Source organism: Aquila chrysaetos, chromosome Z (genome assembly GCF_900496995.4).
Source record: "Aquila chrysaetos chrysaetos chromosome Z, bAquChr1.4, whole genome shotgun sequence".
NCBI lineage: Eukaryota > Metazoa > Chordata > Aves > Accipitriformes > Accipitridae > Aquila > Aquila chrysaetos.
Window position 1 is genome coordinate 59194851 of NC_044030.1, and position 124582 is coordinate 59319432.

The following is a 124582-nucleotide window of genomic DNA, read 5'->3' on the forward strand; positions in this document are numbered from 1 at the left end:
CAATCTTGATGTAAAATTCTCAGATGGCTAAGCTGGTTAAAATTTCCTGCTAATGTTTTCTAAATCTGAAAAAAGAATGACAGCATAAGAGATAGCAGCTTTCCTTTTTGTTCACACGATGTAACAATGGTATCTAAATCCATTTCAGCTGGAGATGTACCCGATTATATATACCTGTATCTGGATCACTGCTCACAGTACAAATGTCTCTCTACAATAAGCAAACAACTTCTACATGAAACATTTTCAATTGTATTAAAAACAGGATCAATACTCTATCTGTCTTCTGCTGCAGACTATAACAGCCCCCTGTGAAATGGCTGTGCATCTCTGCAGAGCAGAGCTCTCAGAAAGAGAAAGCAGCAGCATACCAAAAGCAGAAGCAATCATAGTGGCATAAGTCACACTCACTAGATCCAAATAGCAGGAGTTTCAGTGCAGTTGTATTTCAGTCCAAATTTCCAGCCCTCACGGGAGAAATTCAAAGTTTTGGAGCATGTGTTTATGTGGGCATTATATTCAAACTCAGCTTTTACACCTGAAGTTTCAGTGCTCATGTCCAGTGTAATCATTTACAGCCATTTGCTATTGCTTCAAAAAGCCTTACAGGTCTTTTTTTTGTCAGCTTCAGAATATAGTGAGGCGTCAAACCTAATTTTTCTCACAGCTCCTACATGCCAGTAGTTTGCCATTAGAAGAGCTATCAGACTGAATTGTTATGCTATTTCCATCATCAAAATGAAAAAAAATGCTGTAGGGGATCCTCTTCTTCAAACAGATGGCAAATGTTTCTGAGAAATGCAAAACGGAGTGGTTGAGCAGCACAGGGTACTACAGAGTTTCATGGTCATTGCTATGTTTTGTGCTGGCAATTGTACTTTATGGTAATTGCTTACAAAATTTATCAAAAGTTAAAGTCCTGTTGGAATGAAACAGAAGCTTGATTTGCACATGATCTCAAGTTTCCAATTACATGTAAACTTCTATAAGCAATTTTGGCAGGTGTTGGCTACTTTATTGTTAGTGATTTCATCCAAACACTGGTACTTCAAAGCTGCAGTTGGTGGAGAGCCAAGCAACAGTAAGAATTCATGAAAAAAATGCTCTGTGTGTGTATGTGCACACAAGAACGTGCACGTGTGTGTGCAAGCAATCAGAGCTCCCTATAGCATGAGTATGCTGAGAGGTGGTTTGGCTTCTACTCCCATACGTTTTGGCAGAGACCTGAGCCACCTCTGTCACAGCCTGGTAAATGTTGTCATCGACAGCAGTTGAAGCTGGCACACCTGGCAGTGAACTGCACAAACCTGCATCCCCACTGCTGGCACTGTGGATGGCAAGCCTCTGGCACAGGGACAGGTTTAGACAGCTGCGGGCAGAAACACCTGAGATTTTTCTGGAGCTTATTGCGGTGAACCACATGTGCCAGAATCCTGCTTGCAAATATCCCTTTGGAAAAGTAAAAAAGCTGTCAAAGTTTTACAGAGCAGAATAACACCTCTAAAAACGCAGGCCCTTGGTCTCACCTCAGGGACGTGCTACTAGGAAAAATACCTTTAAAAACAGTTCTTGGGAATATAGGGGTTGTATTAGTCATTGGAAGTTAAGTAAATACTTAAGAAAACATTATATTGAATGGTAAAATGCACATCCTCCATAGCCAAGAGAGTGTGCACTTTCAGCTCATTAGTATCTGTGTGGGCCCTTCAAAACTGGTACATACAAATTCACCTTTGCGCAAGCTCAGGGGAAGGGTGAGGGGTAGTGAGAGAAGTTGAGATGAGAGAGAGCAGCTGGGAGGGGATCAAGAATGTTGTTAGCCTTTTGTAGTCGTGTTTTAGGTGCCTTCAGTATATCAATGAACAATGTTTAATTTGGCTCCAACACTATAAATTGATCTGCATTTAAAAAAAAAAGGTTGAAAATAGTTTACCTGTCATCACATACCAAACAGATCTCCAGTGATGGCTTCAACAGCCAGAATTGAGGATTTCATAAGTTCTTGAATCAGGACAGACATGAAGGGAAAAGTTTCTATCCTGCTTGTCCCAATTATAATTTTTAAAACACTAGGCATTGTTCCCCTAAGGCAAATAATAACATACATAAAGTGTCAATATTTTTTATAATTACACCAATTATGTATTGCATTTTAAGTATTACAGAAATTATGTATTGATATCTCATGATCAGATTTTTAAGCTATGTATTGTCCAAACATGCAAACAGATACCTAAATTCTTTACTATTTTTAAAAGTACTAAGACAGTAATTTACGTATTCACATGCCTATATATCTTGGCAAGGGCAGTGATACAACATCTGTGTGTGTAAATAATTGCAATACAGTGGTTTGAGCCTGTGTAACACTGTTGAAAAACGTATAGACTGAGGTAAGACAAAGGTCATGTGTCTGTGGGGTGGCATCAAGCTTGCTCTTGATGTGCTACTGTTTCGAGTGTTTTTTTCTTTAGTGTTTTGCAGACAACACAAAGACAAGTGAAGTTACTGGAGCAGAAAATAAACAAGAAATAGAAAGGATAAAAATGTACCACAATTTATCCTGAAAGGACATAGTCGATATATTTCTGTTTCATATGAAAGACAAAGCTCATGGGCAAAGAATCTCATTTACCCAAGTAAACTTTTAAAAGTTTGTATGGAAATATGTAGGTATGCACCTGTATACCTACACATACATCCATCCACAGACACATGCATATAATTTACATGAAGAAGCTGTTTCATGTGACAAGATATTAAATTCATCTGCTTACCTTGTTAAGATAATATGGCATGGTAGATGGGCTCATAGAACAGAATTTGGAAGAACTGGCTTCTCAATCCTGGCCCTGCTACAGGGGATTTTGAATGTTGTTGTGTTTTCCTTTTACTCTTTGTTTTCTATTTAGATAATAATGTAAACCCAAAGCTCTTCACAGAGCTTTCTGCATATCTGCAGAATGCTTTACTGTGTGGGATCCCAAACTAGTTGAAATCTCTTGGCTTTGACATAATAACAATAACAGATAAACCCATCATATCATTTTCATAAGTGCAAGTACAGCTTCAAGAATGGAACAACACGCTTTCCTGGATGCTTTGCAGATAAGCAGTGGTATACCACCCGAATTTAACCTTATATCAAATTATGGATCCTTGCAAGACTGCTCCAATACGCAAGACTGCTCTAGAAGCATGAAAGGTTGGACCAGATGAACTTCTGAGGTCCCTTCCAACCTGGGCTGTTCTATGATTCCATGATTTATCAAAGGAAATCTGGACCACTATACGGCAAGTGACTGCAAGGATTGAACCAGCTGGCCAAGCTCATCCCTCAGGAGATGGATTTCAGTGGAGTTGTAGAACAACTTATTTAGTCCAATATCTTTGGATCTAACTTTTGCTATCTTGTTTTAAAAAATGTTCAGTGGAACCAATGAGAGGATTTTACAGAGTAATGTATCACTTAGAGCAACAATGGGAAGCAGAATGGATGCCATCATACTAGGTGAAGTATTTAACAAAACACAACTTCTATATCAATGGTAGTGTTGTCCCACAAGCAGGGTTCGATACCCAGTGTGCAATAAGCCAATCTTACACACAGAGCCAAGATATTTGTTTGTTTCATGTCTGCGCAAAGATGGGTGCTAGGAGGTAATTCCACAAAGCTAACACACCACACCAAAGAAATATGTGTTTATTCTGTTACATGATTAGTAAAAACCCGCCTAAACTTACATTCGTTGGTTAGTAGTCACCATCTCATCTACTATTGGTCAGTTATATTTAAATTAGCCTTGCTTGCTATGTAAATTAGCAAGCATGCTCCTTGCAGATGTGGGGGGGGCAAGTTCTTCCAGTCTTGAATTGAGTCGGAGGTTGCAATCTCCCCCTGCCACCTTTACCTTTCCCTCAGTTCATGCTGCTTTGGCAATCATCTGGCTTTCGGCACTTTCTGGGGCAGGATGTTCCTTTTTTATCAGTCTTTAGTTCCTTCTTCAAGTACATAGTGGTTAGTAAGATATGATACAAAGTAATCAGGCCTGCATAGCGAAACTATGGAATAAGGGTCCTCCTTAAAGGACAATGCATTACGTGTAACCCTAAATTAAGCAGTACCACCACAACCTAGGCACTGACTCAAACATATGGGTACAGTATTTCTCCCACCGAGCTTAGTAGGTATAGTGATAAAGGTAAAATTGAGACCCTGAACAAATCTGTGTGACTTGGGCATTCCATTCTCTGAATTAATAATGAAAAGGAATTGTCTTTTAAAGTTCTAATTGCCCCTTAACAAGAGGCTTGAAGGGCTAAACAAGGCAATGTGATTAAATTGAACACTCAATAAAAAGAAACCAAATAAAGTTAACTGATAGAATGAGGGAAAAATAAGACAATAAGAAAAATTCTTCTGTGCCTGGATCTCACACTCTGAGCCTGAATTGAGATAAAGTTGGTAAATCCTTAATTGCTCTCGCATAGCATCCTCAAAGTCTTGAGTAGTTGGTGAAAAGCACTGTAAAGGAGACTTTCAAAACCAGCCTGTTTAGAAACAAAATCCAGATGTGTAACTTAGTAACTCAGCAAACTAATTGTCTTGTTTTTCAGATGCACTGAAAAATTACCATAACCTTTCACAAGAGTTAGCAGCCATGATAGTTTGAAAAATATTCTTAAGCTTAAGTGAAGGTATCTTCATCAGTGAAGTCATTATATTAATCAGGTTATTTGCAAATCAGACAGGATGTAAGAGTTTGTGTTTGCATCATCTCTTTGCATGGGTTTTCCCTGTGAGAAAAAAACATACTTCACAAAATGTTTAAGACAGCTTCAGTTTATGATTTTGTGATTTGGGTGAGTGCTTGGAAAGCTAAGGAAGCCAGACTTCCTCAGAAAGAAATGCATTTTCACAGACAACAGTGATGACTACATTTTCAGAAGAAAGAAGAAGGAGTATTGGAGGAAATTGTCCCACATGCTGTCTCTAATATGAGACCTCTCTCATATCACCTTTCTACTGTTATTAGGCAAAATCAAAGGTTATCATCACTGCACCTAACAGCTTGACACACTACTCCATCTTTGCCACTAATACGCTACCTGGCTACAGACATCAAGAGAGAAAGATCTTACTTGCCATACATGATCCATTGCACATACTGCCTCTATGTTATTTAGTAAGGTATATTTGTTTCATTCACAATTTGAAACAATGCAGGACACAAGTCTGCTTGCAAAGATCAGAGCAGGGTTGAGAGCTGCCTCTGTCTGCAGAGCCCCTGGGTCAGTGTAAGCTGGGATCTAGCCAGGAATCTGGCCTTCAACCAGGACACTGAGCATGTGCCATTGCCCAAGTGGGAGAGATTTTTCTATACTTCTACACTTTTGCGTGTTGCTGTGGAGCACTTGATTTGCAAGGGTTATCCTCCAGGACCACTGTGCTGCATGGTGTGCCTTACCTGGTGGATGTGAGCACTCAGAGCTCAAGCACAAGAAAGGTATTCTTTACACATGGCTGGTTTATGGCGTGCTTTCTTTTAGAGGCTCACCTGCGTTATCCATTGAATTACATGAGATGGAGGTGCCCTAAGCAGATGTCATCTTCTGCCCCATAAAGCTCAGGCCAAGAGTTAGTCTAAGAGATACATAAATCTCCAGGTCTGAGCCATGCAGTAAATTTTCTGCTGGCCTCAGAAGTTCAGAGATCCTGAGTAAGTGTACAACTAGGCATCAGGAAACACCAGGCACAGGGAATTAAATTTAGACCAGGTGAGCAAGGAATTAAGGCAAATTTAGACAGGGCAAGAATGGCCAAAGTTCCCTGTACTTACAAAAAGTGAACATGACTGTTGTCTGTACAAGTGATGGAATTAAACTGAGACAGTTTGTTGTTTTGAGTAATTTGCTGCTAGTTGTAACAATGCTAGCATCACTGCCACTGCAGTACCAGATAATAGACTCATCATTTAGGCTATGAGCAACTGGCTTTTTGAGCTGTTCATTCAAGTGGGCAGAAAGCCTGCTTCTTTGACAGGCATGCTGTAGTCTCTGACTTCTAGATCAGCATACCGCTCTATGAGCCTATAGCTGGGCTACGGCAAGCACAATCTGCTTTAAATTAGCCCCGATTACAGATTACTTTCCATTAAATTTTAATATGGCACTCCAAGAAGATTGCTTCTCTATGGCATCTTGTTTGGTACAGGAGTCTTTCAGTAGGCACAGACTATGTATTGAGGCAAAGATTAAAATGAAGAATTGGGCTCAGCTGTACATTTTGCCTCTGATGAAACCTTTCCAACCTCAGAGCCCTACTGGGTTGTCTGTTCTCTTGATTTGCTACTGTTGACAAGGCTTGGTGTTCGCAGCAGCGTAGGCCACTGTAAATGCCAAGGCTGCAAGCTGATTATGGCGTCGGAACTGTTGAACGGTTGCCAAAAAAACTATATCTCTACAGCTATTGCACTACTGTACACCTGTTATAAGGTTTGGGATTGACTAGACAAACTGTTCATTCCTTTTAGTCACATGTTACTCAGACTAAGTAGCAGTTTATTCTGCAAGTGCTCCTAACATTTTCAAGGGGCTATTCAAGGAGTAACTACTACTCAGGATGAGTAACAGCACTACTGTTTGGTTTTCTGTGTTCAGTGGTATTTTGCAGCTTTAGGAATTTCTTCTATTAAAATTATGCAGACAGTTCATAGACAGTTTTACCATGACTTGACTTTGTGGGTATTAAAAAATTCAAAATTAATGTGACAATATTGAAAATTCTCCGCTAACACCTTAACTGTCAACGAACTCTGCTCATCTCAAAACTAGAATTTTTTATAAGAAAATTCCCAGAGGATGTTTGAAAGTTTCATCTTTAGAGAATCTTCATGTATGTTTTGTGAGTTACTTTATTCAGCTGCTTCTTGTACCAGTTTTGACAGACATATGATGAAATTTGTGTTTCTGCCCAGAATGCAAAATAAGTCCCAGTTCTCAGACTGGCTTTCTCTCACTCCTTTAAGTTTTTTCTCTTCATAATTGTTAGGATAGTACCATACCGTAACTTTCATGTGTAGCTACGATGTATCATAAGGAAGTTTTCAAACCAATTATAATTAAATTATTTTTCTGCTTTAGCAGAAATTGAACATGTGTTCTACTATTAGAGGGTGTTTCATGTTTTCCTCTACTCTCAAAAATTGTCTCATTGATTCTTACTGTTATGTTCCTGGACAGTTCTCTATAGCTCCACATAAAATGCTACCACTGTAGATTTTATGGTATTTAAGAGCTGCCACAAAAGGGAAATATGTGAGCTGTGACAGGGAGGGCAGTTGCTTTGTTGTTGAACTATAAGCAGAGCCACAGAACTTGCTTACCCCTTCCAAATAGCCCTTTAGCGGATGATTTATTTCACCAAACTTAAATTCTTCATGTAAAATAAACCCATGTTACATATTTTTAGACTAATTAATTTCACCCAAAAGAAGCTATAAACTGACCTGCTGTTGACTTAACTGCAGGAAATCAGATTTTAAAAGCAACTAAAATAACAGTTAATAAGCAAAACAGAAGCTAGAAGACTGCAGCACTTTTACTCACACTGACAGACTCAAATTCGTTTCTAGTTTTAACAGGGAGGCTTGAGGTGCAAAAGTGCAAAATTTCTGATGAGGATTGGTATGAAGGCATACTGTTCCATTCTTGTATAACTCTTTCTTTTTTGCTGAAGACATGTACAATAGTAAAACATTCTGGCCCATTGAAAATACCAAGGCCATACATTGGTTCTTCTATACATTATTGGCAAAGAATACGTTATATATCGAGGTTTTTACATTTCTATTTTGATCCTTGTAGGTAATGCCTTGAAATAATTCATAGTGAAGTGAATTCAGCTGGGGAAATTCTGTAAAACAATGGGGTTGAGGCACATAGTCCAGTGCATGGTGCATGGAGAAACATGATTTCTATGCCCAGCCTATCGCTGACTTGCTGGGTATGAGCAGAGACTATTTGGTTGAGCTGCTAAGTAAGTATTGCAGCAATACAAATAGACAAGACTAGCAGCTGGCACTATCTGTTCTCTCTATGTGTTTCAGGAATAAACATGATGTTCAGGAAGCTTTTATGTGCTAGCCAGATACCTTACTGTGTATAGAGTCAGGATGAAAATCGTGTTTATCAGTAACTCAGAGAAAATAATCAAATTGTGGCAACAGAGGGTCAGTTTTACTTTACTGCTTGATGAAGTGAGAAACAACAAGGAAGGAATTTCCCTGGTATGTTCTCAATCTCATCTGACACTTGAGTTTCAAAAAACATAAATTATAGTCAGAACTTCTAGGGTATTTTCCTTTTGAAAAGTCTCATTTACATTCTCGTAAAATTTTTGATAAATCTTCAGCCTAGGCAATGAGCCAAGAAATTATCACCAGGCAATGCTGCAGTCCAGTCCAAGACCCCAAACACAATTCCAGTAGGTGACTAGACCATGCTGGTACAGATGCGCTAAGACGGCTGGGTGTGCAGACACGGTACAACCCAGGGCACTGAGCAGATGGCTGGGAAACAGGAGTCGCTGCCCCAGAGGAGGAAGGGACACAGTACCTTTGCGAATGTGTATGCAAAATTCACAGGACATGAATGAACCATAACCCAGGAGGCAGATTTCCTGGGGGCATTAATAACTTCTGGTGTTTTCTGCACAGGCATACTTCTCATTATACTCCTGAGGGAAGATTGTTTTAAATAACTGAATTATTTCTGTTTTGTATATGCCACGTATATGTCACATGCATGTTATACCATCCCAAAGATAAACCTTAGCTTTGAATTAACTTTCTAATGCATTGAAGCTTTTTTCAAACCACATTTCAACATTCAATCTTCTATCCAGCCCATCTCAGATCACATTTGATCTTCCCCGCATTCAACATGGAGCTGTCAAAGATGTCGGTGTAGCTGACTTTCATTTTCTTCTCCAGTTTTCTGTCTCTTTGTCTCTGTTCATGCTGCCTTCTTGCCTTCTTTCTATTTAGATCTTTTCCAGAGACCCAGTTTATTTGTGATCTCACAGACACGTTAATCAGCTGTCTTCACCACCCACGTGTTTAAGATGAAGAAAGTGAAAAGAAAAATGGTGATATTTTCTATGGGAGTGTCAGAACATCCTACCTTGTCTGCATTTATTTCCTAAATAGTTCAGACAGAGACACTTGGGTGTGGTTTTTTTCTATACAGCAGTAACTTAACGAACATAAGTAATAATAATTGAATTACTACATGGTTCAGAAGAGTCTAAAAATGTGTCAGTTGTATGCAGCATGCATGTTGCATCCATATACATTGCATAAATACATATTCTTTTATATCCTGTGAATATATAAAGGAATAATTGCCATGAAAGTCCCTGCCTTAGATTGTGAGGCTTGTGGACATTTTTTTCCTGTTATTTCTTTATCAATATGCAGAAAAATCATGGCTTTAACACCAACCTAACAAGGTTTTTCTGGGAAATAGGATATGCTGAGCTGGGTGAGGCAGTGAGGACTTCCTCACCTAAGCCCTTGAAGAGTGTGAGAACCTCTGGGCATTCATAGCCTGCAAATCAGAGTAACTCTCTTCAGTAAAAGGGGGCATAACTTGACTCTTTCTAGAGAACATTATCACAGTTGCTAAGGTCCTGCTGGGAAGATTACTATCAGTAAGTAAACCAAGCACTGGTACTGAGCATATATTTGCGGGACATTCTGCACCTCCCTGCAGCTTTACTTCTTTGCTTCATCAGGATCAAGCATCACCCTGTTTTCCTACCTACTGGGGATGGCAAGAGCTTTCTGGAGCCAGGTGTTTCTGCTGACAGTAAGAAGGACAATTCGCTTGTAACACCTCCTGCTGCAGCAACTTGAGTCATGACTGCAAAGGCAAGGCACCCAAAACAGCTGCACATCAAAACCTTAAAACACAAAGTTGGTAATACTGTAATTTACTCAGAAAGTTCTTTCTCCTATGGCAAGAACACAATGTTCTATTCTGGGAGATGGCTGTTTCCCCAAAGTGTTCTTGTTTGCCTAATGCATTTGCTGAAGGATAGGACATTATCTGCCTACGCATAAAATGCAGGAGCAGTGTTAATTCTCCAATTTGCATTATTTATCCAGAGTGAGAAAGCCTTTCTTGTCAAGAGGAAGCTTGTTGGGCTGACTTGCTCTGCCTATTATTAATAAATAACTGAAACATCATTTTAGTCATCTAAACATAGAACAATGCATTTTATTCATTTAAAAGCCAGAGCCAAGTGAATAACCAAAAGTTAATTTTGGTAAAAAAGAATACAGTAAATTCTACAGACGGGCAAGTTTGTTACAACAGGTTTTTACCTGCAGAAAGGCATGGGGAAAAAAAGAAGAAATGGAGGAGGAAAAGAATGTGCTGACAGTTTAGGGTACTGTACCACTACTTTTGGAAAATGCCCTTTGTGAAAACAGCAGGGCATGAAAGGCAGACAGGAGAAGGCCAGGATCAATCTAGGACAGGAACAGAGCCAGGCAATGGACTGCAGAATGGACTCTCAATAGTTCATTGTTACGTCCCCTCATGTTGGACTCTAGCAGCAGCTGGATCCCCAGCAGTTCAATACGTCTTATAGGACTGACATTTGGCACTGATGGGCTTAACATGCAAAGTACTATTTCCACGTTTTGCAGAAACATAAATTTGATATCCCTCAGCCTGCCACAGAAACTAACTGCGTAGAAGTTAAATGCTTTTCTTCTTGGCATGCTGTATTTTAACAGCATTTTACTATTCTGCTTTACCTAATTAATTCAGAGTTAGAGCTTGAAGGCCTGGGAAGAAACCTTCAAAAACACAAAATGCAACTCTTCTCCAACCTTATTTAACTGTGGCTTTGCTGGCAGTCAAGAGAGACTAGCAGAGCTTTTGTGCCCTTACTTGTACCCATTCATGTAATGGTGCAACCTCCCCAGCACAGGTGCAGCAGTCACATCCATAGCACAAACTTATTGAAGTACAGGAAGAACAGGACTATTTCTATCTGTGGTGGCACTGATTTGTGCCACTTTGGAGAGCTGACCCCAATCTCTCTGCCAGATTCCCTTCATTAGTGCTGAAAAAAATCTTTGTAAAAGTGTTTGATATTTAAAGGGGTAAGAGACTTATACAAAGTATTTATCATTATTATTTGATACATAAGCATGTGAGTTTAGGATAAACTGTATTGCCCAAGAATTTTGTTCCTAACATGTCTGCCTTCTGTATTTCCTAAAATCTGGTGTACATATGCGGTTTTAGAATTATGGTTGTAGTGATATGTTGCAGTGACATTACGCCTGTTAACAAGTTGTTGTGCCAGTTTTGCATGACACGCATGACAGCAAGTGATTGGATAGAAGAACAGTCTGCCCAAGCCTACTTGCACCAGCTTTCCAGTGGGAAGTCCCTTCTGTTTGGTATTAATGTCACAGTGACGTACCGTGGCTTTGACGGTAGCTGTGAATATTCATGTTCTATTATGTATTTGTACTTTGCAAGGTGCTGAACTCATGGACTATGAGGATTACAGATGACTACACTTTATTTCTTTGGAAAAATCTGGGAAATCTTCTGTTAGAGAAATAGCAAAATATGTGGTGAATTCATAGAAATTCTGCAGAGTATGGCCAATTTAAGCAATGGCTTAAAAAAACAAAACTCAGCTCAAATGCATAAATCCAGGAGTTATGTACTCACCCTAAAAACTAAATATGGACATTTCCCTCAAGTTGGCATTTGATATTTAATACTTTTTAATGAGATGCTAAATAAATATCATAGAATAGAATCACAGAATGGCTTGGGTTGGAAGGGACCTTAAAGATCGTCTCGTTCCAAACCTTCTGCCATGGGCATGGACACCATCCACTAGACCAGGTTGCTCAAAGCCCCATCAACCTGGCTTTGAACGCTTCCAGGGATGGGGCATCCACAACTTTTCCGGGCACCCTGTTCCAGTGCCTCACCACCCTCACAGTGAAGAACTTCTTTCTGACATCTAATCTAAGTCTACCCTCTTTCAGTTTAAAGCCATTACCCCTTGTCCTATCACTACATGTTGTTGTAAAAAGTCCCTCTCAGTCTTTCTTGTAGGCCCCCTTTAGGTACTGGAAGGCTGCTATAAGGTCTCCCTGGAGCCTTCTCTCCTCTAGGCTAAACAACCTCAACTGTCTCAGCCTGTCCTCATAAGGGAGGTGCTCCAGCTCCCTGATCATCTTCATGGCCCTTCTCTGTACCTGCTTGAGCAAGACCATGTCTTTCATATGTTGGAGGCCCCAGAGCTGAACAGAGTACTCTAGGCGGGGTCTCATGAGAGCAGAGTAGAGGGGGAGAATCACCTCCCTCAACCTGCTGGCCACACTTCTTTTGATGCAGCCCAGGATGTGGTTGGATTTCTGGGCTGCAAGTGTGCATTGCTGGCTCACACTTAGTTTTTCGTCCAGTAATACCCCCAAGTCCTTCTCCACAGGGCTGCTCTTAATCCACTCATCACCCAGCCTGTATGTGTGCTTGGGATTGCCCCAACCTATGTGCAGGACCTTGCACTTGGCCTTGTTGAACTTCATGAGGTTTGCATGGGCCCACCTCTCAAGCCTGTCAAGGTCCCTCTGGAAAGCATGCCTTCCCTCCAGTGTGTCAACCATAGCACACAGCTTGATGTTGTTGGCAAACTTGCTGAGGGTGCACTCAATCCCACCGTCCCTGTTGCCAACAAAGATGTTGAACAGCTCCAGTCCCAATACCAACCCCTGAGGAATGCCACTTGTCACTGCTTTTCACTCAGACATCGAATCATTGACAGCAACTTTTTGAGTACAACCATCCAGCCAATTCCTTATCCACCAAACGGTCCATCCATCAAATCCATGTCTCTCCAATTTAGAGACAAGGATGTCATGTGGGATAGTGTCAAATGCTTTGCACAAATCCAGGTAGATGATGTCTGTTGCTCTTCCCTTATCTACCAATGCTGTAACCACATTGTAAAAGGCCACCAAATTTGTCAGGCACCATTTGCACTTAGTGAAGCCATGTTGGCTGTCACAGGTCACCTCCTTATTTACCGTGTGCCCCAGCATAATTTCCAGGAGGATCCACTCTGTGATGTCACCAGGCACAGATGTGAGACTGACTGGCCTGCAGCTCCCCAGGTCTTCCTTTTTTTCTCTTAAAAAATGGGGGTTATGTTTCCCCTTTTCCAGTCAGTGGGAACTTCCCCAGACTGCCACAACTTCTCAAATATGATGGATAGTGGCTTAGCCACTTCATCCATCAGTTCCTTCAGGACCCATGGATGTATCTCATCAGTCCCATGGACCTGTGCACCTTCAGATTCCTTAGATGGTCTTGCAACTGATCTTCTCCTACAGTGGGCAGTTCTTCATTCTCCCAGTCCCTGCCTTTGCCTTCTGTGACTTGGGCGGTGTGGCTGGAGCACTTGCCAGTGAAGACTGAGGGAAAAAAGTCACTGAGTACCTCAGCCTTCTCCATATCCCAGGTAACCAGGTCTCCTGTTTTCTTTGGAAGAGGGCCCACATTTTCCCTAGTTTTCCTTTTATCACTGATGTACCTATAGAAGTTTTTCCTGTTGCTCTTGACATCCTCTGGCCAGATTTAATTCTATCAGGGCTTTAGCTTTCCTAACATGATCCCTGGCTGCTTGGACAATTTCTCTGTATTCCTCCCAGGCTACCTGTCCTTGCTTCCACCCTCTGTAGGCTTCCTTTTTGTGTTTGAGTTTGTCCAGGAGCTCCTTGTTCATCCATGCAGGCCTCCTGGCGTTTTTGCCTGACTTCCTCTTTGTTGGGATGCATTGCTCCTGAGCTTGGAGGAGGTGATCCTTGAATATTAACCAGCTTTCCTGGGCCCCTCTTCCCTCCAGGGCTTTATCCCACAGTACTCTACGAAGCAGATCCCTGAAGAGGCCAAAGTCTGCTCTCCTGAAGTCCAGGGTAGCGAGCTTGCTGTGCGCCCTTCTCACTGCCCTAAGGATCTTGAACTCCACCATTTCATGGTCATTGCAGCCAAGGCTGCCCTTGAGCTTCACATTCCCCACCAGCCCCTCCTTGTTGGCAGAACAAGGTCCAGCATAGCACCTCTCCTCGTTGGCTCCTCCATCACTTGGAGGTTTTCATCAACACATTCCAGGAACTTCCTGGATTGCTGATGCCCTGCTGTGTTGTCCCTCCAATGGATATTGGGGTGGTTGAGGTCTCCCATAAGGACCAGACCTTGTTAATGTGAGGCTGCTCCTATGTGTCTATAGAGAGCTTCATCCCCTTGGTCTTCCTGGTCAGGTGGCCTGTAGCAGACCCCCACTATAATGTCACTTGTCCCTGCCCTCCCTTTAATCCTGACCCATAAGGTCTCGGTCAGCTCCTCATCCATCCCCAGGCAGATCTCCACATACTCCAGCTGGTCATTGACATAAAGGGTGACACCCCATCCTCGTCTCCCCTGCCTGTCGTTCCTAAAGACCCTGTATCCTTCTATTCCAACACTCCACTCATAGGAGCCATCCCACCACATCTCCATGATGCAAGCATGTGCATGCCTCTAACTCCGCTTGTTTGTTCCCCATGCTACATGTGTTTGCATAGAGGCGTTTAAGTTGGGCCCCCAATGAAGCTGACTCACTGGCTGAAATTTCTTTGTGCCACTCTTCAGGTGCTCTCCTGCTGACCTGTGATCCTTCTCCAGGTTCCTGGCATCTATTGCTTGCACTGGCATCAAACTGGTAGGAGCAGGATGGATTGAGGTTCCCTTCCCCGCAGAACTTTAGTTTAAACCTCTCTTCACCAGCTTGGCAAGCCTATGACCGAAGCCGCTCTTCCCCTTCTCTGACAGATATGCCCCATCAGCCCCCAGTGGACCAGGTTTCTCAAAGCAAGTCCCATAGTCTAAGTAGCCAAACCCCTGGCTGTGGCACCAGTCCCACAACAATTTGTTGATTCGCCAGATTCGACTGGCCATTTCAAACCCCTTCCCTTTGACTGGGAGGACTGATGAAAAAACTACCTGTGCTCCAGAGTCCCTTACTGCTAATCCCAGGGCTCTGTAATCCTTCTTCATACTCCTCAGACTGCTCCTGGCTGCATCACTGGTGCCCACATGAAACAATAGTTGCAGATAATAGCCGGTGGATTGTACGAGGCTTGGTAGTTTCTCAGTGACATCCCTGATACAAGCCCCCAGTAAGCAGCACACCTCTCTAGAGAGTGCGTCAGGTTGGCAAATGGGTGCCTCCGTACCTCTCAGAAGAGAGTTGCCCACTAGTATCACCTGTCACCTCTTCTCAGTTGCACTTGTTGTTGTATGGGGAGCAGATTGGGTTGCCTTACTCAGCTCCAGTGCCTCTCCTGATGTGACAGGTAAAAAAATAGTATTTTTTGTATTATTCCTGCAGCACAAACGTTTTTGAATGCATTGAGTGGAAATAAGTAAATTTTTATTTTAAGAAAACAACAGCAAAGTGTACAGTGCAAACATGTTATGGACTGTATGTTCCAACACACATAGTGGCTGATGACTGTAGTGGCAGGTCTAACTCTAAGATGCACATAGGCTATTACTTCTTAGCAAAAAATGGGTAAAATAAACACAGGTATGTCAGAAGTCATTCTCACAGCAAAATACAGGTAAGCTTTTCCATCTCAGCAGAGGAAACACCTGTGTGGGATCAGTTGCTCTGGCATCCTCACGGAGTTGCCCACCTTCCAGCTGGTAATTTCAGGGGACCAGAGCACAGTTACTCCAGGGAAGCCTCTCTGCTCACCACAGGCAAGCCACCACAGACTCTTTCTAACCTGTTTCTTTTATAACACAGGGAAGATTTCTTAGTGTCCCCATCCCAAAAATTCATCCATACTGTTCATGCTTTAGACAGAGATTCACTTTTCTATATGAATCCTGAATGAGTATATTTCCTCATTGCCACCAACCCCACAGCTACACTTTCCATGTCTGTAGAAAAATGCCAACTTTAATTAGAAAAAAAATGCATTTGTCAGTTTCCAACTACCATTTCAAAGTTGTCTTAGGATGCACCAGTCCTGCATACTGATTTTTTTAATTAACTGCATATTAATACATCTGCCTGGGTAACTGGAAGCCTAGCTACAACTACAATCTATGGTGAATAAGACCTAAAAACCCAGACCTGGCTGAATAGAAACAAAATGCTGGCTGTGAGCCAAATGCTGTTCTCCCCCATCACTGTGTGTCATTTGGGTACTGCTGATCTTTTGCTTCCTTTTTCTATTTAATCAGCCTTGGTGCCTCCCTCTGTCTGCCTGACTTCACTGCTGTCTTGCCCTTCTGTCCTGGTTTCAGCTGGGATAGAGTAAATTGTCTTCCTAGTAGCTGGTACAGTGCTATGTTTTGAGTTCAGTATGAGAAGAATGTTGATAACGCTGATGTTTTCAGTTGTTGCTAAGTACTGTTTGGTCTAAAGTCAAGGATTTTCCAGCTTCTCATGCCCAGCCAGTGTGGCAGAAAGCTGGCACAGGAAGTTGGCACAGGACAGAGCCAGGGCAGCTGACCCAAACTGGCCAATAGGGTATTCCATACCATGGGACGTCACATCTAGTATAGGAACTGGGGGGAGTGGGGGCGGAGGATCGCGCTCGGGGACTAACTGGGTGTTGATTGGCAGGTGGTGAGCAATTGCACTGCGCATCATTTGTACATTCCAATCCTTTTATTATTGCTGTTGTCATTTTATTAGTGCTGTCATTATTAGTTTCTTCTTTTCTGTTCTATTAAACCATTCTTATCTCAACCCACAAGTTTTACTTCTTTTCCCAATTTTCTCCCCCATCCCACTGGGTGGGGGGAGGAGTGAGTGAGCGGCTGCGTGGTGCTTAGTTGCTGGCTGGGGTTAAACCACAACACCTTCATTCCAGAGCCTGTTTTGCACATGAGCTTTGTAGCTGCTTGACCTTCAGTCTTGCATCTGACCACAGCTCCTGCACAAGTTCTTGGAAAAGTGCAAGTTTCTCCACTTCCTTACCATGACTCACCCTGATTTATCTAGTGGCTTCTGGAGATTGTCTTGTCCTAGCATGCCTCTTGTCATTGGCCACATCTGCCCATACCTAAATAAATATTGTCCTGCAACAGGAAGCAGCTAATGGTGTTACATCTCCCATGCTGAAAATTAAATTTTGAAAATGCTGTAGTGAGTGTTTTCACTTGTTCCTTTTTCTTACATAAACTTTCAGCTCAACATAGCTAAAGGAGTCAGCTTCTGGAGCACCAGATACAATGTGGAGTGAAATGTGAGTATAGACAGGCAAGGGAATTGTCTGAACAAACAGGTTTTTTAACACACCTCCATAGTCTTCAAGGCAAAGTGGGAGTTGAGATGCCTTTCCTCACCATGAAAGTCCTAAAACAGTAGTAGAAACAGACCCCTTGTCACTGCACCAGCTTTATTACCCTTCACTGGCTCTTCTACTCTTTCAGACATTTTTGGTTGGAAAGAGACTAACAGAGAAAGAAAAGAAATGAACAGAGGATGGTAGTTCTGGCACCAACTGAGCAAGCAGGCTTTCACTGTGCTATGAGCACAGACATCTTTTGCAGGGTCTCTAGAATGGAATTAGCTTCTGAGAATTTTCTGAAGGTATCCTTGTATCTCACATAATCGATCCTCTCATTTTACCTCCCTCCTGCTCTCCCTCACTCAGTTGCACAGATCCCTGTCCATTAAGCAGTGGATTCTTGAAGCAGAGGGCTGGCTGGTGTGATCAAGTACAGTAAAGATACCTGTTGCAGCTTTTCATTACACTGAGTGTAACAGACCGGAGCCTGATGAATTTGGTCTTCACTGAGTACACAAATCTCTCTTCAAAAGAGCACAGCAAGTCCATGCCAGAACAATTTCTGGGATCAGAATTACATTTACCCACCATGAACCAGATTTGCTTGACTAATGAGATAAACAGCTAGAGCAAGGGTTAGGCTGAATTCTTCTTTCTTCTTTGGAATAGATAAGAGTTAGCTGTCTTGTAACTGCTCCAGGCACTCTGGCAGATCGAAGGCTCATAAACCCAAAGAAGTCCTATGATTTATTAGCAGAGTCTAAATAAGACAATTTAGTGATGAGAATAGAGTGAATGCTGCGAAGTAAAAGTCTTCCTTTTCTGCTCATCTTGTGTAATGTGAGTGTATGTATGTGAAGAGGAAGAAAAAATTCACACTGTCTGGCTAACCGATGTGTCATTGTTGATATCCCCAGAGAAAGAATTTTGCTAGCCTGGGTGTGTCAGCAGTAAGGAAATAAAATATGGATTTGGTATTGTGGTTACTACAAAGACAGTTCTTTATTATCAGAAGCCAGCCTCCCAAATATCCACCATTTGAACTGGTACCTCCTCCTTTTTCACAAACCAGACCTCCTTCTGTTCTTCAGCACTCTGGTTTGTGATTTCTTTGGACATCACAGGGTATATATATTTTGGGAACTGTTTTGGAGGATGATTTCCCCAGCATTTTGCAGCATATGGGCTGGCTCAGAATTGGCATCTTGAAGTTCCAAAAGATAGGCAGAAGATAGGGTATACGTGGAGGAGGTAGAAAGGGAGTAGATGGGCATGGGACAAAAGAAAAGAAACTGAAAGAATTTTTTAAGTAATTAACTATACCTGTAGCCTCAGTCAGCCCTTGGTGGCTCACTCTCCTAGTAAGGCAAATATATCTTTTCATTCTATTGAGTCTAGGTAATTATGTACTTCTGCTTCACTGTCTGTCTTAATTTATTCCCAACCATTTCTTTTGAGATGGAACTTTCCACAGTTGAATGGCTTATAATTTAAAATTTTCACTCTGGTTCCATTCAAAACCTCATCAGCTCATCTTTGATTGCCCCAAAGACTCAATTCATCCTTTAGCACAGGGCCAATGCAAACTTTTTAAGCAAAGTAACTGAAAAAAAAATTTAAATTAATTTGTCTAAAACTGCTTTTTCATTCTTATGCTCCAGAGAAACTTCTGCAGATGATGCTACATTATCATGTGTTATCATGTCTCTAAATACTGTCTAAAAAGTTAGTTTTAAAAAGTAAATGTCAGCCATTCTATTCTTAGAAGCTAAAAGGTACCCAAACAATTGGGCCAATGTGTTTGTATGTGTTAGTCTAAAATGGGTTAATCTTTAAAAAATGAAGCTATTTCTTATCCTATGGCCACACATTCTCTTCACCCACTCAAAACCAAAAAGAACCAGTAAGCAGGAAAAAACAGGCATTCTTCAACTGATGAAATGGGACAAGGGGCCGCATTATAAATAAAAGGCATCAATACAGTTGTGTTGCTGTCATCTGGCCTTCCTCATGGGCTACTTTCAGCCTTTATTTCGGTAATTTATTATCAGTATAAATCTCTTTTCTTACAATTGGGATGGGGAGCTGTGCCCTTTTATTTATAGTAAAGACTGTTTTCTTAATCATGGTGTTAAAAATAGCTTCATGAATGGACAGGAGTACAGAATATAACACAGTGCAGTCTGGGTTAGGGTCATCAACAGATTATCTCTAGATTATCTGGATTATGTGATTACCCCTGTGAAATGTAGGTGTGTTACAAATTAAAAACTAATCAGATTTTACAAAAACTATTATTGAGTCAAGATAACAACTGTTGGCCTACATGTATTTAAGTCATAATGCATTTTAGTGTGGATTTCATCATTAATACAGTGAAGTGCAAAAAGATGAGTAAAATCAAATTCTTAAACTAATTTTAAAAGATCTTGCACTGACTGTACCAAATAGTCTTGGTGTAGGGGTTTTGCTGTTGTTACCCTGTCCACTCCCAAATGAATTTCAAATATGTCTTTATCTTGACCATTTTCCCCTCCTCCAACATTCTTCCAACAGCTTTAACAAAGCCAACTTCATTTTCACTTGGCACGTTGGAGCCTTGATTCTTCCTGGAATATAGTGCAGAGAAAGGCCCATGCATTTCCCTAGCTATACGAAATTCAGTGCAATGAGTCAAAACTGTAGCAAAGGGAAAGAACTCCTCTGGATTTCCTCTCACGAACAAAAATGCCCCTTCCACAAGATCTCATGCTCTGACCGGAGGAAACAAGACCATTCCAAGGGATTCTCTGAGTAAGCCTGACACATAAAATAGCCCTACTCACCAGCAGCCAACTGCAAAATGCTCTGATCCCTCTACATTTCTTGCGAAGAAATAACTTTATGAACATGTGTTGAAGACACAGTCCTGCACTGTGCACATATCTTAAAATCTATACACAAAGACATTGAATTCCCTCCTGCTGCTATCATATAACAGAAGTTACCCTTTGACTGGGAGACTGGAAAATAAATCAAAACACACATTCAAAATTAAGTCTGAAATTTGCTTGCACTCTTCACCAGGAACACGGTCCAAATTATGATGGCATTGCTAATATCACTTCTTTGAAAAGGATATGCACGGGAAAATGTAAACACAGAGATGGCTACTGCTGCTCTGAATGCACACTGTGGGACCCTGGCCCACTAAAGGAACTAAATTAAAGTGCTGATTTAGAAATGAAGGGTCAAATTTAGTTCAGTCAAATTCACAGTACAACAAGTATGAAATCAATCACTCAGAAAAGAAAGTTGAATGAGATGCAAAGTATATGAAAATAATATCTTTCTGTTCTTAATCATTAAATACTCCATGTGAAAGGAACTGTATTTCTCCTGCCCAAATAATGGCTGCCCATAATCTGTAGGTTAGCAAGGTTAGTACAGAAACACACTAATGGATCCTGATAGAGACAATTTGAAAGCTCTTCCATGCACGCCTAATAACTCCTGGCTATTTGTAACTTACCTGTGTGTGATTTAGGATTTAATTATTTGTAATGCAATCTAATTACCATTTACATATCTGCCATTCACTATTCTCTCTATCATTTGTTTTAATTAGCATGCTACCTATATTTTTGGCAAAATAACTTTCACATCCTCAGATGTAATGATTAGGAAGTACTCTGTCAAAGATGACAGCTGTCAAAGCAACCTCAGAAGTCCTGGGAGAGACCAAGAGGGCCACAGATGGTTCAGGATGGATTTGTTCCTGTAACAGCCTGGTAACAGTGGTCATGAAATTCTGAATTATTTGTCCATTATTATGTCCAGTCCTGAAAACCTCAATATTTTTTGACTCATGGCTTTGCAAAAAGCAGGGTGCAATTTCCTATTTATTTAAGCTTGGAAGTCTTCTGTAGACTTTAACGAGTTAGGAGCCTTCGATGTGCAGTGTCATAAGCTACCTTGAGATGTTCTAGTATATACAACCAGCTGTTAGGCACTCCTATGGAATTTAAGAATGCCAGCACATTAGTGGATATATACAGAATCTTTCATGCTTGCCTCTTTGCACATAAAGTCTAAGGGCCTGGCCTTTATTGGCATATTTTTTATGTTTCAGCTTTTACAGGGAGAAAGGCAGTCATATATTTCACCGTTATGAAATATTAATAACTGGAAATACAACATCATTGTCATATAAAAATTTCTATAAACTCTTTGTTGCTTTCATGATTAGTTTTTTTATTAAAAGGAAAAATATTGGTAGGCTTCCTCTGTGATACTTTAATTGCAACTGTGGATAGGATTACTGATACCATTTCATGGCACAAGCATATATGTCTACAGGATTTATTACTCAGTTCATGTCTGCTCTTTTATGGATTTCATCCAAGAGATGCTTGAACACCGAGCTCTTGAAATGTCTCCCTTGTGGTAGTTCAACTGGACTGAGCTGCATCAGCAAATAGCATTGATACTCACGAAGGCAGCAACTGTTACATTCCAGCATAGTTTGATCGAGTGCAGAAATTTCATAGACGTATTCTGCTGTAACCCTTTTCTATCCATTACTTGATGCAAGACAGGTCTAAAACTCATTTTAATGGGGTTTAAAAGACTCTGGTATTCCTCTGAATTTTTATCTTGCAAATACGATAAATACCAGCAGAGCTATGGTCCATCACGTGAAGAAAAATCTACACACATAGTGGTTTGGTTGTTTTTTTAAGTCATGCTTAACCACTTACAGAAAAATAGTTAAAGAAATTAATCTTAATTATCGAAATATTTTTAAAGATACTTCAAAATACGTAAAATCAAAGATCATTTCTAGAAGGTGAGGCATAGGATCTCTAGACAGCTAGCATCTATGCCTGCATATTCAGTTTCAATGATAAACTGTGGAAATCAAGTAACATTCAGTAAGCCTGCTGCATCCATAAAGGTACTTGTGAGTAAAAATTTGGCTGTGGAATCATGGAAACATCATTAAATACTTGGCTCTGAGCTTTACATTGGTATGTCAATATGCAGTGAATAAAAAGCAGGTTAAAGGAAGAGGCCAGTATAGTGCTGGTTCACTAATCAGCCATTGGCCTCTTACCAGAAACAGCACTCAAATCTTATTAAACTGCTCTTTATCTAAGTGGGGGAAGAATGTACATCACCTGCCTTCATTGAAGGACAAATGGCATACAAGTGTTAAGGCTCTTACTGCTCTCAGTGATGAAGGGGAAGAACAAAAAGGTAAACACAAATAGCATCTGCCAGGTGTTATATTGTGGTTGTTAAATAATGGACAACACTGGAACAAGAAAAGACAATGGCTGAAACCTGGTGACAGATAAGAATGAAGAGTCCTCAATTTTGTGGTTATAAAGCACAGGTCTCAGAACTGATAGATTAAAGTGAGGTTGGCAGCTGTCCCAAAGACTTCCTGGATGATGCTGTCAAGTCACCTAGGCATCCATTTTCAAAATTCTTAATTTAGATAAGCTTGAAAGAAATGGGAGATAGAAATTATCAGCAGGTCAGAATATCTTGTTCTAATTCTCTCAAATAAGGCCCCCAATACAGGTAGACTCTAATTCATTAAAGGTTAATGGACATCAAGTAAAATCTCTATTGCTTGAGGTTCCCCACCTGCAAAATGGATGCAGATTCAGGTTAACAAACACAAGTCAAAAAATATTACTGGGACTGTCTTCACTGTCTCTTACTGCAGCATCATTGTACTCGATGTGTATAATTTCAATTTATATTGCCTGCCTTCCTTAGAAATATTTATCGAAACCCCAAACAGTTTTTGGTGGTCATCCTTCCCTTGTAACCTCTCCTCCCTCACTGTGGAAACTAATGGATGAAATGCACAGAGAACTGATGCTCCTTTTGGTCCACTATGACTCTGTAACCTCTTCACTTTCTGTGCCAGCTTGTCCTAATTGGGGACAGGCAGTCCTAACTGATAGAATTGCAACTAAAAGAACAACTTGCATTTGTAAAACTCACCCAGAGGAGTGAGAATATGCAAGACTGTGCCCTTAAAAGTCCACTACCCATATGAACATCCAAGAGGATGTTACTCCACTTCTGTTTTCTTCAACACCCTTCCATGATCAATGTAACATGTTCTACCATGGCACAAATTTCCAAAGGACTGTATGAACATCAAGGCATCATTACAATGTGCATGTCAATAATAATTCATTCATGGATTCTGTTCTGGGAAATTATTGGTTGTGCTAAACTACAAAACTGGTGCACTAGAGGTGGGCTATTATTTGGAAATTATCTCAAATTATGTATTTCAGGTTAAATAATGAAGTAGATCCTGTTATGGTTGATTTTAGAAAAATCACTGCCATAACATTGCTGCTGAGAAAAGCACAGCAATAGCAAAAGGTATGTTTTAAATGTTGAAAGACAGTTAATTTTCTACAAACAAGTCCCTAAGAAAAACAATGCAAGAAAACAATTTATTATGTAGAGCCCTTGCTGCAAAGAAGGCTAATCATATCCTGGGCTGCATTAGAAGGAGTATTGCCAGCAGGCCAAGGGAGGTGATCCTTCTCCTCTCCTCAGGACTGGTGAGGCCACACCTGGAGTGCTGTATACAGTTCTGGGCTATGTCCAGTGCAAGAGGGACATGAACATACTGGAAAGAGACCAGTGAAGGGCCACAAAGATGATGAAGGGACTGGAGCACCTCTCACATGAGAAAAGGCTGAGAGAGCTGGGACTGTTCAGCCTGGAGAAGACATTGCTCGGGGGGGATCTCATCAATGTATATAAATACCTGAAGGGAGGCTACATAGGAGACAGAGACAGGCTCTTTCCAGTGGTGTCCAGTGACAGGACCAGAGGCAGAAACACAGGAGGTTCCTCCTGAATGTAAGGAAACACTTCTTTTACCACTAGTGTGACTGAGCACTGGCACAGGTTGCCTAGAGAGGTGGTGGAGTCTCCGTCCTTGGAGATATTCAAAAGCTGTCTGGATGAGCAGGAGGGTTGGACCAGATGACCTCCAGAGGTCCCTGCCAACCTCAGCCATTCTGCGTACGCTATACATTATGGTTTGAAAAATATCTCCAAAAGAAAATAAAGCCATTTCTGAAGTTTATATGGAATATAATATTTTGTTATGTATTCAGAAATGAGATTTTTCTCACCTAGAACTGCCGTATGTTTCTTTCCTTGACAGCAAAAGATCTGTCCATGAGTTCTAAAATTCAGCATACCAAAGGAATGAACAAAACAAATATTAAATTGACTTATTGTACCTAAACACATTTTCTGGTTCATAATAAATTATATTTCTAATTTATATGTTGGGGTTTTTTATTTTTCAGAAGGGATATAGCACTGTGACAAACATGGTAAATCAGTCTTGAAGAATTTAATCTATAAAGAAATCATTAGCATAGCTTTTAAAGAAACACTTCTCCAACTGGGCAGTAATATAAATCTTTTGTGGGAAGAGACTGCAGTAATTATTTCTTTTTTAATTGCTAGGGAAGTGAAGATATTTGATGAATATAAATGTTATTAAAGATAACAGGCAGAAAGAATGCTCATCTCCCTGTGCAGAGCTGGGAAACAAATAGGTTCACTTGTACACAATATTTCTTACGTAATAGGTATGCTGGCTGTTAGGCTGTTACTAGCTGCTGTCTAGGGAAATGATTTCCAGACCAAAACTACTGATGATCCATGTGGTCATGATAATTGGTCATAGACATATAGGGAGCAATATAAACCAGCAAAACCCAAAATGTGGTATTTAAAAATTTAATGTTAAACTGTGCAAAGAAAGGCTGCAAGAAAATGTGATGGTTGGCAGAAATCCATCAGTTCAAGCCTGTGGGAAAGAGTTTGCAGTATTGCCAGGAAATTGGTACAGAATCTAAGGTCTGCAAAATTATTACAAGCTCCAACTTAATCTGATGTTCCTTTATGACAAAAGGAGCTATATGTAAACTAAATACATAATCTGAATATGACACAGCATGGGGCACTTAAAGAATTTCTCCATGCAGAAACTCTTGGGACTGGACACTACCTGTTAAGAACTTAAAGAAGAGAAATAGGTTTTCACAGCCTTGAAAGAATTCAAACTAGAAATTTTGGTGTCTAAGTTTTTCATGCTTATACTAATTTTTTAACAGAAAAAATCCAGAACTATAAAATTTTGCCCACTGTGACTGTTTTTCCTTTTAACAACTAACACTAGAAAATACCACTGGATGAAGATCATGGGAGCCTTTTATTGTAGGCCAATGAAAGAGAGCCACAGACTCTGTATAAAAATAGATTAAGCATATAGACTTCCTCTTTGTAAATGAAAACATTATCTAATAACACAGTGCTGCTAAGACTGAAAGATATAAACAGCTGACGTTCAACCCTTATGGGGCACATTCCTTTTCTCAGCTCCCACATCTTCAAGGGAAGCGTGCCTGGTGCGGTACGAAGTACCTCTCTGAGAGCCTCTGTGCACCCTCCTGGAAGTATCCTTTCCAATGCACAGGCTTGCAGAGGCAGAAGGGAGAGGACCACAGCTACCATATCCTCCCCACTCCTCCACTTCTGAGATGGAGGTGAGAACTAACAATATTCCATGCCCAAAGATATACAAAAGGAATAAAACGACATTGTGTAGTCTCCACACCTCCTTTTATATCTTCAAGAAGATCAGACACAATTGGTCACAAATGGTGAAATTACTATTGCTTTCAAACTGCAACACTGAGTGTAAGAAAGGTTGTGCAATAAACGCATTCAGTAATCTCCAGGATGATTCTGGCCAGCAGTCAGAATACCTCCACGGATCATGAAAAGATACATGCCAAAGCAAGAACTCTGCTGCCATTCAACCAAATTTAATGCCCCGAATACTGTAAATCAACTTAGCTCAGTTAATGACTGTTTAGAACTGTGAGATTTTTTCAGGCTTATCTCTGATATTTTATAGGGGGATATTTTTCCCAGGAAAGGTCAGTTAATGTCCTTCTAAACATGTTTCCTTAGCAAAAATGTTTACAACTTGTGCTGGAACACCTTCCAGTGATGTTTGTCCTTTGATAAATTTCCAATATCTAAGTAAACACAAGTCCAATTACTTATTCTTTCTTTTGGGGGGTTAGGGAGAGAGAGTAATGTCTTCTCTTATGCCTAACATGTTCATCATTCTATCTTTTTTTTTTTTTAAATAGGTTTTGAATTAATTGTTTCAACAGACATTTTTATTGGGGAGAAAAAAGAGTGATGCTTTTTAAATTATGGTGATGATGCCTTGCTCAAGAGATGTTATTAGACTTTTAAAAGGTCATTGTCACAGCAGTACTGTAATCACATAGAGTTCCTTTCGAATCATTTTTCTAAGTTAAACATAAGCATTTTACTAAATATTTGATCTCATTATTATATCCAAGTGGATATTCCCATATTTAAAAAGTTGGTGCCCCTGAGAAATCCAGCTCCTTGGCCTATTGGTCTCCATTGGGCAGTGCATGAAATCCTAGCACCACATAAAATGTGGGAATGTTGCCAATGCTTTTGATGAAGCCAGAGTCAGTTAGGGACAATGTCATAATTTTATATTTACTATGAAACTTTCCTGGCTATCTAGACCTGGATATAACTTGGATATTGTAATATATTTTAAGCTGTAATTGTGAAACACATATGATTTCTTCTTTATATCTGTAAGCGTAACAAAAAAAATTTAAAACAGAAGAGAAAAGGAACCTAACCTTGTTTGTAATACTGAGATGTTTCATAATACAGTTCTTATACTTCATGCAATTTATACTTGTGTCATCATTTTGGCTTTTACTATTAAGTTATTTACAAATATGACTTGCTGGAATGCAAGCAATCAATTTCTCTATTTATATGTCATCATGGCTGAGCACTTTGGGACCATGTACCTTAATGGATCAGTAATAGTATTTCTTCTTAAGCATACAGTATAAGAGGGCACACAGAAATCATAGCTGTGTCAAAGCTAGCAGAAATCTAGCTGACCTGATTACAGATGGAATTTGATGTTTTTTCATTCACTAGATAAGGATTCATTGCCATCTCTTTGAGCAGAGTTGTGAGAAAGAAATAAAATTATTAGTTGGGCAAAATACTGCAATATGTATTTTTATCAGAACATTTTGGGGGCACATACAGGTGTGTCCTTGGGTCTCTCTTGTATCCAGACCCTTGAAACTACTCCTGATCCCTTTTTAAAGGATTTGGTAATCACTCTAGACCCCACAGACAGTGCATTCTTTGTGGGGGGGACTTCCAGCTATCACACAAACCAATAAGAACCTCTGCAATTTCTAGGCCAGCCATTCCCAAAGTCTGTTTAGCCAGACACTCTTTGAAGAATTCCACATTCTTCCAGAATTCCAGTATTCCACAGAGTGTTTGTTCAGCCTCCTATATCTGTCACCACCTCTCCATTGCCCTGCCAGCTGTAGTGCTGATGCTGGCAGGAGTCTCACGCAACCAGGCTCACGAGGCAGGCAGGACCCTGCAACACCATTGCAGCCAGGACCCTGCAACACCATTGCAGCCAGCTCTGCCTTGGTTCCCCAGCACACCGGTCCCAGGGGTGCCATGCAACACCCAGGCTGCCTCTTCAAGGCCAAGGCAGCTTCATCAGGTACACTCCACACCTCACCATTTGGAAAGTGGTGCTTTAGGATATAACAATTTATAAAAACTTAAATCAAGGAGCAACACAGTAAGTTACATAACACTTTATTCTAAGAAAGAACTAGGTAAATTACAGGGAGGAGGAGAAAGGTGGCAATCCTCCTTCTCTTCCCTTTATCTGAGTCCTTTTTATTCCCAACTCCACTGCTCACGTATCTTGGATATCTACCTGACATCCTCACTATCTTTTCCTCTCTTTCATAACCCTTCTCTTTCTTTTAGTACCTTGTCTTTCTCTAGTTCTTCCCACAATGTTTTTTTCATCTTTTTCAGGTTAGCCAATCTCTAAGCTCTCATAGTATTTCTTTTCTTTCAATCATCTGCTCTAGCACCACTGCCTGGGAGAAAACCCACATACAGACCTTCACAGTTGGTTAATGTAGCCACTGTCACTTTTCCACTCACAGGAAAGGACAGATGACATTCTCAGTGCAGCTCATTCAACTCCTTCAGATGATCTCCCAAGATATCTTCTGTCTATGAATTCCTGCTGTTTCCAGATGGACAATCAGTAGCTTTATGAAACAGGAATCAAACAGGATCCAGTGTTCTATTGAAAAAACCTGGTTGGCCAACCAAGAACAACAAAGAGATGACAGAAAAAGTTCATGAAGAATTTTCTGTTAAAAATAGTACCTGGACAGATGATGAATCTGTTTATTATGTCTGCAACTGTCCCCAGCCTTGGTTTACATGTTGATGGCCTGCTTCATATATTTTCCCTATTAATTTATTTAAAGTACCAGCTTTTAACTTTCTGACCTTCAGCCTGCCCTGTGAAACTATATCCTTAAAGCATATATTTCATTTGTTTTAGTTTAAACATAGTATAATCAATACACTTTTACCTTTACTACAGAACATTTATATTTTAAATTCCACTTAAAATGTACTTGGCATCCTGTGACTAATCTCAGAGAAATGGCTGGTGTAGATTGCTTCAGGCAATAACAGCTTTAGTTGCTACTGCTAAATTTATCTTCAGTTGTGAATCAAAACCTTTAGGAAGGCAGCTTATTCCTTTGTAGTGATACGAAATAGAAACTAACTTGAGATAGATCACAACAGCTAACACTAAACACCATCTTGCCTGTATGTAGTTGAAAAAATATTTTTAGCTTAGAAAAACGTGGATCAAATTCTCACAAGCAGTGACCCAACTATAAAAAGTTCATATGTCATTTCTGTTAACAGTGAGTTCTTTCAGTCCCCAGCTTAATAGAAATAGTTCATGAACTTCACTAAAAAGAAATACTCTTTGGATAGGCAAAATAGCAGTGATATTTTCATATTCTTCTGGACCAGGAACTAGTTAAGTTAGTAATTTTGCACATACTGAAGGTCAATGGAAAATTTTGACTAGGAAATTAATTAATCTTGTCTATGAAATTAATTAATTAATCTGTGATATTTCTGTCTGAGCAGCACAACCAGTTAATCATGTATTTCTCACAGTTAGTGACCGGGTCTTTGCCAAGTTACTCATCTTACTTCGTTCTCACATATAATGCTTCCAAAAGATGTAAACTGCATATTGTTGAACAAATCCTCCTGTATTTTACTAGAGTAATTAACTGTACACAACTATATATTTCAGTAACTACTTAAATCTTCCTTCCTTACTTCTGTCCATCAATCCATCCACCTATTTTATTCTTCTTATTGCCTTAAAAACAGTGTATTAATGCAAGCATTCACATTTGCACCTTGTTCTCCCTTTTTAGGACAGCAATCTTCTGTCAGATTTCTCATTTTTTTGCTAGGTTTCTTCATTTCAGTTATTTCTTGTCTAGGGAACACAATAACTGCTAGTACTCTGACAAATCCACCAACGTTAATCAAGAATAAACATCCCAGCTACTACATGATGGAGAATCACAATTTTGGTATTCCTCTGACTTTGATGGTCAATAAAACAGTAATATGAATATTTAAATGTGGTCCATGACCATCTAAGTTGACATCTCACTAATACAAATTGGACAGTAACAGCTCTTCCACCTGTTGTTCTGAAATTTGTAAACTCAGGCAAATATCACAACACCTTTACATTAATTTCAAGGTTTTATGCAATCATAACTTTACACTTACTTACAAATAGAAGACAAAAAATTGGAGCAATCACAGGACACGTTATCACCATCCATAGAATACCTCAGGTTGTTTCTTATTTCTCTGTTCAACAAACCAAAAATTCAGTTAAGTGATTCTTTCGTAAGCTAGAGAACAAATTTGCATGGGAACTGCACAGCTTTCCTTATGACTAAGAAAACTGCTCTTGCATCCAGATGACTTATCTCCGCTTCTTGATCCTGCCAAGGAAAATCAGATGCTTAAAAGGCAATTGATTAGGATAACAAATGATAGTGAAAATAATTAAATCTGCTCCTAAAAAAACAAAGATCTGCAATCACACAGGCAGAATTGTAGCCTCCAATCAAAAGAAAAATTCCACGTCTGTCTGTATAACGCACCATGTACTGCAAAGTAGAGATGATTAAGCTGGTTCCAAATAAACGTAGGAATTGTCTGCCACAGAGCTTTCTCAGGCAAACATTCTACTGAGAAAACAGGTAAATTAGCTCATGGTTTGCTATGTGCTGTCATGGCTAGGCTGTGTTTAGTACCCAGGTAACTCACCATCACAACAGAGTGCAGTGCCTGTATATGAACATGGAGACAAAGTTCATTTTTCAGTAACCCATTTCCTTCATGTGTTCTTGATAGAATATCAGCACCACCTGAAATGGACCACCAGGGAAGAACCTTCTTCTGTACAGAAGATGTCTTTGATGGACCTTTTCAGTTGATGTTGAGCATGTGTGGAAAGCAGAAACTATTTAATCATTGCGGTGGGTTAACCCTGGCTGGACGCCAGATGCCCACCAAAGCCGTTCTATCACTCCCTCCTCCACAGCTGGACAGGGGAGAGAAAATATAACAAAGGGCTCGTGGGTAGAGATAAGGACAGGGAGAGATCGCTCAACTAATTACTGTCACAGGCAAAACAGACTCAACTTGGGGAAAATTAACTTAATTTATTGCCAATCAACCAGAGTAGGGTAATGAGAAATAAAACAAAATCTCAAAACACCTTCCCTCCACCCCTCCCTTCTTTCCTTTCTTCCCAGGCACAGCTTCACTCCCGGATTCTCTACTTAACCCCCCCACAGCAACGCAGGGGGATGGGGATGGGGGTTACAAACAGTTCATCATACCTTGTCTCTGCCGCTTCATTCTCTTCAGGGGCAGGACTCATCACACTCTTCCCCTGCTCCAGCATGGGGTCCTTCCCACGGGAGACAGTCCTCCACGAACTTCTCCAACGTGGGTCCTTCCCACAGGCTGCAGTTCTTCACAAACTTCTCTGGCATGGGACCCTTCCACAGGCTGCAGTCCTTCAGGAGCACACTGCTCCAGTGTGGGTCCCCCACGGGGTCACAGGTCCTGTCAGAAAACCTGCTCTGTGGGCTCCTCTCTCCACAGATTCACAGGTCCTGCCAGGAGCCTGCTCCAGCGCGGGGTTCCCATGGGGTCGCAGCCTCCTTCAAGCACCCACCTGCTCTGGTGTGGGGTCCTCCACGGGCTGCAGGTGGATATCTGCTCCACCGTGGACCTCCCTGGGCTTCAGGGGGACAGCCTGCCTCACCGTGGTCTTCACCACGGGCTGCAGGGGAATCTCTGCTCCGGTGCCTCGATCACCTCCTCTCCCTCCTTATTCACTGACCTGGGTGTCTGCAGGGTTGTTTCTCTTACATGTTCTCACTCCTCTCTCTGGCTGCTGTTTCTGTGCCCGCTGCAACTTTTTTTCCCTTCTTAAATATGTTATCCCAGAGGCACTAACACTATCGCTGATGGGCTCGGCCTTGGCTGGCAGCAGGTCCGTCTTGGAGCCGGCTGGTATTGGCTCTGTCAGACACAGGGGAAGCTTCCAGCAGCTTCACAGAGAAGCCACCCCTGTAATGCCCCCACTACCAAAACCTTGCCACACAAACCCAATACAAATGTATTGTGCTACTGTCTTATCATTAGAGCAGAAAGGAAATATAACATGTAGTTTTATTGGCCTTGTTTATGTACAAACAGCCTGGTGCATCAAGTCTTAAGTTGTATTTCAATGGAGCCTAGCTAACTGAAAATGCATGGCTTGCTTATAATATTTCATTTTATTAAAACACAGAAATCTTAAGAAAGTTGTCATGAAGTTAATACACTGTACTTACCTTAAATCTGGTTAAAGTCAGGCAAAGGTAACTCTCGTCTTTCATTCTTCCATCCCTTGGTCTCTAGCCAGTGAAAGGACACACTGGACCTAGATTGTTTTAATTATGACAGCCACCAAAAAGGCTGTTCTGCAATTGGAGATTGTGAAGTACAACGGCAACATGGCCACACTGGCTTCTCTGTCACTTTTAGCAGGAATACTTGAGTAGTTAATTATGCCGCTTTTGTATCTTTCTTCTACTATGAACTGGTTTAAAATACCTACAGTAGCAACCAGGACATGCACAATAACTTGAGTATTTCTAGTTCTTCCCCATACCCAATAAACCCTCTGTGTTACCACAGGCTCCTTCCCACGTCTCTGGACCAACAGCAGGGCCAGAAACAGTATTATGAGTCTCATTTTAAATTATGTGTGTGGGACGGACTAGCCAGTATGTTGGTACTGATAAAGTGGCAGGATATCGAACAGGCAGAAACTACCCCTTTCTTCTACCCCTTCCAACATCTCCTCTTTAGTACAGTACCTCTCATCTACCTGGCTTCCTGCTGTTTGTCACAAGATTTGAACTTTGTTATCTTTTGGAGACTTCCACCTTTCAGTCAGATTTGACTGCAGCTGACCAACAGGTTGAAACTGTTAGGAAAAGAATAGCAGAGGGCTATGCATCCACACAGACATCAGAATCACACAGTATCGTGTCAGGAGGAAAGCAGGCCAGGATTCGACTGATACCATAAGAAATGCTGATAGGTATCTTTTGTGAATGAACTACAGAACCATGAAAGCTATGGTTCTCTGGATTCAAAGAAGCTGCTGTATTTTCAGTGTCTATTTAGATCTTCTATCTTTTTTTTTTGTGTGTGTGTGTGCATTAAATGTAAAGTTGAGAAAGTTAAATGCGCCCATTTTGTTTAGATAAATGTACATCTTGTAAATGTTTGCCACATATGACCATATAAAGCATACAGCTTATATGGTGCAAATATATTGTAAATGTATTTTTATTACTGTACTGTTTGACCTCTTTTTGACTGGAATATTTATTCTGTTTCTTTCTACATAAGGAAGTATTATTAAACAATTTTAACAATTTCTACCAGCAGCTTTTACTCTGACCTGTCAAGTTTCATGTTTTCAATATGAAGCTTAAGAATTTGGCTCATGTCCTTCTCCCCAGCCACAGCAACTGCAGCTAACACATTTGCAACCTAGCACTACAGCATCTTGCCTGCTGTAGCTGGGGCTGGCAAGTAGATCCCCAAAGCTGGAGGTAAGCTATAGGACTTATGTCTCTGTACTCATGAAGTCTGAACTGGAAGACATAGACCCATGTACCTACTTTAATGTTAGCTGAGAGGCTGGGTTTTACTGTGAGATTGTGGATATACAGTGACTGTTGCAACTATAAGCATTAAGCTATAAATCAGTGAAGTGTAACTAAATACAGCCTATAACTACAACAGAATCTGCTCTGAACATTATGCAGAAAATAATACTTGAGAAAAATAGCAGGTATTTAACTGGACTGTGTGGGTAGGGCTTCTCATAAGGGAAGCAACCTTTTGAATGTGCACATACAAATCTTTCAGCACAAGGAAATCTAGACATAGTACTGAAGTGTTAGTACTTGCAAGATCACAAGACAAGGTCCCATGAAAATCATCAAATTGGCATAAGCATTGGAATAATAGATGATGGACTTGTTATGGGTATAAACTTCTGGTGTTCAGGCCAGTTGCATTTTCAAGTTTTCCTCTGCAACAATGAGGATTAGAAAATGACCTTTAAAAGATATTATGTTTTTAAAAAGTGGAAGTAGTCTGGCACAATGCTAGAGCTGATGTAACGCAGCAACATTACTGTGCTGACTTAGACACGTGGCTGGGAAAGCAGCTCTCTATGGAAGACACTGTCAAGGGATTTTGGTTGTTGTGAAGTCATGGGGGGGGGGGGGGGGCAGAAGTATGTGCGTGCCTAAGAGGCAGACAGAGAGGGTCATCTGGATGAGGAAAGTGCCTGAGAGATGACCATGTGTCCCCATGAGCAGGAGATGCATATGGGGACCATAAACAAAATTACCAACTCTGAGTTTGTCTCGAGACTGTGCTTTTCTAAATGCTCTGTAATCTTTAGAAATTGGGTGAAAATGTTTAACTTTCATTGTTTAATAAAAAAGTACCTAGTGCTTGCAGTCAAGGTGATAGGATTGCAACACAAGTAGAGATTGCCACTGTAATTTGTTGGGGTACCCACAGCTGTAAATGAATGTGCAGTCTTGCCATGACAGCTGGCCACACAAGTCATAGAATCACAGAACCACAGAATGGTTTGGGTTGGAAGGGATCTTTAAACATCAGCTAGCCTACTGCCCCTGCCATGGGCAGGGATATCTTACACTAGATCTGGTTGCTCAAAGCTCTGTCCAACCTGACCTTGAACACTTGCAGTGATGGGTCACCCACAAATTCCCTGGGCAACGTGTTCCACCCTCACTGTAAAAAATTTCTTCCTTACATCCAATCTAAACCTATCTTCTTTCAGCCTAAAACCATTGCCCCTTGTTCTGTCACTACAGGCCCAGATAAAAGTCTGTCCCCATCTTTCTTATAAGCCTCTTTAAGTATTGAAAGGCCAAAATAAGGTCTACATGGAGCCTTCTGTTCTCCAGGCTGAACAACCCCAACTGTCTCAGCCTCCCTCCGTAGGAGAGGTGTTCCATCCTTCTGGTAATTTTTGTGGCCCTCCTCTGGACCCGGCCCAACAGGTCCATGTCTTTCCTGTGCTGAGGACCCCAGAGCTGGACACAGTACTCCAGGTGGGGTCTCACCAGAGCGGAGCAGAGGGGCAGAATCACCTCCATTGACCTGCCGACCACGCTTCTTTTGATGCAGCACCATATACAATTTGCTTTCTGGGATTCAAGCGCATGTTGCCAGCCCATGTCCAATTTTTCATCCACCAGTACTGCCAAGTCCTTCTCCCCAGTGCTGCTCTCAATCCATTCACTCCCCGAGAAGTCCAGGAAGACCTTGGCTATGCGCTTGTGTTGCCTACTTAGGATGAAATCCAGGGTACTGTACCTTTGCTACCTAACCCTTAGCCTCATTTTTATGATTTTTGACATGGATGTCAGCCACCTCCTGTGGACCCCCTTCAGCTCTCTGCTGCTGCTGGCGTGGAGGGCAATGGGGGGTGTGGGGAGAGGAGCTGGGCCTGGGGAGCGTGGCCTGGGGGGCCTGGCTGGATCCAGAGGGAAGGTTGCCTGTGAGGAGCCTGTTCGTGCCTGTGGGTCAGAGGGACAGGTACTGCTGAGGAGGGAAGAGAGCTCCCTAGGGGGGGGGCGGCTGCTGCCTGAGGGTCTGGTGGCCCTTCGCACTTGTGCCTCTTTGAGGGAGGTGGTGGTGGCGGGTCGGGAGAAAGGGTGCATCTGAGGAGGGCAAATGTATCCCCCCCCATCCCCAGGGCGATCACTGCTGGAGGCTGGGCCCGGGCACGAAGCCCGCCTGCGTGCCTCTGCAATGGGGAGCCGCGGGGGAGCACGGAGCCGGCGGGGAGAAGCGACCCTCTGCCTGCAAGCCCGGGACAGGCGGAGGGCGGGGACCGGGACTGAGAGGCAGGGTGGGGCCGGGCGGCCATTTCACTGCTGCCTCCATCACACCCGCGGCCACGGGCCCCAGGCCGTTGCCAGGGTGACCGGCCATTGGCGCCCCCGCCCTCCCCCCTTCGCCGAGCCCCGCCCCCCGGCCGCCCCTCGGCCAATCGGAGGGGCGGTGGCGGCGGAGCCAGGTTCCCTTTGTTCAGCCATTTCAGGGGCCGGAGCGGGCTCGGGCGCGGAGCTGCGGAGGGAGAGGACGGGCCGCTCCCTCGCCACTCCCCTGCCGCCGGGCTCTGGGATGGTGTGGGTAGGTGTCCGGGCTGCGAGGGGAGGGCTGGGACGTCCCATCCCCGGCAGCCGCGGCCCGCCCGCGAGCCGGGGGCCGGGCCGGGGAGGCAGCCGGCGCCGCGGGCCCGGCCGGTGTCAGGGGCCTCCGCGCCGCCGCTGGGAGGGGAAGCTGTGGGGGCCCCGCCGTGGGCTTCGTCTTCCCTTCCCGCCGTCGCCGCGGGCTCTGCTGCCTCGTGCCGGTGGATGGATGGATGGATGGATGGATGGATGGATGGATGGATGGATGGAGGGCGGGACGGGGGGCGGTGGCAGCCTGAGGGGCGGCCGGGGCCTGAGGGCCCGCGGCCTGAGGGTCGGGCACACACACCCCCTCCACGCCCCCCGGCTTCTCCCGGTGCTACGGCTGGTGCCGTCTCCGCAGCCGGGCCGCAAACTCTGTCATTGCAGCGACCCGGAAAGTGGAAGTCGCCTCGGGATATAGGAACGTGGCCATTTTCCTGCCTTGTTTTCTGGCGTGCATGGGGTCCCTGCTGTACAGATTTGGCTAGGTGGGATTTGAAATTTTTTTTTTCCCGACGAGATATTGAAGAGGAGAGAAATCTCGTGTCTGTCTTCTACGTTTGTTTGCTTAGGGAGGTTGTTAATTTAGGCGCTCAGTGGAAGTACCCAGTGGAACTTGTAAAGCTTTTGTGGACTGACTGTACAAAGGGCAGGGCCGCTTTTTGGTTTGGTATAAATGGCTTGATAAGTCTGCGAGATATTTATCTCCTTGCTGTGAAGGTAGTAATTCCTCTCACTTGAATTTCTGCTCAGGACATGAGAGATCCTCCTACTGTGAGGATTGTTCTGCGATGTGTTTTGGCCACCACAGCTTTGTAACTTGTTTGCTTGGCCTTCTTGCATGTTTAAGTAGTCCTTAATGTGGTATTTGAATACTTCACAGATGTTGTTCAATCCTTACAACACTCATTGAACAAAAAGTTGACTTGTGTCCCTTCTGTACATGAGTAATTGAACAGAAAAAATAATCACATGCCCAAGATGAAAAGGAGCCTTTGGTAGAATTGGAGACTGAGCCCATATTACTAATACAGAGCCTCAGCTATGTTTAAAAATGACAGTACATGGTCTGTTTCTAAAAGTCCTTATGCTGCATCTGCTGTGTGAACTGTAGTTATTTTTGAGTTATGTGTGGGAGGATGGAGGAAAGGTGCCTACAATTGGGAAGAATAGTTTCTATAAAATCAGAATTCCTTTAGAATGCATTTCTTCAAAATCTAGCTAGCTTGTACTCAAAGCAGTGTAATACAAAAGGATAATTATGATCCTGCAAAAACAGGGTTGAAAAAGCAGTTTATTGTCTGTCTCTAAAGGAGTAAAGCTCTGGTTAGAATTAATATTGACTAAGGACCATGTTTACCATTGGATACAGGCAGTGACACACATTTCAGTGACTTCAGAAATTGATACAGATGTAAGCACAGCTGCTAAATTGAGCTAAGCATGCCTTGTGACAGGGAAGTGAAAACAACATTAATGATGTGTTTATGGATGTAGGCTTTAATTGGATTATCTCATGTACTTTTCTATTATATTTATTTAGAACCCAGTTTAGGAGCTCTTGTATGTGGATATTCAAAAGAATGCAGATATGTGTGCTTAAAATTAAGTTCATGGTGGCAACCCCGGGGATGGAACTACCTTAGAATCAGGTGATAGGTTTGCACAGAGCTGTCCAGCAGACTGGCAGGGCTGGAGTAGAGTATAATTCAGTTAAGTTTCCTTCCTGTTCCTGCTTCAGGCACACCAAGATGCTTTGGCTACAAAGGAGGGTGGCAGAAGGCCAAGTATAATAATCCTCCTTCATCAAAGCTGATATTCGGAATCTGTACAGTTTGAAGATTGGGGCTGAAATCAAGACTGAGATTTTATCTTTGAAATTTCTCATTGGTAAAGATCTCCTTCTGTAGACCCAGTGGTGTTGTCACTGTCATAAAAAAATTTGTACCACAGGTTTGTGAAATTGGTACGCACTGATCAATGCATTATTGTCAATGAAGTTGTGCCAGTGACATGCAACAGGGAGAGGATTTTTGCTTTGCTTTGCTTTTGAAAGGGTAGGACTGGTTTTCCATTATTTTCATGCCTTAATTATGTTGCAACTTTGATTAGTTTTGACTACAGAAGTTAATTTTACCAGTTAATTCAGTTCCAGATTCTATGAACGTTTAAATACATGTAACAGTAGTATGTTTTGATCACCAGTTCCATTTCTTTTCACTGTTTTACAGTATTGATTTGGATAGTTTGGGTAGGTTTTCTACATATATTGATAGATTTCAGATATATATAATAAAATATTTATTATATGTATTATGCATATATTAATATATTATTATATATTTATATACGTTATGTATGAAAAGATATTCTCATAGGTATAGTATGCAATTCTGAAATTTTATTTTTTTAAATCTCTCATTGTTCAATATATACTTGTGTAGACCCAGTGTTCTTGGGTTTATGTATGTGATCTATCATACATATGATAAAAGTGTACTTAGTAACCTGTTCATGTACGTACACATGGATGCTATGGAATATGGCATCTTTTAAGGATATATTATGAAATAAAGTTCCAAAAGTCGCTTTTAGCCTCTAGAAGGTTTTCCTTTCCAAACCAGACTCCAGAGTGAAATTTAAACAATTTAAAAAATTCTGTTAATTTCTTGTGTACTGAATGCTTTCAAAATTTTGAGCTTGTGTATATATATGTGTGTATGTATATGTGATTCAGATCTGAAATAAGGCATAAAATAAATAAAATAAAATTCATGTTTAAAGAAAACTTTTGGTTTTTAAACATTGAGTATAGAATAGAAAGTTACTCTTAAATTATTCTCCTATTAAGTAATTTAATTTTGTAGACCATTTTCTACAAGCCATTGTCGGTTACCCTGAAATGTTCAAAATGTGCTGCTTATGACGAGCCTGCCATTAAGTGCATTAATTTAAATAATAGATCAATGCTAAATATAAAAGCAGAGGGAAATGCAAGACAGAATGTTTTTGGCAGAGAATAGAAAATAGATAGTAGGTACAAGGATGCAAGAAAACTATTGCTGTATTAGAACCCAAAAAGGACACACTTGCAGAAATGATGGTGAGGTAGCACAGACCAGGGGTTTCCAAACCTAGTTAGCGGGAATATGATCATCATCAGTAACTTCTGGCATCCATGGTCACATGCTTTTCTAACCATGCAAAACTGGAGCCTCATCTATGGCTCTTCTCCCAGCTTTCCTACTGCATGTTCCTGTCTTCCAAGCTAGGATTGCAGTCCAGTGCTCACACTTAACCTTCCCTATCCATTCATGCACCCACAGAAGTTTACTCTAATTTCAGACTTCAGCCACATCCATTCTGCTGCACACACCCAAATCATGGACCTTCACTTCCAGCAAAGACAAAGCGGAACCTTGGCTTCCCCGTGTGCATGCTATCTCCCTAATCCTGTTCTTGCTACTTCACCATGTCTTGGTCTTCTTCCTGTGTCATGAACCAGAAGCGCAGGTCTGCCTTGGGGCAGCAGCACTGTTCATTATTGTTGAATGCAGGTGGTGGCTGCAGTAGTTCCTAACTGTGTTTACACAGGTTTTACAGGACCGAGGAGGCAATTACTCTGCTGCCTGTGTAAGAGCAGCAAGACCCAGAAGCTGTGGCTCAGTTCAGTATTGAATGTATCGTGGAAGCAGGCATGAGTGGCATACGCACTACAGTTTGGCCACCTCTTTTATAGAGAGAAAAGGAATGTCAGTAGCACACAAGTGTAGGGAAGGCAAGAGTCTAATTCTCCTCAGAGACTAAAAAGCACAGCTCTGCTTTTTATACTAAATAAGCTAAATCAATGCAAAAGTCCAAATAGATACCTGTATTTCAGTCTGTTTTACATCAGTTCAGCTTGAGTCAGTTCCTGGGGGGGGGGGGGGGGGGAGGGGGAGCATAAGCCAACCTTAAATTAAAATAAATTGTTTTGCACAGGATTTTCCAAATTGACGTATAGGCAAGTTTAAGCTAAATTAGTCTAACTTGCTTGTGCAGGCAAGCCCTGAGCTACGTGGCTGGAAATCAGGAGTGACTTCACTGCACTCCATTAGGTGTAAAGTAAGTGGTGTTGGCATGAGAGGTGAAAGCTTCAGTTGTCGAATCTGGCTTGTAAGAAGTAGTTAAAAACAAGGTGAGGTTCAGATGGAGCTTTTGAATAAATTGGAACCAATTGCATTAACAAGAACACAAGAGTCATGTAATTACATTCTTTGCTTGTGTGTGAGAAACCAGTCAGCACTGGGTTGAGAACACTAGAGTCTAAAGCAGAGGTGTTTTTGGAGCCCTTTGGGAAAGGAATTAAAGTAGGCCAACTGATGAGAGGAAATGGTTGGTTTAAAAAATTTTTTTTTAAATGTGTGGTTGTTTCATGATTCTCTCTAACACAGAAGCGTATACGCTAGTGCAAGTATGTGTGTGTGTGTGTTATCACATCTTCGGATATCTGCTTATCTTAAAATCTTCTAACCTATCATATGTAAAAATCCAGTTGGTCATTTGCTCACATTCCAAATTACTTCAGACACCTTCCCGTCCAAAATCATCCTCCTCTCTGCAGAAGACTTTCTGTAGTCTTCCTCTGTTTCTCCACTAAAAACTGGGTGACACACTATAATTACACACACTTCTTTGCTGCTGGAGAATACCCCATTCTCCCAGGAGAGAACCCTATTTGTTCTCCAAGCCAATGAGTACTTGTAATATATGTTACAATTTATGATGATAATATGTCTTTCAGTTTAGCAAGGAAGCATATTTTAGGTTAGGCACTGTCCATTCTAGTGATTCTCTTAATTTCTCTGTGATTGCACAGAATCAAAATAGCAAGCGAAAATTAAATAAAGCAGAATTGGCAGTATTCACACCTTCCCTCATTTGGAGCATACATTTCAAGCTATTCTTTGTTATATTTGCTACTTCCATTTGTAGTCTTTTAAACTGGATTAAAAAGGATGATACTGGTAAGGGATTTCTATGAGAAAGAGGTTAATCTTGCATGTAACCACCACAGAGTTCAGTCTTTTTTTTTTTATTAACTGTTGTACAATGTGTTTGAAACATGAGATAGGTTTCTTTTAGATAAGAAAGAAATGAACAGAATATATGAAGCTGCATGCTTTAATATATTCCCTTTTTAGAATATGGATTTTTAGATCAGCACATGAGATTGAGAATCAGCAGACGTTGAGATTAGCGTCCTTGCTTTGTTTCTTTTACGCTAGGTAACAGGGCTAATGGATCATACTGAGGCTTTGATAACCTCAGCTCCACTGGGGTGGGACTTTCCCTTTTTGAAAAAAGAGAGAGATAAAATAAGATGGCAGAGGCTGCCTTTTGAGGATCTCCTTGTAGGTCTTGCTTTGGATAAATGTATTTCAGGTTGTCTAAATTCAGAAGTTATGCAGATTTAATTGGACATAAGGATGATTTAAAACTTCTTTACCACACTTATTTCTTGAAGTTTTGGAGAAAGAGTGTACCCTTGAAAACAAATAACTATCCCAAATTATCTGAGGTCATACAAGTTGGGCTTATCCTATGATAGAAATTTTACCAATAACTCACAGGCCAACTTTTTATCAGTTGCTGTTTTCAGAAGTAAAACATGATACTTAGAAATATTTGGTTCTAATGTAAAATTCTACAGGTAGGGACAACAATAATAGAAAATAACATATTCTTCATCCAGTTTTCTTGATGTTCTTGTTTTAACAGAGGTAATAGCAGAAATCATAAGAAAGTGTTAGAATTGAGAGATCTGGTGATAAAGTGATAAGGAGGAGAGGTATTAATTTCAAAAGTTATCCAATATAGGAGAATTTGATATCTGTGATAAAACATTACATCTGTCAGAAGGAATTCTGGAAAAGGTGCCATTACTATGTGCTTTTGAGGTCTGCAACACGTTGTGGTTTAACCCCAGCTGGCAACTAAGCACCACACAGCTGCTTACTCACTCCCCGGTGGGATGGGGGAGACAATCAGAAGAGTAAAAGTGAGAAAACTCGTGGGTTGAAGATAAAGAGAGTTTAGTGGGTAAAGCAAAAGTTGCGCATGCAAGCAAAGCAAAACAAGGAATTCATTTACCACTTCCCATTGGCAGGCAGGTGTTCAGCCATCTCCAGGAAAGCAGGGCTCCATCACCCATAATGGTTACTTGGGAAGACAAGTGTCATCACTCCAAATGTCTCTCTCTTCCTCCTTCTTCCCCCAGCTGTATATGCTGAGCGTGATGCCATGTGGTATGGAATGTCCCGTCTGTGTCCCCTCCCAACTTCTTGTCCCCCCCCCAGCCTGCTCACTGGTGGGGTGGTGTGAGAAGCAGAAAAGGCCTTGACTCTGTGTAAGCACTGCTCAGCAGTAAGTAAAACACATTATCAACACTGTTCCCAGCACAAATCCACAACATAGCCCCGTACTAGCTAGTATGAAGAAAGTTAACTCCATCCCAGCCAAAACCAGCACAAAGATGCCTTATAGCATCTTCTGTGGAGCTTACAAGAGATGCCTCAAGTTTAGAGGAAATACAACAAAGTTGTCACGTATAGTGTAATGTTTTCATTGCAATTTAATCCTTGGGTCCTCCAGAAGATGATGTCAATTTAAGATAATAAAATTCATGACATTGTTGTGACAGTATTGTATAGGTGAATTACTTCAGCCTTGCATCTAGGAAGATCTGAATGAAGGCAAGCAAATGTATCTTTTTACTTGAGTGAAGTTTAGCTGTCCTATCTACACTTTTCGGTAAGTGTGTATTAGAGAAAACTGCTTTCCTCAGTTAGACTTAAGTTCAATTTTGAAATCCTGAAAAAATGTTTAAATTCAGTATTGGTCTTATCCATGCTGAGTGGCTTTAACGCTATTGGTATTGGTATGTTGTGATGGTAGGACCGAGTTTACAAATGTATTTTTTTAGTTGTATGTGAGACACCATTTTAAAGCTACTACGTTGTCAAATACTCAGTTTTGTTATTGAAAATAATTTGAAAGAAATTAAAAAAAAAAAAACAAAAAATGAAAAGAAAAAATTGGCTGCCATGTTATGCAGAAAATAGCCCAAATCTTTTTGCAATTGAATATAATACAGTTAATATTTGCAATCCACATGTGAATTAAGGCTCTAACACATTAGGCAAGTGTAACAAAATAACAGTCTCTTCTGCATACAGCTTACAACTGAATTACAAAACAAAAGGTAAATGTTCTACAGTAAGCAGATACAGGGAGAACGAGAACTATGAGAGAGACTTAAGACATCTGTGAACACTGCACCAAAGGAGAATTTCCACATGAAATGTGAGAAAGGGCAGAAAGTATCTTTTAATGTCTTTTGCATTATTTTTTTTTGAGGGCAGCATATGAGAAAGCATGCTGTAGGTCAGTAAATTGACCCTCAAGGTGAAGACCATAAAATCACTAGCAGGAAAAAAAGCCCGGATTCTGCATCATGATAATGTATCAGAACTGATATATAGGACTGAGACATTAATTTATTCTCTTGTCTATAGACAGTTTAACCTGTGACTGTGTTTTCAAGTCTTCATAGCTTTACGTTTCATGTAGTGGTTACATTATTATTTTAAGACAAAGATGATATGTAGAATGCCAGCAAATTTATTTAGTGGATTTGGTGAAGATATTTGCAACATGTTTTTATTAATAATGTATTAAAATGGCCTTACAGTCATTAACTGACCTGTGCCTTTAAGGTAAATTGAATTATTTTAAATTTCTCCACTAAATAAATTTCCTTTACCTTTGGGCAAGGGAAAAAGAAAAACAAACCTTTAAAAACCTTGAAATATTTGGTTTGTATTGGTTGTGTTACTAGTAGCGTTTTAAGGGAATTACTTTACATGTGTAGCTATTTAGACTAACACGTAAACACAGCAGTTAATCTCTGATTCAAATACCATTCTGATACTCTTCACAAACCAACACTGAAGTATTTAAATGCCTAAATCAAGTAAGAATGACAATGAAATTCCTCATCAAATTACATTTTTACATGTTCAGATTCCTTAAGTCTATCTGTTTTTTCTAACCTGAATATATAATGTACTTTTAATTTAATTTTTGGTTTCTAATATTTCTTCTTTGGGCATGAAATGCTGCATTTGAACTAGAAAGAGGTAAAATAAATTGCTAAGGGGACTGGTAGCACTTTTAATGTCTTATCATTTTTGGCTAAGGCTGCATTAGCTCCCAAAGGAATTTTACCTGATCATTCATCTACCCTGATCATTCATCTACACAACAACAGTCTTTATCTGTGTAGAAAGAGTAACGTAGCCACTTCAGCACACAAGCTTTAGGTTAGGTGCATTGCTTGCATTCAGACTCGCTTGCAACTTCCTTTACAGTGGTTCAATAGTGCTTCAAAGCTGGTCTTACAGATACAGTTATGAGAATGCTTTTTGAAAAAACGAGGGTAGAAATGAAAGAATACAGTAAGAATTATATCATTATACATTACTTTTTTAATTACTTCCTGTATTTGTGCCTTTCTTCAACCAGACAGTGTAAATCCACCTGTCTACCTGGAATTATTCAGTGATCTCTGAACACACATTGCTAGAAAGGGCCATGAAGATCTGTGTAGAAGAACTGTATAGGCTTTCTTCTGAATGTGATGTCTGTTGGCTTCAAGCTGCAGCTACTTGAATATCTTTTTAATTCAAAGTCCAAGATTTCTCTTAAATCTCATCTTCAGATGTCCTATCCAAGAGCATTTAGAATATGACTGAACATGCTTAAACTGAAAAAGTTGAAGCATTCTTCCATTGAAACAGCCATTTGTGTTACATATTCAGTGTGCATCTATTAATTGAAATAGTCTTCACTGCTAAGATTATGATGTTTTCCTTACCAGATTATCTAGTGAATTTTATTGTTCTGGTCAAATGAAAACTGGAAATTTCTAAAGGAGTTTTTAATACTGTTTTAATTTCTAAAGATATTTCTCTATTCTTTTGTCTGTCTCACATAATTCCTGCTGGGTTAAGGCTGAAGCGCTTGGATCATACTGTTCTTTATATTAAGCAATAATAAATTCAACTCATATTATTATTTGCCATCTAAAAAATACTGATGTTCAGAAGAGGCAAAAACATTGTTTTAAATGTGTCTGCGAATTCCACTGTGTATATATATGTAGGAACAATTTGGAGGTGGCAGGGGGGTGTCCGTACTTCCACCTTTACTCTTCATTCTTTTTTACGCTCTTCTTCATCTGAGGCTTGAAAGACAAGGAATGTCTGCAGTCATTCCTTAGCAGTCTCAGTAAGATCAAGTAAGTCCCATTTGCTTATTTACCTTAAGAGTTTTGCTGCTTTGATTAAGGTGGTCAGAGCACCATTCCTTCTGTTTATGTGTATGATTGGAGCAGTTAATTCCCCCCATTGATGATCACATGCACAGCTTTGTCTCTTTTGGAGGGAGCTCCATTCCAGATCAGTAATTACTTGCTCACTCTTTTCCAGGAGGATGCAATATCAGAATATTTATCTGACATTAGAGATTAGAGAAGGCCAAACAACTGTGCTTACAGGGTAAAAGATTGAATTCCAGTTTCTGTCTGAAGTTAATTTTAAGTCTTCTTCCATTCGTGTCCCTACCAATTAATATATGACTCCCATTAGTCCCTATGCAGGACAGATGCCAGCTCACTGGAGTCTCGCAGGGACTGATATAAACCCAAATACTGTCACTTCCTTGCGGCAACAGCATCTTCAAGACCTTAGATAAGCCACTTACTGCAGTAAGGAAATTCATCAGCCATCCAGGGAACAATACAGTAGCCTTCTGTTATGATGACCAGTGATGATGGTTTAGCCTACAGTATTACTGTCAATACTGCAAGTATCACCAAAGTACTGGTGTTGCCACCAATGACAGATCTGGCAGTGGTAGTGTCACTGACAGTTGCGTGTCTTAATGCATTTTCTGTGTGAATGTTTTAATACACATTTGAGTATTCAGAAAAAATGGGGGAGGAAAGCAGGTGAGTGTGCGTTTCTAAATTCTGTGCATCCTGGGTGCAAGATATTTTGCCAAGAAGTAAAAATAAAACCGAATCCTGACTAATCAGTTCTTGGTGCTCCCAGTATCATTTTTGCCTTGACCACTATACTGAATTCCTAATACTGCCTGATGAGTTTTGACTGGAGGAGACTCCTCAGTTTTTTGAGACATCCTTTTTACTCATTTCTTTACAGTTGGTGCTGGTGCATCCTGTGAAAAGACAGTGGTCTGATCTAAACAGTGTAAAATAACTGATTTTAATAATTTAAATCAGAAGGCCAAAAGGTTTAATTTTGCGTATTTGGTTTTAATTTTGCTTTACTTTTGTAGCTTTTCTTTTCCTCGATAGATCATTCTCATCTCATTTATGCATCAAAACATACTTGCAAATAAATACACCATTTGTCCTGTATTTGTTACTTCTTTCTACTAGCAAAAGGGCCTCAGTACCTTTACATGCTCTGTTTCTTATTTAATGAGATTCCTAATTTTTACATTTTAATGTAAAATATACCAAGATGTTTCTACTGCATAATTATTATTTATGATTGTTAAGATGGTGTTGTACAAAAAAGCATTTGAACAGTTTTATGGGGGATATATAAGTGATTTATACATATTTTGCATTAAAACTGGTTGGTTTATTAAAGTATGTATTGACTACAGTTAGAGAACTGATGGTGTATTGTGGTTCATCATGGTGCAGATTTTTCAAAGTTAGCTTAAAAACAGATGGCCATTACTTAGATTAAGGTTTTTTTAATAATTGTGAATTACTTAATTTTAAAGAAGTGATGCACTCTTTTCAGGGCCAAGAACTTCCCCAAATTTGGCACTACCCCATGATGAGGTATACTCTCCTCCGCATTTGTTGTGTGTACTTTTTCCTTATTGTCAGAGCAGGAGATGGCTTCCTTTCTGAACGTTTTTGAAAAAGAGAGAGAGATGTTTACCATGTGCTGACACACCAGGCCTCCCACAAAGGCCTGTCTGTCACTGCTGAGCCATTGTTAGAAGAACAGGCACTGTGGAGTCTCTCATTCTATGACTTTCATTCCAAGTTTTGCAGAGGCTAGGACCACTTTCTCAAACATGCAGTAAGATGAGATAGGAGTCTCTCATCTGTTAGTTTCTTTGTTTTTACTGGTCTCTTTCAGTTGACAAGCATGAGTGTATAACTGAACGAAAGTAAATGCTAGAATTTCAGGGACCGCATCTTTTTTCTCACAGTCTTGTATCATTCTCATCTATGAATGTGGCTTTTTTTCAGCCATAACTTCATTTTTAAATTATATCTGCTACTTTTCTCAGATATTTTCAAAAATCTCAGTTCTGATCTATTAATGAGGATCAGGTTCAAAAGTTATGTACCATTTTGGTTTTATCTCTGTCTTGGGGCAGCCTGAATCATCAGTTACAGAAACTTAAGTTCAACCAAAATCCTACAGCAAACACCAGCTGCTTTGCCTCCTACAGCTAAGAGAAAGAAACCTTACTGTATACTTAAACAGGGAGTTGAATAGGGTTCATATGCACCTGACATTAATCTTGCCTGAAAGATTTTTAAGCTGGCAAAACCACATGCTGAATTACAGACATGAAATTTGACAATAGAGATTTAAACAGACTCTGGGCCCTCAGGAATGACTCCTGCCTTTGAATACCCACTTAGCCCCTGAGAATAGATTTAGCCCGTTATAGTAGTGAGAAGGGCTTGTTACCCAGGGCAGAGCATTCCACTTTCACCTTCCAGTCCCTAGTTGATATTTATTTCCCGTGCCTTCAAAAATCTCTCTCATGTTAGGCAATTACCGAGGTTCATATGCTTCATGTAGGAGAGCCAAGTAAAGTAGTCTTAAAATATGGAGAAAGACGCTTGTGTCCTGGAGGAGAAAAAAAAAAAAAGGAGGAGAGAGGGGGAAGGTTTTACTATTTTAAACTTCAGCTGATAGATCTGATATCTTCTGTCACAAATTCAGGAGGTGATGATTTTCTCAAACAGCCTTTCATTCAGTTTCAGATTGTTTTATGACTGCCAGCATTAAGAACGTGTACTGCGATTTTAGTGTCTAGCATGTGTGTTTACAGTGGGACAAATCATTAGTGGCACAGTATCTTTCCACTTGGTATCTCTAGCTGTGGAATTGAAATAACAGCAAATTTGAAGACATGATATATCCAAATGTATTGTTGTCCAGAAGATTAGTTGACCAAGGGCATTTTAAATCCCAAGATCTTTGCACAGTGTCTGGCACTTGTTCAGTCAGCTGGACTTTTAATGAATTGTAAGAACAATGTTTCATCCTATCAAAGTAGAATTCAAACCACTCCTGATGATTTCCAAATTGGTGAAAGCTTAACAGGTTTTTGTCTCTGCAGCTGACAATGTAATGTATCTAATCGAACCCAACAACAGCAATAGACTTGGTTTTCAGTTCTGATTTGTACATATAAGCCTGTGCTATGTGTTGATGTTTGTAAACCTAATTTGCATTAAGTCTTAATTAATTGTTCTACAAAACATCAAATGTTAGTGCATGCTGTGGCCTGGCATCCATTTTAACTGCAATGGTGTGGTGGTTTTGCACCTTCATATATACGGAAATTATATTGCTGTACTCTTTCCTCTATGCTCATTGGATGCATGAGGAGCAGGTGTATTCATTAAATAAAAAAGGAACATACTTCTGTCAGAAGGGTGGAATTACAGGCTGTCAGGTTATCATGCGTACTATTTCATCTGCTCAATGGGGTTCCACAGTGCAGGATTTTACAGATATTATCTACAAAAAGAAGTACTGCTTTTCACCTTTAGGAAAAGAAACCTTGAAATTGTGGATGGTGATGCTACAACGATGATGAGGCAGAAGAGCTCTCCCTTTCTCAGAGGCAACAGTGTAGCAGATTTCCTGAGCAGGTACATTATCATAACTGTAGGTACTCTCAGAAAAAGTCCATCATCAAGCTGATATTCCATGGAGAGCAAATCGCATTACAGATTTATTTGCCTTCAATATTGGAATGTCCAGTGTTCCAGCAAATTTGAGTTCAGCTTCATTATGAGGTGCTGTACTATGGGATCAATTGTACACATACACGTTTTCTAATATGCTACGCAACGTAAGACAAAACCAATTATAGGTAGAATTGTCTCAAGAGGGTAGGAAGCTAACATAATTTATCATAGTTTCTTCAGCTTCTCATTCTAATCCTAGACCTACCAGCCACAGGGAATGAATGACAGCAGGAAATGAAGGTCAATTAACTGTACCCAAATCTGAAATTATATTATCTGAAAGCCCATTCTTTTGCTGCTTTGAATGTTGCTATCAAATTGCTCCTTACAGGTAGAAATTCTATCCGTAGATAGAAGAACAAAAGTCCTGTTTTAAGATAATGTTAACCCTACCAATGAAGCAAATTCTTAGTTTGGTACATTCCACAGAAGTTTTTACTTTAGTCCAAGGCTTACCATTGTACATTGGATCATGTTGGATTTGCCTTACCTTCTCTTAGGTGGATTTCCTGTTGGTCTTAGTTAGCCTTTCGTCATCCTCAGACGTCAAAGAACTCTTAAAAAATGTTTTTGTGTCCTTAGTTACCGGAAAGAGATTCCACTCCTCCATATGGGAACTTAATACTATTTGTGCAAATCTTACCATGAAGTCCTGTGTTCAACAGAATTGCAATTGCAACAGTCAAATTAGTTACTGTTGCATGAGCCAGAAAGTAGTAAGCTTACAGCCTCTTCTGGTTGATGCTTTTATATGACTCTCCACAAATATAAAGTAACATTGAGATCCCATCTTAAAAATACTTTTCTAACTTTTCCTCAGATGTCTGTTTAAAACAATCCTTCTATCATAATAACCAATCAGCTGTGGAAAAGTACAGAATTAATTTCATAGACATTTCAGCCATGGAGAAAATCCTTTCAGACTGTCTTTCCATCTGTTTCCTCAGTAACCTCTCTGGTGCTTCACAGGGTCAAACTATCTTCTTCTAAAACCTATTCAAATGATTCTGTAATAAATATACATCTTGTATCATATGCCTGAACTCAGGAAGACTGCACTAAATGTTTTAGAATGGATTCTCCTTTGATATGCTGGATGTGAGGACTACCAGTATTTTTTTAAGTGAAATCTTAGGGCACGTCTCTAGGCACAAGGCATCGCAAAATAATATAGCAGTAGCTATTCTGCATGAGGTCCTTCGCAGAGACACATTTATTCTGTGTTATGAGAGCTTTTTTTCTGCTTAGCTTAATCCACAGATCTCTCTTAGCCTGAAATTAGAGGGTTTACACGGGAAGCTATTATGGAATATCAGTTATTTCCTCTGTGCATACAAAACCTTCTATACACAGAGGTACAGAGAGACAATATAGGCAGTCTGCATGGAAAATTGGAAGCCTGGATTTTAGCAATGGATTGAATGATTGATTCCCATTATTAAATACCATTTTCACAGGTAGCAGTGCCTGAATTTTGTGACAAGAAGGTAGCTCCTTAGAATTCTCTCTAAAAGAAAAAAATCAAACCCTAATATTACCAATGTAGTAAAACTAAAGACTGGGAAAAATTTTTAAATGGTAAAGTGGCTGAAACTGTCTAACAATTCTGAAATTAGAACAAATTTGAGAATTAATTTTTATTAGAGAATAGTTATTAGAAACTAGTTTCAAAACCACTAGCAGTAAGAAGTTGTACTTCCCAAAGGTACAGCTTGGAGGCTATGGCATTTGAGGGATGGGACCAGTAGTGCAAATCTCTTTTCTGGCTGGTTGTGGGGAGAAATTTGCACCAGTCTATTTCTCTTTTCAGTGCACTGAAACTACTGGAGGGGTGGGCAGTGTGTTCTCTTATGAATCTCCTATTTGTGTTGTCTACATTTGTCTCTTAGGTATTAACTGTCAATTATTATACAGGTTGCTGATGAGAAAGCAGTTCCTAATCCAAGTTCCTGTTAATATCTTTTTATAACATAATGGAAAGGAACGGGAGAGATTAAAAGACCTAGCACCAAGTACATTCAAACGTGGTGGTAAGGACACTTTCCAGAAAAAAGATTGGGTTCATCATCCTAGGAAGAAGCAAGAATTGAAGCCTGCCTCATGCATTCAGAGCTACTGGTCTTACTACTGGATTTTGAATGAGTTAGCCATACTACATAGTGTAGCCATTCCTTTTGTTTCCTTGTATGACAAATCCCAGATATGTGTCATTTCAGCCTCATCTAATGGGACATTCTGAGAGAGAAAGGGAAGATAGTATTGACAACAAAACCAAAGATAAAAAAATTTGCTTCTGGGCTTTTTGTGGATACTGGAGTAGAACACAGCAAGCTTTGTGGAAAGAGAAATTAAAGATAAAGTGTTGGGGGGGGTGTGATTATTTTTTTTTTAATATTACACATTTTTGTGATACTAGTGGATTGTGGTAGTGCATGACGTCTGAAGCTTAGATAATAGAGAAATCAAAGGTTAGCCTCAGCATTTGTGCAAGGTTCCTGCCTTCAGTGAACTTTTGTCTCCCTAACATATATAGGTGAAGTGTTTCAAATTTATTTTTGGTGCATTATACTGATTGAGTGGGATGAACCAGGCCATCTTATGTTTTGAATGGTAGGTTTCATGCCTCTGCCTGGTACTTCACCTAACATTGATTCTGCATTCCTTTCTACATGAGATTTTTGCTTGAGAGAAATAGGTAGTAGAAAACAAAGAGGCAAAGGATACAGAAAGAAACAATTTTCTCATTTTTTCTATAATGTTCTTTGCTTTCAATTGGAAGTTTTTTTCTTGGCTTAGTTAAAGTATTTTCCCCTCTCCTGCTTCCTTATGGAACTTAAAGGATTAGAGATAGGTAAGAAAAACTTAAAGGTAATGATCAAGAAGAGAAGGTATCCAGCAAGATGAGATACTTGCTTTGATTTCTATATATGCTGACTACTTCCCAGTGGCAAAGGATCCTGTGTGGAACGTAAGGAGGAACCTATCTTGGAGGGTGATTATCTAAAGCATTTAGATTTCCCCACTAATTGTAGTGACTCCCATTCATACTCTGATTTGTAGGCCTTTTTCTCTCCTTTCCACTGCAGAAAGTTCTTACCAGGATTTAATTCTGGTCATGTTCATGGAAAGGAAACCTCTGTTTTTCTTAGTTATAGATCCATGGCCTGCTTCTCTTCCTGCTTTTTCCTGTTCTGTCTCTCAACCTTCCCTTCTGGTCTCTTCCCTTGTTTCCCATATTTAATGTTATTTTTGTCTAGCGCACTTGGTTTCCTGGCAAAATTAGACAAATGTAATCCTTGTGTCATAATTTCTGAATAGTAACTTCTGAAGCTCTAATTAATTTCAAACAAACTTGATGGTGGGCCAGAAGTCTCAAAGATAATCAGGTTTCTACAACCTTCCTGCTAAGGCAGTGGTTAGGGGAATGAGGCCCAAATTAGTGCTTCCTTGATTTGTTGGACCTCAGCTGTGCAAGCATCACCGTGGAGAGCTCTCCTGCCCATACAGCACGAGCCATGAAGATCAGTTTTAATGGCCTGGGTCCACATCCTTTGTTTTGAGACTTTCCTGTACTAGAGGGGAACTACTGGAGATCCACCTTGGTCACAGAAATCTCGTGCCCATCCTTTCCTAGTAACTGGTGGCATGCCTTTACGCACCCACCTTATGGACTCCATCTTGTAGACATTTCAGTGCGATAAGCTCTCAAGAGGTGCACTGCTTTAGTAGCCTGTCTCCCAAACAACCCTATGATAACTACAGCAATTGCTTAAATGGAAGAGCTTAAGAAACATGTCCCATTTATTGTTGGTTTTTTTTTTTTATAAGCTGTTTCTGTTCTCTCCATTGGTTTTGTTCTCTTGCGTGCTGTGCTGCATACTTCTCTGCTATTCAGCTGTGTCCTGCTTCTTATTCCAGTGTGCGTGCTTTCCTGATTCGCCAAGTACCCTCTTTCACTGTCCTCATTATCCAGATACGTAGATACTATAAGTGCACTGCCTGTCTTACTTGTTGCCTGTTATGGCTCCTTTTGCTGTTTTGCTGGAGACTAATTTTGTCTCCTTCAAGAATGGTGGCTCATAGTAATAGAAGGAGATTTGGCTCAGGACACTTTTTGGCACCTGAGACTGGACAGCTGCCTGTTAAAGTGTTGGGGATGTGAGGTGAAGAGCCACACAGTAAATTACCTGGGATGCACCGTTAGGAATCACTAATGTTCCCTGTCCTCAGTGCCTCTGAGCAGTTGTTAAGGCTGTGGTGTGCAGCACTCACACTGAGTTCTGTGCTGCAGCAGAAGCAGCAGAAAGTGAAACTAGTTTTCATATAGTCAACTGAGATGCTTACAAACACAGTGGCTGAAAGCAAGATCATAAAAAGCCAAGGAATTGGTGTTTTTCATTTTCATATTTTAGAAGTTTTAAGCAGCATGTGTTCTTATTTTGCCCATTAGCACATCTGTAATATATAAAAAATAGTTTTTTATATATATATAAAAATTTATGTAATGCATATGTATTTTATATATATATACACACACACACACATATGTATGTATGTATGTATCTAAATTGCTAATTTTGACCCAGGACGTCCCCTGATGTGTTTTGAGGCTGAGGCTAAGGTACAGTAGGTGTTCAAAGCGGTTCCTTTTGAGTTTCGGCCCCCCCGCCCCTCCTTGCGTAGTCGGTCCTATTCCCTCTGGAGAACTCCCAAGACCCTCTCAGCACTCCACCAAACCACGGAAAAGCACAGCAGGTGGCAGCGCAGGTACCCTGTTCCCGACTCCTGGCACCTCCACTTCTCCTCCCTGGGCGGCAGCCTCGCCGCCCGCTGCCAGGCGCTGCGGGTGCGCGGCCGCAGCTGGGCCAGGAGGCCCGGCCCGGGCCGGGGCCGGGGCGCCGCTTCGCCCCTCGCGGCTGCTGGAGGTTTCTTCCCCCTGCTCGGGTGGGTGGCGGAGGGGGAAGCGCCCCGTTTCCCGCCCGGCCGGGACTGAGGAGCCCGCCTTTTGTCGCCCCCAGGCTTCTGGCGCTGTGGGACGCACCGGGCAAAAGCTGACGGCGGCGGCGGTGGGCCCGAGGCGGCCCGGGCGGGCGGGGGCGTGGCCGGCGCTAGAACCCAAGAAGACGCGAGGCGGCTCTTCGGGCCAGATCACGAATTCGCCGTGACTCAGTCTGCTCGAAGCACAGCGGGCGGCGGCGGCGGGAGCAGGTCGGTGTCGTCCGTTCCTCCGTCCGGCGGGGCCGGGCCGTTGGGTGGCGGGGTGCGCGCTGCGGGGGCGAGAGCCAGAGCGGGGCGGGCGGCCCCTCCTTCCCTCCCTCCCTTCGGCCTTCCTTCCTTCCTTTCCGCCCTCCCGCCTCCCCTGCCCTGGGCCCCGCCGCGCCGCTAACCGCGGCCGCCTGTTGTCTGGTGTTTTCCAGCAGGCCAAGATGGAGTATGAGTGGAAGCCTGACGAGCAGGGGCTCCAGCAGATCCTGCAGCTGCTCAAGGAGTCCCAGTCCCCGGACACGACCACGCAGAGAGCCGTGCAACAAGTATCCTTGGCCGAGGCTTGCGCCGCGCGGGCGGAGCGGGGCCGCGGCGGCCCGGGCGGGAGCTGGGGAGGCCGGGGGCGGCGGGCGGGGGGGGGAAGCGCGGCCTGCGCGGCTGCAGGCCGGCGCTGCGGCAGGCGGCGGCCGGGCCTGCCCGGGGAGCCGCCACGGCACGGAGATCCGAGTCCCCGCTGCGGCGGGCGGCCGTGGCGCGGCGTTTGAACCGCCGAGGCGGCCTGTGGGCCGCGGCGCCGCCTTCCCCCGGCGGGGGCCCGGGCACCTGTTGCGAGCCTGGAGCCAAGGGCCGGGTTGAGAGGGGGGGGGGGGTGGGGGGGTCCTTTCTTTTTAAAGCCCGGGCTCTGGCGCGGCCCCGGCGGTATCTGCCGCTTTCCCGGGTTCCCCCACGCTGGGCCTTCGCCAGCGCCTAGCGCCCAGCCCCCAGCCGCGGCGGGGCGGGAGCGCGGCCCTCGCCCTGGCGGATCCCGCCGAGGGGGCCGGGGGTGCCCCGCGGCCCGCCGGGCCGAGCAGGCGGCGCGGCGCGGGGTACCCGTCGCCCTTGCGGCAAAGCGGAGGCGAGCAGGGGCCTCCTGAGGTAATCCGGCGCTGGGATTCGAGGCGAAAGCCGTGGCTGGTGGGGGGAGTGCCCCCGGCGGAGCCGCTGCCCGCACGCCGTCGTTGGCCTGCTGGCTCTGACACTGCGCATTTTTACTACGTTGCGAGGACGTTTCTGCTTGCCTAGAAGCCTGAGCCTGAAATACTGTTCGTTACTCTCGTTAACATTCACGGGAAGGGGGAAGCCTACTGTTTGTAGCTTTTCGTGCTGCTTTGCAGTGGATTTGGCGTTAGGGTCGTGGGCTGTTGAGTTTTTTTACCCCCCTAAGTCTCTCTTGATTGTAGAAGTGATAAAATAGCAAGGGTTTAAGGAAAAGAGATCGAGAGAGTAAAACTTTAAATTAAGACTGATAGAAGCATAGGTCTTGAAAAATGAAGCCCTTGTCTACTGTCCTGCTCCTTGACCTAGCCTGTTAAGTGCTTTAAAATATCTAGAAGTCCTGAAATTCTACGAAGGGTATAAGTTTATCATCTTGATCCCTTTTTATTTAAGGCATTTGCTTGAAGGTCTTCACAGAATGCAACAGAATTTATTTAAGTAGATAAAAACATATATGTGTGTATGTATTTATATATTTACATTATTTTAAGAGTTTAGCTTGAAGCCAAATTTGCTCCACTTCTAGGCTTTCATAACAGATGTGGTCAAGCTTAGGAAAGCTTCTGCTCTTGTCTGAAAGGTGAAGGCAGTTTTCATCTTGATCTTCTTGTTCTTGCAGCTATGTTTCAAACTTTTAAGATGTTATTGCTTCCTTTCAAAAATCCTAAACAGAAGTGTCTAAGTAAAGTGTTCTAATAACGCCCCAAACTTAAACTGGTGCTCTTTAGTATTTAAAATACAGAAGTGTTTATAGCAACAGTGCTTGTAGTGTAGCTTTAATACAAAATTACATTTTAAAGCTCTGCTTCAAATAATTTAATAGCATCTGGTTTGTTTATTGAAATATAGCAGCATACATGTGGGATGTGCAACATAGGTGATGCTGTCTGTCTTAAAGACAAGTAGAAATTGACTGAACAGAAGTGCTGTTAATTGATGTTTGAAATTATTTTTAAACGGTAGTGGTGACTCCCTGTTGTGCTGGGATACCTGTGCTTTCAAAGGAGGTCCTCATATATTGGCCTGTAAAGGTTAGAGAAGTGGCACATTTCTACCACTGTATTATACATCAGTTTGGGAAAATGTTCTAATACAACTTCACAGGTCCTATCCTGTGATTAAAAAAAAAAAATATATATATATAGATAGATGTCCTTTGAGAGTGTTTCCACAAAAGATTTGTGATGGCTGTTGTATTGTAGAATGCTACTTAGTAGCGTGTTCAAGCAGGGTGGTGATTAATGGTTTCAAATTTAAAGTATTCTCAGTCCATAATTTTTTTTAAGATTATCAGTGTGTTGGTTCTGTCATGCCCTTTCTTTATGACACTGTTTTGGCACATTTGGGTGCTTGAAACTCAAAATATAACAAGGTAGGGATTACAGGTTAGCCAAAACCCTTTGTTAACAAAGTTATGAATTAGTAAGGCTTCAGATATTTTTTCAAATAAAGATATTGGATGTTTCCTGGAGTAAAAAAGAAACAGTTAAAGTGGTTGAAGTTGTTCAGAAAATATGGCCTATAAGCTCTTCTTTGATTCCTAGACCAATTAAGTGTTTTCTCACTAAGTTTCTATTAAATACTGCTCTTTCAGTTCTTTTTGCTCACTTCTGCTGCTGCTTCCTACTTGATCCTTTGGAATTCACAGTGGTTAGTAATGTTCAACTGACTGTTTTGGTGATTATGTTTCTGAAGCTTGGGGAAAAAGAAAAAAATTTTGAAAAGTGCTACCCTACTTCTTGGCTGTTCCTGAAAGAGCTCTTTGGCTTGGCACCTTTGACAACAATCTTTGGATGTGTGATTTTTCATTTCTAGGGGCCATGTAGAGTGTTCTACATTATTTTCACTTGCCCTGACCATCCTCCTCTTTACATTTCATCTTCTGTGTGTTTCACAACAAAGGAGCTTGTGGCTGTGATAAGTATGCTTTACTCTCTAGTAAGAGAAATAAAGTGGAAAGAGGGCAGGCTTCTCTAGCAAAGTTACTACTTGATGCAAACAGCCTAAATATCTAAAAATGAAGTTTCTTAAGTTTGTGACTGAATCATAGAATGGTTTGGGTTGGAAGGTACCTTAAAGATCATCTAGTTCTAACCCCCCTGCCATGGGCAGGGACACCTTCCACTAGATTGAGACACTGGCTGTCAGTCTTTGGAAGGAAATGGATCCTTTAGAACTGGAAGGGATTTACTGGGCCATCAAGTCCTAACACACATGTGTTTGGCTAAGGTTTAGCTAATTTGAATGTTTAGAGATTCAGCTAAAGAGCAAGTAAAGTAAATACCTATGGAGCAAATAATCTCACTTCTTCTAAAAATCATTTTCTTGTTAAATGTGTTTGCCATACTGATGATATCTAGTAGATTTAGTAACTTAGAGGTGACATTGCACTGACTTAAAATTTTGTTGTTGAGCAGAATACCTATTAGCATCAGGGTGTGAGAACAGGATAGAAGGAGAATGCCAGATCCCTGCTCTAGCCAAGCAGTGGCAGAATACTGGGAAATTTGAGGCAGAAGTAATGACAAATTTTAGGAAAAACAACTGCATACCTTCACAGCTGTTCAGAAGCATAATCATTCTTCCTGCAGTTAAGGAGCATTTTGTCATTTGGGGGTTTGGGTTTTTTTTTTTTAATGAGGCTGTGAATAAGCATGAACTTCTTGGCACAACTATCTGCGTACGCATTTACAATTAAACAGGTTCTCATTGCTGAAAGCTCAGGCTGTGGCTAGTTAACATCATAAAGAAGTATATGTCTAATATTAAAATGAGTAGCTTATCAAGCTCATAGCTGTTGTATTTTAATGCTGAAATGCTTTTATTTATTGTGGAGGGGGAAAAAAAGATGTATTATGGGATTGTGTCTCAGTAGATTCCTTAGGTTTGTCGGGCTTCTAAGTGCAAATATTGAAATCCAAAACTGTACAGAGGAAGCTTTTTTTTTAGTGGCTTTACAAAAAGTTTTAAGGATCTATTAATTTCTGTGTCTGTCCCTGGATTATTTTTGTCAGATTTCCCCATAACTAAAAGCTATTGCTTCAGTAAGAAAATACAGAAACTGTTTTTAGATTATTCATACTCTGTATATTGGGAGCTTATAGTCACAGCTGGTTGAAGTGATGCAGCAGTACATAACTCATTTAATAATCTTTGTATCCAGAAAGCTGTAAGTGCTGTGTGTGAAGATTCAATTTTCCTTAACAGTTTCTCTCTTCAGAAACTAGAACAACTCAATCAGTATCCAGATTTTAACAACTACCTGATTTTTGTTCTTACGAAGTTGAAATCTGAGGGTAAGTTCTTGAGATATTGACTGTTTTATTCTACTTCTTTTTTTCTGCCTTTTTTTAAAAATTTGTTTTATTTAGCTTGAAAGAAATAGGAAGCTGATGCCTGTAGTCAGTTTGCTGGTTGGTTGAGCTCCACAGTCATGTAGAACTCATTTATCCTCTCAGGAGTCCTTGTGGAAAATTTATTGGTGCTTGTAGTTTCAGCCTTGGCATAGATTCTATTCTAAATGTCCTATGAAATCTTCCTAGAGATGTTGGAGTATCGTACCTCTATCAGGCTGAAGTGAAGTTGTGGAATAACTTTGAGTCATGACTATATGCATTATAAAATTGAGTTAATTGCTAAATTAAGTTATGGTAATGATCTCCCTAGTAGTGAGACTGTTAAATATTTTGAAGGTCACAGACTAGAGTTGTCCGAAGATGATGTCTGTCAGAATCTTCATTCTGAAGTCTTGTTCTAGCAAAATGCAGTTAGAAATCAACTGACTACTTACTGTTGTGTTATGGACATTAGTACAAACTGTATATGGCATACTGTGTAGCTTCTACCAGTTAGTAAATTCAGACAATTCCTTAGTAATGATCAGGGTGTGCAAAAGACTGTGTTTCCAGTGTACTACAGCTACTGATTTGTGAGGTCTTTTACAGTGAAAGAAATTTGTTTCAAGATCTCTTTTAGCACATCTCGGTTCTTTACATTTGTTTGTAATTGATGTGTTCAATTGTTTGGGTTATTTTCTGGGGTTTTTTTTTGTTTTTTTTTTTTTTTTGTTTGTTTTCCTTAGTGTCCTGCTACCAGTGCTTTTTCTGCCTTCAAGCATTTTACCTCTGGGTTTCTGGATGCTTGCTTTTTTCCATTTGAATTAGATTTTACTTACATGTGGCTGTGTAACATTCAAAGAATCAGCAAGAATGTTTAACTAGTGTTTTGATTGTGCTGTCAGCTTACTTTGGGAGGAAGGAAACAGGAGGAGTGAAGTATATTTTCATATTTGAAGGCTGGAGTATATCCCAATGGTTTTGTGTGCTCTATGTAGAGTATCTCCCGATGATCTGTAAGGCCTTGGGGGAACACTTCAAGTTCAAGAGACAGGGTGAGCTTTCAAGACCTGAATCAGCCAGGATATTAAATTTTTGAGCAAAGTGCCAGTATAGATACCATGTGCTTTATACATTAACAGAAAAATGAAAAGCGGAGTGAGTCCAGTAGGGATCTGGAGTCTGTATGAAGGATGTGATGAGAAGAATGTTCCATGTTTTGGTTTTTCTTCTCTAAAATTTGTTTTCTAACACTGCCTTACTTGCTAATTTTAATTTCCCTTTCTTCATTCTGTTCAGCACTTGAGCTTGAGGTTCTAGATACTGATGTGTGTTTAGCAATGTGTCAGAATCTCTCTTCCCGACATATCTCCTTAGATTATCCAGTAGTCTTTTTCTACCCTTCTTAATGTATAGATACACCAATCTGTTTGGAATTGGATGAAGAGGAGATGCTAACTATTGCAAAATGGTTGTATAAAGCTGTTTTATCTGAGGAAAAGAAAAAAAAATAGCATCTGGCAGGTTGAGGAGGCAAGCAAGTTGGGGTGAAGTAGCAAGCTGACTTCTTAAATGAGGTGTTTGGGATCAGACTGCACTGATAGCTCTCACAGATACATTAGGTCTCTTGTGAGACTGCTCAGAAGCTGTTGCTTCGGAGATGCTTTGTCCTGCATCAGTGACATTTTTAGTCATAATATTTCATCCAAAGCAACTGTTTTTAAACTTTGTATTTCTAGTTCAGGGAAACTTGGAGAATATTGAGGGTGCCATAACTGAGTCCAATGTTGGTGCTTTTCATAGTATTTGCCAAGTTACAAATATCCTGTTACCTTGCTTGCGTAGGACTAATGAGGGACGATGGAAGACTGTTGGTTGGATTTGACTTGAATCCAACCAACAGCTGTCCATCGTCCCTCATTAGTCCTGTCCAAGCAAGGTAAAGAGACTATTAGAACTGCTATTCAGTAGCTACAACACTCTTGCCTACTCTTTTGGACCAGTAGTGGAAAATTTCATGGACTCAACAGGTAGATAACTGTCTTCAGAACAACTGGGAAAGTATTCTTTCCTTTCCCCACCTGAAGAGGGTTCTGTTGGTGGTCTGTCCTACAGCCTTGCCAAGTTTGTTGGCTAGGGGAAAGAGCTAGTGTGCTTTACACCACAGACCAAAGCATAGATAGTCATACTGTTGGAAGTTCATGCTTTTGTTACGGCCATACTGTCCCAGCAGAAGGAGCCATGAAAATAAGCTTCCAACATCACTGACAGCACATTCAATAAAAATTAAGGTGTTTTCATAGTGCATGGGAAAAAGCTTGGTTTGGTGGCAGATGGGACTAGGCTTTGATTCAGTTTTTGCCACTTCTGAGAAAACTGTGCTTAAGGATACATTTAGGTGACAGCTCCTGAATGTGGGAATTCTGTAGTGGTTGATTGAAATGTGTGTTAAATAGCCTCATTTTACTGCAGTGGAGGTTGTACCAAATTATCTTTGGCCTGAGTCTTACACCTCTGCCGGCAAATAACTTTGCAACCAAACTTATTTGCAAGCAAGTAACTCTGCTTGCAAAGCTGGCTGTTCTACTGAGGCCTGCCTCTAAGATACTTAAGTAAACGTTATGTGTAGGGAATTTGGTTTGTTTTAGCACCAGAGCTATTACATTTCAGTTGCAGAAAGTATAACTTCTTTTTCCCTCCAGTGTTAGCTTCATCAGGTTTCTGTGTCTGAATGCTTGTGACTTGCTGGTTTTAGGTTTATTGTGGTACTCCTGCATGTATGTGGTGGTTTTTTTGGTTTTGTTTTTAAATTTTGTGGGCCTTGTTAAGCTGCCAAAGCTTGTTAAGCTTGGGTCATCCTGGGAACAGTTGTTGCCTTGCTGCCATTTCATTAGTGAAAATATATGGCCTGGCTTGCAGCTATGGCATATACGTGCCCTAACTTTAAGCACTTCCTTTCTTTTTTGTTCTTTCTTTTAACTAATGTGCATTTCTAAAGATCGCATCGTGAATCCGGACAAACCCTGATGTTACAAATATCACAGAATATAAAAAATGTCAAGGAAACAGCATTCAGTCCTGGAAGTCAGACAGTAGGCAGGCTGATGGAATAAAATACGATCCCAAGCCATTAAAGATTGAGGTATAGGTCTCTAGAATGTACTTCCCAGGAGGTGTGGTGCTCAGAGGTCTTCCTTAGCTGGGTGAGATGGAGTCAAGATTAACTGAAAAATATCTGAATGAAAGAAGCTTGGTTTTACTAATTTATCTGTAAATGAAAATAAACCTCAGCTGCTCTGTTAGTATAGCTGTTCCTTCTTGGTTTGGCAGGTGTAAAACCTCGACCTCGCAGATAATGTAGTGGCACCGCCCTGCCTTTGTGTTGGTTTTGTGTTGGGTTTTGGTCTTTTTTTTTTTTTTTTTTTTTTTTTTTTCTGGTGTCCGCTGAGCTGAGCTCAGAATCCCGTAGGCTTCTCTATTCTGTTAATGAGTTGTTTTGTGGAATCTGTGCGTGTTGCTGTTGCTTCTCTGGTCACTTTCTGTATTTTATGTGTAGTTGACTGAAACACTCCAGTGCTGCAAGGGAATATCAGCTTTGTCTCTGTTGTTGCTTTCTTTGCTTACCTGCAGCTACCCTTCTTTGTTCCAAGCCATGCATCTAAATCCTCCTTCACTTGTTTGCATCTTTTATTTTATAGTCCAAGTCTGTTCCCTTAAAGGAAAATATGAGAAAGTATTGTCCTAATTTCAGCCTCCTTGCTGTCTTGCCAAGGCCGGTTCTAGCCTCTAGTTAAGGTACATTGAGGCAGTTGTCCAAGACGTCTGAAGTATGAGGCAGTCCAGAGGAAGGACCTCTAGGTGTCATAATACAATTCATACTGTAAGCAGAAGTGCTGAGTTTGTTTCAGACCTAGTTGACCATAATGATGAAATTCCCAAAGTTGTCTGTATCAAAACCTTGCTTTGTTTATACTTTCTGTAAATTAATGTTTATACGATCCCTGTTTTCCCCCCATCTAAAATAGACTGACAAAAATAGCATCCTTCTTAATTGATCTGCCTTGTCCTTTTGTAGGACAACTTTGTCAATTCGCTGGTGTTTCCTTATTATTGTTTTTAACCTGGAATTACACCATGCTTTACCTTGCACAGCATCCTGAATTTTGTGAATGAGGTGGATCTGGCTTGTGCTAAATTATCAAAAGATGATGTCCATTGTCATTCACCAAGAATACTCTCTAATCCTCATAAATTCAATTTTTCAGTTAGGGAGCAATGGGTGTGATGCCTCTGTCATAATCCTGCCACAATATTTCGTTGATGCAAGGTTGTATCAGTATACAGTGAGATGGACATAGCCTACTTGCATCAGTGAAGACTACCGTGTTGCCTTCTGGTAACACTTCTGTGTTCAACTCTAAGGAGAAACTAAATTGAGACTTTGTAATCTATGCAGACTATTCCTTCTATGTTTCTGCATGTATCCATTCTTTGGCTGATCTTCACACCTCTGAGGGGATGTCCTGGTTTCAGCTGGGATAGAGTTAATTGTCTTCCTAGTAGCTGGTACAGTGCTGTGCTTTGAGTTCAGTATGAGAAGAATGTTGATTACACACTGATGTTTTCAGTTGTTGCTAAGTAATGTTTAGTCTAAAGTCAAGTTTTTTTCAGCTTCTGATGCCCAGCCAGTGAGAAAGCTGGAGGGGCACAAGAAGTTGGGAGGGGACACATCCGGGGCAGCTGACCCAAACAGGCCAAAGGAATAATCCATATCATGCCTGGTATATAAACTGCGGGGAGTTGGCCAGGGCAGGGCAGATTGCTGCTCGGGAGCTAACTGGGCATCGGTCAGCAAGTGGTGAGCAATTGCATTGTGCATCACTTGTATATTTTAATCCTTTTAATTATTACTATTGTCATTTTATTAGTATTACCATTATTAGTTTCTTCTTTTCTGTTCTATTAAACTGTTCTTATCTCAACCGACGAATTTTACTTCTTATCCCAATTTTCTCCCCCATCCCACTGCAGGGGGGGGAAGTCAGTGAGTAGCTGCATGGTGCTTGGTCGCTGACTGGAGTTAAACCACGACAGCGAAAAAAGGGAAGCTGTCTTTCTATGGGGTCAGAATTAACATGGCATTCTGCTTGGCCTAATATGGCCTTCATGATGTTGGATTTTTTATATAAAAATTGCAAGAACAGAAGTGGTGTCAAAGCTTTCCACTTAGGTAGGATTTGACATACTTAATGCCCCTTTATGTCGTGAAAAAAGAAGAGAACTACTGATATGGTATCTAGTCTAATCAAGATTCAGGCTGTCCATCCTTACTCCCAAAACACACATGTTCTTTCTCAGATCTACCTTTTACCCTTCTTAGACAAGAGACAGAGGACATGGTTGGTTTGTGCACAGTTTCTGTAAAGTTCTGTGTTTGTCTCCCTGTCTCCTCTCCACTGCACTCTTGGCAGGACCTAGGCTAATGGGAAAATACTGAGACAAATGCATGATGGTCCTGGTAGCTTTCTGCTGGCCTGTATAGCCATAGTTATCCATCCTGTTGCAGCTATATAAAGCCTTTGTGATTCTGATCTTGGATTGTGCTGTAGTGACTGATCTTCATCCCATCCTAATGTAAGAACTCTAGTGTTCAGTCTCAACAGAGTGTTATCTCAGTGGATTGATCATGGCCTGGTATAAGGCTATTGCAGTCAAGGATCAGAGTCCTTGAGATGAACTTTTAGTCTGAAGGTAAATGAGCTGGGATTGGGAACACTGCTTTAGTGCTACTTTTGTCATAGGCTTTAAGGATGGTCTTTTATTTCCAAAATGCTTTGAATTTTTATAAACCAGTTGAAGATAGAGCAGTGTCTCTGCAACTCTTGATCTTGTTCATGTGAATCTTTCCCCAAGATACACAATGGTCTTTGAGCAGTTACCTTAGAAGAGCCTGGGGCTGCTACCTGGAAATTCACTTGTGTCCAGAAGAAACAAAAATATTCCTGAAGATGCTTACAAGAGGTTCCAAGGAGCTAACAGGAATGGAACTGCCTCTGACATCGACAAAACTCCTTGGGTAGCTACCTTGGAGGAGTCTAGGGCTGCTATCTGCAAATTCACCTGTCTCCAGAGGAGACCAACACACTTCTGGAGAGACCTGTTTTCAGACTCCTGCAAGGAAGATGCTCAAGGAGTCCTGTGTATGTTGGAGGCAGGTCCATGTTCTATACCTTCCTGGGAGTCCTCCCAGGCAGCTTTGGAGTGTTTTGGCCTGTTGACTAGCCTAGTGTCTTCATGTACTTAATCGCATTGGCTTAGGTTCTTCAAAAGTGCTGTTCACTGTAAGCATTTGGAGGGCAAGTCTTGGAATATATTTTCTCTCAAATAGCTTGTGGAGAGAAAAGACAGAAGTTTTCAGGCTTTCCCTTGATTCTTAAGATCATCAAACTTTTGGGTTTTTTGCTGTGCTTTTTTCTGAAGTTCAGGTAGTCTTGGGTAAGGTCAATTTTGGCTTCACAATAAATGTGACATTTTGGTGGTAAGTTGGAGGTATTTAGCCAGCTATTTGAAGACTTTCCTTAGTGCATCTTAGGAGCTGAATGTAGTCTGCCACAAGGGGTATTTCTTTGTATGCTTTTTTTAAGTCAAACTGTCCTACTTAGTGATGTTTGGTTGTTTCTCATGTCAAATCTAAGTGTACTTAAAATGCCAATATCAAGCATCTCTGTGTGGTGTTTTCCTACAGACAGGGAAAGTGTTGCTGGTGTGAATTCTAAAGGCACTTCAGTCCACCAAGCAGGACTTCATTTCAGTGCAGTTCTGAGGTGCCTCCTACCTGAAAAAATGGTGCCTCCTACTCATGAGGCTATGTGCTGGTGTCTGACTTAGGCTGTGATAGCTCCTAGGAAGTAATATCACCACCTCTTCCTAGGTTTTCAGAAACAAGACTTTCTGTGAGGCATTAGGATGATGTAACAGCTTCAGTGTGTTTGTTACTTTGCAGTGCTGGAGCAGGTGCAATTGGTTAGCCAACCACTTTCATTAAGCCAAATCTAGCCTTATAAATGAATGCCCATTAGCACTTCTCATGTGCAAGTAAAACCTTTCCTTTAGTGCCAAAAGGGAGTGGAACCCAGAAAAAAACGAAATATTTTTCAGTACCACCAGTAATAGTACCCACAGTATTTTTGGCCAGCTCCAGAATTGAGTATCTTTACTGAAAGGAATCTAAAGAGCCATATAAAAGCACATTTTGATCCCACAGTTCTATGCTAATATCAATAACTGGCTAAGCATTACTACTGCTTTTGCAAAGCATTTTAAATTCCTTTCTTCCCCTTCTATAATGACATAATTCTCACTCTTCAGAACCACGTGAAGGTTTTACTTAGCTATACCTTCTGCTTTCAAAAGGTATTCAGGAGCAACGGTGCCATGATAGTCATAAGCACCAATGACTTCAGTCTGCATTCAGCTCAGTATAGGCAGCTTGTAACAGCTTAGCTCTGCAGCACTGGACTGGGCAACACCATTACTTCCTAGTGAGGTTGTCTGCTTTATCTGAAGTGTCACACACTGGCTGTTCAAGCATGTACAGATTCAATAGTCCAAATTTTTATTTTGGTATTTCCAAGGAAAAAGCATTTACGTAACTTCGAGAGATTTATGTTCTTCTCTGAATCGGTAGATATACTGCTGATCAGAGGTAATTCTGACTGGCAGGCTGTAAGTCTTAGGAGCATTAAGCATTCCAAAATGGCAAGCACTCACAGCTTTCCCTTATTTTCCTCCCTCCCCAAAAAAAGGAGGCTGATGAAGTCATAGGTAGAAAGTGAAAACTAAAGAGACTGAAGAGGGATTTCAAATGGCTCAGAAGAGGAAGAGCAGTATGGTCACACATCAACGCTGCTTAGATGTAGTCTCATTTTCTAAGTAACCAACAAGCTAGTTGTTGGTCAGCAGTTCAACGCCCTTCCCATATTGTCCACAGCTCAGATTTATTTACGTCATCATCTTCAGAAGCATAGCTGTTGCTACTTATTATTCAATAAATATGCAACACTCAGCATCAGCGGAACATTTCCAGCTTTGTTTTGGTGTCTTACAGATGTTCCTAAGCTTAGGCAGTTGTGTCAAATTATTTTCCATGACTTGCATGAGTCAATTGAGCACTGATTAATTTCAGACTAGACACTACATTTCAAGGTCATTTATGTATTCAGTTACACTGCATGTTTTGAAACATTGTCAATCCGTCTTCCAACATGATAGTAAACCATACCAGTTTAAGCCAAAAGTGTTATACTTAAGGTTATGTAAAAGTCCAGCATGAAAAAAAAAGGGGGGGGGGGGGGCAGATCTTTTTCTGCTAGGAAGCTCATGAAGGTGTCCCTGTACTGTGTTCTTGTACATTAGGATGGAAGAAATTATTCATTTTCTGCTTCCCATATGACACTGCTCTGGTGAGATCCTTATTTTTTTGCTTTTAGCTCTTTTAAGAGACTGACAATCTGTCATTAATGCATCAGAAATCTTCATGTGCAACAGTGATGCTTAGTCATGATTTTTATCACATTTTGTATTTGTACATGTTAAATCCATATCACTAATTAAAACACACAGAATGACAGCTTATTTCTGAAAAAGGCTTAATAGCTTTAAGATTGAAATTGACAGAGGAGTTTTGCTTTAGAGAAGTCTCACCCTAACATTTAAAGTTGCCAATATCACAAGAGTAACAGGGCAAAATATAGCCATGTTCATAATCATTATATTGCAGTCTGTGAATGGATAAAGGCTACCCTCATCCCAGCTGCTCAGTTCATTTAGCAATCTAAGAAGTTACATTCTAAGGAAGAGAGGATGAAAAGACATGGTGAAAAAAATGCTGACCTGGACTTGCAGGTGAGCTACAAAAACTTTGTTGCTTTCACATATGATCCTATGTCATACAAACCCTCATTAGAGGAAATATGACTATTTGAGGACACAGTCTGGTTCTTAAAAGCACTGCAGTAGCCCTAAAATAATTGATATCTGTGTAATGTGGGTATATGTCCGTTTGCTCTGTCTTTAAACCATTAAAATCTGGAACTAGTATTACAGTCTTGCAGCAGAATTGAAAATATACTGAGAACCAAATTATGATTATGTGATATGGTTTTATTATAAAGTGAGGCAATGTGAGAGGGGAATCATCCACTGATTAACTGATTTGGCACCAAAGATATCAAATGTCAGAGATCTGCTTCATTTTGCTGCTTTTTCTTGTACTATATGTTCTTGTCAACTCTCTATACTTCCAGGTTGACTGAGATAGGAGGCAAGACTGTGATCTTTTTTGATGGCTGAAGCATATGGCTGACAGAACTTATCACAGAATCTATGAACACTAAAGAGTGTCTTACTCAGCTCTTAGGCCACCTGCCTGGAGTCTTGGTGTTACAGCAAGAACTCCATCCAGATCTGTATTACTGTCTTCTGACAGTGTGGCTGTTAAGTTGTTGAACATCCTGGATTCTGTAAATATCCTTGTGCAGTCACATCAGAAAATTTTTCTCAAATCAAGGTTTTGACTATGGTGTGGTATGGGTTTTGGTTGTGGTTTGTTTTGGTTTTTTTTTAATGCCTGAGTATCAGATTATGTGGTGCTTCTCTAGATCAAGTGGTTGGTGTTTGTTTGGCACTAAGTCATCTTTGTGATTTCTGCTTGTCGCCTCTCAGTATGGTGACAATTGATTTTGCTTTTTGTTTTTTAATTTTTCTTCTTTTTGTTGCTTCATGAGTTCTTTTTCACTTGTTAGAGATGCAATTTTCACTGTTGTTATGGTTTAAGCCCAGCTGGCAACAAAGTACCACAAAGCTGCTCGCTCACTCCTACCCCTGGTGGGATGAGGAGGAGAAAATAGAAAGAAAAGCTCATAGGTCAAGACAAGGACAGGGAGGGATCACTTACCAGTTATGATCACAGGCAAAACAGACTCAACTTGGGGAAAAAACAAAACCAATTTAATTTGTTACCATTCAAATCAGAACAGGATAATGAGAAGTAAAACCAAATCTTAAAACACGTTCCCCCAGGCTCAACTCCACTCCCGATTTTCTCTACTGCCTCCCCCGCGGTGGCGGAGGGAGATGGGGAATGGGGGTTGTGGTCAGTTCATCACATGTTGTCTCTGCCGCTCCTTCCTCTTCAGGGTGAGGACTCCTCACTCTTCCCCTGCTCTGGCGTGGGGTCCCTCCCACAGGAGACAGTGCTCTGTGAACTTCTCTAGCATGGGTCCTTTCTGCAGGCTGCAGTTCTTCACGAACTTCTCTGGCACGGGTCCTTTCCATGGGCTGCAGTCCTTCAGGCACAGACTGCTCCAGCGTGGGCTTTCCCATGAAGTCACGACCATCTTTGGGGACATCCCCCTGCTCTGGTGTGGGGTCCTCTATGGGCTGCAGGTGGACATCTGCTCCCCCGCTCCCCTCCACAGGCTGGCGGGGGACAGCCTGCCATCTCACCACGGGCTGCAGGGGCATCCCCTCCTCCGGCGCGCCTCCTCTCCCTCCTTCCTCACTGACCTCGCTGTCTGCAGAGGGGTTTCTCTCACATCCCACTCCCCTCCCCCACTACAGGTTCCCCTTCTTAAATATGTTATCCCAGAGGCACTACCACCATTGCTGATGGGTTTGACCTTGGCCAGAGGAGGGTGCATCTTGGAGCTGGCTGGCATTGGCTCTATCGGATATGGGGGAAGCTTCTAGCAGCTTCTCACAGAAGCCACCCTTGTAGCCCCTCCCCTGCTACCAAAACCTTGCCACACAAACACAATACAGCTATGAATCCCATGGAATCTTTGCAGGTCTGTGTGATAAACACTTACTATGAAGAGCAGTCATTCTCTTATCTTGGCTAAAGGAATGGATTTAATATTTCATGCTGCTGCATACCATAGGATAGCTAATGAAGAAAACAATGGTGCTGAAGTTTCACCTGAACGTGACCTTGCTTTTTATCTAAACCAACTGGCTAATCTGCCTGTTTCTGACACAGAGAACTTAATAGTATCTGTATCTTTGCTGTTGCAAATTGTCTCAAATTTGTTTAATATCTTCATGTTGGAGTTTATACAAATAGTGGCTAATGTACCGTATTCTGATCAGACTTTAGTTGGCACTCTGAGTTCTGTCACCCCAAGAAGGTACTGCTGGCTGATACAGAATGAGTAACTATTGTATTCTGTGGCTGCTGGCGATGATGGTTTATTGTGGCTTGAGAGGGTTTTAAATTGTGTGGAAATTAAAGGAAGACTCCTTTGGCTTCCTTCTTCACCAGGCACAACTTTAAATCTTAATAATCATGGAGGACTGGATTTCTTGAATTTGTGTGTATCTATCAATGGATTAGTTATGTAAAGCAGTCAGAGTTTGACATACTACATTGGCATAAGATTTGATGCGGAGATTTTACTTTTAATTCAGAGAGTATTTCAGGCAAACCTGAGACTGATCAAGAGTTCAAGTGAGAGCTTCTTTTTTAGGTCATTCTGCACCTGATCTGTATTAATAATATCTTCAAAACTTTAAACAAAATTACAAAGTTACTTGATTTGAGTTGCCAAGTAATAATAGTAGTAATAAATGACACATCACACAACCAAGTTCTGCGGTTGAGAAAAGTTTGTCCTCTGATCCAGTCTTTAATATTTTTATTTAAAATAGTAAATCCTTTCTTCCCTCTTAACTCCATTCTCCCAGAAAAGTTGTTGGCGCTTGAAATGCAGTGCTGTGCAAGTGAACTGACTGACTTTTATTTTTATATCGTTTAGAAGATGGTGGGTATTTAAAAACTATAGTGTAGGTGATGTTATAGAATTGTTTCAAATATGTATGCATAGGGTGGCTTCCTGGTTTATAAAGTTCCTGAATTATATGTAAAGGACATATTTGTTTGTAAATCAATACATTTATAGTTATGGAGCATGAAAAATAATGCTTCTTTAGGAGAACTGAAATATGAACATAAAAACAAGGTCAAAAAGTATATGATGGCAATCTGGTTTTGACACTTAAATAAAATCAGTTGATTAAAATTAATTTTAATTTCTGATTAGCCAAACAAAACCCCCTCTTCTGAAAAGTGCTGTTTCTGTTCTAACTAGCACAGATCACACTAGAAAGCGTCTTTAATGTCTGTCAGTCAGACATCATGGGTGTACTGAGAGTCTTGATGTTGTGATGCAGTAACTTTAGTTTGAAAACACTTTATATTTGAAAGTTGTATCTCTTATTTTGCTTATCCTTATTTCTGTTGGGATGTTAATAGTTTCAAAGGCCTGGAATAGATCCATGTATAAACTAATTCTTGGCAGAAAGGAACTTTGAACATCCTTATTTCTTGCCCAGATCAGGGCTTCATCCAAAAAACTCGAACAGGTGGCTAAAATGCTAATTAAAACTAGCTTCCTGTGCTGATTAGGGTTGCTGTAAACTGTAAATTTAAATTTCTTATACAATAAACTAATCCTTTCTAGGTAGAACATCCAGCTCTCACTTGCAGCATGTTTGAGAAATAATACCAAGTTACTCATGGTCTTGGTTGAAGAACTAACTAAACATGAGTCTTCTCCAATATAAGTGAAAAATCTAGGCTGTTCTTTTTCTGTTTCTCCTCTTGTCCCAGTAATCTACAGAAATTTGCAGGCAAAAAGAGCTCAGTGAAGAGAACTCAAACTGTTGCCTAAACTTAAATTCTTAATCAGTTCTGGTCAATTCTGGTCACTTTTCTCTTATGGTTCACACCATATGACACCTGTTAACATTGCTTAAACACTTCTTTTTTTCTTCTCCCTCTAATTATTAATTTAATAGATCAATAGAACAGCTGGTATCTGAAGGGGTTACAATAAGTTATTTCATAGAAAAATTGAACACTGTATTTCTGTGGAAGTAGGGGGTGGAGAATTTACTGCATAGTCCCTACATCATTTCTATATCTTACTATGGTGAAAGCAGGTCTGTCATCAATTTCTTACAGTATCAGTGTTGCAGCAAGCCAGTTAGTATAATCATAATGTCTGAATGTCTCTGGCTGATCAATTTCTTTTATGAGTCTCCTATATCCTGTGACTTCAGATCTATTCCTTGCCTATATTTTTCTACAAAAATTTATCTTAGAATGTACGATTTGTAATGCTGATATTCTAATTTTGAATAAATAGAAATAGTGAACTCGGAACCTGAAAAGCTTTGCTATGTGAATTGATGGGTGTAGTTGGAAAGAGAGATAGGGAAATGAAGATTACTATCTCTATATAAAGTTTTGATCTTGTTGCATTTTTCTGGAAACCTGCCTTATTCTTATGAGCTGATTGAACGTTGACTGTAAGTATTTTCTTTTGCAGATGAACCGACACGTTCCTTGAGTGGTCTCATCTTGAAGAATAATGTAAAAGCACATTTTCACAACTTTCCCAATGGGGTAACTGACTTCATTAAAAGTGAATGTCTGAATAACATTGGTGATTCCTCCCCCTTAATTAGAGCTACTGTAGGTAAGTTTGCTCTTATTGCTGTCTTCTGCATACTTAAAATGTTACTGATATGAGTGAGAGCTGCACTAGGGACGTAAAGAATTATTAAACTCCTAAAACTGTTTGCTTCTGTTAATTGTCACAACTTCACCCTATTTTAATGCTGATACTTATCGTTAGTGTGAATATACAAAAGTCATGCTTACTTTTGCTTCCTATTCTCTTAGAACTGATTTAGCAATTCGGTTCATATCTCCTGAAATTGCTGCCAATTTCTATACCTACAAACAGGAACAAGGTAAAGGTCTGACTTCAGAACTATTTCAGTATTCCACTTGCATCAATGAAACACTTCTGTTGGCTGATTTCCTGCTCCCTGCCCCCGATATGGACACATACGCACATCCCTTCAGGGAATCATCATACCATGCATAACACATTCACATAATGAGTTTCTGTTTTTAAACAGCTTCTGTCAAAAAACAGTAGATAAAGTGTGGTGTTGTCGTGGTTTCAGCCCAGCCGGTAACAAAGGACCACGCAGCCGCTCGCTCACTCCTCCCGCCCCCTCCGGTGGGATAGGGGGGAGACGGAGGAGAGAAAAGAAAAAAAACCTGGAACCTCGAGGGTTGGGATAAGGGCAGTTTACTGGGACAACGCAAAAAAAATTACAACAACGACGGTACTAATGAAAGAGTATACAGAAAAGAGTGATGCACAGTGCAACTGCTCACCACCCGGGACCCGACGCTCCGCCACTTCCCCAACCGAAAGTCGAGAGCAGGAGCACCCTCCCCCCGGCCCACTCCCCATGTATATACTGAGCATGATGTCACATGGTATGGAATAGCTCCTTGGCTAGTTCAGGTCAGCTGCCCCGGCTATGCCCCCCCACCTCCCAGGTTCCTGTAAAAATTAACTCTATCCCAGCTGAACCCAGGACATTATCCACCCCTTATTCTATACCATTTACATCATGCCCAGATCTTACATTTTCCAATCAACCACTACCACTTTCCTTGTCTTATATATAGATATATATGTATATGGACCCCCCCCACACACACACACACACACATACAAATAGTATTCCCTTAGTCAATGGGTTATCCCTCCAATGTGTCCATCAATTTTATTTAGTCCATGACTTTGAGGCTCCATCTGTTGTAACACTTCTTCAGGATAAGAGAGATGGTGTGAGGTGTTGGGTTGTTGTATGCTGTCTCTGGAACTTCTGGCTGGTACATTTGATGCAACCCACACCCTTGGTCTGCAGGTCGAAGATGTTGATCTTGAGGAAATTGCTGGGCGCCAGTTCAAGTTCTATCACTGTTGTTCTTGGCTCAGTTTCAAAGTCCATTCTTCAGTCATTTGGGTAATTCTTACAGTAATACCCTTGATATGGCATATAGACACTATAGATACAATGACATACATTGGCAGGTTATTTAGCAGTTAAATATCATACAGCCTAGTTCACTGGCTATTCTCTCCCAAAATCAAATCTCCCTGAGGTACACATCGAACTTCCCCATCCTTCTGCATCACCCACCAGGTGTACCCAGGTCCCTGAGCAAAAACCACCCCTTGGATGGGTTTGTCTCTGCGTGAGGGAGGACTAACCCAGACTGTCTTTCCTAACATACTCCTCATGTGCACTACAGGGACTTTATCCCCTTCTACAGTATGTGGAAGTCTTGGTTGGGCGGGGCCCGCCCGATTGGTGGATCCTCTAGTATTAACTAACCAGGTGGCTTTTGTTAAATGTGTATCCCAATGTTTGAAAGTTCCACCCCCCATTGCTCTCAATGTAGTTTTCAGCAGTCCATTGTATCGTTCGATTTTTCCAGAGGCTGGTGCGTGATAAGGGATGTGATATACCCACTCAATGCCATGTTCTTTGGCCCAGGTGTCTATGAGGTTGTTTCGGAAGTGAGTCCCGTTGTCTGACTCGATTCTTTCTGGGGTACCGTGTTGCCATAAGACTTTCTCTTCAAGGCCCAGGATAGTGTTCTGGGCAGTGGCGTGGGACACAGGATATGTTTCCAGCCATCCAGTGGTTGCTTCCACCATTGTAAGCACATGGCACTTGCCTTGGTGGGTTCGTGGGAGTGTGATATAGTCAATCTGCCAGGCCTCCCACTGTTTATATTTCAGCCATCGCCCTCCATACGACAGGGGTTTCAGTCGCTTGGCTTGCTTAATTGCAGCACATGTTTCACATTCATGGATAACCTGTGCGATAGTGTCCATGGTTAAGTACACCCCTCGATCGCGAGCCCACCTATATGTTGCATCTCTTCCCTGATGGCCCGAGGTATCATGGGCCCACTGAGCCATAAATAGCTCACCCCTACGTTGCCAGTCCAGGTCCACCTGAGACACTTCAATCTTGGCGGCCTGATCTGCCTGCTGGTTGTTTTGATGTTCTTCAGTGGCCCGACTCTTGGGTACATGAGCATCTACGTGGCGTACTTTTACCACTAGCTTCTCTATCCGAACAGCAATATCTTGCCACAGTGCGGCAGCCCAGATGAGTTTACCTCTGCGCTGCCAATTGCTCTTCTTCCATTGCTGTAGCCACCCCCATAGGGCATTTGCCACCATCCATGAGTCGGTATAGAGATAGAGCACTGGCCATTTCTCTCTTTCAGCAATGTCTAACGCTAGCTGGATGGCTTTCACCTCTGCAAACTGACTCGATTCACCTTCTCCTTCAGCAGTTTCTGCGACTAGTCGTGTAGGACTCCATACAGCAGCCTTCCACCTCCGATGTTTTCCCACAATGCGACAGGACCCATCAGTGAACAGAGCACATTGCCTCTCATTTTCTGGCAGTTTATTATACAGCGGGGCCTCTTCAGCCCATGTCACCTCCTCCTCTGGCGACATTCCAAAATTTTTGCCTTCTGGCCAGTCCATGATCACTTCCACAATTCCTGGGCGACTGGGGTTTCCTATGCGAGCCCGTTGTGTGATCAGTGCGGCCCACTTACTCCACGTGGCATCAGTTGCATGATGTGTAGAGACCTTCCCTTTGAACATCCAGCCCAGCACTGGCAGTAGGGGTGCTAAGAGGAGCTGTGTTTCAGTACCAACCACTTCTGAGGCGGCTCGAACTCCTTCATATGCTGCCAATATCTCTTTTTCAGTTGGAGTATAGCGAGCCTCGGATCCTCTGTATCCCCGACTCCAAAACCCCAGGGGTCGACCTCGGGTCTCCCCAGGTGCTTTCTGCCAGAGGCTCCAGGTAGGGCCATTCTCCCCAGCTGCAGTGTAGAGCACATTTATAATATCTTGTCCTGCCCGGACTGGCCCAAGAGGTACTGCATGAACAATCTCCCGCTTAATTTGTTCAAAAGCTTGTCGTTGCTCAGGCCCCCATTTAAAATCATTCTTCTTCCGGGTAACTTGGTAGAGAGGACTTACAATTTGACTGTAATTTGGAATATGCATTCTCCAAAAGCCCACAACACCTAAGAAAGCTTGTGTTTCCTTTTTATTAGTTGGTGGGGACATAGCTGCTATTTTGTTGATCACATCCATAGGGATCTGACGACACCCGTCTTGCCATTTTACTCCTAAGAACTGGATCTCCTGTGCAGGTCCCTTGACCTTACTTTCTTTTATGGCAAAACCAGCCTTCAAAAGGATTTGGATTATTTTCTTCCCTTTCTCAAAAACTTCTTCTGCCGTGTTGCCCCATACGATGATGTCATCAATGTATTGCAGGTGCTCTGGAGCTTCACCTTTTTCCAGTGCAGCCTGGATCAGTCCATGGCAAATAGTGGGGCTGTGTTTCCACCCCTGGGGCAGTCGATTCCAGGTGTACTGGACACCCCTCCAAGTAAAGGCAAACTGTGGCCTGCACTCCGCTGCCAAAGGGATGGAAAAAAATGCATTAGCAATGTCAATTGTGGCATACCACTTAGCTGCCTTTGATTCCAGTTCATATTGAAGCTCTAACGTATCTGGCACAGCAGCGCTCAGCGGTGGCGTGACTTCATTCAGCCCACGATAATCTACTGTTAGTCTCCATTCCCCATTAGATTTCCGCACGGGCCATATGGGACTATTAAAGGGTGAGTGAGTCTTGCTGATCACTCCTTGACTCTCCAATTGGCAAATCAGCTTATGGATGGGGATCAGGGAATCTCGGCTGGTGCGATATTGCCGCCGGTGCACCGTCGTGGTAGCAATTGGCACCTGTTGTTCTTCAACCTTCAGCAACCCCACAACCGAAGGGTCTTGAGAGAGACCAGGCAGGGTAGACAGCTGTTCAATCTCCTCCGTCTCCAATGCAGCTATATCAAAAGCCCAACGGTACCCTTTTGGGTCCTTGAACTATCCCCTCCTGAGATAATCTATACCAAGGATGCACGGGGCCTCTGGGCCAGTTGCAATGGGGTGTTTATGCCAGTCATTCCCGGTTAGACTCATTTCAGCTTCTAATACGGTTAGCTCTTGGGATCCCCCTGTCACACCAGAGATACAGATGGGTTCTGCCCCTTTATAACTTGATGGCATTAGGGCGCATTGTGCACCAGTGTCTACTAGAGCCTTATATTCCTGTGGGTCTGATGTGCCAGGCCATCGAATGCACACTGTCCAGTAGACTCGGTTGTCCCTCTCCTCCACCTGGCTGGAGGCAGGGCCCCTCTAATCCTGGTTAGAATATTCGTTACTCACTTTTCGCACACGTGAATCAGAAGTCCCTTCAAGAGGATCAGAAATGTGATCAGCCCATCTACTGCATCTGGGGGACTCCTCACAGGAAACTGGAGCAGCAGTTTTCCAAGAAGAATCCTCTTTTCTGGTTGCTTTTTCTCACAACTCCCGTACCCGTGCATCCAGGACTGAGGTAGGTTTTCCATCCCACTTCCTCATGTCCTCTCCATGGTCACGCAGGTAAAACCATAGGTTAGCCCGTTGTGTGTACTTTCTCTCTCCTCTCTCTTGGGCAGAGGAATGCTTACTCCCAATAGCTGCGATGCGGGCCTGTACAGGTGGGGAGGAGGACATATCCACTTTGAATTGCTGGAACTCTCGGGACAATTCCTCTACAGCCGAGACACAGGCCCGTAGGGAGGAAGAGAGACTTCCTTCGTATTGCCGGAGTTGGACAGCCAATTCATCCACCGTTTGTCCATGGCCTTCTTTCCAGGACATTACTGCCAATGAGTTGGCATAGGTTGGTGGTGCACTTCGTAGAAACTTCCGCCACATGGGTTGTGTGCATTGGACTTCATCTGGGTCTACGGGTGACTGCGCATTTTCTGGATCATTATAAATCACCTCCAGCACGGCTAATTCCCTCAGGTACTGGATACCTCTCTCCATGGTGGTCCACTTGCCTTGGTGACATGTAACTTCATCCTTGAAGGGGTATCTTTCCTTTACACCTAACAGAAGTCGCCTCCAGAGGCTGAGGACTTGTGTTTTTCTCCCAATCGCCTTGTCGATGCCCCCTTCCCTAGACAGAGATCCCAACTGCTTGGCTTCCTTACCCTCTAATTCCACACTACTAGCCCCATTATCCCAGCATCGGAGCAGCCAGGTAACAATGTGCTCACCTGGGTGGCGGCTAAAATCTTTTCGCATGTCACGCAACTCACTCAGGGATAGAGATCGGGTGATTATTTCAGGTTCTGCCTCTTCCTCCTGTTCTCGTGATGACCCTGGTTCATCTTCATCTCTCACTGAGCGAACTGATTTCTTTGTGTGTTTCTTTTTCTGTACAGGGGCGACTGATACTGGCACAGGTTGGTTCTCTGGTTTAGCTGCAGTATCTGTCACTGGGGTTGGGGTAGCCGCGCTGCCTGTTGCCGGGGTAGGGGTAGCCACGGTGCCTGTTGCCGGGGTTGGGGTAGCCGCGCTGCCTGTTGCCGGGGTAGGGGTAGCCACGGTGCCTGTTGCCGGGGTAGGGGTAGCCACGGTGCCTGCTGTCCTGTTTTCCATCTTTTCCCCCTTTTCTCCCTGAGGGTGCTGCCTAATATCAAGCAGTGTTTGGTAGATACTGGCCAGGGCCCAGCACAGTGCAGCGAGTTGTACGTCTTTGGAATAGCCACAGCATTTTTCTTTCAAATATTCTACCACTTCATGAGGGTTCTGTAGTTGTTCAGGAGTGAACTTCCAAGCCACTGGGGGTGAGAAGTTCTCTAGATACCTGCCCATATCCTCCCACATGCCATGCCACCCATGAATATCCAGCTTTGGGGCAGATCTCTGGGTGGTACTCTTAAAGAGCCTTTTTGTAGCCCTAAACAAGACCTGAAACATATTCAGGAGGCATAGCACTAACAGCACACTGGCTTGTGCATCCCAAGGATATTCAAAGTTCTCAAAAGCTGTTGTAATTAGTCGGAAGGAGAAAAGGGAGGCGAACGGACGGGGGGAATTATCGCCCCCTAACTCCCCCATGGATTGGCTGTAACTACCAATAAAATCCGATAGAAGGTGCCCAAAGTATGGAAATGATATCACTGCCTCATACAGATACCAGCTTAATCTCATGACCAGTGATGTAATCATTTCACAAGTCGACATTGCCCAGTACAGCAAAATGATAATCCCAATCACTCTCCCAGAGGTGAGAAACGTAACTACAGGCAATACATAGAGCATATAAGGACTTACAAAACGCCACCATGTAAACAAATTAATCAACATTGTGACTAACATCTATTTATCTAATATAAGGAATGCGTATGACAAATTTGTTTCAACACGCTCTGGCCAGATCTGTCGTTATCTCAACCCTTCGTGCCCCACGTTGGGCGCCAAAAAGGACTGTCGTGGTTTCAGCCCAGCCGGTAACAAAGGACCACGCAGCCGCTCGCTCACTCCTCCCGCCCCCTCCGGTGGGATAGGGGGGAGACGGAGGAGAGAAAAGAAAAAAAACCTGGAACCTCGAGGGTTGGGATAAGGGCAGTTTACTGGGACAACGCAAAAAAAATTACAACAACGACGGTACTAATGAAAGAGTATACAGAAAAGAGTGATGCACAGTGCAACTGCTCACCACCCGGGACCCGACGCTCCGCCACTTCCCCAACCGAAAGTCGAGAGCAGGAGCACCCTCCCCCCGGCCCACTCCCCATGTATATACTGAGCATGATGTCACATGGTATGGAATAGCTCCTTGGCTAGTTCAGGTCAGCTGCCCCGGCTATGCCCCCCCACCTCCCAGGTTCCTGTAAAAATTAACTCTATCCCAGCTGAACCCAGGACAGGTGTACGGAACATCATAGAATCATAGAATGTTTTGAGTTGGAAGGGACATTTAAAGATCATCTAGTTGCAACGAGAAGATTTTTTTGGTGACATAGTTTTCTGATTTCGTAGATACTTTGTTTTAGTACACCTCTTCCATAAAATATGCATATTTGCATTATTTTTACTTATTTCTAGGTGAAGTTGCTTTTCTGTCTGCTCTTTGAGAATATGATTTCCTCCAATTACTACAATCATTGTAGTAATTTTCCTTGTCCGCTCAAAAAAACAGAAAAAAAAATAAAATAAATATATATTTGAGTACAGTAGAGAAAATGGGGCTGGGTGACATGTAGAAAGAAAGTCAGCTTGTATCAGCTGACTCCTCTTATAAAAATCTACCAGTTACTGCTCCTTTAGAATCGTTTGCTTTTTCTATAGGATTCCATCTCCAGACATCTGGGTTATGGGCTATGGACTAGAGAAAAATGCTCATCTCTTAGCTTTTTCCTGTTGTCTTGTCACTTGTGAAGCTGCTCTACTATGAATTTTGCTAATGTCCCATTTTCTTAATGACAGTAGAAACAAGTCTTTGAGTGGCAGGTACTTTTGCAATTTTGGGTTGTAAGAGTTACGCTTGCTTGTTTGTTCATAGGAGTTGTCAGTGGAGTATAGTGGAGCTGACTAAAGAATATATTCCAGCTCCATTTGGATTGCTGTCTTAGGGTAGTTTGGTGGTGATGGTTTGTGGGGTGTTTTTTTGGGGGGGATGGGGGAGTTGTTTGTTTTCAAGCAGTTATTCTTTGACTTCTCCTTCTACGAAATGTTTGTGGATTAGTAGCTCAGTTATTCTTCAGCTTTAAGTGATCCTTGCAGGGATTATTCAAGCATGTATGAATTCTGAAGATGAGTAGCAACTGATGAATTGTGTGCTTGCAAAAGAGTTGCTATTTTGTGCATGCTTTGCACCCTGCTGTTTGAAGTAATTAAATGTTAGATCCTTGTAGCCTTCTGTCTTAATAGTGAGGTTGGTCTGGTACCCACTGGTCTCTTGGTACTAGCTAGGTGTAAATATATTACTACCTACCTAGGCTGCCTTGTTAGCATATGAGTGGGCACATGCTAGTTAGAGCTGCTCTTTGAGATGCATACAGGTTTTTGCAGTTCAAGCATTATCAAGTGAGCCAAATGCAAATAAGATCTCAGGAATTCTGAGAGGAAGATGAGCAAGTACATCAAAACAGCATCAGAGATTTGATGCAGCGGTCACTCTCCTTTGTGGTCTCTAGCATCTAGTGCTAACCAGACAAATGCTGATACCTTTTGGCCAAGATGGAGGCAAGCTGATTAATCCCATCCTCAGAAGTCACCTCACTGAGGAGAATAAGCATGGCAATAGAGTTGATTTTAGAACTGTGACTTGAGACCAAATGGTAACTACACATCATTGTATCCTTACTTAGCTTTTCCCTATTTTAATCCCAAATGAGTAACAGTGGTACTTCTCTGTGCTGTGTAGTATTGGTTTTAAAACCCCATATGCTAATGTTGAAATAAGGATTGAAGCTCAAAAAAGACAGCTGCATGTGTTGAGGACCCACAAACTTACCAGGAATAAATGGATCTATTTAGGAAGTGTCTGTAACTGTTCTTAAAACTTTCTGGGGACTCTAGTCTAGGTAGGACCTTAGTGCAGCTCCTGCTTAAAAGCAAGCAGGGAAATAGTTTGAGTGTTTAAGAGTAGTGGTGGGACTGGAGAGCTTCCCTGCAGAAGGAAAGTGAAAGCTAGTGATTGCCCTATGAAGGGGAATTTTGTTACAAAATTCAGCTTTTTAGAATTAAGGAGTTCAGAAATCAGCTTGAGGAGCAACAGAGGCAAAACACCACCAACTTTCCCCTTGTCCTGTTAGTGGCATGAAAGTACTGAAGCATAGCTGCTGCTTCTTTATCTTCAATTTTTTTATTGTAGAATTGATGCTGTAAACTGGGGTTGCATGTAATTGAAACAGTGATATAAAAGATGCTGTCATGACAGTTACGCTTATGTTTTTAACAATTTCTGCCATCCCTCTAGAGTTTGTTCTCTCATGTTTACTGTTCAATTAGCCCAGCTGCTATATTCATTAGATTTCACATTTGTCAAGTGAAATATCAACAGATTCTGTAATACTGTTTTGAAGTTCATTACAAATAGAAGACCGTCTTTATAAAGACTTCCAGTTTCAGATTTCTAACCTTGCAGCTTACTATGTTAATCAGAAGGGCTTGTTTTAACTGTCAGCTCTAGCCCAAACCTGTCAAAATGCTGAAAGCTACTAAATTGATTATTTATTTACTTTGATTATTCTTCTGATGTCCGTGTTTCTATGTCTGAAGTGTTGCAGAGAAAGCCACAAAGGCTAATCTCTGGTGTCTTCTGTTTCGTGCTGGCCAAATAAAGCAGCAGGTGGGTGGTAAAAATTTCACATTTGAAAGAAGATGAAGCTCATTATAAGCCCATGAAGATTCCTTTTAACGTGAACATAAGTGCCTAAATCTTAATTTTGTGTGGCTCTTTCCTCATTGTTATTAAAACCTTTTGCAAAGCTTCAAATGCTATAGCTGTTGCCTCTCTTGATACTCTTGATAGTCTAATACTACTCTTTTTTATGTTTGTTTTTTTTTCCTCCCCACCAAAGTGTCTCTTTATCATTTCAAAAACACTAGCACAGTGTTAAATGGCTTCTCCGCAGACCTGTACGCAAAGTTCATAATGAAGTGTATGGTCTGAACTGCATACATCTCTGTTGCAAGGGGCAGTGGCCTCAGGTCACTTCTTGCCTATGCATCTGGAAGTATTTCCTAGGTTAACCTGTTGCTGTCTGGGATAAGCCTTTTGGAAGAACACTTAAAGTAGTTTTCAAATAGTCTTTCCTTCAGCTGTGAAAGCTTGCACATATTACAAGTATAGTCAGACCATTTCTCATCCTCTGAAACCACTTCTAGGACCTTGAAAAGATCTTCAACCAACTCTTTTCCAAAACTACCTACCCGTTTGAGGCTTATAATATAACTTCTGTCACATGTGAGTGCAGAGGAGTTCCAGGAATTTCATTCTTATGTTTGTTTCTGAACCTGTGTTAAGTCTATAAATAAACCCATGCCAGATCTAAGTTAGGGAGACAATTTTGCAGTTTAAGTACTTTGACTAGGAGACAAGAAAATTAATTTATTTTGTTCTTTTTGTGAAATTCAGTTTAATTTAAAAAAAAAAAAAGGTGGATCATTAAGATTCAGCAACAGTAAAACAAGTATTTTCTATTAATGTATCTGATATTCTTTGCAGGACCATAATATTCAGGAGAAATGCAGTCTTTAAGACTCCATAGATCTCCGTAGGCTTTTGGGAATCTTTTCTATTCAGTTGCAGTTATGAAGAGAACTGGATACAAACTACTTCTGGAGCTGTAAAATTGTGTTTTATCTCTGTCTTCATTTTTGCCCTTTGTCTTTGTGGGTTCTCCAGCCTATTGCATCAAAAGAAACATGATGCAAAATATCTTTTAGTTACTGTGTGTCTTGTCCAGAATGTCCTTTGCTCTGTAATGTTGTCCTGTATTCTTGTATATTTAACAAGAATTTCAACATTTTATTCCAAAGAAAAATAATATATTGTGATTAGCTCAATGAAAAAGCTTAGGAAAGCTTTTTTCATCACTCGGAGATTACTAGTTGTAGTAGTTATCAAGTTCTTCTGTGTTCATACTCATTAGAAGTAACTGTCAGTAGCATAATGGGTTATGCTACCTGTTTCATTTTGTCTTGAGGCAAAATGGACTCATACAAAGTCAGTCCTAGTTTATAAGCAGCCTTCCCTGTTCCTGTCACCTAATTAGTTTTTCCTGGGATTTCTGTATGTGCTGGAAACAGAATTAGTGACTCTTTGGGCTGACCTATCTGTTTGCTGCATCTCAATCAGCCAACCCCTACAGCTGATCACTGGATGACCTGCCATAGTGTGTAAGCTCTTAGTAGGTATCTCAGTCTTAGAATGTGTCCTTAATGTTTTGTGTAAACACAGTAAAGTTGTGAACACGTAACCACTTCGTTTATTGAATGACAGATTCCCACATCTATGCTTTTGTATCATAATAAAGAAGAGATGACTTGAGATGGAGACTCTGTGTTTACTGGAGGTCAAGATTTGTATAGTGTTTAGTAAACTTAGAGCCAAAGTTGTCCTGCAATGTTTGGGCATGATTATTTCATTAACTGGAATTACTTTGTGCTTGATTTCTCACATCTGAGCCCTTCATGGTAGCAGGAAGGAACAACCCACCTTTGCATTTCAAAGCCCTTCAAATACCATTTGTAATTAAATGTACTTCCTCTTTTTATGCTTGTCAGTTCTTAACAAAACAAGAAGTTTCTTAACTCGTTAGATCTTTGAGAGGAGAAAAATGACAAAAATCGGTATGCAACATGTACAGGTATGTGAGATCTCATTTCCTTCATCCTTCTGATTCCTTTAGGCATTCTGATAACAACCATTGCCTCAAAAGGGGAATTACAGAATTGGCCTGAACTCTTACCAAAGCTTTGCAGCCTGTTGGATTCTGAAGATTACAATACTTGTGAGGTAGGGAGACTTGTAGAAGATAGAAGATTATTCTCTGAATCTGATTATTTTTTCTCTCTTCATAGATGCTATATAGTGTATGTATACATGCACATATATTCTCCTCAGAGAACAGTGGCTCAAATTTGATACTTCTGCCTGCATTCCATGTTCTTACGGTTCATTCAAACAAATTTGTTTTCTTTGCATAAAAGTAGAATAAGAGTGCAGATGGGTAGTTGTAGCATCTCAGCTGAGAAGTGTCCAGAAGTTACCACTCTGTGATGCCTAATCTTTTAGGCATCATCGAGTTGACCCTGAATTTTCTCTTAAAAGTATTGGTCATTCTTATGGTGACTTAATCTAGAAAAGCAATCTGTCATTGGTATTTCAGGGTGAAACAAACTGTTTTGTTCAGTGTGTATGAAAGAAAATAAATACCAACTTAACTGTTTTGATCTATGAGGACAAAAAAAGCCTTGTCTGATTTGAGAAAATAAAAATCTGTGATTAGACAATTTTAATTACTTGATACTGTCTTCATGAAATTGTGTGAAGCATTTTGTATAAAATAATCCTCAGAGCAAGTATAATGGTCCAAGATGCCATGCTGTTATGTACTGGTTTAGTGCCTCTTTCTCAAGAAAAAGAAAACACTTGAAAATGAAACTCAAATTGACCATCATATCCAGAGTTCTGTTTTGGCCCATAACAAACCTTGAAAGGAAACGCAATTAGGTATGTAATTAAATTGGATACTTCTGCACCTGGACTTTTATTTCTCAAGTAAGAACTAGCTTTTAAGCATTTTTAAAAATATGATTGCATAGATGAGCATTGAATGCTAAAATTAAAATTACCACTTATCCATTACTGACTCCCAGCTTGAGAGCTTACAGATGCTGGTGTAAAGTGCTTAAATAAAAAGTCTTTAAGGATGTTTCAATTTAACTCCATATTTAGTTAGCTGTGTTAACTGTGTTAACTAGCTACATTTACTATGTTGTGCTGAAATTACCTGTTCTGTACAAAACCTGAAATTTTGCTTTCTTCAGAATGTGGAAGAAGAGGGGTTTTTTTGGTTTTGTTTTGTGTTTTTTTTTTAAACAGGGTGCTTTTGGTGCTCTACAGAAGATATGTGAAGATTCTGCTGAAATTTTAGATAGTGATGTATTGGACCGACCACTCAATATCATGATACCTAAGTTCTTGCAGTTCTTCAAGCACAGCAGTCCAAAAATAAGGTAGGTTTAGGTGTTGTACTACATTTACCTGTTAAAATTTTATTTACATGAGCAGCAAAGTTGCTATTTTGTAGATCTGTTTAAAACATGCCTAGTTTTTTTTATTAAACAATCCTGCAGGCATCCACAGAGACTCCATGCATCAGTAATTTACATGTTTATCTGCTTAGTTAATACAACAATCTCACCTCTTTTTACATCTTCCAAACGTACAATCAGCCTATGATGTTGAAAATCAAACTGTTTAATTTTTTGCATATTACTGTGAAAAACTCGATGCTGTAGTTAGAACTTAATATTCTGATTAGAAAGAATAATTTTGCATTCATTTTGTAATGACTTGAGGAATGGAAGACTCAAAATTCTTTTGCTGACAATAGTTTCTGAGTTCTTGTGGAATTTTTTTTTTCTGCTTTAACAGCACCAAAACTTAGAAAGCTCTTTATCCTTCAGCTGAATCAATTTAAATGGGTTCATCATCTTTTCACTGTAAAACTGAATTGCTATCTCCAAAGTAACAGAAGTATAGGATAGAAGAAAAATTCCAGAATTAAATTGTTATTGCTAATATTCATTACAAAGAAGAGTAGCTTTTACCCGGAAATGAGCCAACAGTGTGCCCCAGCCACAAAGAAGGCTAATGGTATGCTGGGCTGGTGTGTTGCCAGCTGGTTAAGGGAGGTGATCCTTCCCCTCCTCTTCCAGGTGAGCCCACACCTGGAGTACAGTGTCCAGTTCTGGGCTGTCCAGTGCAAAAGAGACACGTACATACTGGAGAGAGTCCAGCAAATGGTCATGAAGATGATGAAGGGACTGGAGCATCCCTCCTACAAGGAAAGGCTGAGAGAGCTGGGACTGGGGGAGCTCATCAACGTATGTAAATACCTGAAGAGAGGGAGCAAAAAAGACATGGCCAGGCTCTTTCCAGTGGTCCCCAGTGACAGGACCAGAGGCAATGGGCACAAACAGAAACACAGAAGGTTCCCTCTGAACATCAGGAAACACTTTTTTACTGTGAGGGTGACCAAGCACCGGCACAGGTTGCCCACAGAGATGGTGGAGTCTCCATCCTTGGAGATATTCAAAAGCCATCTGGATATGGTGCTAGGCAATTTGCTGCAGGTGGCCCTGCTTGGCAGAGGGGTTGGACCAGATGACCGCCAGAAGTGCCTTCCATCTTCAAGAATTTTGTGATTCTCTGTGATTCTGTGAAATGCGTTCTTTAACTCCTGTTTGAAAATTGTATTGAAAGATACTACAACTTGGTGGTGGCAATTCTTTATTGCCAGCAACAGTAGATGGTGAAGACCAAGAGGAAGAGTATAACTTTGTATATATCATGATAGGATTCAAGTATTTCAAGGATTCCAGTAAGATTTAGAAACTCACCTGAAATAGATGCACACTAAGAAAAATATGTAACAAAACGTGAACTTGCTCTTGTGGAAAGATAAACAATACTTCTCTGGAGCTGGGAGAGGTGGAGAAAAACATGCTTTTTCCTTGCCACATTTACAGTCTTTCACTTTTTTCCTATGTTGTAATGTTTATGGCTTTGAGACTGTTAAACCAGTTTCAAGTTTAAAGCAGGCCACTTGCTGACCCACAGCCTGGTTTCAGTACATAGTGCTGAAGTATGAAAACTCTTAGTAGTGTCAGTAAAATACTTCATGTTTAAATCTGTCAAGGGACAACTTTTGAACAACGTTTTATGAGAGAGTCTTCCCAGAAACGTCTGAACTGAATAGAAGTTTGGAGTTACGTTAGTAAAAATACTTTAATGGATCTTCAGAGGCTTTTACAGGTAGTTTTGCCCTGTGCCTTTAATTATGGAATTTGACTTTTGTATCTCTGAGACTGAAAAAGCCCTGTAAGTAATGGCTTTGCATGAAATGGAATAGAAGAACCAATGCTTAATTTTTTAGTATGTTTCTACCGCAAGTGTTTCGGTATGTATCCTACTACAAGTGTGTGTTTATTCTAAGCTGCAGCTATATTGTTGACACATAGTGGTCTCACTAAATACTAAAAATATTGCTAAGGCAGTTGGATACATAAAAATTAATCAGGGCATGCTAAAATTTATTCATGTTGACATGTTTGCAATTGTTTAGTATCTGAGAAGATCAATAATTGTAATATACTGAAAAAGAACATCCTTACATACTGTTCAGAACAAATATGCTAGATGTAGTCATCCTTCTTTGGTTTTTATTTACTGAATACTTTATTTTTAAATATTTGTTAGATATATCAGAGTATAAGGTGGTAGTTAAATGTGGGTTAGTAGTTTTGCTTGGTAGTACTATAGATGTGCAGATTTGTTCCCTCTTGCCTCTACATCATGTTTGGATAATGTAAATTGCTTCCTAATGTTTTTGATGCCTATGTACAGTTTAGAAAATGTTTTCAACTCATGAAAAATGTATATTTTAACTGTTCCATTTGTAGGTCTCATGCTGTTGCATGTGTCAATCAATTTATCATCAGCAGAACTCAAGCTCTTATGTTGCACATAGATTCTTTCATTGAGGTGGGTGTGCATTCTTGGTTGGGCGGTTGAGTAAAATTACATATCTGATTTATCAATAGTTTTGAATTATGTTTTACAAGCAGCTGTACCCCCAAACTCCCCATTTCTGATTGCCTGTTCTTAGCTTCAGTCCCCATGGATTGAAGTTCATTCTGTATGCTTGTGCTTACAGTTTATTAGTCTAAGCACTCTCCAAGCCCAAGAAATAGTATTTTGAAAGATGCTTCCACTTCAGAAGTAGAGGAAACTCTTGTTGCGTAAAGGTGTAAAAGTAATGGCAGTAGCCTGTCACTTGTGATGGAAAATGCAGTACAAGGATCATCACGTCACTGAGTCTGTCTGGGTCTCTCCGAATACTGCTACTGAACATGGATTAGAAGGGTGGTATTGATTTGCTGCTGTTATGTACTGATGGAGTTTTCTGGCTTCAAAACTTCATTCATGTTTAGGAGAAAAAAAAATCCAAGAAATACTGTTCTTGTGCAATATTACGCAACATTTTGGTTATGTGTACAACACACATTGAGAGTCTGAAGAGTTAATTTGCTAAACCGTATGTCTTTAAGAAATAAAATGGTATTTGGATGTGTGGGGTGGGAGAGTATAGAAGTACATATTTGCATACTTTAGTTTGCCAGTAATGTCAATTTAAGTGCAAGTTGAACTAGATGAACTGAGGCCTTTCAACTGGTACTACCTTCCAACAGAACCTTTTTGCACTGGCTGGTGATGAAGAGCCTGAAGTACGCAAAAATGTTTGCCGTGCTCTGGTAATGTTGCTGGAAGTTCGAATGGATCGCCTGCTTCCTCATATGATTAGTATAGTTGAGGTGAGTCTCATTTCCCAGATTGCATGGTGAAAAACCTGTTTGGGCTTGCAGAAATAATAACAAATATAAAGGATTTATCAGAAGATGTATGTTATTCTTGCACTTGCCTACTCTTCATTTTTCTTCAAGACTGAGATTGAAAAACTTCCTTCTTGGCTAATTGCCAACTTGACATTGTGTTTGACAGGCAATGCAAATGGCAGTTGTTTATTCCTCATTAAGTTAATTGATCCTGAAATGGCCAGAATCAGCTATACTATGGAGCAGCAAGGCATTGCTTGACCCCAAGTGAGAAGATCATGTTAAAAATCTAGTGCTAGTGCTGATACTGCTACAGTTCACACATTGAAGCTGTCACTTTTTTCTGATGAGTTGACCACAACAAGGATAAGGCATGTTATTTTATGTAGCTGAGGTGCTCTTTGAGCTACTAACAACATTGTCTCCCATTGCATTGAGTTGTAGAGGTTAATGTCATTTGATAGTTCCTTTAGCATTCTAAGTTAGTGCAGACTTATCTACCAGAGGACCAATCTGCTCTGGTTTTTTTGTCTGCTCAACTGAGCTGTAATTTCAACATTTCTGGGAAGTACAGGCAGTTTCTAGGTAGTGTTTACATATGCTACTTGCCAGACTGGAAAGACAGCTAAGATCATAATCTTTCTTATGCAGATTTCATGTGGACAGGTGGGTCATAACCCGGTGTCAAGTTCCGTAAGAACAGTACCCAGACAGCACAAAGAAAGTGTTAAGGTTTTTTTGCTCCTAATACACAGGCATTAGAGATGCATAAAACTGAGGTGACCCTTGACAGCCTTGGGCTGCTGTCTAGTCTTCCTATGTTGTCTGGAATTCCATGACATCAGTCTTGGCAGACATGTTCTCATATGATGTAAGACAAGCAAGGATTGTTGGTACTTAGTGGTGGGTTTCTGGTTGGTTGGTTGAGAGATACTTCTTTTTGAGGCAGAATAAAGCTTTTGAGATCATATTGCCAAGGAGTGATAACTTCTCTGGCTCTTCACCCTCCTAAGATCAGTATGGAACTTCTGGACTTTGTAGGTAGAAATGATGTCACCAACCAGAAAAAGATCCAAGATAGTATTCTTATTGTATCTGGTATTTTGTTGTTGGGAAAACTATTACTAGGCTTCCTCTCTACAAAAGACAGTAGTAGTGATTTTGTGTTCTGTAACAAAGTTTACACTTCACCCCTCCCCCCCCAGTTTTGGGACTACTGTGTACTGTTACTGATTTCCCAGTTCTGTATACATCCTGGTATCTGCAAATGTAATATTGCAGAACTGACTGTTGTTCGGCATTCAAATGAGTCGGGTTTTGCACCTTTGAGGCTTTAATGCCTCCAGGCTTAATGCCACTGCTGGTGGTTGCTCTTAAGTGAAGAAAGTCTTAAGAGAGAGAAACTTGTATTTATGTGATGTTCTTTATGTTTATGGAGAATCACTGTTAAAGTGGTTAAGAATATTAATGATCCAGTAGTGATTCTAAGAAGGTCTTGCCAGGCATCATGCCTTTGAAGCAGACAGGTTTAAACTTTCTTGCCAAATCCCTGGAGCATACAGGAATGGCTGAGTTTGGATTTCATTGGGTTTTTTGAGCATGCACTTCCAGGTGAGCAGAAGCAGATGTTTTTCTTTTTTCCGTTTGTTTTGTTTTGGTTTGGTTTTTTTGTCTGAGAACTTGATAACAGGATATGCCAGGAGTAGACCAACCTAATATTTCAATTACTAGATTGCACCCGTAAGCTTACAGAGCTTATTTATCCAAACATGTGGCTTCTAAGATCTTTCTTGGTAGGAATCTTGACTTGTACATCCTGTTGCTTTCTTCAGATAGACATGTCTGTTACTGCTCAAAGGATGTGTTCTTCTTAATACTTTGTGTATCCCACTATTCTTTTCTTGATAGTTTGACTTAACAAGACTAACACAACATTGTTTATGCTACAGAGTACACCAAACTGTACTGAATAATCTTCTTGTGCTATTTTGTAATTCATTGTGACAAAGCAACTACCTGCATTGCCTAAAGTCAGTAGAACTGTACAGCTTACCATTAAAAGTACATATTAAGTTTGGCATGATAATATTAAAAAAAAAAAAAAAAGCCTTCAAATACCTTTCTCCCATTTTGCTTTATTACTAGGGTCAGTGTGTATGGCAATTTTACATGCCTTTTCAATCTACTGCTATCTAACTTCATGGAACATATAGTATAATACTTATGATAGATACTTAAAGAGGAAACAGCAGTTTGAGGGGCATCTTCAAACGGATTGCTTTTTGTCATTCTGTTTTTGTCTTCCTGACAAATAACAAATCCACAACAAAATAGTGGATTTTCAAGCCCTGTGGGGAAAATGCCAAATGTCTTAAGTTAAGGTGCATTAAGGAAGCCTTGCTTGCATGAGTAGGACATTTTTCAACTTTTCTGAGCTTCAATCTGTTGACAACTTGGAACAGAGCAGTATTTCTGTTTGCAACTTAGTGCAGTTCTGTAGAAAGGGGTTTTGTTCATGGCAAGTCTTGCATCCCTGAAATGTATAAGGGTAATAAAGGTCTCCCCATTCTATTTAATTTTGAAAATTAAATGGTATTCTGAAGCAACTGAAAAGGGATTTCTTTTACTCTAAATCCATGTATGAGGAAAGGTAGCTGCATGGACTTCCATGAGACTTTCTAAAATGAATGGGAGAACCAACTGTTTCAGAAATAAGGGCTGGCATGGAAGAATGCAGAAATTACTATTTTGGAAATTGCAAGAGTCTTCCCTAAATTGTTTTGGCAGTTGTGTATAAGAAACTGATGTAGTAGTAGTCTACATAGGCTTTTTGTTTATGCAGGTTATTTGATTATTTTTGGTTGAATAAAGATTAAATTTTAATAGCAAGCTTAAAAAGATTTGATACTGAATGTCTGAATTACCATTCATGCTAGAAAAATGTGAGGACCACCCCCCCCCCCCCCGTTATGGGTTCTACATAATTACATCCTGTCAGGTAATCAAGATTTGGAAGGAAAACATTTTTATAGTACTGGAAATAAAAAGTATTTCCATCTTATTAAGGGTATATTTGTATCTTTTTATTCAAAAGTGCAAAGGGGGAGTAAAAAATAAAAAAATCTATTCATGGGAAACTGCTGTTTATTTTGAGTCTCCACAGTTTCTTGGTAATAATGTTCTCACTTAAACAATGAAGAAATTTATAATCCAAATCATCTAGCATTAAGAAAGAAGTATCTTAGCTTATTCTCATGATAGCTTTAAGTATTCTCTTATGTTTGTTTCTTCCCCTCGCCCCAAAGAGACAAAATTGCTATGGTAGCATAGTCTGTTTTACGAACAGATATTGCAACGTTGGTAGCTTCTTCTGGACACTTAACTTCTATCTTATACAAGTGATTTATTTTTATATTGTGTAGTACATGCTTCAAAGGACCCAGGACCAAGATGAAAATGTGGCTTTGGAGGCTTGTGAGTTCTGGCTGACTTTGGCTGAACAGCCAATTTGTAAAGATGTATTATGTCGGCATCTTACTAAGTAAGTATTAAGAATTACAAGTCCTATTTATTTTGAAATAGTCATCTTTAAAGTTCAGTTGACTTGTTCCTGGTTACTCTTATAGAGACTGTATCTAGCTTGCAGTTTACTTAGAAGAATTTTCCTGTAGCTAGTTCTTGTGTATAATAAAAATGGGTGTAGCACAGAGTTCTTTGAAAAGACTTCTGAGGATTTCAGACCCAGTGATCTCCAGAAGCAACCTAAACCGTGTCACTGTGGTGCTTTACCTTAAACTTAATAGGCTGTTAAGCTTCACATGGATGCAAAGATGTGCTAACATCCACTTAAGCTCAAACATCTCCACATGACATTACCTGTAATATCTGGTGTACCATCAGCATGTTGTCTTGACTACTGCTGATGTAAGCATCTGTGTGTGATGCTTCTGTGTGCAAAGTCACACAAAGGGTTCCCCGTTTTATAAAGAACATAACAAAACAGCATGACATCACTTGGATTTAGGAATCAATTTTATATTGATTGTTATTGCAATTTAAACTTGAAAAAAGCATGTACAATGTGTTCCTTCATACTTGTGCAGCCTGCTAGTACTTTAAGTTTCAAAAACTATTTGTTGTAAGTTTCCAGAAGTTACCCTATGCCTCGAAGTGTAGATCTTTAATTGAATGGGAATGATTATCCATGTTTGAGACGTAAACATCTGCATGTCTGTAACAGTGCTTGTAACTTTTTTCCAGACTAATTGGAAGTCTTTTGCAATAGGGAATGAATTCTGCAGTGTTCCCAGTAAATGGATACTCTTTGTTTTTATATATGCATGGAGGGTTTCTGAAATTACTAGGGCAGTTCTCTCAAGACCTTGGGTGGAAGAATAGAACCACAGATGGAAGAGACGCATTGCTCTCAGCAAAAATAAGCATTATAGATGTGAGGCAATCAAAAAAAATCAGTAAAATTTTAGTTTTCATAAGCAATTAAAAAGTAGAGAATTGAGATTAAAGCACCTACTGCAGTAGTGGAGGAATAGGAGTTGAAAACAAGAGAACCAATGCTATGAGAAAAAAATTTTAAGTTTTAAAAATGGTTTTACTTAATTCCTACTCTTGTAGCTCAAAAGACAGAAGACTGATAGCACAACTCTTGAGTCTACCCACCCCCTTCCCAACACACATCTTGTTTATACTGACAATCACAGTAGTTGTTAACTAGTAGTTAACTACTAGCACTAAACCTCTTGGCCTACCTGGACATTGACACTACAACAGTGTCATACTCAATTTTTTAAATATTTTTTAAAGAAAAACTTTTAAATGTTTAGAAAAACAAATAAGAGTAACATAACATTTCTCTAATGATCTTTCAATGTCATGTTTGTTGAAAGCAGCTTCTTTATTGGTGAGTCCTGTTTGACTAGGGAGCTATAGAAATTTGTCAATACATGATAATCTTACAATTTTTTATATTAAATTAAAAGTGCGACAAGGTCTTCTAAAAACCTGTTCATGTGGTAACTAACAGCTTGTTCCATTTTGCTACTGTAGGCTTTCTTATAAAATACATAGCTCCTGCATACTTCATGAAGTACGCTGCAGAAGTGCCAATAAATTGGTGATAATATGTATATTTACTATTCCTTCATTCAAAGTTCAGAAGTTAATGTGCCATTGCAATGCGTGAATATTATTGTATGCCTGGTACCTTCAAAAACAATACTCAGCTGCAGAATATAGAGAGGCTGAGACTGTCATTGGTGCTGGGTCAGTCTATGGTCTTCACTAGCTTGATTTGGCTTGTAATACATATCCTGTGGATATTTTTTTTCTGTGGAGAATGTTTTTATGTGAAGTATTTGACTTCTTTCCTTTAGTACATTTTTTTAGCTGTACATCTGTACAGTTGGAGTCCCATAGCCGTAACCAGTTTAATAATGAAGTAATTCCTAATACAGATTAGGCAAGATCTCTGCAATGTTGGGGACTTGTCTTACTGAAGCAATCACAAGAGGATAGGAGGACTTAATATAGTTAGACTTCCATCTTTAAGAGTAGTGAGGTAGAGTCTTCAGCCAGAAGTAAATAAAGTGACAAGAATTATTGGTGAGAGCCAACTTGTTGATCATGTATATTATGGGGGTTTGAATGCTTAACTGAAAAGCTTTAGAATTAATTTCTGAAAGGTGTTTCAGAATAATTCATCATATGGAAGAATATCAGGGTTTTTAAAGTTTAAAACTCAGTTGTGCCATCTGGCTACCTCTAGCTAAAAGTTTGCAATTTGAAATTAACACTTTTTCAGATTACAAAGTATTGATGAACCTTATGACATGGGGCTTGGTTTAGATACTAGCTTTTGTTATCAGGCTAAGGTTTGGGGGTTTTTTGGGGGGTGGAGTGGTGAGGGTTACAATGAAAATTATGGTCCAGGTAACTGAAAACTGGCTTGCTTTTTTATGTGTTATTTTGACATGTATCAATATTTCTTTGTAGGCTGATACCTGTGCTGGTAAATGGTATGAAATATTCAGAGATCGATATTATTCTGTTGAAGGTGAGCATCAATTTCTTTTACTCTGTAAGAATATCTGGTTAGCTTCTGACCTATAAATCAGAATGATTCAGACCAGAATGGGCAGACCTGGCCTACCATCTGTTCAGTGGAGAATTAGCTTTCCAGGGCAAGGTGTGCTGTTACAAATGCTAAATGAGACTGCTGCCATGTTTGTTGGAAAATAATCTGCAGGCTTTCCCGTTTTTCCCCTGTCCCCCCCTACCCAACTTAGGCAGAGCTCACGTACTATTACTTATGAACTACTGCAACAATGCAGCCCCAGAAAAATGTTCATAATTAGTTCTAACACCTTCTAGATCGAATACACGGCTTTTTCCATCACTACATTTTAGAATATGTCTGTGTACTGGAATTTCTCTATTATTTCTTCTTTCTATTTCTTTCCCATCAAGGGTAATTTCTTAACAAGAAGGATACTTTGTGCATGCACTTACCTCTTCTGCTTCTAACTTCCTGTCGTTTTTCTGGTAAATGCAGCAGCACAATGCAGGAACAATGGTGTTTTTACTTAGCTGGGCAGCACAAGTGGGATGTGAATCTTTTAAATGCTTATAAAATCTTGAACTAAAACTACATTTTTAACTTCCTTGAGCAATATAGTTGGACTAGTTTATCTGATAAAACATTTTGATGGCAGGGGGATGTTGAAGAAGATGAAGCTATTCCAGATAGTGAACAGGACATAAGACCTCGTTTTCATCGTTCACGGACGGTGGCTCAGCAACATGACGAAGATGGTATTGAAGATGATGACGATGATGACGATGAACTTGATGATGATGATACTATTTCCGACTGGAATTTAAGTATGTCAAAGTAATGTGTAAAATGTTTTAAAATAGAGCTACTTGCATAATACAAGAACCACAGCAAAAAGAGGACTTTGTGTATAGGAATAATGAGGCTTTGCTTTTGAATACAAAAAGAACTATCTGCTTACATAATTGGTGGATGGGGTGAAGGGGGAGTCTTTCAGGTGACACTGTGACTATGTAACTGTATTGGCAAAAGCTAGCCATCTGTAAGCTTATTTCTTGTTTGTAGCTTGATCTGTCATATTCAAAATATTTACTGGATGCAATTCAACAACACTTTTGGACTTAGAATTTTAATTCTACAACATAAAAATTGTAATGTATCACCTGTTTAACGTCAGTTTAAAAAAAAAAGCTCTTATACATTGAGAGCTGGAGGAAGCTTAATAATGCTTTCTTCTACTTCAGTCTTGCCTCTAGAATTGGTTTGTGTTTTTCATTTTGTTCTTTTTTTTTTTTTTTTTTTTTTCCCTTCATGTGATCATGCTACTACTGACGGCCATTACTGGTAGTTCTTTTTATGTGAGGAATTTGCTTCTGACCAGAATACAGTACCTTAGTTGTGAAAAGAAGAGTTAGCTGTGAGGAAACCACAGTTCTGATGGCCTGTGTATGGGTGATAGGACTTTGTCGTGGTTTAACCCCAGCCAGCAACTAAGCACCACATAGCTGCTCATTCACTTCCCCCCCACCCAGTGGGATGGGGGAGAAAATCAGGAAAAGAAGTAAAACTTGTAGGTTGAGATAAGAACAGTTTAATAGAAGAGAAAAGAAGAAACTAATAATGATAATGGTAACACTAATAAAATTACAATAGTAATAATAAAAGGATTGGAATATGCAAGTGATGCACAATGCAATTGCTTACCACCTGCTGATTGATGCCCAGTTAGTCCCTGAGCGGTGATCCCCCCCACTCCCTCCAGTTTATATACTGGACATGACATCACATGGTATGGAATACCTCTCTGGCCAGTTTGGGTCAGCTGCCCTGGCTGTGTCCCCTCCCAACTTCTTGTGCCCCTCCAGCTTTCTTGCTGGCTGGGCATGAGAAGCTGAAAAATCCTTGACTTTAGACTAAACATCACTTAGCAACAACTGAAAACATCAGTGTGTTATCAACATTCTTCTCATACCAAACTCAAAAACATAGCACTGTACCAGCTACTAGGAAGACAATTAACTCTATCCCAGCTGAAACCAGGACAATGACAACACCACAGCAGAAAAACAGAGTAAGGATTTCTGAAACACGTTTTGAAGTTATTCCTGATTTTTCTTTTATGAGCTTTTGTTTGCTAAAAACATGGGATTAAAACTTTCAAACAAATTTTGAGGTCTTGATATTGTTGCATCACAGAATAGAAGTAAGGTATAAAAGCTCAGAGCAGAGGCCAGCAAAGTCCTTTCAGTCTCTAGAGTTGGATGATTTTGCCTTTTTTTACTTTGAGACATGGATCATGTTTGAGCATTTTCTTTTGAATCAAATGCTAGTATTTTTAGGCCACTTCTCCTTCATTTCTCCAATATGTTACATTCATGTCACAGCCATTCCCTCTTCCTTAGTGTTACGCCATCCTGAAATCACGTCATGTGTATAATGTTGCAATATAATGGTGTGGCTCCTGTCAGTGAGTGTTTTGATATCCCCAGTGCGTAAGTCCTTTTGGTGGCTATTTAAGTGCTGCAAAACTGGCTTTCTAACAGCTGTGGCTTTGCACCAGAGCACAGTGGACCACTATGTATTGTAATGAAATGGAAGTATCTTTCCTCCAAATGCCCTGAGACTCCACTGGCAGCTCAAAGTTAAGATGAGGATTACATTGCCTAACTACTACTTGTATAATAAGCAGAGATTAACGCTGTTGATTCCCCTCAGGGAAATGTTCTGCTGCTGCTCTAGATGTCCTAGCCAATGTATTTCGCGATGAACTTCTGCCACACATCTTGCCCCTATTGAAGGAATTGCTCTTTCATCCCGAATGGGTAGTTAAAGAATCTGGTATCCTTGTTCTTGGAGCAATTGCTGAAGGTAAGGCAACAGTGCGTATAAGGTTGTTGAATTTTTTGATTGGTTCTAAAGCAGGTCTGTGATTCCTTCCAGATTAATTTACATATGCAAACAAGTGTATGTCCTTAGCTGGTTCGGTTTCGGTGATTATCTCTACAACTACCAATTGGTGACTGCAGTTATTTAATTTTTCATTTTCAAATCTGTGCATGCTTGGGAGGCTAAATAGCTTAGATAATTTCTTTTATTTCTCCCTTTCTTAACTCTGCAGCATATATTTATTGCTCTCTCATGAAATACTGCCTTAATTTCACAGAAGAATAATATTTAGTAAATGTGAGCCTTATGTTTCATTCAAGTGTTTTCAGAAATGAAGACCACTCCTGTGACTTCAGTGCCCTGAGCTGCTTTTCGTGGATGGTTCTCTAATTCAAATATGATAACTTCCGTTCCTTTGTACTTACTCACAGTCTTGCTTAGCTTTTTGCCTGCATTTCCAGCATCTCTGTCCCTTTTGCAAGCTGAAGGAATACATTTGGGTCCATGCCTGGATTTTCTTTTCCCACCCAGTGCCTAGTGAACATACTTTTTTCTTTGTTACTAGAAGACTTCTTTGTTGGTTTTGATTTTCAGTCAAGCAAGGTAAAAGTTAGTACTTCTGGCAGATCTCGGTGTATTACTGCCCTTGCTGACTTGAAACGTGTAGCCTTAATTGCTGGTCAGTATTTGTATGATATTAGGAGAAAACAAGAAGAGATTTAAATTTCTTAAGGAATTCTTTTTAATGATTTGATGATTTGTTGTCAAGACTGACTCTTTCTCTACTTCTTGTCTTGATTACTCCCGAGTAGGCTGACATAGGACCTCAAAGCTTTAAAAACTCATTTTATTTGGATATACTTGCCATACTCCATTTAATAAAGCAGTATGTCTGGAGATTGGGAAAGCACTGAAGTAGAAATGTAGTTGAAATGAAGCCAATTTTAATTGGGGATTTTAATTATTGTTTATGTAAGGTTTCTTTTTAGGACTTAATATAAATTAGGTAGGCTTACTTTGTATATTGTTAAAATTTATTCCTATGTGATAAACAATGAAAATATGTCTGTTCTAGGAAACAGAAAACAATAGAACTTTTTGTTAATTTTGGTACTGCAATAGCTGTATTTTTCCTTCTAGGCTGCATGCAGGGTATGATTCCATATCTTCCTGAGCTGATCCCTCACCTTATTCAGTGCCTCTCTGACAAAAAGGCTCTTGTGCGCTCCATTACATGCTGGACTCTTAGTCGCTATGCACACTGGGTAGTTAGTCAACCCCCAGACACATACTTGAAGCCATTAATGACTGAGTTGTTAAAGCGTATCCTGGATAGCAACAAGAGAGTACAAGAAGCTGCCTGCAGGTAAGCCAAAGCTTAAGCAAAAAGCACTATCAATGACACTGCTTTTTCTTCAGAAACTATTTTAATGCCTTTATCAATGAATACATGACTCTATTTCTAGCTATTAATATATTTCCTTCGCTTCTAAATTGGAGTATAGGGAGCTTCTTCTGGAGTAGTCACAAATTACTCTGAGTTGTAATAACATGAAAAAGGTTCATTTGTATTTCTCATGTCCAGGTTTGTTTTCAGTGTATATGAATCAGCAAACTAAATAATTTATTGTAGTAAAAGAAATTATCTGTTTGTGACACTTGTTTATTTTCAATATATGCTGTTTCATTGACCAGAAATCTGGCTTTTTTTAATATGCCTGTGAACAAGGTCAGTACCAATTGCAATGGAAGACTATCCTATCTTTGGATTACTGAGGTTGTTTATATTTAGCTCAAGATTACCAAAACTCTTGGGTTATGATTATTCCAAGGGATATTATCTTTCTCTTGAAGGGAGGTCCTGGGAGATAAGATTCCCTTATCCCCCTTGTCGGCTGATATTTTAAAAAACAATAATTAATGGCTCCATTAGTGGAGACACCATTAATAGAATGGGCATGGGTGTACCTCTTGTTCAGGAAGCTCATAAAATAAAGCTTTTACATGTCAGTTTGTGTGGGACAGGAGTGTACACTGCAGACTGCCGAGAAGGTTTCTTTGTAAAGCAAAGTTAGATCTGCATCTGGCTGTATTCTTAACACTTAAAACATGCAAATTTTTTATTATTATTGTTATTGTTACACATGACCCCCAAATACCAGTTGTGCCTAAGGACAAGACTGAGGTCAAAGTTCTTGTGCTAAGCTTTGCACAAAAGGAGTAGATGTATCCTTGCCTGAGAATGGATACAACCAATTTAATGAAATATACTTAGTAAGATTTGAGTATTAAACAGTTTCCTTTTTGTCTAAACCTTTTCAGACATTGGGCTAGCAAATTGCGGGGGCTTTAACACCTGCTCTGTTCTGTCTTTTCATAGTGATAGTCTTTCTGAATAAGCAGGAAAATGGTAATATAAGACTACTTGCTTCATGCATTTTCAGATCCAAGGAATCAGATTATGTACAGATTCTATTAAAAAAAACACAACAAAACCAAACAAAAAACCTACACAAAAAAAAACCAACAACAAACAAAACCCCACACTTCTGTTCATACTTTCCTTATCCAAAACATGGTTGAAATGTGCATGTAGTTGAACACAGCTGTGTTGCAGTTGTTAAATAACCTCATGTAGGGTTTATGAAGGAAGTGCAATGGGCAGTGGAAACTGTTAAAGTAATAAGAAAGAGATAAAATGGAAATATTAAAAATAACAATACACCTGATTTATTTTTTTTATTATTTATTTAAAGTTCAATATCAGATTTATAGCCTGTTTTGAAATGTTTTCTTTAGAGCAGAGATACATTAAAATTACAGTTGCAGCTAAAAAACTGTTTGGGAAACTCCAAGGAAAATGTAGAGCTGTTACAAGTCAAAACATACTTACTAGCTTTCTAAATTGCAATGAAACACAATGATCCTTCTTAGAGAGGAGCAAAAAGCTGCATCCCTGCTGTGAACAGTTGCACAGAATGTCTACCAAATTGAAAATTTTTAATAGGATACTGTATGTTTTCATCACTAATTTCTATCATAGCAGTTGTCTAATGTTCATTTCTGTACTGTTGAGAAACTGCTCCTTTAGTTGGTGATACCCAAAAAGGTATTTTACTGAAACATGTTTTCCTGCTCACATCGTATGCCTTTCTGAAAGAACACTTCATAATAATATAATAAAATAATAAATAAATAAGAATGCTAGCCACTTAGTGTTCACAGTTGCATTGTGTTAAGAAAAAGGCATTTCTGTATTTGGTGGCACACTGGTAGGTGATTGTTGACCTCATACAGTGATGCATGCATTTTTAGTGCAGGGACAGGCTAATAATAATCCTGTTGACATAAGCTAGGCCACTAAATCTTCAGTAGCTCATATTTTTTCCTTTCCTTAATGTTTCTCTGAAGCAGCATGTCTGGCGGGGGGGGGGGGGGGGGGGGGGGGGAGGAGGTTTGTTTGTTTTGGGTGGTTTTTTTTTAATGCTGTTGTTCAAACACTTTACAGACAACCTGAAAAGTTTCCATGATGCCATGATGTGTGCTTTGACCAAGGCTGGCTAAGAGCGTTCATGCCCTGTCTTTGCTTTTGATTTTCCATGTCTTTCTGTATCTGTTTTTCTGTGTGGTGAACTGCTGAGACTATGGGCCGATGTTGGCATTGTACCGGCACAACAGCACTAGGGCTTCTAGGTGCAGTTACAGCATACATTAAAGATTAACATAAACAGCTTTTGTTATGGTTCCTACTATTTCAGTTAGTATGTTGTAACTTGTGTACAGTAATGCTTTTCTTGGTGGGGGCTTCCTGTCTATACAGAATGAGTTTTACAGCAATATTTTAAAATTTTGTTCATTACAATGTAGGAGCTGAATCCTTACGTGTTCAATCAAAACAGATCAAGGTTATCTCAGTAATACCATTTTGAAAAAATAATTTGGGTGAATTTGAGGACTAAATACAGTTTTATGTTTAAACAGAAATGGGAAGTGAGGTATTTGGGGGTTGTCTTATTTTGTTTTTTTCCAAGATACCAACTGACCTGTTTTTTTTGTCCCTCAGTGCCTTTGCTACTCTAGAAGAGGAGGCTTGTACAGAGCTTGTTCCTTATCTTGCGTATATACTTGATACTTTGGTCTTTGCATTTAGTAAATACCAGCATAAAAACCTGCTCATTCTTTATGATGCTATAGGAACTCTAGCAGATTCTGTAGGACATCATCTAAATAAACCAGTGAGTATACCTTATTTTCTGTAGAAGCGCACATCATAACTTAAAAACTGGTTCAATGCTTTCTGTAGTGTGCTTTATATGTTTTAAAACAGAAATGCTGATATTTCTGTGTAGGTTTTGATAATGCTAAATACAGGTAAGGTACATAGACTGCATATAATTTTCCCACTACACAAATATTTGCCATTTTTTAATAAACAATTATGTGTGTAGTGGCTTGTGAAATGTGCTTCTTATTGTGATTTTTTTTCTCATGCTCGGAGGAGATGCATATATCAATATAGCTATGAAATGGGACTTCAGAGAAATTGGTGGAACATGTGTTTTAATTTCTAATGACCACACTTTTTTTTGTAACCACTTTGAGTATAGCTAAGCTGCTCTCTGTTTCTCTTTCCGATGTATTGGAGCACACGATCACTAGAAATTGCTTTATCAGAGAGTGAGACAGGTATTCGTTTTATGTATAAAAACACAGAATCCTTTGGACAAAGCACAGATAACACATAGGCAAATATGGTGGGGGCGGTGTACATATATTAATTAATAGAACATGCATATGTGTCATGTGTGCATCTTCTTATGATGGTTACTGAAACTTGGTTTATTTCTCTATAGTGCTTCACGTGACATAGACACGCTAGAATAAAACAATTTGAGTTGTTTCCATGGCATTTTACTTGTCATCCGAGACCCCGCACCATCAAAGGACCTCTCTTTCAGTCTCTCTCTGGTCCTGGCCACCTTGACATTTGACAGTACCAGGCGGAAGCTAAATGGGAGCTCCTGGTGATGGTGGGACTTTCTTCAGTCACTTAGAATTTTGTATCTTTGGACATAGCATTAGCTGGCAACATCTGTTGGCTCTTTAGATACCTTCTGGGAGAAACAGCACTATAGGGGTGCCTTGCTCAATGTCCTGTGGCTGTGCAGTGAGAGGGAATATGCAACAGCTTTATACAGAAGGGGGAAGTGCGTCCTGGAGGGATAGGGAATTACTTCTTCATGGATGGTTAGTTGCTTGAGGAAGAAGTTTCAGGAGTTTGGCGGGGGATAGGGTTGTAGCATTAGGGCAATGGGAAATCGTTGAGAAAAGCAGGTGGCAGATGCACAGCCAGATTGCATTGCTAGTAAAAATATTTTCCATAGACCCTGAGGCAGTTGTACAGATTTGTAACAACCCAGGTAGCTAGACTGAAACCAAATCTGGAGGAAAAGATTCACTTGGCAAAGATGCTTATGTGCTTCAGCAAAAAATCTTAAGACACAAATTGTAAATTCTAACATCAAACTACTTCTATGTATTGCAACATAGATAGAATTTCAGTACATCGGGGGGGTTGCTGAAAAAGTATAATATATATCAATTCTTAATACATTGATTTTCTAGCTTTGAAATAAAATAGTATGCAGTGAAGTGTTTCAGCAGCTGATGCATTTTCATCCTAAACAGGAATATATTCAGATGCTAATGCCTCCATTAATCCAGAAGTGGAACATGTTGAAGGATGAAGATAAAGATCTCTTCCCTTTATTAGAGGTAAATGTTAAAATCTGAATATTTTTTATCAGCTTATTTTAGGACTTACACTTTCTACTAAAGATGCTCCTACTAAGAAGTATGACTATTAAAGCTGACAGTGTTAGGCATTTCCCATTGTGGAGAAAATATTCTGACTGTAGTAAGAAAACTTTGTGACTGAGGAAATGTCATTAGGTTTAGCAGAAATCTTTTAGATATTTTTCTGCCATTCTGGAGTGTTTTCTTTGATAGGATTAAAAAAAAAAAAAAAGGAATGTTCCGTCTTCCTTTTATTCTTGTCTTCTCTCTCCTTGCTCTCCCTTCATCCTTCCATTAAAACTATTGTCAGACAAGCTGAAATGTAGTCTATTCTCTGTACTTTCTGCCTGTGAAGCAAGAAAGCGCCTCTAGAAAAATTAGTTTCATAACTCTTAGGTAATGTTAGGGCTTGTGCATGGTCAAGATACTAAAGCTTAGTGTAAGTGCTGGCTGAATATCATTAACTGTTTTTGTATGTGCTTCCTTGGCTACCTCTGAGAAGCTGTTGCTGCTGAGGAATTTTCTCAAGGGGCATGTGTAGGAGATAGTAACAACTTGAGAATAGTTGCCTTGGCTCAGATAATCAGTACTGCCTTTCAAGGTTGTGTTTACTTAATCAGTTACACATGGGTATACTTAAAATGCTAATATCTTTTAATTTACCTGTCCCAAGTAAAAGGCACTTCAGGGAAGTGAGGAAAAGTAATGACTGTTTTCTCTGTCTTTGTTTTGTTTTGTTTGGTTTTTTTGTTTGTTTGGTTGGTTTTTTTTTTATTCCAGTGCCTGTCATCAGTTGCTACTGCCTTGCAATCTGGCTTTCTTCCATACTGTGAACCTGTGTACCAGCGCTGTGTAAATCTGGTGCAGAAGACCCTTGCACAAGCCATGGTATTTTTCTATTGCTATTCCAATATTTTCAGAATATTTCCTTAAACCAATGTATTAACTATATAAAGTTATGTGTTTGCAGGGAGATTTGTAGTGTAACCATTGATTATCTAAATGAAGCTGCAGTTCTGAAACTTTTTTTATGCATACCCCTGAGAAAATCGTAATACTAATTTTGAAAATGCTTACTTACTTGTTGCAGTTGCATAATGCTCAGCCAGACCAATATGAGGCTCCAGATAAAGATTTCATGATTGTGGCTCTTGATTTACTCAGTGGTTTAGCTGAAGGACTTGGAGGCAACATTGAACAGCTAGTGGCTCGCAGCAATATCCTGACACTAATGTACCAATGCATGCAGGTGAGATGAGTAACCTGTTTCTTCCAAGGATTTCCATTCTTAAGAGAATCAGAAACACTTCTAGAATTGTCATTTTCTTCTTCCTCTCTTTAGGATAAAATGCCTGAGGTACGGCAGAGTTCTTTTGCATTGTTAGGGGATCTGACAAAAGCGTGTTTCCAGCATGTTAAGCCTTGCATCGGTATGTTTCTTTTACATATTAAACAATTAACTTGCTTTACAAACTGATAAGAGACTGGTTTAGCCATTGTTAAGCTCCCTATTCTGTGGGTTGCCTTTTCATGGTGTTGTAAGTTTTCATTTTCCTTTATCAGCAAGGGTCTGTAGTCTTTTTCTCCTTCAAATTATGTGTTTAAAAGACATGTTCTTATTTTTGTGGACAGTGCAAAAGTTAATTTTTGTCCTTTATGTTTTTTAATGTAACAAGCTACCTGTTATGCTGGCATACAGCAAAAAAGATATACTTAGACTTCAGTTAGAATAGTTGCTTGCTTTGATAAATTCTTGAATTTATAGCTTTTTTGTTCTACTAGAATCTATTGTTACATAAAATTATATATATCTATTGAAATTAGAAAACTTGGCTAGAGGGTACGTTTTGGTTTGGTTTTTTGCTTTGTTTTTAATTTCAGTAGGGAAGTAGCATCAGTTATACACCCATGATATTTGCTGTCTCTTCCTGCGGATACTTTTGAAATACACTTAACTTGTCAAATGAATGCTTGGATAGGCTTGGAATTTAAAATTTGGCAGATGTTATGATCTTTGTGACTAATTTTTTCTTAAAATTTAATCAAAGATGTGATTGCCTTCTAGGCTTCATTGTTTTTTTTTCAAGCATAGCTGAATGCATAGCTATCCAGGTGATTTGAGGGTTGTTCAACTATATTATAAAACTACAAGTACTTGTAGCTGTGGGGTTTTTTTCTCCCCTCTTACCTTCTCTCCCCCTGCCCCAGCAAGGGAAGGGGAGAAAAAAGGTTTCTAGAATTACATAATGATAAAGCCTATTAGAAACATTTTAAAATCACAATTTGAAAATATTTGCATTGATCTGCTTAGGTTCTAAAATCAAGGTTAATCTGTTATATAGCAGAAATATAGCTCTTGTTAATCATTAAATAAGCTTACCTGATTATTTTTTTTTAAACTTTTTTTTCCCCCATGATCTTACAGTAATGGGACAAGATGGTTGTATTGTGTGATGAGATTTTAAAATGTTGTTCTTTCTAGCTGATTTCATGCCAATTTTGGGAACCAACCTAAACCCTGAATTCATTTCTGTGTGTAACAATGCCACCTGGGCAATTGGAGAAATCTCCATCCAGATGGGTAAGCTTTATTTTTTTTCCTTTGAATCTCTACACATTTAGCATGGTTTGTCTAGGTGTTTTGGGGTGTTTTTTAATGATACTTTCATGTTAAAACTTAGATTAAATTTGAGATTCTTATCCTTGTTATTAAGTTCAATGTATCCGATCTATTTAGATGATGTATATTAATGAAAGATTCAGAAGAAAATGACGTTTTTTTTTTTTTTTTTTTTTTTTTTTGGCTGTTCCAGGTATAGAGATGCAGCCTTATATTCCAATGGTGTTGCACCAGCTTGTAGAAATAATTAACAGACCCAACACACCAAAGACGTTGTTAGAGAACACAGGTACCCAAAAACTGAACCATACGTGGTGAAGGGAATTAGATTTTTTCATAATGATTTAAAAAATTGCATAGGGGAACCACACCAGAACTGATTTTATTGCTATGTATTTGGCTTTTATAAGCAAAAGCAACTCTGTTTTGCAGAAGTTCTTACAAGTCTCAGTCTTGCAGCAAACCATGTATCATATATCTAGATTCTTAAAGTTACTGCTTTCTCACTTTTATAACATTTATTATATTTATATATCATCTGTTTAATTAAGTATTCTCCCAGTTTTATTTATGTATTGAATATGACAAATATATGCAGTAACACTATAAGACATAGTTCACACTGATTTTAATCTATGCATGTCCTTACATGTGTACTGTATATATATGTCTAGTGTTTGAAACAAATGTAATTGGCATATATAAAACAAATAATGAACTCTTTGAATTTACAAAAAATACACTTTTTTTTTTTAAGATAAACTTGTAATACCATGCACAAAAATCTAGATCTGTGATGGCAGTTTTACCACAACATAACTGAAATTATGTATAACTTCTGTTACCTGGTCACTTAATAACAAATTTCTGAAAAGAATTCTAATAACGGCATGCATGTTTTATGTTCTGGCCCACAGCTTTGCCTTCCAAATTGGGAGCAATCCCCAAATGCCTTACTGAATCGGAATTTCTGAGGCTTGTTTCTTTTGCATTTATAGAGGGCACGTTCTGGTATGAAGAGCACCTTCCATACTTCAGCAAAACTGTATTAATAATTTGACAGGTTTCTGGTTTACTATTTTAGTAATTGAGAATCTTTTTTTTTTTTTTTTTTTTTTCTGTTTGGAAACTAACTGTCTTGTAAGAAAATGACAGTTTAGTCATTATACCTGACATGATTGAAAATGATGCAAATTCAGTGGTACAGTTATATTTTTTGAGCTAAGCAAGAGATAAATTGGAGAGAGATTTTCAATGCATATTTTTCCTCTGGTATTCTTTAAACTTAAAAGCAGCACTTTCTCTGCCCCCCTCCCCTTACCCCCATTTAGTATGGAAGGTGAACTTGAAGGAAAACTTACCTAGTTGGCTGGCATATTATAGGTACTATTTTTTGAAAAGATAATTTTGGAGCAAATACCTACTTGTTGTGAAATATACCATGGGGTAGTATAGCAATATAAATTTTCTTTCCCCCTGACCCTGCCCTGACCCCCTTCCTCTGCACTGATGGATGTGTAATACCTGTAACTGAGAGGCATCCAGTACTTAAATGTTTGCTTCCATCATTGTTAGAGAATTTTTGGAAGCATCCAAACACTGACTTTTGTTTTTTTTATTCTCTTAATAGTTACTTTAAATGTGGATGCATAACTGCAAATAAATGTTGAGTGTGGTGTACTTATAATAAGTTTGTTGTGGGATATTGTGCTGCATGCCACTAGCATGTGCCAGAATATTACTGTTTTCTGCTTTAGCTTGCTATGTAATGAGCTATGAAAACACTTCTATGGAAACATGAGGCCACCTTAAGTAAAAGTAATCGCATAAAAAATAACCAGTACATGCCAAAAAGTTGAGCTCTGACAGAGATTACTCTTCTTGTACAGACTGTAGCTGTGAGAATTTACAGATGAAAGTGTATTTGCACTTGAAAGTAGCACTTCAAATGCAGTTTTATAAGTTATATCTACCGAAAATTTTAGACGCTGCATATGGAAATTGATTAACATCAGGGCAAAACAGTAGATTACCAGTAAGCTGCAGCTTTCATGGAATGAGTAGATTTAAAACCGCTAGTATATCCTACACCAAACTTTTATTGGAGAAAGCATCATCTGCTTTATTGCATGTTTCATGAAACTGTTCACAAATGCCTGTTAATTAGAGTGTTGCATAGTATGTCCCTTGAACATAGGTTTCCTTTCTCTGCTTCATATAAATCTGCTGGATTTTAGTATTATTCATGTATTTTGCTTCAAGTAATCCTGATACATTATTCCCCACCCTCTCCTTTTTCTAAAGATTAATCTTTCGTGAGTTGAGCAAACACCATTAAAACACATTTGCATTATGATATTTTCTTCAGTCTGTCCCTCAGAACAAAGGACCAAACTACCTAATCATGTGATGAAGCAATTTTGCTTTTCTTGTGTCCTTATGACTTGGTATTGGAAGTCAGATTCTTACATGACTTCTATGAGGATGCCTTTTGTGAACAGGACAAATATTGGGATTAAAGAATTAATTTTCTGCAGTCAGTTGCTGTGAGTTAGCAACCACTTCAAATTAAATTCTCGATGAGATTATTAAGACAACAAATATTTGGTGCTCTTTGAGAAGTGTTTCATCTATTAAGCGTTTTCAGATAGACCACAATATTTTCCATGTAGAAGTATTTATAAATGTATTTTTACTGGTAGAGTACATCTATTAAAATCTTGAATTCTAAATATCGAAAAAATAAAATGTTTAGAATACTTGATACCTAAAACTGAAAATGGTTAATTCCTTTTTATCGAGAGTATCCATAATAGTACATTTGAATAAAAACTTCAAAATGTGTTGTAGGTAAATTACTGAAAGAGATTACTCTGAAGAGGGCAGAATGACTGCTTACATCAGAAAGCCTTTGGATTTTAAATTGTGTTTTTGGTGTTCTCTCATTTACTTCTTTAATTTTTCTTTTACCCTGGAGAGTATACCATATATGTTGCTGCCTCTTATTTAGGGGGTGGTAATAAACAGCACTGGTGAAATCTTATGTTTATTATCATACACAGATTCTGTTGGTTTCTGTTTCTGAGTTATTTGTTGTTTTTTCTTTATTTTTTCTCCTCCCCCCTCATTTGCTCATGTCTTGGTTGGCGTTTGGTGGTGTATAACCGTGATTGCGTTACCTTAGCAATAACAATTGGTCGTCTTGGTTACGTTTGTCCTCAAGAGGTGGCCCCCATGCTACAGCAGTTTATAAGACCCTGGTGTGTATTATTCAATCTTTTTTTTTAATTCATTTTTCTTCACTCTCTTTCTTTCTTTCTTCTCTCTATCTCACTTTTAGATATATTTTCAGTTGGTTACAAAATCTCAATCCTTAATCATTGCCAACCATGTGACTAATCTTGTCCTATCAGGTTTGTGAGTTTTTAGTAGCACCGTCATGTATTCTTTATGTTGTGGCTAACGACTAATTTATGCATGGGATAAGATTGTCACATGCTTGCTGTGTTAAAGCTTGACTATGAAAGAGCATTTTAAAATCCACCAGAATGATAATACAATGCATGCAAATACTGTAAAATTTAAACCGTGCATTACTTTACTTAAAATTCAGTCTGAGGCTTGAATTGCTGTAAGGAATATATGTTTATAGATTTGTTACATATAAAATAGCTTGCTTGCTGCTGTAAAAGTTAAATAACTGTTCTGTAAGTGGTATCTGACATAATTCATACTGTGATAGTAGTATATGTTCCGCTTCTAATAATGATAGTTTCTATAAATAATTCAGATACATGTTTCTTTTGTATTTAATGGAATACAGGTCACACTTTGTAACTGTATATAGTGCAACAGGAGAACAAGATTCTGGAGATGATGCCTAATGGGAATATGCTAGTAAAGACTGTGTGCAACAAGTGTTTTTCTAAGTGTTCAAAATAGTATTTCAGATTGTCTTATCAGTGTGACTTATTCCATCAAATACTGTCATCTAGTTCTGACTTGATTGAATAAAAAGTAATAGAGTTAGCTAAGTTTTGCTCTCCAACTTGCTAGGTGCACCTCTCTGCGAAACATAAGAGACAATGAGGAAAAGGATTCAGCTTTCCGTGGGATATGTACCATGATCTCCGTCAACCCCAGTGGAGTAGTCCAAGTAAGATCCATGAATAGATCTTAACTTCTTTTCTTTACTCATGTGAAATTTAGTGAAAGCTGTATATGGAGTATGAAAAAGTTTAGCTTCATGTGATTCCCTGCAATACGTGATGTAGTTTTATTCTGCGGTCAAGGAGGCCAAAATGTTTGTATTTCAAATGTTACGTATCGTGATGCTGCAGTAATTATCATGTAGCAAAGGAAAGGAGAAGAGTATTGTTAAATTCAGGTTTTGTCTTTTACTTAAAAGAATATGTAAATAATGCACTTTGATTAAAATAACTCTGTTTTGATACTTCTGTTAGGTTGTGGTCAGTATCTGTATGAAAATATAAGGCAAAAGTTGACATACTTAAACCTATTTTCTAGATATAACCTAGGCTTTTAAAACAAGAAACAGAACAAAAACAGTAACCACCCCTTCATTGTTAAAACTTGGGTAGGGAAGATTCTGTTTCAACTTTGGATATATTGCTTAAATAGTCAATTTGACAAGGAACCTGTATCTCTTTAAAATAAATGGTACATCTAAGGAATAGAATATGACTTGCTCTTTAGTCTCCACACCTCCAAAGTAAAGCTGTACCATATTTTCTAAGGGGAAAATGAAGGTGATTTTCCCTCTCCTCTGCCTGGAATTCTTCCTGAAACACAAGAATTGAGCCTCTACCTTGTTTTAAATTTTCAGTTCATTTCACTTATGTCTTATTCTGTATTTAGCATTTCCTTCTTCTGCTGTCCATTTGCCCTTTCACATAGCTTAAGGGGAGGGGATAATTAAGAACTCTTTTCATTATCCAATCTCTCTTTCTCTGTAGTTGTTATCCTCAGTTCCTACCCAAAAACATGCATATCATCAACTTAATGATTAAAGACTGGTGTTTTAATGGTGTAGTAGGAGGTATGCATGACAGCAAATGAACTGAGTATAGGGATTTTGGGGTGGCTTTAGTTTTGAACCTGTATGATAAACATTCTGTGTGTCCCAGAAAAAACTTCTGGCTCTGCTTGAAGAAATACAACAGCTTTTTTCCCTAACTGGAAATGCGTGAGAGAGAGAGTGTTGCAACTGTGGTCTTCAGTTTGTTGCTTGTTATTAAGGTGATTAGTTCTTGAACTTGGTATGTGTAGTGAAAGAATTAATGTTAGACAAGTGTGGTGTGGGAGAGGAGAGCTGTTTTTTTTTTTCTACACTGTGGTTTTACTTAATCAAAAACCTGGTTAAATAAAGCTATTCCTACACTCAGCTATTTCTGAACGCTTAGTTGTACAATAACTTACCACTATTGTCTGAACTAACTGGAAAATAAATACGTTAAAAAAAAAGCAGTTGTGAATTAAGATCAAAGACCCTGCATAGTTCATAGAACGAACATCAAGCGTTGTTTTCAGACTTATACATTGACATTTCTAACCTATGTGATTGTTTAATCTTATAGGACTTTATTTTTTTTTGTGATGCTGTTGCATCGTGGATTAGCCCAAAAGATGATCTCCGAGACATGTTCTGTAAGGTGAGGTTTCTAATATAACAGCATATCCTAATGGTGGTTGTTTTGGATCCTCTGGGTTTTTTTCTTGCTTTCTATTTCCACTGTTAGCACTTAATGTATTTGTGGTTATGGAGGGTTCTTTGCCAGGTCATAAATTTTTAGACAAAGCAACATGAAAATCCTGACTTTTTTTTTAACCTGTATTTTCTTATATACATTTGGGTTATTCCAAAACTTTTTTTAACAGTATTGAAAAGTTCACTTGAGATCTTACTTGAAGGGATAATTATCCTCAAAGAGCTTTTCATAATGTACAGCCTACTATGTTTTGCCTGCATTTGGAAGAACAGGGGGATTTATACCACATTTAAGACTTTTTCTAGAAAAAGAGATTTGTATGGTTCAAGACTTTTTTGCCACAAAGATGCCTACTTTTTTGGAGAAATATCTAGAAAATTGCAAATGAAAAATATTCCAGTGATATCCCAGTGTGTTTCTCTTACTCTGCTGAAAATGAGGGTTGGGGATTACTTAATCCTCCTTGGAATCCCTCTTGGATGAGCAAGTTTCAAGAAACTAATGTGCAGTTATACCCAAGACTACATCCCTAGACAAAGTGTCAATAGAATTTAAGCAAAAGTGCTGTTTGCGTTGTGTGAAAAAGGCAAAAAAAAACCCCACCCAGAATGCGATATATTGTGTTTTGGCACTAGTGTCATAGATTTAAAAAAAAAAAAAAAAAAAAAAGTGAAGAAACTTATTTCAGTTTCAGGAACAGATGCTGTTAGTGTTCAGCAGTGTGGCTCCCCTCATAAGTTGTAAAGTGAAATCTCTGGCTTTAGGAAGGATGTATGTCAAAAATTCATGATACTCCTCTTAAAGCAAAAATGGAGCATATTCCTAAGTACTTACTAGGATCATGGGTCAGTATTGGCACTTTTGCTTGAAGTAATGCTATGTGTGACCATCAAAACAGAAGCTAGAGTTTTTGTATCCCATCTTTAAGAGCAAAGACAGAAATCCCACTGTGCTAGTTAACCTCTCAGATCACTGGTCTCCTTCAAAGGAACATCAGGTCCAGGATATGCACAGCTCTGAGTACTCTAACATCAGCAGAAGGAAACAGCAAATATGTACAAGCTTAAAAGAAAGTCCAGGATGCTGTCTGTGATGAATGTTCAAAGCAGCCTTCAGTGCATGTTTCTGCACTGGTCCTTCAGCATTGAATACTTGCTTCAGTAAGTTAGGCTCCTCTTTTCCAGGTTCTTTCCAAGCTATCCATGTGGGATCTAATGCATTCGAACTAGACACAATGTTTCTTGGTCACTTGGCATAAGGACATCCTTGCTTTGTAAAGCGTATTCTTTTGTGCTTTTTGCCATGCAAGAAAGGAGACAAAGCTTTCTTCAAGTGATGGTATACACGGTTTTTAGATTACTTCCTCATGAATATATGACTGCTGTAGTCCAGTTAGATGTTTTTCCAACAATAATTATGCCTATCAGGAACAATGGAAAAAAATGGATTTTCCAGTGTTTCTTGTATTGTATTGGTTTTTAGCACTAGAGCTGAGAGGGCAAATACCACTTCCAAGAGCATGAGTAGATGAGCTGCCAGTGTTGAAATCTGACACATATCCTCAGAATTTTATCACTTACTATAAAAGCAGGGTATCTGAAGACTGTAGCTGAAGCTCACTTGCTAAAACTCTACTGGAAGATGATTTAAAAACTGTTCCTTTTGTCATACTTGATTCTTAGATTTTCTGTAGTTTCTTGGCAGCTGGCTAATCTGACTCTTTGGGTTAGGAAAGAGAGGTGAACCTGCTCGTGGAAGGTCTCTTTTCAGGGAGAAAAGCAGTAAGTTAACTGGTGACACTGTAATGTCATTATCGGTACATCCTGTTTAAGAACAGCTCTGCCTGACTCTGTTGTGTTGAGGGTGAACTCAGTACCATGAGCTTTAACTTTACTGTTCCACAATTCAGTATAACTGAATTTAAAAAAGAATAACAAAACTTCAGACTCTCTTGGTATAATCTTGTGTGAGGAGGAGCTATTTCATCTGCTTTTGTCTTTTCTAATGTTTGCCTTTTAACCTGCTGTTTTCAGACCTAACAGTCTAAGACTTTTTTGATAGTATCATTTAATTTTCACAGTTTTGAGTTAATTTATTATGTTGGAATGTCTAGACTCAAATGTGTAGATTTTTTTTTTTCCTCTTTTGCTGTCTTTTGCCACCGACTGTGGATCCCTATTCTTTCAAAACACAAAAGATTTTAACAGCTTCCTTTTTAGTGACAGTTGTCTTACAGGTTCCATGGAAAAAAACAGAGCTCTCATAGGATGCTTTTGTATTTGTGCTAGAAATTGGCAGGTATTCATTCTGTCAAATGCTGGCTGCAGTTTTGGCTCAGCTTTCTTCCCACAACATATTACACATTTAAAAAAGAAGTATGTCACCCTTAAAAGAAAAAAACATTTCAGCTAAGACAGACATTACTAGACTTCCTTTGTTTCTTAGTAGCATTTTGATATTAAATTGGAGAATTCAAATTGACAGATGTACAATCCAGTAGTTTCTGGCTTACTGCATATGTTGCTAGTAAATAATGGATCCTCAGTTTAGTGATTATCTCAACTTCCCCCCTCTCATTTGTAGATTCTTCATGGATTTAAAAATCAACTTGGGGATGAGAATTGGAGGCGTTTCTCTGACCAGTTTCCTCTTCCCTTAAAAGAGCGCCTTGCAGCTTACTATGGAGTTTAACCTCATGCACTGTAGCTGCAGTCCCATAATTAGAGGTAAGCACACAAATCTTCCTTGCTAAACAGAGCTGTATAGCATACTTCTTCCCTGTTTATATTATATGAAACATAATTCATCAGACTAGAATTTTTCAGATACACTGGATGAGATATCTTTCCTTACAGTAAGAAGGGAAAAAAAACAGTTGACAGTATACCTAAGGATGGTAGCTGTAGCAAAAGCAGTTGTCTGACTGTTATTTTATTTTTACAGAGAGAGAAAGAAAAAGAAAGAAAAAGTGAGTGTATGATACACACGGTAGTTTGTCAAGATAAGGTTGATAGTGTAGGTATAACAAAGTGCTGGTTCAAGTTTAATAAGCCAAGTGATGAATATGATTCTCAAGCCATCATAGTGGCTCCCTTATGTCTTATGAATTAGTAGATGGCAGATGTGGTCTAAGCAGGAATGTTCCTCTAGGGTAGGAAAGCAAGTTTGTTATCACACTTTAGCCATGAGAAGTCCGATATACTCCTAACCAGATACTGGATGATCTTTGCACTGAATAAAGGATGTTACGCTAATCTGTAACTCTACAGTAACCATAGAGCTTGACGTTCTGGGGAGGCTGATGTGTTTATTATTGCTATGTTCCATTTTGTGCACCAATTCAGAATAGTTACAGTTCTGTGCAGAGAATGATTCAACTTTAGCAAAGAACACTGATAGTAAATTCCAGAATAGTTACATTATTATACCACCTTGCTTGGTATGCCATCTGTGCACACTGTATAAAGCAAATTTCCCATGTGTGAAGTAGTGTGATACTGTGAAGAGATTATACTACCCAGAAAAGAGGAGGAATTAAGTTTATTCATTCAATCTTTGTATAAATTTGAAACTTGCTGTAGAATTTTTGTAATGAAATTAGGGGAGTGGATCATGCAATTCTGTTTTATTGTTGAATGGACAACTATTTAAAAGTCAGCCTAAGATTTTTTTCAAAGGCAGTGACATAAGAAATCCTGTTTTAATTACATGTTTCATCTGAACAACAGATTAAAAATTAATCAATTTCAAACATCTACATATTTATCAATGAGGGCATTTTAGGTCTGACATAAGGGTGTTCTCTCCCAATGAAGAGGAATCCAAAGTGATAAAATTTTGCTATTATTCTCAGTTTGAACTGAGGACACACTATGGTTATTTTGCTTAATCTGCGTAAAAGTGAAGTTGTTAGGTCAGTAGCAGGTATGTTTAATATTTTTTCTCAATGTCATAACTACCTCATAATTTTGTGCTAAAAATGGAAAAGCTTGTTAGAATATATAGGACTACTTTTATCTTAAATCTAAGCTTAGCCACAACAGTGGAACTGTCAATGTAGCTTTAAAACATACCTTGTCATGAATAATAATTTAACTGATATAAATGGGATCTTTTCTTAACAGACTTAAAAGGGAGAATCTAGGCATAAATTTGTTTTTAAGTTAAAGGTTGGCACCTACTGCTTAAAAAAGGCAAATAAGCTCTTCGTTTATGCACAGATCTGTCAGTTAAGGTTCAAGGTGAGATTTAATTATACCTTTATCTTTTGCTTTTACAGGTCCTTCAGTCTGGGAGACTATGAGGGAGCCTCTGCACCCAGGGAAAATGTTACCCTTTACTGGGGGGAAGGGTAAACCAGTAGGGAATACAGTACAATCCCAACCCTACTGGGAGGGGTGGGAGGGAGGTGTTGCCGTCACTGTATTAAGTCGATGTTGGGAAATGTTTTAACATCTGGAGCCTTTGTGGGTGGAAATCTGTCTCCTATTACAACTCTGCACTGGATGTGAAGAAGAAAAAAAAAAAAAAAAAAGGAAAAAAAAAAAAGAATCTAGTCACAAAACAGCACATTCTGGAATATTGTGGGGAATTGTACCAAAATAAGAACCATATAATTGAACCATAGGGATACGTAAAGAGGAAAACTATTTTGCGCACAATAGAGGAAACCTAAGAATGGGGGTCACAAACAGTAAAAGGCTTTCTTTTTTCTTTTATGTTTTTTTTAAGTAAGGGTTTTCTACATTATTTCATCCTGCTTGATGGGATTCCTAGGTATTTGCATGTTAATGAAGAACTACACAAATGAAGTTAGTACAGTTAAAATGCAGCTTGTGTCTGTATTAGGAGCAGGCACTTGCAGTGTACAATATAGAAACCCCATCGTAAATTAATAAAGGTTGGCTTGGACAAAAGGAAGCAACCTGCAAGCTGCCAAATGAGTCGCTCCTTTTGTTTTTGGGGTAAGGGGAGGGACACTTCAAAGGAAAGATTGACATTTAATTTTTACATTAAAAAAAGAATTAAAGTAGTGGATATGATTTGATTATTGTACTTCATTAGATTTAATTTCTAGAGTAAGGTATTATTCTTAACCTGCAGTTTAAGGTTCAGGCATGTGTTCTGGCTCATAGTGATCAGAAGTCATTTAAATTAGTGGGAAAGTAGCATGCTTGCATCACATAGAGTGAAATTGGTATACATTTACCTATGTTGCGCCAGTTTTGTGTTGCAGTTTACCAATTCAATATAGCCCTGCATTTAAAATTCCTTTTTCAGATTCTGTGGATTTTATTTTTATTAAGACTATAGATATAAAGTACTGTAGTTAACAATTAGGCCTTGAAATACCTTTTTAGGATCTGTTAAGAATAAGATTGATATTGTATTGTGTGTAACCTGCACAATGTGGAAAGCTGATATAGCTGTGCAAAATATTTGCCTCTGTGCTGTCAGTGTGATGTGCTTTCTGCATGGTTATATACTAGTGATTTTATCAGAATCTCTAAAAATGAGTTACATGATAAGACCCGTTAAAGGCTGCATAAATGTTAGTTGGCACGTAAAGACAATTGTAGAAGTTGATGACATGATTGCTATATTTGTGTTTATTCCCATTCAACATATTACCTTCTATGCTTTCTTTTTTGTTCAAAGCATGATCTTAAAGAGATGTTTAAGTTAATGGATGTAATGCAGGGTATCTACACTGTATCGGCGCATGTTGGTGGCCCTTTGTGATGTAGTTAAATGCACAAGGGTGCAAGTTTAAAGCTACAGAGTGAAAGTTGGTTTGGATCCTCTTCATTTCATTTGTTTAGCTTTTCTGTTGTGTTTTTTTTCTCTACTTACATGTATTCCTGTGAATAAATCCTTGTTAAGTTAACCCTTTACTTTTCCTTCCATGTGTATTTTCTTATGTACTGTGAATGTGAAATCCTAACTGGTACACTTGATCTTGTGTCCATCTGAAAGTGGCAAGTCTTTAATAATTTAGTTTGCCTAAAGAGTATCCCATGATGATAAAGGAAAATGGAGAGATTTTTAACTCTGCTGGTCAGAGGTGAAGCCACACCTTTCCATTTTTCAAGTGCTGCATAATTAATCTGCAAAACAAAATTAAGCCATAACAGCCTTTTTGTAGATTTAGTTTCTCACCTTTGCGTTGCAGAATGGATACTGGATAACAGTTTGGGGGTTTTTTTGTTTGGGTTTTTTTTTTTTTTTTAAGAACTTGCTCTTCTTTGCATGGTTCTGTTCTTTGACTGTTGAATGATTTAGCCATTGCACTGAAGTTTGAGCTGTGTGAGTGTGAACTTAAAAATGCTGTTCAAAGAGTTTTGATATTTTTTTTAATGCATGATAACATGCATGTTTTACATGCCCCCCACCCCTGTTTTTTTTGGCTTTGCAAATTTTAATGGATTATGCCTGAAGAATAGTTTGGACAGGTACTGTATGAAGTACATTCAGTAATGCTAGTACATAGTGTTTATTCAATTTGGTCAAAATTGCGTGTGATAACTTGCTTTCAAATTACATTGCTTTAGTAGCAAATACAAAATTCCTTCTTAGCTAATAACTCTGAAGTAAATTAGTAATAGTCACTAAAACCACTTTAAAACCAAATTCTGGAAGGAAAAAACCCTCTAATTTAGCAAGGTGGGGGGTTATTTTAGACCTAAACTTGCTTTGATTTTGAGTGTGTCTGAACATTAGGGAAGAGTTTCAGAGAAATGACATTGAAAAAATTGTAGAATAGAAAACCTACCCAAAAAATACTGTAGCATAACTGCTAGAATCTGAATTTAACTAAACTTCTTAAATTTCAGAAAGCCCCTTTAACCAAATAAAACCACTCCACCTCACCTTGGATTAGCTTAGAATGCCACTTTTGTACATACATATTTTAATAGGTATTTGTACAGATGTGAACTGATCTGGTATAACAGCAAAGAAAATAATTAAAATAAGGCAGAAGTAAACACTACTGACAAAATAGTCTTTTGTATCAGTAAGTTCTCTCATGGTATATTTTCAAGCAAATAAACCATATTCCTAACACATAATATAGCACAGAGATTTGCAGAAGCCATTTGGGGTATAATGTGAGGTAAGAAAAGTTCTGAATCAGTATTAACATAATTCAATTATTGCATCATGGGATATATAAAAAGCATCTTAATTCTTGTGGTGTAGTCTTGACAGTTCTTGAATGTTGACTGAATGTTTATACTGGTAGAATTGTGAGTTTGTCTTTGTTACATTCCAGTGTTTCTGCCTCTTGGCATGCTAAAAGCACGGCTGGCTTCATTTGCTCCTTACACACTGAATAAAGTGCTGTTAGTGTGCTAAACTACAGAAATAGCCGCTGCTAAGTAATGGTGTAGACTTTCTACTTGAATATTTTTGTTGTAGGAACCTCAGGAGGTCAGTGTTTACTGTTTTTATATATGCCTTTTTCCTGTTTTGAGTTTCCCTTTTTGAAGGATTCTGAGAGTGAACAAAAGCTGCTGATCAACCTAAGTTGGTAACAGAAAGTGTATTTAAAAACCTTATAAATGCATCTTTTTGGCAGTTCTAAATTGCTATTAAATTAGTCTTAAGTGAAATTCAATACTAAATTTTTTTTCATTACACATTCAGGAAACAGCTCGTTTCATTTAGGGAAAAAGATTAGAATAGTTTATTATTTTAACCAGTGCAAGCAAAAATAATCAATTTTGTAAATCTTTCCAAAGCTTGATTATTTTCTAAATCAGTGAATATGTATATATTTAAATTGTAATAAGCTAATTCTTATGCTTTAGTTTATTGATCCTTAAAGCTTGTACTTAAAAGGTCACTTTTAGAAGAATGGGTTTAAAATTTATAATCATTATAATTTTTAAAAGTTATGAAGTAGCATAAATTTTGTAACTAACAATATTGATACACACTGTGATTTTTTTTTTGTTTGTTAGGACTTTTATGTTAGCATCAATCTTAATTACTTAAACTGCATATATTGTATAATAGTGAAATGTATATTTTAAAACTTCAAATGGCTCTCCTCAAGCGAAACTCATTGCTACTTAGAAATATTCAAATACTAGCTTTATCTCAGGTGAATACTCTTGTACCCTTTTTGTTCAGAACACTTGGTAATAAAAATGTGTCTTAATTATATTAGTTTATGTATTTCATTTAGGCAGCTCCTCTGTCTTAAACTTACTCTAAATTAACCTTCTACTGTGGGACAATAATGACTTTTGCTTCACCTATTTTATTCATATTGAATGTATTAACAGATAAGGTGCAAAAACATTCTTCCCTTGGGGAGAATCCATCCATATTCAAACAACTGAAATATTTCTTGAAAAATGCTTTAAATGCAACATTATATTGGAAATTGTTTGTTTCAGATTTTTTTCAAGGAAAGAAGTTGCAACTTAACACTAATTGCTTCAATACTATCTCTTTCATGAGGATGATAGAGGCATAAAGCTTCTAAATAGGGTCTAAAGAGTAACTTTTTATCTTAGATAAAGGTTAAGCTCTACAGTGAAACGGCAAAACATCCTGCAGTTATCTCAGATGCTGATGTAGTTTGCATACATATTTGTTATATATTACATAAGTATATCCAGTAACCTCATCTTGAATAAATAAAGCTTGATCAGTAGCTGTGTATTTCACTCACCTATGCATTCTCCAGAATGACTTGCATCCATCAGTCTTCTAGGTATTCTTCTCCAATAGAAACTGGTTTTTGTCTGCCACTGATGCTTGCTTTTTGCACTTAATGGTTGGAGCAAGCCAGTTTTAGATTATTATTTTAAATGGGAAACTGAGGCGAGTACTCGTGTTGCTTGCCTTGTAAAGTATATTCTGCTAAAGTAATAAGGATACTTACTCACTTGAATGTACTTATATGAGGGAAGTTTGAAATGGCTCTATGATTCCCTGTATGGTGTTACAGTATACTTTAAGTAAGCCAAATCCACATCTTGAAGAATTCAGCGCTTACAGTAGAGCATCATTTTTCTATGAGCTGGTTCTGTTGTGCTACTTTTTCGCCTTCGGTATCTATTTCCTTACTTTGGGTGAGCAACAAAATTGAGAAGGCCTGGGTGGTTTTTGTGAGGACAGTGATTAGAAAAAAAGATTGGTATAAGCAGGTTCATTTGGCTGTTGAAATCTCTAGTGTAATATCTTTTTTCATGGGAAGAGATAGGTAGTTATGTTGTACATTGTCTGACTTACTAATACTAGACACTTCTAAAATTTTATATTGGATGCCATATACAAAATAGTTTAACATGAAAGATGACTGGATCTTTCTGCTGACAACTTAGGTTGTATGAGTTTTGCTTGAAAGCTTTAAATCTGATGTTTCTGTATCTGCCACAATGTTGGAATGTTTCCTTCAAACATATCCTCCTGCAACCTCTCAAACTGTACTAAATTGAGTGATATTTCTTGAAGTCTGCCTATGTGCTAACAGAACTTCATTTTAAATAGAATATGGTTTTAATTTTTGATAAGCTGCTGAATTTTAAAGAGTTTTTGGGGCCACCAAATATTTTGGATCATGCAGAGAATATATATTGTACTGTAGTAATTTTGTATTTACATTTGTATGATGTGACATAATAGATGTGAATGTTAATCACTGCTTGACTATGTTAATAAAGTTGTTTAAATATAGATGTTGCATTCCAATTTTTAATGAAAGATTAAAATTTCATGTTCAACTTACGTTTTGCCTGACCCAGTAGTGCACTCTTCTGGTTCACACATGTAAGTTCTGGAGTCTCTTGAATAAGGATTTTCATTTTACGCAAAAGAAAATGATCTTTGGATAGGTTAAGGTCAGTTCAGTTTAGGTGCTTCGTGCTGCTTGAGGACAGATCAAAGTAGAAATAGGACGTTTATGTGAACTGAAATTAATGCCTGTTGGGTGATAACTGGTAACTGCTTTACTACTGAGAAATGGTACTTTGCATTTTTGTTTGAAACAGCTGATGCTTGCTAAGTCTGACCAAATGGGAAAAGAGGGGGGAAAAAAAAAAAAAAAAATCATTCTCATTGCTTGTGCTATCAGTAATGTGAATAAAAAAAAAGAAAAAAAAAGGAGTAAACTAGAAATAAATTAGAATTATTCAAGACCTTGAATGAAAACTTGCAGTGGTCTTAGTCTAATTTTATCTAGCTTTTATGGGATTGTGATAATACAAACTATTTAAAGATCTGTCTTTCCATTTATATAACTTCCTGATACAGGAGTGTCTAAAATGAAAGTATGAAACTAACAGTAGTAACTGTCTGGACAAAATCCACCCATGTTGATTTGAACATTTTATGTTCACTTCCAATATTTAACAGTTGGTCAATAGCATGTAGACAATTTAGACAATTACATATGTCTAGCACAGATAGCTTCTGTAGTGTAATGATTAAATTCAGTAAAATGCATTATGATATAACTACTTACTTCAATAAAATTTATAGTAGAAATTAATTGCTGCATACTCAGCTGAAAGTCTGCTTAACGAAGGACTTAGATTTCTGCCTCCAGAAAGAGGAGAAGGCCATGGAATAGCTGTTAACAGCAGTGTAGGTGCGTAGAGACCAAGTCGATTAGCAGAGAGGTCAGTTCCTGTAGGCTGAGTGCACCAGTGGCCGTGTGGGAGAGGATGGGTGGAAAGTTTTGTTTTCTTTCAGATAGGCCTCCCCACTCCCCTGATGTTGTGGGGTACCTATGAGAGAACATGCTGCTGTCAGTCACATGTTTTGTTCAAGTCTGCTACTATCAGCTTAGAGCCTGATCTTAAGCTGTGGCCTCTAATTTTGAGTCTGAGGTTAGTTACTACCTGTATATACAAACAAGATGAGTAGACTTAAGTACTAGCATTTTGAATAAATGAAATGAATGTTATGACTAAGTTTGTGGTCAGATTGCAATAGTGCAAAGGATCGTACTTTCAATGTACGTCATGCTGTTTCTTTTTAAAAAAATAAATTGCATCTAATTTAAAGATGTACTTGAATGAAAAAGCATTTCAGTAGGAATATTGTGTGTGTAAAAAATTTGTGTATGTTAAGTGCTCATAGAGTAGATGTTGGTAGCTTTTGTTGTCCCAGAATGACTCACAATGAAACATGCTGCTTGTATAAATTGATAATATGTAAAGTACATTTCTTTCAGAGGCATTTACTTTCGTTTTGCATAAAGTGAGCAGTATATACCATCAAAACTTCCCAAAAGACACCCAAATGTTAATCCAAATAATGGCAGAATTAAAGTGAGGTTATTTCCAATAATCAGTTTTTAAGGAAAACAGATGCAATTATGCTGCACATGTATTAATGCATATACGTGTAAGTGATGGCATGTAAGGAATTAATTATTTTTTAATTGTATTTTTTCAGGGTTTTTTGTGACACCAGTTCTTTTTTGCCAGACTTCCATTTGAATCATAAAATTGAAAATTGAGGTATTTATTTTGTAGCTTCAGGTATAAATAATTTTTGTCAAATCTTAATTAACGTTTAAAATATGGAAATAAAACATGTCAAACTGTTTTATTTTCTTTACTAATTTTTCCTTATTGCCCCTTGGCAAAATTGATAGTCATAAATTTCCTCTATTAAATGTACAGGGGAACTTAAAGTCTTCCCCTGTGTTTACAGCATACAGGTTAATTTAGATGTGTAACTACTGCAGTATTACTATAACTGGTATCAATATTCTTTAATTTCCCTTTATTTCTCTCTGCACCCCCACTGTTTAATGCAAATGCCAAGTGGAATTTTGTTTCTCTGATAAAGGACTTTACACAATGAGAACCAATGTTAATTTGCCAGTCCTTTTACCTTGAAATGATTGTCCAGGAATGTCATTACGTGTAGGGCATATTTAATTTGCAGTTTTCTCAAGCTATCTTTCAGCTTACATTCATGTTGAGGGGATTCTGTGGCTTGCAGATACAGAAACTGAAGGGTTCTGTAGTTTGAAAACTGAAACACAGTGAATGAAACCATTAAAAAAAAAAAAAAAAAAAGAGGGATTTGCTTTAACACTAACAACAACCAAAAAAAAATGTAAACTGTTTTACAACTAAATTCTGAGGTGGTCTTTTTCTTCCCAGAACTGGATCTTGACACAAGGCATCTTTCAGTGTCTTTAACTTAATCATTATCTCAAAAGGAAATTGAGTCATCTTACATGGTGCGGCTTTTTTCTCCTTAACATGTTGATGGTCATTGCCTTGCATATACATTTTTCATTCTGAAATGTACATGCTCAAATAAACATTTGGAACCATGTCCAAAATAATCCCAGGCGTGTGAATATGTGCACCTTTTAGTTTTGGAAATACTTTGGAAGAACAAGCAAATCGCATGACAAAGAATTCAAGTATTCATTTTCTTTAATTCTTTGCATACCTTAGTATAAGGGAGTGAGATATTTGCATCACTTCTTCCTATGGCAGAATATTGGAGAATGTAGCTAATTTTAGTTTTGCTTATCCTCATCCTCCTTATTGAAGGCCTTGCATACCGAAACTGTTGTCATCTTTGGGCCAAAACCAGATGGAAGCTGGCTGGAACCTTAGA

General features: G+C 39.5%; 1 protein-coding gene across 6 annotated transcripts; it reads left to right on the forward strand.

The window, feature by feature from the left end:
- The first annotated feature begins 36044 nt into the window (after positions 1-36044).
- TNPO1 (transportin 1) lies at positions 36045-121669 on the forward strand. 6 transcript variants are annotated; one of them, XM_030003537.2, is made up of 26 exons: positions 36053-36221; positions 54368-54594; positions 54762-54880; positions 58810-58885; positions 72313-72462; positions 84165-84271; positions 85361-85494; positions 87946-88027; positions 88735-88857; positions 92301-92419; positions 94888-94948; positions 95607-95775; positions 97664-97816; positions 98975-99200; positions 101898-102069; positions 103523-103609; positions 104411-104518; positions 104721-104879; positions 104973-105060; positions 106113-106211; positions 106444-106539; positions 109435-109510; positions 110307-110406; positions 111848-111922; positions 114563-114705; positions 116259-121669. In XM_030003537.2, exons 3-25 carry the CDS (start codon positions 54776-54778, stop codon positions 114668-114670), a joined length of 2673 nt encoding a protein of 890 aa, XP_029859397.1. In that variant the 5' UTR covers positions 36053-36221; positions 54368-54594; positions 54762-54775; the 3' UTR covers positions 114671-114705; positions 116259-121669. The 6 variants fall into 6 exon arrangements, 5 of the variants coding, with proteins under 5 accessions (XP_029859397.1, XP_029859396.1, XP_029859395.1 ...); XM_030003536.2 differs by having other exon boundaries at positions 54765-54880; XM_030003535.2 differs by having other exon boundaries at positions 36054-36221; positions 54368-54557; positions 54767-54880.
- Positions 121670-124582: the final 2913 nt, after the last annotated feature.

What these genes read in the sequence shown, in the direction of transcription:
- TNPO1 (XM_030003537.2), top strand. Translation starts at nt 54,776, where the DNA reads ATGGAGTATGAGTGGAAGCCTGACGAGCAGGGGCTCCAGCAGATCCTG. An exon ending in ACATAGATTCTTTCATTGAG is followed by an intron (nt 88,028 to 88,734) that starts GTGGGTGTGCAT and finishes ACCTTCCAACAG; the next exon opens with AACCTTTTTGCACTGGCTGG. An exon ending in TAATGTACCAATGCATGCAG is followed by an intron (nt 104,880 to 104,972) that starts GTGAGATGAGTA and finishes TCCTCTCTTTAG; the next exon opens with GATAAAATGCCTGAGGTACG.